The sequence below is a fragment of the Carya illinoinensis genome, chromosome 1 (genome assembly GCF_018687715.1).
Source record: "Carya illinoinensis cultivar Pawnee chromosome 1, C.illinoinensisPawnee_v1, whole genome shotgun sequence".
Lineage (NCBI taxonomy): Eukaryota > Viridiplantae > Streptophyta > Magnoliopsida > Fagales > Juglandaceae > Carya > Carya illinoinensis.
The window spans coordinates 2,863,131-3,007,309 of record NC_056752.1 but is presented as its reverse complement, the minus strand read 5'-3'; the positions used below and the strand labels follow the sequence as shown (position 1 = coordinate 3,007,309).

Genomic DNA, 144,179 nt, shown 5'->3' with positions numbered 1-144,179 from the left:
GGAGCAGAGCGCGGCGACGTGGTGGGGTCGCTGGCGACGGGCTGTGCGCGGCGGCATGGGTCGAGGTAGGATCGCTAGGGGAACGAGAGCGGGGAGAGAGTGAGGGGGGGGTCTGCTGGAGGGAAAACAAAACATAAATTGGGGGAAAAAATTGAAACTTGGCGCCCATATCATTTTCGACTATATTTAGGCGCTGCAAACATAATTTTACACATACAGCGACTTAAATCGTTGTAAATATTAGATATTTCGCTGTAAACAGGTAAATCATGCATCGTTTCATCTTTTAAGACAAAAAAAAAGTGGCGATTTAAAAAATGCTGTAATAGATAACCTTTTGCAGCGATTTGTTTTGCAACAATATAAAAATCGCTGCAATAGGCCTATTTTCTTGTAGTATAACAACAAAGAGAACTGGATTATCTGTTGTGTCATGGTTGTGGTGCACGTGTCATTTGTCTTCTGTTTTTCATTTTTTAATGACAATGTTTGAGCAGTTGTTTGTGTATGGTTTTTAGTTCTTCGTTTGTTTTTTTTTTTTTTTGGAAATATGTGTGCAGTTATTTGTATATTACTTCACAAACCTCACTTCGGCAGTATGTTTATCTCACCATTACTTGCTTGTCTGTTCCAGTGATGTTTACCTACAGATTTTAGGATTGAGCAGAAATCTGAAAATCTGACTCCGACTCAAACTCCGCTCCGACTCCGACTCCGACGACAAGTCGGAGTCGGAGTTTTTTTCTACTCAAAAGTCGGAGTCAGAGTCGGAGTCAGAGGTGGAGGTGTTCCGCCTCCGCCTCCACTCCGATCCGACTCCGACACACTGACTCCGACTCCGATTCATCCCCTGACTCTGATATTGTGCATATTTTATAAAAATATGTGTTTTCAATGTATTAACATCTAATAAATAATAATGTATAAACATTATAATGAATAATATAAGTTTATACTTATATAATATATATATTTATACTTATATAATATATAGTTATATTATATATAATAGTATAGTTAATATATATAGTATTAAAACAAAATTAATATTTGATTTAGGGTTTACAAAAAAAGTGGGGGCTGAAAATACCAAAACAGAGTCTAAACGGCGTCGTTGGACTCTGTTTTGGTCACAAGACATAGTTCATTATAGTAAAACGGTGTCATTTTGGACTTAAACGGCGCCGTTTACTTCAGTCAATCAGTCACTCTTTCGGGTTTACTTCAGTCCGGTCCCTCAGCTTTGATTTAGTTAGGGTTTAATTCAGTCTTCAGTCACTCATTGAGTCATTCAGGCCATTTGGCTCTCAGCCCCCACGAAATGGCGCCAGTGATCTCAGCCGCAGCCCAGCCCCAGCCTCCGACGGCATCGTTGCTTCTCCGGTATCTCCTCTCTCTCTCTCTCTCTCTCTCTCTCTCTCTCTCTAATGGAAATCATTCTTGGGTTTGAAATCATTCTCCAGCTCCAAATGTTGTTAGGATCTACTATGAAATACACTAAATGTTGTTAGGATCAATCTCCTTCAGTAGCACTTTAAGATCTGAAATGCTATTACTTGTTTTTTCCCATTCCTCTAGTTGCTAGATCTACCCTTTCAAAAGTTTTGAAAAATCTTCTCTTTTTGGTCAGAGCGTTCCAAATCTCCCTTGTCGATGATATGTTTAATCCATCAGATAAATGGGTTCTTTCCAGCTAAGATTATAATCCGGAAACCATACACAAAGGAGTAGAAAAGTGGGGGTGTATTTCTTAGAACATAGATTCAAGGTATGTTTAGAAGTTCCTGTAGTTTTAATTCTGTGACATGATTGTTCGATTTTTGTCTTTCAATTCCTGATATTTAATTATAGCACATACCCGTAAATTTGTTTGATCTTGAAGTGCTGACAGATTAATGGTGTTTACGTTTTGATTACTGTGTCAAGATCAAACAAATTCTTTGAATACCCGTATCTTCATTTGATTTACAATAGCTGCTATGCTTATGTTAGTTACATTAGGGCCCTTATTGTTATCTGGCCATAAGACACTCGATTATCTCTTTGAGGGCTGATAAATTACATCAAAACTGAGGAACATGTAGCCACCTGTCGTAGATTGGCAGTCAAAAGCTTTTTTACAATCCTGAAAAAAAGTAATAGATATAATGGTTGTCATAACTAACTAGGTAATATTTGGCACGTAAGAAATAAGTGGTATTTGTTGTGCCTTACCGGGTACTTGATCTTCCAGATTCTTTCTTTTGCAAAACACTTGAGGTTTTAGGCGTACAACTCTTATATTTCCCAAATATATCTGCTTTCCAAGGGAGATAAGTCCATCAGGGAAAAGTTTTTTTCCACAACATGATTTAGTCATCACTTAAATCAGGAACATATCCTATGTTATAATTAAAAAAAAAAGTTAAAAATACTAATACTTGTTCATCGTGGTTAGGATCCACTTCAATGGCATATATTTTGTGAAAATAGTTTTGTTTGTTAATTAGTATACATTTTGTGAAAATAAAATGTTATCTTGTTAATTAGTATACATTTTGTAAAATGTTTATGTTTATCTTGTTTGTTGTGTTTTACAGTTCTAGTTATTAAATCATGGATATGGAAGGCACAAACACTCCTACATCCACAGGTGCATCTTGCCCTAGCATCCTAGCCCCAGAACAACTGGTTGTGTTTTTTTAACTTGTAATTTTGAATGAATGATTTTAGGTTGTAATTTTGGTTATGTATTTTTAATTTTAGGTTGTAATTTTGGTTATGTATTTTTAATTTTAGGTTTAAATTTTGGTTATGTATTTTTAATTTTAGGTTGTAATTTTGGTTATGTAATTTTAATGTGTGTATTTAGTTTTAATTTAGTTTTTAATTTTGGTTGCACATTTGAATTTAGTATTATTTTTTATAGTTTTTGAATTTAGTTTTATTTTCTAGTGTGATAATTTTGGTTAGATAAATTAGAAATCTCAAATTATATTTAAAAAAGATGATATAGAAGCCCAAATCTGATTAGAGTTGCAAATTGTAAAATTGAAATGTTAATTGGATCAATGAAAAAGGTCTAAAAAAAAAGTCCAACAAAAAAGCCCAACTCTGACTCCGCTTCGATAAGTCGGAGTCAGAGTCGGAGCTGAGTGAGGTGCAACCGGAGTCGGAGTTGGAGGTCGAATTCGGCCTCCGACAAAGTCGGAGTCGGAATCGGAGTCGGAGGAGGCCAAATCCTACTCCGAAAAGTTGGTGCTCAGCCCTAGCAGATTTCTTGTTTATGTTCTTTTGCTTGGTTTTTTCTTTTTGATCACTATTGTTCATCTTTTAGTATTGAGAAATGATACTTACAGTCGTGAGTGTGCAAGCGTCACGCAATCATTTAGAAAAAAGTAAATAAATACGAGACCCACATAAAAAAATTTAATTTTTTAATAATAGACCTCACTCTTTTCCAAAATAACTACGCAGAACTTATATATTTTACGACTGTATATACCATTTCTCTTTAGTATTATTCTTTGGGACAAAAAGTAAGCCATATAAGTTGGACATTTCTTGTGGCTTTAGTGGTTTGATCTTTCTATAATGCGATATACACTACTTAAGCAACCACGTTGATGGTTAGAGAAGGTAATTGGGTAATGTTATATACAGTCATAAATTACGCAAGCACCATCCAATCATTTTGAAAAATTGTAAGGTTTATTATTAAAAAATTAATTTTTTTATGTGAGTAGTAATACTCAGCCTAGGGCCAAGCCCATGAATTTTTTTTAGTTTCTAAGGACCTGTAACAACATCGTTTTTGGTAAGTCTACTTCCCTTTTTCTCTCAGTTTCTTCTTCCTGATCCTTCCTCTCTTTCCCTCTTCAGTTTTTTTTTTCTCACTTCTCATCAACGAATCTTCCTCATCTCCACGTTCCAGCAGTTATCTTGGATTAGTGTAATTTTTCTGCTTTTGTTTTTCCCGTAGCAAGCTCTAGAACTCTCCTTCTCTTTAAAGTACAAACCTGCTTGTTTCTCCCTCTCTTGCTTTTTTTTGAAATGGTGTACCTAGTTTTCGGCTTTTGGAGCAAACCAAGATTTTGGGTTGCCATCAAGTTTTCTTTTCAGAACTCCTAACATTGGTAAGAATTTTTATTTTATTTTCTTTTGCTCTCTATTTTTTTTATGCACACACCCTCTCTGTTTTAGTTCACTGTGCACACACTTAGACCACTCGATCCCTCTTCGTGTAGATCACTATCTTTTTCACTTGATTTCAGTGAGTTTTGGGCTTAGAATTCTGTGGGTTGCTTGAAGTCGAGGTTGTGCGAAGCCGTTTGTGACTTTTTGGGTACGTCCATGTTACTCTCTTCTTCTCTTTTGTTCATCGCTTAGTAAAAGGGGAATCTTATGGGATTTTTATGAGTTTAGTTATTTTAATTATTTTTATTAAAGTGTAGGGTTTTGGGTTGATGTGCGGCGAATGGGTTTGATTGGGGGTGCTTGGAGTGGTTTACTGACTGTGTGTGCCATGTGTGTTTAAGCTGGTTGTGTTATGAGTGGCATAGATGCCCGAGATTGAAGTGTTGGATGATTAAAAATATATGGTGGTTGTGCTGAAGTTTTATATTAAAGGTTGGAGTTGAAGCAGTTGTTTGAGTTAGGTTTTAGATGCAGAATTTGCCGTGGTTGGCTTTGGAGATATTTTATTGTTGGTTTGGTGTTGGTAAGAAGTAGCTTTATGGGTTGAATTTGGTTGTTGGGAGAAAAATTTTAGTGGCTGTGTTGGGGTTTAAATGCTGATGGTTTGAGGAGGGGACTGTTCGGGTCTAATTTTATGAGAGATATTGAGTTAAAAATGGGTTGTTTCGGATTATTACTCAATAAATAGTAGCTTATTGGATTGGTTTATTAAATGTTGGGTATATTTTTTGTTTAGGTGGTGTTACTGCTAGAGTTCCAACTCAAGGCGTAGATAATAAATAGAAGTTAGGTAAGCGGGGTTCCTATGCTAGCTTTGTACAAAAAGAAATGAAATGGAGTCAACATTGAAAATATGCATGTTTGATTTTGAAAAGAAATCTGAAAATGACCTTAGATGTTTGTTATGCATACGCATGAAATCTAATAAGAGAAAGTGTTTTATATCATGAATGGTGTAGACATGAGCTTATTTTGCATATTGTTTCTAGACTTTGTAAAAAGAGTGAAAATGAGATTCTTAAAGTTTTGTTGGGATTAAAATGAAGATATTTTAATTTTTACTCTATTGAATATATGAAATGATCTGAAGCTACTTAGTACTCTAATCTGATACAATGTGTCCTCTGAAAAACTTTGGCATGAGTTTTTGATTTTGCATCTGAATATGATCTGTTTTCGATGATATGTCTGTTTTGTTTCTGTTAAGGCCCCACCATGGGTATAATAGTGACATACGGCCTCACCACGGGTATAATATGGCACAACCCTAGCACGGGGGTGAAACATGGAATACGGCCTCACAACGGGTATAATGGTGGTTTATAACCCTACCACGGGGGTGAAACATGGAATACGGCCTCACCATGGGTATAAAGGTGGTTTATAACCCTACCACGGGAGTGAAACATGGAATACGGCCTAACCACGGGTATAATAGTGGTTTTAACCCTACCATGGGGGTTAATCATGGTATCTGTCCCCGATATGATGCTCCAATGCAATATGAAGATGATATTTCAGTTTACAAAATGCCAACAGGTTTATATTTGTTTTTAAAATGAAAGTTTTATTGAAAACTTTGCTGTTAATTTTGTAAAGTATTTGTTTCTACATTCTGAAAGCCAATTGTTTCTAAATCTGCATATTGAAAGTAAAAGTTTTGTTTTGCATTCCGAATTTTGTAAATGCTCATGTTTATATACTAGTATAGTTTCTTTGCTTACTAAGTTGTTGATAACTCACCCCTTTATCTCTGTAACATTTTTTTCCAGATGATTTTGATGATGCTGCTAAGGAGTAATAAAGTATGTGGTAGGAATAGTTGAGGGTAGTGGTTGAATACCTTGGAGTATGAGTGCTGTTGGAAGATTTATTTATTAAGTAATTTTGATTTTAGTATGTTCAGATGATTATGAAGACTCATGTATTATTTTAGTTCTTTACGTTGATAGAGACATGAGGAGTAGTTGATTTATTGTATTTGGGTTATGGTTTTGAGGAGTCGATGAATTGATATGTACAGTTAATTATTTTTGGAGGTATTTTATGTTTGGTTTTGGAGTTTCTTTTGTTGCATATATATTTTTTTTGGGATATGAAAAATATGTTAGAAATTTGTTGAGGTACTTATCAGGTTATAAGAGCTAACTCTCGGAACCTATGGATTTAGATCTTCGAGAATTGTTCTCCAGCTTAGAGTGAGAGGGAAGGGAAATAGACCCATGAAATAAGTTTTTATAGCATTTATTTCACTTGAAATGGATAATATCCCTTTAGTGAAAAATGCGAGGTATTTTAGTCATTTCGTATTATTTTAGTAAGTGAAATGACCAAAATACCCAGTATAAAGTGGTACTCAAAGTATGTATATGAAGCTTATTTTAGGAAGGTTCGATACTTGCTTAGTTATATTTAGTAATTTTCTTTCTCGGCACTGGAAGTGGAGTTGGGTTTACAAGAATCATAAATGTCTTCTTCTTCTAGGCAGCAATTACACTACTCTTCGTCTTTGCAAGAATAGAACTAAAATTTGATGCATAACTATCATAAACTCCTCTTTAGTTAGGAATTATTGAAAAGTTGTAGGTTTCTAAATTGATATGGCCTACAATAGTCTGAAGTGCTACAAAGTATAGAACAAAGCAAATCAAGTCAAGAAGCAAGATGAACATGGGTATTTTACGTGGTTCAACCAATAATATTGCCTACATCAACAGTATTTACAACCTTTGTATTATTACAATCAAGACCTCACCGAATCTTTCTTACTCTACTCTTCCATGTTTTCGAATGGAGAGAGCACACGCAGTACAAGCCATAAAACCCATAGTTTTTTTTTGATGGAAAATGCTTCATTGCATTCATTCATAAACGAAGTTACAATTGTGACTTATCAATACAGGAGAACCAGACTATAAGTCAACTAACACAACTGCTCAGGAGCTTCCCCGTCAACAAATTTCTTTGTGACGGACATTGTCTAAACTTCTATACCTCCTCTCTTGACAGCAGTCAAAAGAGAAAGCTCTCTGTTAAAACAGAGATAAAATGACATTTCTTTCAAAGAAGAGAGGTATACCCACGCTCTGTCCTCCTAAGGAGGAGGAGTACAACCACACTCTCTCCTCCCAATGAGGAAGAGGACTAACACCTACATTCCTCCAAAAGAGGAGTAGGACAAACACCCACCTTCCTTTAAAAAAAGGAGTGGGACACCAGTCTATATTTTTATTTATAAAAGCTAAATCAAAACAAAAAAACAAATACAGAAAAATAAAAACAGAAATGGGCTGTAAAAACAAAAGGCCCAGCCTAAGCCCAGGACCCAACTTGCTCGTGTGGGCCCAACCTGTTACAAAAGGAGGCGCCTAAACTAGGTTAGGCTTGGATCGGACTAGGGTTTCTTCTCTAAAACTAGCCGCCCCCTTCTTCCTTCTCTGTTACTGTGCAGCGTGAACTGTTGTGCTGCTGACCAACACCACAAGGCACGGGAAGCACCACGATGCTTAGATAAGCCTGTCCAACCGTAGGCCAAAACCAGATAGAAAGAAGGCCAACAGCCCCATCGCTCTGTTACAAAACCCATCGCTCTGTTATGAAATAGAGCACTGAGCCTCTTGCCGTCGAGCCACCCCGCCGTAGCCTCACCTCACCATAGTCCATTGCCGTCAACCTTGCGTCAACAAAATAGGGTAGCCATCTTCTTACCCAACTAGATCCACCAATTTGTTACGCCCTGTCGTAGCCTCACCGCACGTCTCCTCTGCAAAGAGCCACCTCACAGGGTTGCTCGGGACCCTTACAGGTGGTCCTCGCTTCAAGATGGCACTGTAACTAGGGGCCAAGAGCTAAGCCACCATAATCGCAAGAGCCAACTGATAAAAACCAAACAGAAGCCAAAAAACAACAGCCGAAACTGGAATAAAAGAAACAGAAAAAAACTAAAGAAAGAAAGCTAAAGGGAGGAGGGAGGGAGGGAGGGAGGAGCCGAGGCTCCCACCTCCCTCTAGGGCAAAGACTGATTTGTTTTCTCTCTAGAGAGGGGGTAGAGCTTCTCTCTCTAAAGCTCGTTGACCTTACATAAAACCCAGAGTTATTTGTGCGTAAGACAACGCTGATTTGTATCACATTGATTGGCTACATATACACGATGTCTATTTTACTAGCAAGAAAATAAAGGAAAAGGCTCATCAACGGATTGCTGATTGAGGCTTTGGGAAGAAAAAACCATCAAGTAAAAAAGGCTCATCAACAGATTGTTGACTAATTGGGAAGAAAAAACCATAAAAAAGCCTAAGCCAAAAGTTTTCAAGAGGCCGGTATCCTATCAACTTCCTTTCCTAAGAATAGGTTAATTTGGTATATACACTGGTCAGAGTTTTCGATAGATTTTGTTTAATACTCTGAACGGAGAAAACTCTCATAGTTGTTCCAGTAAGTGTCTTGTTAACATCCTCCCAGTTCCTAATGTGATTCGATAGGGGCCCCCTGTGTATTTTGATTTTCCGGCTTGTCAATTCCATCTTTGGAAGCTTTAGAAACTCTTGAACATTATCTAGTTTATGCAAGAAACATGGAGAATAAGGACCACCAAGAAGAGGCACACTACAGAGATGTTTACACTATCTCAGATGATTGAGATAAATTGTGTGGGAGGGGAGAAAAAAAAAAGGGGTGGGGGGAGAAGTGGGTTATAGTGGGAATGATAAGTGACAAGAGCATGTAAAACATGTATAGGATCATGATATATTGGCTCTTCCACCAGTCACAACTAAAAGCAAACCCAAAAACTTGATACTATGCGTTCAAATGGACACAAAATATATGTTCCTGTGAGCGCATATCTGTGGACACAAATATATTGATAGAATGCTTAAATTTACATGATGGTAATCGTTTTTCCAAAATTAAGTATGGACTTGCACAAACATAGAGCTTAACGGTGTAAAGATATTTGAATCTTCCCATTATGATTTGTAAGACACTACATGAATGATTAAACTAGGAAAAAAAACCTCTTGCAGGGAAAAAAAATAAGTAAAGATATTTTTGTAATCTCTTTGTGCGTTGTAGGGCACTACCACCAAATTACTAGCCCCATCAGAGTTGCTTCACTTTTTCTTTCTTGCCATGTACATGTCCAATGTTAATAGTTCTTTTAAAGAAAAACCTCATACAAAGTTTACACAGCTTCCAATTGTTCTCTAAAACCTTGCATATGTTGCTACATATGGCTAAAAAACAGTAGGCACATTAGAGATCTAGCTAACTGCTAAGAGAGAAATCTCCGGAACTGAAGAGTAGAACAACCACTCTACCCCCTCCCAACTAAATCTCTACCTACACAAGTCAGTAGCAAAAAACCATATGATTTGACTACAAACTGAACTCATAAAATTGGCAAGCATCTGAAAGAAGGAAAACATAGCAAGGTTGTGTGAACATAACAGATGCAAGAATTCTACTTCATAATACTAGAAGCATTCAATTATTTAAATACACAGCCTTCACAAAATATTTACAAAGAAATCATGACCAAATAATCTGTTCCCTTAAATACAAGTGATATGCAAAAATCCGACCTTGCAACCAATTGAAACCCATATAAGTCGTCAGAGACTTGAAAAATCTGTTGCTAACAATGCCCCTAGGCTATAAACCAGGTGCTAAACGGAGCAGTTTAGTGGAGGGAAGTTGCTCAGATAATGCTATATTGGACTATTTGTTGCGCCTTCGGCCTGTCCAAAAATCACACAAGACGATATAGAGACAATATTTAAGTGGTTCGGCAACTTGCCTATGTCCACTGAAGCGAAAACTCAATATTTTCAATATGTTTGTACAAAATTACAAATACTCATAAACAACTCTCTATCTCTCAAAATGGCCCTCTGTTCTGGATTTTCCTAAAACCTAAATTTCACCCTCAACCCTTTGCTTGATTGCTCACCGCAGTGAAGATGAATTTAATCCTCAGCAAATGACCTCCTTTTATAGGAGAAGTCATGGGGGACAAACTCCCACACTTCTTGAGCAAGAGGGAGCCTTCTTTCGGTGCAGCAATTTTGGTCAACATTTGCTGCTAGAAACTTTCGGTGAATGGGTGGGTGGCTGCAACTTTAAGTGACATTTCACACTTGGGGGGTTTCCAACAATCACCCTATCCACCCAAGTGTGCCATACTAGGATGCTACAAACGGTTACATCCTTCAAATGATTGCACTCCTTCATTGGAATGCTTGTTAGCCATGAGAGATTTCCGCTATCAAATGCATCTGCAGGTACGTCTTCAAATGGATGTCCAAATGCCTCTCCAAATGCATCTTTAAATGCATCAGCATCGTCTACATCCACGGAGCTTGTAAGGGATTTTCTTCAGACGAGATTTACAAGTGCTTTATTGCACAATCTCAACTCTCTAGAATTCTTCTTTGGCTCGAGTCCATGAGTCCTCACTCATGTACACCTTGAGCAAACTGAGCTTTGTTCAAACCACAACCGAGCAAACAATCTACCTGGTGCCTTTACAGCTTTCAAACCAGGCTCCATAATCCTACAATCACACCAATCTCCAACTTGGAGACTGGTTCTCAACATGCTAGCCTCTATCTCCAGCATGATCCCTTATCATCTTTGCAATTTTACAACTCTTGTCTTCAAATTAGAAGACTAACTAAAGTGATGCATAACTTTAGTTTATCACGTACAGTGTCCTTAATCAACACATCTATATAGGGCAACACATCTCCCACTGCACTGGGAATCAATGGTCTCGCACGGACCTTGACACATATCAGAGAACCTGTTGCTGAGGTCTCCATCTCTAACCTAGGCGACTGACTCCTCATCTTGCTACTAACATATCCTGTCTTCAGTTGATTTGCCCATCTTGTGTGCAGTCTCTGCTAACTTCGACTTGCATAATCTCCATTCTTACAAGATTTTTCTTCATACCGTAGTTCACTACCTTAATTCAACAGGATATAGTTTAAGGTAGTAACCATCGTGGAGGTCTGATCATCTTGACAGTTATGTGATCATCAACTTTAGGTGTAGATATCCCTGTAACATCTGACGTTTTGTTCCCATCTCTCACACATTTTTTTCATGTTGTGGTTTAGGGAGATTTTTTCAAGTTTAGATGAGGAAAAGTAAAATTGAGTTCCTTTAACTTCCTCATCTAATTCACACGACCATTATCACGAGCCAAGACCAATGAATCATTTGTGACTTTCCACGCCTTTCTGAGAAAACACTATTGAATGACTGTTGTCTTCAGGCTGTCTTTAACAGCATTGTTCACTACAAGAAATGCAACGCCATGTATTTCTTCAGTCACCATATTCACAACATCATTCTCAGTTTTCTCCTGATTTTAGCAGTCTCCATTCAGGACTAACAACTCGAGATCTTGCCAGAATCTCTTCTGCACACCTCTTCATCTAGGATAAGATCTCTTACATTAAGAAACTTCAACTTCATTTTTTTTACAGAATTACTCATAGCTATTCTCATGACCTCCCAACTTTTTTATCATAACGCCAAATGCTATTGGGCAACAATAGTACCTTCTAACTTTTCTGAAGTTGAACTGTTTCTTCATCTGCACTTTGTTATTTGCAACTGGCTTTTCAAAGAAAGCCACAATGAGATCCGTTGCGGTTCTCCTCTTAATAACATTATGCTCAATGAGTTGTATGACTGCCAAAACTTGCCGATATAACAAGTTAATCAGCATTGTCCAATGATCTGAAGTTTGCTCCTCAAACTTCACGATCCCAACTGGCTTAAATTAAGCCCAAACGAACTGAGTCCAGCAACATTGGACTCCAACTGGTTGACATCAAGCCCAAAACCAATGAGTCTGGCACGACTCCAATTGGCTGAGATCAAGCCCAAAACAAATGAGTCCGTCATGATTCCAACTGGCTGCGATCAAGCTAAAAACAAATGAGTCTATCACGACTCCAACTAGTTGTGATCAAGCCAAAAACAAAAGAGTCTGTCACGACTCCAACTGGCTGAGATCAAGCCCTAAACTAATGAGTCCATCATGACTCCAACTAGCTGCGATCAAGCCCTAAAAAAATGAGTCTGTCATGACTCTAACTGGCTTAGTTCTAGCCCAAAATGATCTGTAACTCTTGGACGGTTCATATCAAAAGTACCGAGGTGAATCTCAATATTCCCACCGTACAGATGAGTCTGGAATGATACAAATAGTTTGTCAATACTATTTGATCATCGCAATTGAACTCCAACTGGTGTAGATCTAGCCCAAAATGATCTGTAACTCGTAGACGGTTCAAATCAAATGTACCGATGGTGAATCTCTACATTCCCACCGTACATATGAGTCTGGAATGATCCAAATAGTTTGTCAGTACTATTTGATCATCGCAATGGAACTCCAACTGGCATAGATCTAGCCCAAAATGATCTGCAACTCGTGGATAGTTCAGAGGAAATGTACCAATGGTGAATCTCAAGATTCCCATCATACAGATGAGTTTGGAATGATCCAAATAGTTTATCAGCACTATTTGATCATTGCAATGGAACTCCAATTGGCGTAGATCTAGCCCAAAATGATCGGAAACTCGTAGACGGTTCAAATCAAATGTACCAATGGTGAATCTCAACATTCCCACCGTACGGATGAGTCTGCAATGATCCAAATAGTTTGTCAGCACTATTTGATCATCGCAATGGAACTCCAATTGGTTTAGATCTAGCCCAAAATGATCTGTAACTCCTGCACAGTTGAGATCGAATGTACCGATGGTGAATCTCAACATTCCCACTGTAAGGATGAGTCCGGAATGATCCCAATAGTTTGTCAGCACTATTTGATCATCACAATGGAACTCCAACTGGCATAGATCTAGCCCAAAATGATCTGCAACTCGTGGACCGTTCAGATCAAAAGTACCGATGATGAATCTCAACATTCCCACCGTACAGATGAGTCTGGAATGATCTAAATAGTTTGTCAGCACCATTTGATCATCACACTTAGACTCCAACTAGTGTAGATCTAGCCTAAAATGATCTGTAACTCGTGGACGGTTCAGATCAACAGTACCGATGGCGAATCTCAACATTCCCACTGTATGAATGAGTTCGGAATAATCCAAATAATTTGTCACCACTATTTGATCATCCTAATTAGACTCCAATTGGCGTAGATCTAGCCCAAAATGATCTACAACTCATAGACAGTTCAGATCTAAAGTACCGATGGCGAATCTCAATATTTCCACCATAGGGATGAGTCTGGAATGATCCAAATAGTTGGAAAGAACTATTTGATCTTTGAAATCGAACTCCGAAGGGCTTAGATCTAGCCCAAAATTGATCTGAAAATAGACGGTCCAGATCATCTAGGGTGTGGCTTACACGCGCTGCAGCATGGCTTCTGAGGCACGTGTGGCGTGTGTCTTACACGCGTCGAGTGCTCCTAGGGCGCGTGGGGGCACGTGAGCGCGTGCCATTCTCGCGTCTTCAACCCCCGATGCGAGTGAGGGCCTGTGGACGCGTGTCCCTCATGCGTCTTCTTCCTCCAGTCGCGAGTGGGGCACGTGGGAGCGTGTCACCCACTCGACTTCTTCCTCTGGTGCGACTGAGGCGCGTTTGTGCACTCTCTAACTTCTAAGGGCGCGTACGGGCTCCTCCGGCGTCCGTTTTTGATGCCGTTTGCGGCAACAGATTCGTCTTGATGGGAGGAACATGATAGTTGGTCAAAAGTTGATTTTGATCAACTTTATTTTTCTAGACAGTACGAAACCAAAGATCTGATACTAATTGTTGCACCTCCGCCCTGTCCAAAAATCACACAAGACAATAGAGAGATAATATTTAAGTGGTTCAGCAACTTGCCTATGTCCACTGAAGCGAAAACTCAGTATTTTCTATATGTTTGTACAAAATTACAAACACTCATAAACAACTCTCTATCTCTCAAAATGACCCTCTGTTCTAGGTTTCCCTAAAATCTAAATTTCACCCTCAACCCTCTGTTTGATCGCTCACCGCAGTGAGGATGAATTTAATCTTTAACAAATGACCTCCTTTTATTGGAGAATCCATGGGGGACAAACTCCCACACTTCTTGACCAAGAGGGAGCCTTCTTTCGGTGCAGCAATTTTGGTCAACATTTGCTGCTAGAAACTTTTGGTGGATGGGTGGGTGGCTGTAACTTCAAGTGTCATTTCACACTTGGGGGGTTTCCAATACTATTAGCATCCCAGAGATAGACCTAATTAGATAGTTACATGATTCCAATCTTTAGGGCACATACATAGTTAAGCCGAAGTGTTAAGCTAAGAAATGAGTTTGGCATGGAAAGTCTTGGGGAGAAGTAGAATATCTGTCCTATTACCTAATGGTCAAGTGTATAAATAGAAATAAAAGCAACACATCACTCATTGGAGAGAAATTGTTGCTAACAGTTCATTAAAAGTAGAGAAGACATCATCCACTGAAATTGAAATGCTTAAGAAATTGACAAATTAATTTGACATGAGTAACCCAGCGGCTGTTCTCACAATTGGACCAATGAGAATACTTCCACTTACCCATGAGTTGTAACTGGTAAAGGGTGGAGCAATTCATTCTCATGGTTTAACATTTGAATCAATGGTCAAGCGCCACAAAAATTTACTAATTGCGCCCTATTAGAGAACTTGATAAAAGAGAAGAGATTATCAACACAAATTCAAACACATTAATACCTGATTAAGCATCCACTTGAAGCCCACTTCTGTAGTGCATTGATTCTTGGAAGCATTACTTAACCAATCCAAATTGTATACTCTATCCAGATTTTGTACAATGGAAGAAATATTTTTCCTCCTATCCTTAACAGAGAATATCTCCCCATTGGAGCTTACATTAACATTGTTGAAAACCACCCTAAGTATGAAACCAATCCACTTGCTCAGCACCATCCCACACAATACCGTTTTCTATTTTGTTGTATTAGGCGCCACCCAAATCTCTACAACAAATTACTGCACCGAATTTCTTTAGTCCAGAATCGTAGGTGCTCTCTCATATAAAAGGAAGAGCTCAGTTGTGTAAAAAATAGGGTGGAGGAAAACAGAGAGAGAGAGAGAGGACATGAGAGAGAATTTTTTGAGTTTTGTAATCTCGTACAAATTCAGTAAAAGAGGCTCTAGTGGACGTAGGCAATTTGCTGAACTACTTAAATATCGTCTTGTGTGATTTTGGATAGGCCAGAGGCGCAACAATTGGTATCAGAGTTTTGGTTCCCGCTGTCCAAAAATCAAGTTGATCGAAATAAACTTTTGACAACTTCAGGGTGTTCCTCGGGTCAAGAAGAATCCGTTGCCATAAACGGAATCGAAAACGGAGGTCGGAGGAGCCCGTACGCGCCGATAGAAGATCGGAGCGTGAACCCACGCGCCACATGTGCATCTGGAGGTTGAAGACGACTGAACCACAGGCTCCCACACGCCACCACGCACAACACGTGCTCCCACGTGCCAGAAGGTTGAAGGCACGTGACCTCCTCTCTCCACACGTGCCCTGGAAGAAATTTGCGTGTGTCGTCCACGCACCCACGCGCCCCTAGTTGCACTTCTGCGGCACGTGTATCTCACACGCCAACGCCAACGATCAGGACCGTTCATTTTCTAGATCCATTTTGGGCTTGATCTAAGCCATTTGGAATCCAATTTTAAAGATCAAATAGTGCTTTCCAACTCTTTGGATCATTCCGGTCTCATCTGTACGGTTAGAATTTCAAATTTTTTTTTTTTATCTAAATTTTCTAAATTCAAATAGAAAGATTTGGAAGAGATAAGAGCTTTGAACATGCCAGTAGCTTTGGGCGTCGATCCACAATGTCAAATGCCAAATTTGAAATTGAGAAGTTCGATGGAACAAACAACTTTAGCATGTGGCAGTGTGAAGTCATGGACATTTTGATCCAACAAGAGTTGGATATTGCGTTGGACGAAAGACCAGATGATATGACTGAAAATGATTGGAGGAAGCTTAATACCCAAGCTTGTAGTACAATCCGGTTATGCCTGACCAAAGAACAGAAGTATTTTGTCATGAGAGAGATAAATGCTAGGAAACTTTGGTAGAAATTGGAGGATAAGTTCATGAAGAAGAGCATTAAGAGCCGTTTGCACTTGAAGAAAAAGCTCTTCAGATTCTAATTTCATGAGGGTATTTCCAAGTCTGAACATCTGAATAGTTATAATCAAATTCTTGATGATTTGTTAAACTTGGATGTTGAAATCCAAGATGAAGATAAAGCTTTACTTTTGTTAAATTCATTGTCTGATACATATGAGTATTTAATTACTATTCTACTATATGGGAAGGAAAATATTAGTTTTGACGATGTATCTAGTTCTTTAACTAGCAATGAGTACCACAGAAAAGTTAAGCAGGTACAACTAGATACATCAAGTGGAGCGTTAACAGCAAGAGGGAGATCACAGTCAAGGCATCTTAGAAAGAAGAAAGGTTTTTAATCAAAAACCCGAGCCACATCACGTGGTTCATCAGTTGGAAGAAAACTCGCCAGAGACGAGTGTTCCTTTTGTCACAACAAAGGACACTGGAAGAAGGATTGTCCCAAGCTGAAGGGACAACAGTAGAATCGACCCACCACAGCCAATGTAATGGACATAGATGATAATTCAGATTTTTTCTTGACAAGTTCATCATCCATTTGTCATTCCGATGAATGGATTCTGGATTCCGGATGTACCTATCACATGTGTCCCAATCGGGACTGGTTTACTGACTTTACAAAGATTGAGGGTGGAGCAGTACTTTTGGACAATGACAGTGCCTGTAAGACTCAGGGAATAGGTAGCATTCGGTTAAAGTTGCACGGTGGTAGTGTCAAGACTCTGATAGAAGTTTGGTACGTTCTGGACTTGTGGAAGAATCTTATCTCACTGGGATCTCTGGATTCAAAGGGATTCAGAATCACCATTGAAGACGGAACTCTCAAAGTACTAATGGGAGTTTAGGTGGCAATGAAAGGTTTGAGGCGAGGAAACTTGTATTTCTTGCAAGGAAGTACTGTTGATGGAAGAGCTTCCACATGATTTGAGAAGCTAGATGAGATTGATGCTGACACCACCAGTCTTTGGCATATGCCTATGGGACACGCAGGAGAAAAAATTTTGCAAACATTGGTGAAGCAAAGCTTACTCAAAGGTGCCAAGATTGGTAAATTGTCTTTCTGTAAGCACTGTGTATTGGGAAAGCAGAAGGGGATCAAGATTGGAACCGCTGTACATAATACACAGGCAATACTTGACTATGTACACTCCGATGTTTGGGGACCTACCCAAAATGTATCTTTGGGAGGTAAGCATTGGTTTGTAACTTTTGTAGATAATTATTCTCGTAGTGTGTGGGTGTATATGATGAAAAATAAAGATGAAGTGCTGAAAATCTTCCTTGATTGGAAGAAAATGATTGAGACTCAGATCGGTAGAAAGATCAAGGGGCTTAGATTTGATAATGGAGGTGAGTACACTTCAGACCCCTTCATGGAAGTATGCCGGAGAGAGGGAATTGTCAGCACTTCATGGTACGAGGTACACTGCAGTAGAACGGTGTGGTAGAACGGATGAATCGTACTTTACTAGAGAAAGTGCGATGTATGTTACTGGATGTTGGATTCAGTAAACAATTTTGGGTTGAAGCTGTGACATACGCCTGCCACCTCATCAACCGACTACCCGCAGCTGCCAATGACGAGAAGACACCCATTAAAATGTGGAGAGGTACATATGCTACTGATTATGACTCTTTACATGTTTTCGGATGTCCTGCTTACTATCATGCTAAAGAAAGTAAGCTTGATCCTAGAGCCAAGAAAGAAAAATTCTTAGGCTTTAGTACTAGTGTAAAAAGGTATAGACTCTGGTGCATAGAGTCTAAAAAGTTAATCATCAGTAGAGATGTTACATCCAACGAATCTGAAATGCCTAAGTCACATAAGTATAAAGATTCCAATTAAGGTAGTAATGATGGCGAAATATCAGATGATTCACAGAATGTGAAGTTTATTACTTCAAAGAATTCAGAAAAGCATGGACAAGATAAGGTTGATAGTCCAGTCACAATACCTCCATGTCAACCCGAATCAATAGCAACCAACAAACCAAGACGAGAGAAATGTGTACCGACACGTTTTGCAGACTATGTGACATATGCATTACCAGCTGAAGGGGGTGAGATCCCAACCACTTGCAGAGAAGCCATACAGTCTAGTGAACAAGTTAAATGAACAAAGGCAATGAATGAAGAGATGCAGTCTCTTCACTAGAATCAGACTTGGGAGCTTGTGCCGCTTCCAAAAGGAAAGAAGACAATTGGCTATAAGTGGATCTTCAATCAGAAAGATGATCAAGCTGCTAAAAATGAAGTACGATACAAAGCTAGGTTGGTAGCCAAGGGCTACGCTCAGACAGAAGGAATTAACTATAGTGAAGTATTCTCTTCGGTTGTGAAGCATTCATCCATTCGGATATTACTAACTTTGGTTGCACAATATGATCTTGAGTTAGCACAGCTTGATGTAAAGACAACTTTCTTACATGGTGATCTAAAAGAGGAGATTTATCTGTCTCAACTAGAAGGTTTTAAAGAAGCTGGAAAAGAAAATTGGGTATGCAGTCTAAAGAAGTCACTCTGTGACTTGAACCAGTCACCTCGACAATGGTATAAGCGGTTTGACCACTTTATGATGGATCTGAAATACATTCGTTGCCAATACGATCATTGTGTGTATTTCAGAAAACTTGCAAATGGATCTTTCATTTATTTGCTTTTATATGTAGATGATATGTTAATTGCATGTAAAAGGAAGGGGGAGATAAATCACTTAAAAACTTAGTTAAGTCATGAGTTTGAAATGAAAGATCTGGAAAAAGCACAAAGAATATTGGGGATGGAGATCAGCAGAGATAGGGTGAAAGGTACAATTCACCTTACTCAGAAGCAGTATCTGAAGAGAATATTGCAACGCTTCAACATTGACTCGAAGATGAAGCTGGTGAGTACTCCTATGGCCCCATATTTCAAGCTTAGTGCATTGCAGTCTCCTAAAACTGATGAAGAGCGGGACTACATAAGGAATGTCTCATATGCAAGTATAGTTGGAAGCTTAATGTATGCCATGGTGTGTACACGACCTGATATCTCCCAGGCCGTTAGCTTAGTTAGTTGCTATATGCATAATCCTAGAAAGGCTCATTGGCATGCGGCTAAGTGGATTTTACGGTATATTTTAGGGACCGTAGATATTGGTTTGAAGTTCTAGTAACTGAATATGTTGACTCAGACTATGCAGGTGATCTGGACAAACACTGATCGATAACTAGATATGTGTTCACTATGGCTGGAGGACCAGTTAGTTGGCGATCAACTTTGCAGTTGACAATTGCACTATCATCCACTGAGGTTGAATACATGGCTGTAACAGAAGCCGTGAAAGAAGCTATTTGGTTTCAGGGATTGGTAACAGATTTGGGCTTTAAGCAGCAAGAGGTTACCGTTTACTGTGACAGTCAAAATGCAATTCATTTGACCAAGAATCAAGTATATCACTCTTGAACGAAATACATAGATGTCCAATTTCACTTTGTACATGAAATATTAGAAGAAGAGGATATCAAACTTAAGAAGATTGGCACTGAACATAATCTATCAAATATGTTGAGGAAAGTCGTCATATGGATCAAGTTCCAACACTGTTTGAACTTGATCAATATTATACACTGCTGAGTACCCTCGGGTGCATTGGAGCGTATTCGATAGTAGAAGTCTCTCATGTCAAAGAATGAGGTACATTCATTTGAAAAATGAATCAGTTTGTAAGCTGTCTGGTATGACACACTTGGGTGGAGGGGGTGATTGTTGAAAATCACCCTAAGTGTGAAACCAGTCCACTTGCTCAGCATCATCCCACACAACACCATTTTCTATTTTGTTGTATTAGGCGCCACCCAAATCTCTGCAACAAATTGTTGCACCGAATTCCTTTAGTCTGGAATCATAGTTGCTCTCTCCTATAAAAGGGAGAGCTCAGTTGTATAAAAAATAGGGTGGAGGAAAACAAAGAGAAAGAGAGGACGTGAGAGAGAATTTGTTGAGTTTTGTAATTTCGTACAAATTCAGTAAGAGAGGCTCCAGTGGACGTAGGCCATTTGCTGAACCACTTAAATATCATCTTGTGTGATTTTGGACAGGCTAGAGGCTCAACAAACATGACTATTTAATAGGGTCTCAAACCACCTACATCTCGACCTCTGCATTGACAAGATGGCAAAGAATTGTACAGGATTATGCTCACACTTGGCCCTGGTTACAATCTTAAAAAAAAAAAAAAAATGGAATTAGCCCATTTGAATGAACTCCCAACATAATCCTTTGACAGAAGTTCTGAATTACCTGCTATAAGTTTCAGGTTTTGGGAAATGAGTGTAATGAATTTCGGATAGCTCAATGTCATTATCATGGCAAGGCCTTTCAATAACTTGAAGGTTCCGAAATTTAGTCTTGGTGTGGGTGCTTATCCCCTTCAGACAGATTGTGTAGATATAAACGCCAATGACCATTGCAAACACTAAGATATAAACGCCTAGTCACGATTAATTTGGTTCTTCGTTTTTACTTTGAAAAACATGACCAACACCAGGGCTGTGTCCGGGTGCCGTGGGCTGGTAATTATCTTTGAATCCTGTAAGAGAATGCCTAACACCCTTGCCCTTAGCTCGTGCTTTTGATTCAACATTCGCTTCCTGGTTTTGGAATGAATGACCAACCCCAGGGCTATTGCCAGGTGTTGTCTATCGGAAATCATCTTTATTATGTGCCACTTCTGAGTCGTGGAAGCTAAAGCTGTAATTTGTTTTCATGGGCGGGATAGAAGCTTCTTTCTTTCTTGTCACAGATTGATCGACAGTACTAGGAATGTGACTTGCATATGTTGTTTTTGGATCATATTGATCATGCGGTGCGGCGCTGTCAAAGGAGCTGATCATGGCGGCTGTTTTGCTGCCTCGTTTTCTAGTTTCCCTGCTAGAGCCTGCATGCAGATCATCTCTAGGACTTCTGTACTGCTTTTGTTTTGTTGACTTTATTTGCCTTCCTTGAATTACCAGAGCTTCATGGAAAGCAACCAGTGCAAGAAGAATGACACATTTATACATGGCTTGGACTTTTTCCATTAGCGAAGGAATGTAATTGACTCGCTTTTTTTGTATGATAGAATGAGATGGCTCTGAAAAAACTCAGGCAGTAAGAGGAAGGAGGAATTGGACAGGGAGGTATATACGTAGAAGCCCGATGATGACACAAGTTCCTGTTTGCTTTAGTATTTATAATCTTGGAGAGTGTTTCATTCCTAATATTAGAATGATCTTAACCACTAGGTTTTCTATAAACTAATATACGGACTGTATGCTCTCAAATTTGAACGGTTTGCAAGTTTTGGACTTTTAAAATGCCCTGATCTGATCATTAGAGAATCTACATAATTAATTGGAGTCCCCAAGATCATTCTCCAGAATTAATTTCCTTGTGCCTTGACCCACTACTCATGTATCGATCGGTTTTATTTTATATCATGTTGTTGTTTCTTTTCTTCATAATGAAATAGAAAGATATCCATTGGTGTCTTTGGCTATGGATTTCTGACCGGGTGGGTTTCGCTTGCTGTTGTTATACGGTACTATTTTTGTTTTTTATGTAACCGGCGGGGAATATAATATATATATATATATGCCTCTATTGGATAAACAGATACTTTCTTGCGATGATCATACTATAGAATTACCCAAGCATCCTGTTGGAGTATAGCTTCACAAATTGAGCAAATGGAATTAAAGTCTAGAGAAGCACGGGTTAAAGTAGGAAAAGATATAAAAAGTTAGTTATTTTTCTGTTATTTTCTTTTATCTCTATAAATACATTCTGTAAGTTGTATTAATTCATCAATCCAATAACGTGAAAGTCTTTCTCTTCATCTCCTCTGTTTCTATTTTGTATTCACTGAGTCTTACCTTCAAGTGTTCATCAGAAACTTGACATGGTATCAGATTGAAAACATTATTGCTTCCGCAAATTCATCTTCTTAACTTTCATTTTTTTTTCTTCTTGAAATCTGCAGTACAAAATTCTGCTCGAGAATTTTTGTAGTGATCCTTCTTGCACTTTCTTGCATTTTCTTGCTCTTTCTTGGATAGATTTCTGAAATGGATCCTTCTGAAAATTTTACAAATTCTTCAAATTCTGTCATAAATCCCTCTGATGATTCCTCTAGTCCCTATTATCTACATCCAAGTGACAATCCTGGAGCTCTTCTAGTCTCAGAAATCTTTGTTTGAGATAATTACATAGCATGGAGTCGATCAATCACCATAGCATTGACTGTCAAGAACAAGGTGGCATTTATCAATGGTTCGATTACTGCTCCTCCTGCTACTCAACAAGTTCTTCATACTGCTTGGTTGCGTGCCAACAATTTGGTACTTTCTTGGTTAATGAATTCCATCTCTAAAGAAATAAGGAATAGTTTGCTTTATGTTGTCTCGGCTGTTGATCTTTGGAATGAGTTGAAAACTAGATACTTAAAAAGTGATGGTCCAAGAGTTTTTCATCTTGAAAAAGCTCTCAGTTCTATAACTCAAGGTTCTTTATCAATCACTAAATACTTCAATGCTTTCAAAACCTTATGGGATGAATATGTTAGCTACAGACTATTCCCAACTTGCACTTGTGGAAAGATGGCATCATGTACATGCAATCTTTTTGACTTCTTACTACTTCGACAGCAATCTGATTATGTATTAAAGTTCTTGGTTGGGTTAAATGATTCCTATGCTTCAATCAGGAGTCAATTACTTCTTGTTTTTCCATTACCAAGCATGGCCAAAGTCTTTTCATTACTACTTCAAGAGGAAAGCCAATGACAACTAACCAATTTTGTAGGCCATGAAACTCATGCCTTGTTAGTAAAACAGAATAATCAGTCATTGGTTCAGTCAAAGTTTTCCAAAGACAAGCAGAAGAAGTCTTCTTTGTACTGCACTCATTGTGGATATCATGGACATACAGTGGAAAAATGTTTCCAACTTCATGGTTACCCTCCTGGTTGGACTGGACCTAAAGGAAGGCGAAATTTCCCTACTGCCCGTGCTGCCATTTCAACTGGAGAGGTCTACATTCAAAATAGTAATGAGAATCAAAAGTTTTCTTTAACTTCTGAGGAATTTACTAAACTGTTAGCACTTGCAAATTCAAATCCATCTCCTACACCAGCTGTGAATCTTGTTACTTCTCAATTTTCTGGTAAACCAATGCTACTCCCTATAGAGTTTTCTTCTTGTTATTCAGTTTCTTCAGCTTCACAGCATAATTTTTCATGGATCTTGGATACTGGTGCAACAGATCACATGATTTGTTCACCCCTCCTCTACTCCTCCACACCTAAACCAATTAATACTTCTATTAATCTGCCCAATGGCAACTCTGTCCCAGCTACTTATATTGGTACTGTATGCCTCTCGAACACATTATTTCTACATAATGTGTTATGTGTTCCAAGTTTTTCATTCAATTTGCTATCTGTTTCCAAACTTACAAAAGAATCTAATCTCTCTGTATCCTTTTTTGATTCTTACTGCCTTTTATAGGACCAATCAGCCAAGAAGATGATTGGGATTGCATTTGAGAAACATGGTCTTTACCACTTATCTCAAGCTACTACAAAAGCTGCTACCTGCAATCAACCCCAGTTTAATTCTCCATCCTTTGCTTCCATCATTACTCAAACTCAATTAGATCTTTGGCACTATAGATTAGGCCATGTTTCTAGTTCCAGATTACCTTCTCTTAAACAATTAGAATCATCCATATCTCTTGATTCTACAAATGTTTGTGATATATGTCATTTAGCAAAGCAAAGAAAACTTTCTTTTCCTGAATCTGAAACTGCTTCTAATAAAATGTTTGACTTGATTCATTGTGACATATGGGGTCCCTTTAGTATTATTTCATATTCTGGTTTCAGATTCTTTCTCACTATAGTTGATGACTTCACACGATGTACTTGGGTTTATATGCTCAAAACAAAATCTGAAGTCTCTTCTATACTTAAAAGTTTCTATAAAATGGTAAAAACACAATTCAGTGTTCCTATCAAAACAATAAGGACAGACAATGGACCAGAATTCTTTTTAACTCAATTCTATGATGATCATGGCATTATACATCAAAGGAGTTGTGTGAAAACTCCACAACAAAATGGAGTTGTGGAGAGAAAGCATCAACACTTGTTAAACACTGCCAGAGCCTTAATGTTTCAAGCAAATATACCTTTAACTTTTTGGAGTGATTGTGTGTTGACTGCTGCCCACATCATAAACAGAATTCCTACCCCCCTTCTCAAAAATAAAACACCATTTGAAATGCTTTTTAACAAAGCACCTAACCTCTCCCATCTTAAAGTTTTTGGTTGTCTTTGTTTTGCCTCAACACTTCCAAATCATAGACATAAATTTGATCCAAGAGCTACAAAATGCCTTTTCTTAGGTTACCCCTCTGATATAAAAGGCTATAAGCTGATGGACCTTAATACAAACAAAATAGTCATTTCGAGAAATGTAGTTTTCTATGAAAATAGTTTTCCCTTTAAGGCTCTTTCACCTATTTCATATTCTGAGACACACTCTTTTCTATTTCCTCCAACCAACTCTACTTCAGAATTCTTTCATGATCAAACCAGAAAAGATCATAATCCCTCTACTATCATTCAATTAGATCAGAATCTAGCCTCTTTGCCTAATGAACCAATTCTACATTTTGACTCACCTTCTTTGCCTAATGCTCAGGAGATTTCCAATACTAATGAATCTGACCAATCTGCCTCAAACATACAACAACTCAGAAAATCTTCAAGAATTAAACAACAACCAATATTCTTGCAGGATTATTATTGTGGTAATGTTTCTACTGTTCCAAGTGCAAATCAATCATCTACTTCTGTTGGTTGTTCTGATAATTTAGGTACTCTCTATCCTATTTCTGCTTTTCTCTCTGCAAATCGATTATCCACATCTCATAAAGCCTTTCTAGTATCCATTTCAGCCACACAAGAACCCAAAACCTACAAACAAGCTGCCAAAATATCTGAATGGCAAGTTGCTATGCAAAATGAATTAAATGCCGTAGAGTTAAACAAAACTTGGGAACTTGTTACTCTTCCTCAACACAAACAGACCATAGGTTGCAAATGGGTATTTCGAATTAAGTACAAGGCAGATGGCACTATAGAAAGGCACAAAGCCAGATTAGTAGCTAAAGGCTACACTCAACAAGAAGGCTTAGACTTCTTTGACACATTCTCTCCAGTAGCCAAGATCACATCTATTCGGTTAATTCTTGCTATAGCAGCAGTTAAAAACTGGCACATTCATCAACTAGATGTGAATAATGCATTTTTACATGGAGATCTACATGAAGAAGTTTATATGGAATTGCCCCCTGGATTGGCTGTTAAAGGTGACAACAAAGTTTGTAAACTTCTCAAAAGCCTTTATGGTTTAAAACAAGCCTCTAGGCAATGGTTTGCAAAACTATCCACTGCTTTACTTGATTATGGTTTTACTCAAGGAAATTCAGATTGTTCTTTATTCATTAAGAAATCTGAATCCTCTTTTATAGCACTCCTAGTCTATGTAGATGATGTTCTACTGGCTAGTGACAGTTCGATAGAGATTGAATTACTTAAAAAGTTTTTACATGACAAGTTCACAATTAAAGATTTGGGGGAACTCAAATACTTCCTTGGCTTGGAAGTGGCAAGGTCTAAAAATGGCATATCAATCTGTCAAATAAAGTATGCCTTAGACATACTTCAAGATACTGGAATTCTTGGTGCTAAGCCTTCTGCCTTTCCAATGGAGTCGAATCTTAAACTTACTGCAACAGATTCTGATCTCTATGAAGATCCTTCTGCTTATAGAATAATGGTTGGAAGGTTATTGTATCTAACAATTACTAGACCTGACCTTGCATATTCAGTTCAAGTTCTGAGTCAATTCCTTGCCAAACCAGCTATTAGTCATCACCAAGCAGCTGTTAGAGTACTCAGATATCTCAAAGCTACACCAGGGCAAGGCTTATTCTTCTCCTCTTCATCAGAATTACAATTAATTGCCTTCTCAGACAGTGATTGGGCAGGGTGTGTTGACACTCGAAGGAGTGTAACAGGCTTTGCTATTTTTCTAGGTAACTCATTGATTTCATGGAAAAGTAAAAAGCAGGCTACCATTAGCAGATCTTCTGCATAAGCAGAATACCGAGCCCTTGCCTCAACAACCTGTGAGGTCCAGTGGCTCCTTTATGCCTTGCAAGACTTGAACATCAGCCATCAACAACCAACACTACTCTATATAGACAGTAAATCAGCATTGTCCATTGCTACCAATCTAGTTCAGCATGAGAGAACAAAGCACATACAAATTGACTGCCATCTTGTTCGAGAAAAGCTGCAACAGAATATTATTAAACTTTTCCATATTCCTTCCAAATTGCAGCTGGCAGATATCTTCACAAAGCCTTTAGGCTCTCTCCCTTTTCATCACACTCTTCGCAAGATGAACATTCTTAATATACATGTTCATCTTGAGGGGGGGTGTTGGAGTATAGCTTCACAAATTGAGCAAATGGAATTAAAGTCTAGAGAAGCACAGGTTAAAGTAGGAAAAGATATAAAAAGTTGGTTATTTTTCTGTTATTTTCTTTTATCTCTATAAATACATTCTATAAGTTGTATTAATTCATTAATTCAATAACGTGAAATTCTTTCTCTTCATCTCCTCTGTTTCTATTTTGTATTCACTGAGTCTTACCTTCAAGTGTTCATCAGAAACTTGACACATCCCCTAACTCTATATAACCGAAGTCATGAAAATGCCGCACTTTCAAATTGACTTGCAGAACAATTGATTATGATCAATATTTGAACCTATACCCAGCTTGTACCTATATTGAAGTTTTTAATAGCTTGAAGGTTGGTCCTAGACTGATTGATGGCCTTAATTCATCAAGCTCCAAAGTCGCTACACTGTTTTATAAAATGTTATCATGATCATGAGCGATGGCTGCGTTTGGGTATTGAGAGTACTGCACCTCAAGTACTCTCAACATTTCTCATTACTATTTATTACTTTATTATTATTTTTCATTTACTTTTACTATTATTAATTACTTTTCACATACTTTTTATTACTATTAATTCTTTTATTATTACTTTTTACCTACTTTTTACTACTATTTACAACTTTTATAAACACTTTTCAACACCCAAACCTACCTTTAATCGATTCTTCTTTGACAGGTAAGGTTCAAGAGCTATATATATATATATGAGTTTTGTTATGTACAAGTGAATCCGCATACCAATCTGCATACTAATATTGATGTTTTTATATTCAAAATTTAAATTGGCACTATTTTTAATAAAGTTTATTTTCTGACCAATTACATTAGATGAGTGTACGTATTGATGCGCAGAATCGCTTACAACTATAGATTTTTCCTACGTGTATATATATACATATATGGTGTGTACGTGTTAATTTAGAATAAAAATTCTAGCCGATCGGCTGGCCTTCGCCTATTACCACTGAATTGCAAGGCACTAAAAATCTAGGGATTCTGTGTTCGCTCCACTTATAAATGCATAATATTATATGCGGACGACTGTACATGGATGAAGCGGATCTTTTGGTCAAACAAAATCAACAAAACACATCTGTCCATGATTACAAGAAAAAAAGATGAACGTAAGGATATTCGATATTCGTGGAACTGCTCTGATCTGATCGTATATTATATATACGTTGTTTGAAATAAAAATAATTGTACCACCATACTTATTATATAATGGATTAAATGATTACTAGCTGCCACTTTAATAGTCACGAGTATCTGCGCACTAGCTAGCTAGCTAGAATTAATTAATTAAACCATTTGGAGGCCAGAGACTAATACTTGGAGAACTTTTTCAGTACTGAGACCACATGATATTATAATTGATCATCATTTAAATTCATATATGTTAATATTTCCAATAGGCCGGGACCATCGATTGGCTTTTTCGACACCCTTTTCTCAATCACACGTACACTACAACAAAAAAGACTTTTTGAAACGATTTTATTTTGAGATGACGAATTTCATTTCATCTCAAAAAGTGAGATTTAGAGAAGAATTTCATATTTCGTGTCAAAACATCAATGGAAGATGGATACCGTTCGAATGGTATAATTAGGAATGAAATATTTTGTCCCTAATAATGAAACCGTTCGAATGTAATGTTTTAACGCTCGAACAGTTAAATTTAACCGTTCATATGTACATTTGGGGGTGTTAAGTAAAATTATTATAATGGAAAAGTGCTCTGCTGTTTGAAGGTACCAATTTCACCTTACGAATGATGAATCAGCACTGTTCGAACGTATTTTGTAAGGTTCGAACAGTGTTCATAATTTTTTTTATAGAATTATATTTATACTAAATAGTAATTATAAGAAATTTATCAATTAAATAATAGGAATAATATAAATCAATATCTAGTTCAGAAAATATAAAATAATACTAATTCATAATTAAATACTAAATTTACAAAACATAAAATATTTTCCATTATAAAAATAAAAAATAAATAAATAAAAGATAGAAAGTACTAAATCTTAACGAGAATATATAGTATTTGAATGGTATGACACCTGTTTGGCTTGTCTCGTTCGAACGCCTAAAAATACATTTGAATGGGGTATCATTAGAATGGTTAAAATAACATTCGAACAGTACATAATTGATTAGGTCTGTTTGGTTCTTACCGTTCAAACGCCCTATCCAACGTTCAAACAGTATGCGAATTGAAGAGTCGACTCGGCCATTGATTGATTCATCGATTCCATAGATTTCTCAACAAAATAAACCATAGAAACTTAAATAGAGACTTAAATAAACCTTCCTACAATGGATTTAACCAAATCTACGGTGAGTATTGATGGATAAATTGTTTTATACTAATTTAAACAATAATCCATGAAAAACCTAGATTTAAATGGTAAAATAGTTAGAAAAAGAACATATAGGAAGAGGCTTCAACTGGATACTGTTTGCAGTGGCGACGACAGCTTTAAATGGCAGAGATGGATAGTTATAGAGGTGAAAAAGACATTTTGAGTACGGTTCGGCATCCCTAAAAATAACTGACCATGATAACTAATATATGCAAAACCATTCAAATGGTTTTCTTCAATATCTTTAAATACTATACTATATTATAATATATGTTATTATATATATTATACTATACTTGTATATAATATTAGACTATAGTATAGTATAGTATAATATATACTATAACATATATAACATATTATATATGCTATATAATATATTATATTATACTATAGTGTAATATCAATGATACTAGTATAGTATATTATATACTAGTCTAATATTGTTGATACTATATATTTTAGTTATAGTCTAATTAGATGATATATGATATATATAATTTAATATATTATGCTCGATTATGTTATAATATGATATTACTATGTTACTAAACTATAGTGTAATCTAATATGTCTATATATATTAATGTTGTTCTTTTATTTAAAGTTATAGTGTAAAAGAAATATTATTAAACATTTAAGAAATTGTTCGAAGTCTTGATAATAAGCGTTCGAACTGCATAGTTTACCATTCGAACTCACTATTTATACGTTCGAACGATAAATTTTAGGAGGTGAATTTTTGCCGCTTCTTAGTTTCAAGTTCGAACGGTTATTGAACCGTTCGAACGAGAAATGTTTTGCCACACTACAGAATCTCATTCTCGCTCTCCTCCTGCCGCTCTCAGTCTCTCATTCTCCCTCAATTCAACCCCAAAATACTACTATTTTTCATTTTACTCAATCATTCTCGGATTAATCTGTTATTTTTACTGCTTTTGGGGAGCTCCTTCTCATTGGATACACGACACACTTAATCTCTTTGTGTTTTCATATCCATTAACCCATGTATGTGACTTATATTCTCATTTGGTTTGAATATGATATTTTGCAATGTTAGAAATTTGTTTGTTCTTGATATTGTTGTTTGTGTTGTTGTGAGTTCGGGATTAATGGCGTTTTCTGTTGTTCAAGACGATTGGAATGTGGAACATACTCGTTCGAACGATTTAGGCTTACTGTTTGAAAGTGTTTGTTCCAGTTCAAACATAGTTTAACACCGTTCGAACGGAAGTTTATACATCAATGTATTCGCAATTAGAAATTAAAATATATAAGGATAGTTGTCCATGATGATTATTCAAAAATAGTTTAAAAATACTTAAAACTAAGTAAGAATACAAATAGTTAATACGAAATCTTAAAATACAAATTAATAGTTAAGATTTAAGAATACTTAAATAGTTAATTATAAATCAATAAAATGAAGTATTTAAATTAAAATACTACTAAATCTTAAAATTAAAATGCAAATAGTTAAGATTTAATAATACTTAAATACTTAATATTTAAATTAATAAAATAAAGTATTTAAATTAAAATACTACTAAATCTTAAAATTAAAATACAAATTAAGTTTTTGTTGTATAAATAATATGTTGTTATTGTTTGACATGTTAGTATATCTTGCATTGTTTGTTCATCAAAATAAACCTTAGACCTGTTCAAGAGTTATCAATCCGGATAAATGTTTGATTGATTACTCTTGAATTGTCCAGAGTGGAAGAAAGTCTAGAGTTAAAGAGCTTATCAAAATTCAGATACCAATTATGATTTGACAAAATTATATGTTGCATTGCACATTGATCGTAATGGAAAAATGACTCATCCTGATGCTCATGAAAATTATGTAAGCATTATAACATGTTTTAATTAAATATATTAGAATATTTATGACGATATTAATTATGTATCTTTTTTATGTCTATGATAAAATGGTTGCCCTATGTGTTGAATCAGATCAAAATTCATCAACAAGTGATGTTGATATTTTAACACAAGTCTTGGGTCAACATTCAGGATATTTGAGGGGTTTGGGTCATTGTGTAAATCCTTTTCCCTCTTCCTCTTCTTCCGAGTTTGTATCTACGACCTCTATAGCGTTAGAGAATGCGAATTCTAGAATCGAATAATTGACTGTAAGGCAGCATAAGTTAGAAGCTCAATTGGCGAAACAAGCAGACATGGAAATGTGCATCAAACAACATGAAGAACAACAAGAAGAGTTCGGGAGACAGATTCAACTACAAATGCAGCAGCTTATGTAACAGTACAGGCCTTCAAGCAACTGATGGCTTTTGGCATACAACTTTTGGGATTATCTATTTATTTACGTATGAACATTGCTAGTACTAAATTACTTAGTTAGTTTGCATTTAGTACAAAACTTTGTGAGTATTAAACAATTTCTAATATATTTTACCAAATATTATGAATGTTTATTTGGTTTTTTTATTATTGATTTTAAATAAAATACTTACCATTTGAACGACCACACACCGTTCGAATGCTAATTATTAAATCATCTGAAAAATAATATAATCTAATTTATATTCGTATCGTTCGAACATGTCTTTTTACCATTCTAATGCTTGTATCGTTTAATCTATCCGTCTACCGTTCGAACTCTTGTACCGTTCGATTTGTCCACGTACCGTTCGAACTTTTGTGCCGTTCGTTCTGTCCATGTACCGTTCGAACATTCTCAGATTGTATTTTTGTTCGAACGTATTTCACAATTGTTCAAACAAATTAATACCGTTCGAACAAAAATCTTAACCGTTCTAACGATATTTTAGGACGAACTTCAACCATGACAAAAGAAATTCTGCATTCGAACTTGTTTGAATGGTTTCCTTCACATTCGTACCAAAAGAAATATTTTGGGATGAAATGGTAATTTTCGTCCCAAAATATCTTCTGGGACAGTGCTATTGGCACGATTTTGGGACAAAATCCCTTGAATTTGGGAGAAAATTTTTCGTCCCAAAAAACCTATTCTGTTGTAGTAGTATAACGTGAATATAGTCTATATATCGCTACGAACATGATATATCGGACTAAATTATCAAGTCCAGTACTCCCGGCCGGCCCCCTCAAAAAACCAAGTGTCACTGATCGTAATCTAGCTCCATGCATGCATTTCTTTAGTCTACTCCATATCGTTGCTATGATATTACTACAGTTGGGGAGAATAATTAACATCTTAATTCGGTGCATGATCAATCTTCGAAGGTTTTTCTTTCCTTTGTTTTCCTATCTAGAAAGAGCAGATCAGACAACCTAATTATCTTCGACGATTGATATGATACGTAATAAGTTTCTCGTTACCATTAATGTTACTCTCGAAGATATGCTGACTTCCTTTGTAATAATAAAATTCTACTCAACGCTCGTGCAATATCCTTAACAATACTTTTGACGTGACATAATATAATATAGTTAAGCCAATTGTATACAAGACTTTACTGATCATCAACGGCCATATATATATATATACACTAGTGGAGGCCAAACGTGCAAAGCACGTTTGCTTAGTTGTGTTTTTTAATTGTCTTATACAAATATTTGTTTAGAGTAAATTTGAACAAAAAAATAAAAATATAAACAGAATTTTATTTTATTTTTTCATGATCATTGTAGTTCTCGGCCATATTGCACAGGGCCAATAGAGAGAACATTGAAATTTTGTTGTTGCTGCTGATTGAATATTTCTAGATCTGTAGCAAGTTGAATCATCTACTGTTTTTCTAAAACTTGTACTACAACAGTCTCTATAAACGGCAGATGCTCCTATATGTTAAATATTTAATGAGATTAGAAAAATGAATAAATGTGTAAATAATTAATTTTCAAAAAAAGCAAAATAAAAAAAAAAAATTAGTATGCTCCTATATGTTATATATTTAATGAGATTAGAAAATGAATAAATGTGTAAACAATTAATTAAAAAAATAAAAAAATAATTAGTATTTTATTATAATTTAAAGTTGAAATGTTTCATGTATAGTATAGAAACTATAGGAATGAAAAAATTATTTTATGAATTTTAAGTTGTGAAATTTATTTTGATGTGTTTTCTTGGTATTAATTATTGTTTTGCATTTAAATTGATCTTTACTTTAAATTAGTTTAATGTTGGACTTTAATTATTTTATTTTATTAATATTGAGTTGTAGTGTTTTTATTTGGCTCTTATTTATTTTTTTATTGTGCATTTTTCTTTTGTTGAACTCTTCTATTTTCGGACTGGGCTTGTTTGAGTGTATTTTATTTTTCTTTTGGGCCTAGCCCAACCCGTGAGCCTTCATTTTGGGCCCAAGCCCATTCGGAAACCCAGCCTAGCTCGTGAGCCATGAAACCGAGCCCTCTCCCCTTGGCAATACGGTGTCGTTTGGCATGCCTTAGGGCTTCTTCTTCCTTCCTTTCTTTCCTTCTCAGCGCTGTTCTCTTTCCTTCTCAGTGCCATTCACATTTTTCTTCTTCTTCCTTTAGCTGTCGCAGCTTTCTTCCACCATTCTTCAACTGGTAGTTTCAACCTTTCACTTCTCTTTGTTTTGGTTCTATAATTTTATGCATAATCGATTAAATCTTCTCTCATTTTTGTATTTTCATTTTGCTATGTTTATATTTTCTGCAAGTCGGCCGAAGCCTCATTTCGCACCTTCTTTCCTCTTCTTTGTTGTCTTACGTATTTTTTGTTATTGTGGTGTAAACGCTTTTCTTTTTCTCTTGTTTTTCCCCTTGAATCGCTATCTGTTTGGCTCCTGAAATTGTCCTTTGTTTTGCCTCTAAACATGAAGCATGGGACCCGATCCGGAGGGCATGGAGGTCGGGAAGGGTGTGTGGCGTGCGAAGGGCGTGCGGCCGTGCGAAGGGCGTTCGATGAAGATCCTGAATGCCCACCAATCAACGGCGTTCCCGTGCGATCCACCGGATGCGACCTCCGGTGCCACGTATTCCTGAGTTCCGACGAAGGAGCACGACCGGGCATCTACCGGCTCAGTCACAAAAAGTCGGTTGGAGGTTAGGGTTCGTGGGGTTGATGGAGCCGGGGAGGAAGATGGGGATTGTACGGAATGTAAACGGATTGTACATAATGTATACGGAAACAAAAATTGAATTAGAATTTCCTGTTCATTCCTGTAGCAATATTGTGATAGACATTTATTATTATAGATAGATATATAAAGAGATATAAATTATATAAGCACTAATATCGGTCTAGCTAGCTAGCTAACGTGTAAAAAAGTGAATGATTAATTCAACGCTGATCATGGAAAATTTGACCGAATTTCAGTTGTCACGAGTGATCAAATATATGTTTGTCTTTCCAGGTTTAGCTGGTTTGACTCTTCATTTGGTACCATTAATAGAAATGCGTAGTATCATTAGTTGAGCCTTTTTCATTCTAGAGGCCGCAATATTATATTGATAATAAAATTACAAGAACTTTAAATACTTTCCGAAAAACTTAAAAATATGGGGATATTAAATATAGCGGAATGGACTCTTTCATATAAACAGTACTCGTAACGGAATCTAGATGCGAGGACTCTGATCTGATGCATGTCTCTTTTAATGGTTCTCTAACATGCATCATTTCTGCTGCAAACCATGCATCCTTTTGGTTTCTACACGTGCAATCCATGATAACCATCGAATGCGGATTACGAAATGTATTATTATTTCCTTTGAATAAACGAGTACTACTGATCACTTTATTGTTAAAGATAAATGGGATCTGAGCAGTAACTTTGGACTGATGGATGCAGTACGACTTCAAGAGCTAGCAATCGATTCTTGCTGCACATGGAGTAGGGGATAACATATATAAATATATGTAAGCAATAATACTCCTTCGTATCAATGGGTTCTCTGTGTCAATGGCTAGTTTCCATGCTTTCATTAGAAAACGGAAAAATCATGGTCAAGAGTTAGAAAAAGTCAAATTCCCGAATGTATGCACTACCACATGCGCGCAGCCACTTCCAGTCCTTTGTGATCAGAAAATAAGACGATATCGATTACTTTTAATTTTTAGTCGAATAAGTCAAAATCAAGCAAATGATGAAGCTACTAAGTGGTTTGCCTCAACCCCCGTCGTCCATTTAGTATGGCATTGAAAATTATAAAGAATTCTGTAAAAAGGGCTTCAGCGTACTGGTTGGCTCCTGGAACCGGGGAAGAGTAATAATCCTCCCACTGATCTGAGAGATATTTAATATGCTGATGTAAAGAACAAACCGAATTTGATTCTATGTTGTGCTAGCTAGGCTGTGGTGCACGAGCAACGTTGGATGTGCGATCTTTATTGCTTAGTTTAATAAAATGCAACAGGCTAGGCTGCTAGAACGTGCAACGTCGTATTTTGATAGTGACTGATCCGGTGGAAAGACAGATAGAACCTCTATGATGTATTTTGAATCCTAACGGTTAATTAAGATCTTCTGAAAGATCTTTCCAAAAGTCTAGGACCTATTCGATCTTTTTGTCTGCAGACTCTTATGGCTGCCATGTACGTTTATCGTTATGTCATAATACTGCACAGTACACTGAAATACTATATAGCTTTTCTTCTACCAAGACAACAGATGACATGGAACGTACGAGGTAAAAAATTAAGAACTCAGATGTTTCTTCATGTGTGGCTCTTTGAGCAGAGCTTGAGTTTATCATGGAGAGTATGAGATAGTACTATTAATATATACAATATATCTCAGGCTTACAGGTTGGAACGTGAAGGATTTAGCTGTACAGCTGAGCTCGCATTATGCAACAATAGAATGTTTGCTTAATTGGTAGCTGAAAAAATAATATTAATTGTAGACATGACCAGAAATTAGAAAGATATTTCCTATCGTTTTGTTCAGACGTTTTTTACACTGAATAAGCTTGTAACCATGCATATATATATATGCAATTAATTGCCGAAACTAAATGTGCGCAGCTCGTAAATTAGGGTTAAAAACAAATATAAAATGCATACCAAAAGTCCTCCGATCATCAGCACATAGACGGGATATGAACATTAACTTTTTATGAATGAATTTATAATCCGCATTCCAGGAAACTAATTAACATGAGACAATAATAGAACAGTGCCACACAATTTCGAAAAGTCCACATGACATGCAGCAGCACAATTGGATCATGCTTTCATCATAAGGAAGAGTTGAAATTTGAACCAATATAATCGAGTGATGCATTACCTATGGTATGCAGACGATTGGCCGGCGCTGATCAATGTTTGAGGTACGCACGTAATCAGATATATATTTGAATAAAATTTGACTAGCGTCCATTCTCCATTCAAACGGCCATCAATTAAGTGCATCGTTAACTTTGGACACTAGACGTCCCCGGCCAGTTCTAGTGCATGAATCCATTCAAAAGGCACATCAATTCATTACCAAGATAATGTCCTTTGAACGAGCTGACTTCTGGCCGGAATATCTCCATGCGTTATGGCTAGCTCGAATTATGAACACTTCGTAATTAATTATATATGTGGGGCGGCCCTTGGAAAGCGAGGGACTCTCTTTTAGAGTGCAATATTTAATCAATCCAAAACGAGTCAAAAAAATAAGTGCTCTATTCTTATAGGAAACAGAAGAACAGATAGCAAGCATATATTGGGTAATTTTAAGATCGTGTGTGGGCGCATCTGATGCGGGGCCTCGAATATTGGAGATCTGTGGAGCTTGTTTGATCGGCTTAAGGGAAGTTAACGCCGAACAGTAACATAATAACATTAACAGCATGTTAAGTAAGCAGAAACTTGATATGTATATAATTCAAGTAGACAAAAGTTCAGGAAGCAGATAGCATGAATTAGAGCTTGTAGTTTTATCCTCCTGATCTTCAAAATAAGGGAATCGCTTGTGGTTTCTTTGAATAGCTAGGGAATTTAATAGTTTTGGGCTGAATTAGAGTCCTACGTACGGTTCTTTGTGGTTTAAGTACTCAACATTAGAGAATTGTAATCTTAGTCTTGTCTCCTCAAATAAGAAGCTAGTTGTGTTATGTTATGTGCATCAAGAGTTAGGTCTAAATTATATCTTATTTGAGCAATTTGTTGTATGCTTGTGATTTTTGAAAATATTAGCACGTGATCAAACACTTGACAAAAATTAAAAAAAAAAAATATGTCGAAACGGGGGATATACATGATAAATATCTTTCATTTGAACAAGAATCGATCTATTGTTTAGGATTTTCTTTCGATAAATTGCTGAGGAGCAAGTCTAGCTCGATCGATAGGCAACTCATGCAGCTTGATAACAAATGAAAAATGGCCGTGCATTACTACATACACCTAGCTAGCTAGCTACATTAATGCGGCATGTTTGGTGAAGTGAGGTACGTACCCTTATGATATGATTAGCCAGAAAAGAATCACGTACGTACCCACAGCTTGATACTACTGAGGCTATCGTGACAAGATCCCATGAAGAGAAGGGCTAACCTAGTTCACCCATGGGCTCATGCATGCTATGGGTCAACTTAACCCATGCCAACTATGTTATTGCTTATTGTTTATTTTAATTTAATTATTTATTTTTCAAAGGATCTATTGGAAATTTTCAAGTTGTAATCATTATAAATAGGATCCTTAGTCTTTACATTTACATTTTTTGGCAAACTCCTAGAGGGAAGACTATTGTTTGAGAGATCACAAACCGGTGCCTTGCACTTGAGCTTTTTGGGTGCAATTCGTGAATCTCAAAGAGAGGATCACACATTGCAATTCGTGAATAGGTGTGATTTATTTATCTTGTTCTTACAACTTGGTGCAATTCGTGAATCTAAGTTGAGTTCTCCAATATATGAGGTTTATTCAATTCTTGTGCAATTCATGAATCAAGTATTGAATTAGTATTGTTTATTCTTTTGTTCATTCAAGTTCATAAGTTTGTTCTTTTGTTCTTGAGTGTTCATTATTTTGTTTTTCATTGTTCTGGAGTGTTTTTCATATTTTTTGCTTTTCCAATCCATCCAATCCATAAAATCTCCAAACATTTGTGTTTGTCAACTTTCCATAAAGTGTTTTCTCCATCTTTTTAGCCTTGGCCGAAATTCACTTCCTTTGGGAATTGAATTCAACTTTTGGCAATCCTTGCCTAATTTGAATAGCCTAATCCGCTCACTCATCTTGCCAATTACGGTTCCTATAATTTAGGTATCCTAATTGACCAAACCCTCCTTCCATAGCCATCTCATCCCTTAATTTAAGAAATTGTCAATCATCTCCAATCCCTTAAATCGCTCATCCCTTAATTTAAGGAATAATCAATCATCCTCAATTCCTTAAATCTCTCATCCCTTAAATCTCACAAGTCCACTTTGACTTACCAAACTAGCCCCACCAAATCCTTAAGGATTCCTACCACTTAGGAATCCTCCCAAAACCCTATCATTCATCTACTCAAATCACTCAATTACTCAAACTACCCTATCCCTAAAATCACTCCATTCCTAGAATTCCTCAAGTTAAGCAAAACCCTAAACCTCCATCCTAGCCGTCCATCATACATCTTCCAAACCTTAAATCCCATCTTCCAAGTGGCGCCAACCCTAGCCCACTCTAGTGTCATGCGCCCCTCACCATTGAACCCACCACAATCCTTTGTCCCTTTCCATCACTCCATACACCCATCTTTACCCAAACATCTAACCACACCATACCCAAGTGGTCATCTTGACCACCATTGCTCGAGAACCAAGCAAGAGAGGAACAAGGATCCGGTCATCACAAGACCACCATTGGCGTGGAGGACTTATTGTCTAGGAACTTGACCGAGGTCCCTAACATACCGGTCACACACGCGTGCGCGCACACACACACACACACACACACACACATATATACTTGATTTAATCATATCTATTATTAATTAGGAATTTCCTACGTACGTGCAGTCACAAAGTGCAACCTTTTGTACTGATCGATATATTGTCAGGTGTCGATAAAAGAATATTAAGGTTTAAAAAAGGAACGCAAGAAGAATAGCATAATTAGCTAGATTTCATTGAAAACCCAACAACTTGACAAAAAGCCACAAATTACAACGCCTTATTGTACGTATCACTACAAGAATCTGGGCTTTTACCAGCGATTTTTGAATCGCTTGCAAAGAAATCGCCGTAATATATCACTTATCACGGCGATTTATTAATCGCTGGAGAAATAATTGATTAGCTGGAGAGAAGTGTCACTTAATGTATCCCAGCAATTTTTATGCTTTTAGCGGTGAAAAATTTCGCTGCTAAATGTCAGAATTAATCTCAGGCACGAAACTTGCATTTTATTTCCCTCCCCACAACTTATTCACAGTTCCCTCTCTGCTCTTCGTGTGTTTTTCATCGATTTTCCATCACCTGCAACTAAAATTCCTTCTGGCAAATCCATACGTGGAAATTCCAGTAATCCCCATTTTCGAATACGTCCCGAAGCTCAATCTCTTGCCTCCACTACATTTTCCTTGTGCATAGAAGGTTGCTCATCGTTTCCTTCCAAAACCAAAGCATTGCTTCCATCGATCGGCTTACCCATTAGGCATTCTATGAACCCCCTTCAAATCTTCCACTTTCTAAACCCAAGACTTCGGCTACCAAAAATTAAATCCCCCTTCTATTGAATGCATATGTACACACGGTGATTGCTGCCAAAATCGCCCTCTGTTGTGATTTAGAGCTACTAGAAATCACGAAAAATTGTTGTCCCAAACATCCTGTGTGCGAGGCTTGCCAGTCCATTCTAAGCCCTTGGTTGGCCAAAATCCACTACTCTGGTGTTGCTCAACATGTCCAAGGTATTTTTCTACTCACAAACTCTGTTTGGAACTCATTATTTTCTCCATACATGCATGAACATAGTGCCATTTGAGGGGTTACTTGGATTGTTGGATGACATGCACAAATTATTTTATATAAACTTTTTGTCTTTTTTTTTTTTTTTTTTATATTTATTTTTATTTTTTTGTGATCTGTCGATGCTGTGCATATTGTCGATTCATTGGTTGATTATCATTCTTGGTAGTTGGCAATTTCTTATGTTCAACCTCAAATATATTAGGTCTTTCACTGATTGATATATTTGCTGCTGCGATTTCTCCATTCATCTAACAATGTGCATTTGAGGTTAGTTTTAGGGCTAGATTCTGGGAAATAATTTTGGGAAAAAGAAACCTTATATCTCCAACATTGTCCATGCAGGCTTTAAACAAAAAAATTGTATATACCAAGAGTTTTTTTTGTTCTTTCCAAAAATCATCATACTTGTTAAATTCAATTTTAGTATGCTTGGTTGCTTGAAACTAGGTGTTCTTTTCAAACAAAGCTCATGCTAATGTTTATTTATTCCTAAGGCTGTCTTTTTAAGCTTACTTATATTTATTCAGTTTTGATAAAAATGCTATTTCCTAGCAAAACCCACTATTAGTTGAGAATCGTTGAATTGGTCACATGTTGTTAATTAGCATGACAAAATGCAGACACATATGGAGGAATATGCTATTATGTTATTATAGGCAGATGAAGATGTCAATTTTTAGGTTAATTAATCTAAACAATAAAAGTTAGGAAGATTTTATAATATGACTGTAGGCAATAAGTTTAACATTGTGTAATAGATATGTTTGCAAGAGTAGTATTATATCCCATTAAAAATAATTATTATAAAGAAAGATGAACATATTTTTATGCCCTGGGCTAGGACTCCACAATTCCTCCAAAAATGATATCACTGACTATTTCAACAATATAATTCCAGATTTCAAATATCCATCTACTTTCCTCTCTAGTCTCCTATATACCCCCCACCAGCTCATGCATGAAGACAAAATATTTACTTCTTGATTCAGATTCCATGCTAGAAAGAGAGTCTTAGATCTTGAGTTACAAAAGGGAATCACCAAATATTGTAATAAAGATTGAAAGTGGGTCATCTAACTCTTGATTGTTTGATTGAACAAACCTAAACTAGTTTTAGATCAAAGTGGAATTAAGCTATGATGGGAGGGACCATATATAAGTACTCATCCAACCCTTCATAGCAGATATATTCACGTGTTGCTTTGAAATCAGGGTAGTTAGTTCGATCATCCAATCCTTAATTAGGCATCAGTTTTTAATTTCTCAATTTTTAATACTCAAATTATCATAATTTAACCACTTAAATTAGTGGCTCAATCTGTTTAGTACATCATTAAACTATTGAACGTGTTAGATTAATGTGATTAGTTAAACACAACTATGAGATCATATATCACTCTCTTAATTTCTAATGATGGTATATATATATATATATATATAAAGAAAAAATTTTAAATCCAAAATAAACATGACTAGATGTGTAACATAAATTATTTATCTATCTCAGCTGTTGTTATTAATTTTCCATCACCAAAAAACTAAGACAATGACGATAAAAACACTTTTATATAACAAGTATATGAGTTATCTAGCTCGATTTTTAATTTATAGATGTTCTAAAAATCGCTGTCTAATGCTAGTTTGTAAATTAATTTACTTTTATAAAAAATTTTTATAGATAATGTATTTCTCTTAAAAATCACCTATAAAGTTTCTCTCCTCTAATCAATATTCTATTTAGTGCGGTAGAAGTCTTGAGAAGCAAACTTTTGTTTTGGTGTTATATTGAAGAAAGTGAAGGACATGAGGGTGTGATATGGGAAATGCTTTTCTTTAGGGGAGGGAGAAGATTGATGAACTTTTTTTTAATCATGCCTTAGAAAGTGATGACAAAGATGAAAGTGAATATGCTTCCCCCATGATTACAAACTCTCTTGCAATCCACTTATATATATATATATATATTTATATATTATGATTATAATTATAATTATTTTTATTTTGTATTCCCATGCCACCACCCTCCATAGCTTAAGGTTTCCACTGCAAAATCCACCCAATCTAAGTCATGTCATACTCATGCCCTTTGCCTTTTTCTGCTATTGATCTCTTTTTTTTTTTTTCCTTAAAAGGAACCATCTAAAAAACCCTATTAGGTTAAAAAAAATATAAAAATAATTTTATTGCCCAATCAGTAAAAGGAAGGACATATGTTTACTTCAGTTCAATCATCCAAAACTCCCCTCCATATTCCCTATAAAGCTATTTTCTCCCTTCATTTCTCTTTGTGGGGTCTTTGGCCCGCCATGCATCTCAAAGGCTTGGCGCCACTTTGTATCTCTTTTGCCTTCTTTTCTTAGATATTGCATGTACATGATGATCATGATCATGAGTGAATAAATATATTTGGTACTCCTCCAATAATATACTGTGTTAGTTTTTCACTACTATTTTTTCTGCCAAAATATATTATATAAATATAGTATGTAGTACCTCAATAAGAAATTTGAATACATGAGTCTCTTTTTCCATTTTCTCTTTCAGTACAGAAATTATAATTGGTAGCCTTTATCTTGCAACTTTGCTATTAGTTTTGGAATCTCCACAACTTCAGCAGCTAGATAGCTATCTAATCTCCATATATATATAATATAATACACAACAACTAATGGTACAAGAGTGCTGCCTGCAAATTAATGGCTTTTAATATCTCATTCTTACTATCCGACTTATATTTACAGTGATGTACTGAATCATATCATTTAGATTTGGATAATTATTTAGGATATATATATATATATATTGGCTTTCACTGCTGAGTTATAATTTTTTGAGCTAATGTTATTTTTGGCTGAGGAATTATTGTTCTAAGGTAATTACCTTCAAACCTTCTGATGTACAATCTGATACAATCCAGCCATTTTCTGGAGTCGAGAAAGGCCATCCACCCTTTGAAATGTGGTGATACTAGTAATTAAGATCACCAGAGTTGTCTATCTTAACCTTCATGTACATACATAAGAAGTTTGAGAATTACTTAAAACTTGAAGCCAAAGGCTTTATTTTTTTTAAGAAATAATACTAACAACAGAAATGAATATAATTTTTGTTGATTGATATAACACTAATACATATTACTTGTGTATTTTTGATAAAATGGTGTGCCTTTCCCAACATTGAGCCGTATTCATCTACGAGTTTGGTAGACAAGATTGCTTGAACAGCAAAAGCAACATCCCAAAAATCTGAACCATTGTATCCCTGTCATTGAAACAGTAACATTGATGTCATGTCTGTGTGAAATGACTCAACCAATATGTACACACCCATAACATGCATGCATGCATATATAATATATTTATGTATATTCTCAACCGTATATAGTTGAACACTTCAAATTATAACCAACTTCAGCTAGATTTCTGGTGCTAAATTAGAGAAATGGAGAAAAGCTAACAGTTTACATAAGGATAAAGCTATTGAATCAGAACTTGGATTTTCATCCCATCTTCAGCCACCCATAGATAATCTTTGATTCTGGAAAGGTGACACTTATTGTGATACCCAGTTTTTACGTGTATTTTCACTGAATGAGTGTTTTAATTTAATTAAAATATTAGTTCTTTTATTTTAAATTATTGTATTTTAATTGAACTTATTAGGTTGTAAAAAAATTATTTTGTAGAGCTTTCTTAATATTAATTATTGTTTTGAGTTTAAATTGCTGTTTAAATTATTTTAGTTGGTTTTTAGATTTAAAATTTTATTGTTAGTATTTACTAATTATTTATTATATTTTAGCTAGATGTGATATTTAAATTATTTTATTCATTTTATAACTTTTAAAGTTATTTTCGTCAGATCAGTTTCTGAACTCCAGAGGGGAGGACTGGACCTCATTTCTTTTCCCCATCTTTTCTTTTTCTCCTTTTTTCTTTTGTTTTCTTTTCTTTCTTTTTCTACTCTTTCTTCCTACGGTTTTCTCCCTCCCACGCGCATCTCTCTCTCCCCCTTCATCTTTGCCACTTTTGTGTTCCGCTTAGAACTGCCCATCACCGCTGCCGTGTGGCACACCACCTACCCAATTTTCTTCCCCTCCACCCAATGATCATCCCGACCAAATTTTACCTCCATCCGAGCCACCATTAGCCGCTACGAGCTCCTCCGAGCCGCAACATTTTTGAGCTCCAGGGCCGCCGTTGTTCCACCTCCAGCCACCATCTCTTCACAGCATCATCACTGACCTCTTGCCATCCTAAACCACCCATTTCCAGCTTCGATCCGTTGCTGGAGCAGCCTCCACGAGCTCAACTTCGTTTTGGCCGTTTTTCACTTCCACCGCCGTTTTCTCTGTCACCCACGGCCAACCCTCACTTCCACTAGCTTCATAAACACCTCTAAGCCATTCCCTATCAATCTCAACCCTTGGTTCGTCCCCATTCAAAAGTGGGTATTTTACAACCCACGGCCACAATGTATTTTACACTGTTACATTGTTTTTTCTTCCTCGTTTGCAGCTCCTTGATCATTCAAAAATTATTATATAACGCTGTAAGTATTTTTTAAACTCTATTTTAGATTTAAATATATTATTACTTTTACAATAAATTCATTGACTGGTTGGTTATTTCAGACTGAGTCCGAGAAGTCGGGGGTCGGATGGATTTGAGGACGGAGTTGTTTGTTTTTTGTTGATGTTGAGTTTTGTTGGATAAATTGTGTCTTGAGGTTTGCATTGCATGGTGCATACATGTGCATGTGTTAAATTGAGAAAAATTGGTTTTATCAGTGTAAATGGATTTTCGGATGTGTATCACAACCCCAAGCCGAGATGAGGTATTATCTTGGTGGAGCTCTTTTGGTCATTCGGGAGTATAATATACTGAGTGACGTCCCCTGGGTTGTCGCTGGGCGACAACGCGAGCGGGCGGGATGGTAACGCTCTCGTACCGACTCCGTGGCCTCTCTACTGGCGGGGGCTAGAGGATGCTTGGCTACATACGCGCTGGGTGCGGAATTGGGCATCGCTCGTTACAAAGTCACACGCATGGTCGTTACCCGTGGTGTGACGAAGAGAGTCAGGGTGTGTTGATGACCCCTAGGGGAGGTCATGATGCGTTCGGATAAATTGGATATTGATTCGAAATTGGATTTGGACCAAATGTGACTTTTGGCGTGAGTTTTAATGGAATTGTTTTTGGGGCCAAATGAGACTTTTGGCCTACGTGCAAAAATGTGGATTTTGGGACATGTGCATTCAGCATATTTTCATGCATATTGTTGAGTGTAATATATTTTTATCTTGTGGCGTTTGGATTATTACTTACCTGTGGCACCATTTTGGTACCGTAGATTTTGATGTAGATGTTGAGAAGGAGGAGGAGGTTGAGCCCGAGGAGGCGGCTCCGCCAGAGTTTTGATTTGGAGTTTTTATGTTAAAAATTATCTCTACTAGTTTTTATGTCTTGTAATTTGGTTTGAAACAATATTTGAGACTTGTAATATTTTATTATATTTGCTTTAAACGAGTTTTTATATAAAAAAAAATTCTGGTACTTATTTAAAAGACTTTTGTTATCCGCTGTGTGATTTTATTGTACACTTGTTGCATATACACACACTTGGCACTTGGTGATGGGATGTGTGACCCGTGTTGTCATCATCCTGATGTCTCGATTTTCACGTGTCCGTACGTGCGAGTTGGGGGCGTCACAGGTGGTATCAGAGCAGTTTGGCTCTAGGTAAAACCACATGTCCCTTAGGTGTAGTACCAGAAGGTTTTTAAAGTTGTGATTTGAAGTTTCTTTTATTTAAAGTTTGCTATTTGAATTGTTTTATTTAATTTGAATTTATTTTAGTTAGCTTGTTTGTAATTTATTTATTTACTTATGTTATTGTGTGCTATTTTATTTTATTTTATTGTTATTTGGTTTTTAGTTTTATGTTGTTTATTTTATCCGATAGTTAAATGGGGTCAAAATTTGTGTTATGGCAGGAAGATGGTAAGACCAAGAAGGCCTATTGAAGAGCCTCAGGATGATTTGCTGAGAGGCGATGGAAGTTATGGTGTAGCTCAAGTGTTAAATCGAATGACTAAATTTCTGCAGCAATATTTTAGGCCACATCAAGGAGAGCCTAGTAGAGCGGTGCAAGCTGGATGCACCTATGAGCGCTTTTTAGCACATAGAACCCCATCTTTCACGGGAGAAGAGGATCCACTTCGGGCTAGAAAGTGGATTAAAGATTTAGAAAAGACATTTGAGGTCTGCGGTTGCACTGAGGTGCAACAAGTGCTTTATGCCTGTTATTTATTACAAGGTATTGCTTCTGAATGGTGGGAGACAAAAAGAGAAATGTTAGAGTCAGAATTGGGGTCTTTTGCCGCTGTGTCTTGGCAGTGCTTCAAGAAAGAATTTAATGATCGTTTCTTTCCCGCTTCTGTGCGGTGGCAAAAAGCAAGAGAATTTACAAGCTTGGTCCAAGGAAGCATGACCGTGGAATAGTACGCCTGGAGATTTATAGAGCTTGGGCGATTTGCTACTCATCTCATTGCCACGGAGGAGATGCAAGCCGAGCGTTTCCAGGACAGTCTGCGACCTGATATACACAGAATGGTAGTCTGCCACTGGATTACAACTTTTCAGGATTTAGTTGATTTGGCCACTCTTGCAGAGCAAGAGATTAATCTGAGTGTGGGTCCCCTCTAGGACAAAAAAGGCAGAGTTTTGCTGGCGAAGGAAGTAGTTCTGGTTTGCCTCAGAAGTTTGTTCTGCGGACCGGGACTTGACCACAAGCAGCCTCAGGAGTGCGTATGGGAGGATGGGTGCCAGTTTGTGGAAGGTGTAATAGAGCCCATGAGGGTGAGTGTCGGCAAAGTGGTGGAACCCATTGTTACCGCTGTGGCCAAGAGGGGCATTTCGCTTGCGAGTGCCCTATTAGAGCTCAAGGAAGCCGTGGTGGGAGAACTAATCCGAGGCAAGTAGTGCAGGCTCGAGTATATGCTGTTACATCCAGAGAGGTTGATGACGAGGCACCAGTGACCCACGATGCTGGAGTGATTACAGGTATGGATCTAATTTAATTTTGAATTTGATAATTGGTGTGATTTAGTTTCTTCTTTGTTTTGGATTTCATTGGTAAATGTGATTGGTTCAGGAAGAATCCGTTTGTATGATTTTTATGCTTGCACTTTGTTTGATTCGGGTGCATCTTAGTCGTTTGTGTCTTCTACTTTCGCACATATATGCAATCTGGCTATGGGACCCTTGCCAAAATCACTAGTAGTGACTCTCCCAAATGGTGATGTGGTGTGGTGTTCCAAAGTTGCATTGGGGTGTCCTTTGAATTTGGAGGAAGGTTACTTGATGCAGGTTTGGTTGTATTCAAGCTGTTGGGATTTGATATTATCCTTTGAATGGATTGGCTATATCGATATTTTGCGATTATTAATTGTAGAAATCGAGTAATTAGCTTTCAACTCCCGGATGGTGATTATTTAGAATTTGTGGGAAGTAAACTAAAGGAAAGGCCGGTAGTTATATTGGCAATTCAAGCGAAAAGAGAGATTGCTTATGGAGCGGATGCCTTTTTAGTCTAAATGGTGTCTATGCTGTCTGAGAAGAAGTCTTTAGTAGATATCCCAGTTGTGGAAGAATTTCCTGACGTGTTTGTGGATAATTTGCACCTGTTACCCCATGTTTGTGAGTTGGAGTTTGCTATTGACTTGGAACCTGGAGCGGCTCCTGTGCATAAAGCCCCTTACCATATGGCACCAGCTGAATTAAAAGAGTTGAAGGTTCAGTTGCAAGAATTGGTAGCTAAGGGGTTTATTTAGCCAAGTACTTCGCCATGGGGTGCGCCAGTGTTGTTTGTTAAGAAGAAAGATGGTACTCTCAGAATGTGCATTGATTATCGAGAACTAAATAAGGTGACCATCACGAATAAGTATCATCTTCCACGGATCGACGATTTGTTTGATCAGCTTCAAGGAGTAGCTATCTTCTCGAAGATTGATTTGAGATCAGGATACTACCAGTTGCGAATAAGAGATAAGGACATTATGAGTTTAAGGTGATGCCTTTTGGGTTGGCTAATGCCCCTGCAGCTTTTATGGATTTGATGAATCGGGTATTTTGACCTTATTTGGGTTCCTTTGTGGTGGTTTTCATTGATGATATTTTAATTTTGTTCTCGAGATTTTGAAGAGCATGCTTATCATCTTTGTTTAGTACTTGAGAAGTTAAGAGAACATCAGTTGTATGCAAAGCTCAGCAAATGTGAATTTTACTTGGAAGACTTCAAATTTCTTGGACATGTAATTTCCCGAGACGAGGTGGCTGTTGATCCTAGCAAGGTAGAAGCTATTTTCATCTCAAACTGAAAATTCTCATCTCATCATTACAACTTTCCCAAATCCCCATACAAAATATAATAAATTATTTAACTTTTTCTTAATTTTTTCAAATTCTAAAACAATAATAATATTAAAATATAATATTTTAATATTTTATCTTAAACTCAAAATTTTCATCTCACTTACCAAGTAGAACTTGAGTGCTCATTTCTTGCCTGTTAATAATACTGATTCCTTGGGAAAGTTGACTCGTTTGTACGTAAAAGAGATAGTGCGGTTGCACGGAATACCGAAGAGCATTGTATCGGATCGAGACTCAAGGTTCACATCTCATTTTTGGAAGAGTTTACAAGCAGCTCTAGGTACTAAGTTGAAGTTTAGTACTGCATATCACCCTCAAACGGACGATCAATCAGAGCGCACTATTCAAACCCTTGAAGATATGTTGCGAGCATGTGTTATTGAATTTCAAGGAAGTTGGGAAAATCACTTGCCTCTTATAGAATTCGCTTACAATAATAGCTTCCATGCGTCCGTCCAGATGGCTCCTTATGAAGCTCTTTATGGGAGGAAGTGTAGATTGTCATTGTGTTGGGATGAAGTTGGGGAGAATAAGATAATTGGGCCCGAAATAATTCAGGAAATGCAAAGTTAAGTTCGGATTATAAGAGATAAAATGGTGGCAGCCCAGAGTCGTCAGAAAAGCTATGCTGATACAAGGAGGAGAGAATTATCTTTTGAGGAAGGTGATTGGGTTTATCTCAAAGTCTCTCCCATAAAAGGAGTTAAGCGTTTTGGTAAAAGGAGGAAATTAGATCCAAGATATGTTGGCCTTTTTCAGATTTTGGAGAAGGTAGGGTTCGTCGCTTATAGAATTGCATTGCTAGAATATTTTGGAGAAATTCATGATGTCTTCCATGTATCATCCTTGAAGAAGAGTTTTGGACAACAAGAGCCGTGCTTCGTCGACCCAGAGCATATTCAGCTACAACCGGATCTTACTTATGAGGTTCGATGCAGATTATGGATTGGAAAGAGTAACAGTTGAGATCCAAGACGATACCTCTAGTAAAGGTGGTATGGGGAGATTCGTTAGGTCAAGATTTCTCTTGGGAGAGAGAAGCAGACATGAGAGAGCAGGACCCATATTTGTTTGAGTAAATTGCAGTACGTTTCTTAAACTTGGTCTCAGTGGAATCTTGTGGTTTGCTTTGAAGTTAGTGTTTGATCTTGCAAATTTCGAGGACGAAATTTATTTTAAGGGGGGAGGATGTGATACCCCATTTTTTCGTGTATTTTCACTGAAGGAGTATTTTAATTTAATTAAAATATTAGTTCTTTTATTTTAAATTATTGTATTTTAATTGAATTATTAGGCTGTAAAAAAATTATTTTGTAGAGCTTTCTTGATATTAATTATTGTTTTAGGTTTAAATTGCTGTTTAAATTATTTTAGTTGGTTTTTGGATTTAAAATTTTATTGTTAGTATTTACTAATTATGTATTATATTTTAGCTAGATGTGATGTTTAAATTATTTTATTCGTTTTATAGCTTTTAAAGTTGTTTTCGTCGAATTAGTTTCTGGACTCCAGAGGTGAGGACTGGACCTCATTTCTTTTCTCCATCTTTTTTTTTCTCTTTTTCTTTTTCTCCTTTTCTTTCTCTCTCTTTTGCTTTCTTTTTCTTCTCTTTCTTCCTATGGTCTTCTCCCTCTCGTGCACCTCTCTCTCCCCCTTCATCTTCGCCGTTTTTGTGTTCTGCCTAGAACCGCCCATCGCCACTGCCATGTGGCACACCACCCACCCAGTTTTCTTCCCCTTCGGCCGGTGATCATCCCCACCAAATTTCACCTCCATCCGAGGCACCGTTAGCCGCCAAGAGCTCCTCCGAGCCGCAGCATTTTTGAGCTCCAAGGCCGCCGTCGTTCCACCTCAGGCCACCATCTCTTCACAGCATCATCACCAACCTCTTGCCGTCCTAAACCACCCATTTCCAGCTCCGACCCGTTGCCAGAGCAGCTCCTACGAGCTCAACTTCGTTTTGGCCGTTTTTCACTTCCACTGCCGTTTCCTCCGCCACACATGGCCAACCCTCACTTCCACTAGCTTCATAAACACTTCTAAGCCATTTCCTATCTATCTCAACCCTTGGTTCATCCCCATTCAAAAGTGGGTATTTTACAACCCACAACCACAGTGTATTTTATACTGTTACGTTACTTTTTCTTCGCAGTTTGTAGCTCATTGATCATTCAAAAATTATTATATAGCGCTGTAAGTATCTTTCAAACTCTATTTTAGATTTAAATATATTATTTCTTTTACAATAAATTCATTGACTGGTTAGTCATTCCGGACTGAGTTCGAGAAGTCAGGGGTCAGATGGATTTGAGGATGGAGTTGTTTGTTTTTTTGTTGATGTTGAGTTTTGTTGGATAAATTGTATCTTGAGGTGTGCATTGCATGGTGCATACATGTGCATGTGTTAAATTGAGAAAAATTGGTTTTATCAGTGTAAATGAATTTTTGGGTGTGTGTGTATTACGACCCCAAGCCGAGATGGAGTATTATCTCGGTGGATCTCATCTGGTCACTTGTGAGCTTAATATACTGAGTGACGTCCCCTGAGTTGTCGCTGAGCGACAACGAGAGTGAGCGGGATGGTAACGCGATGGTACCGGCTTCGTGGCCCCTCTACTGGCGGAGGCTAGAAGATGCTTGGCTACGTACGCGCTGGGCACGGAACTGGGCATCATTCCTTGTGAAGTCACACGCATGGTCGTTACCTGTGGTGTGACGAAGGGAGTTAGAGTGTGCGGATGACCCCTAGGGGAGGTCATGGTGCATTCGGATAAATTGGATATTGATTCGAAATTGGATTTGGGCCAAATGTGACTTTTGGCGTGACTTTTAAAGGAATTATTTTTGGGGCCAAATGAGACTTTTGGCATGCGTGCAAAAATGTGAATTTTGGGACATGTGCATTCAACATATTTTCATGCATATTGTTGAGTGTAATATATTTTTATCTTGTAGCGTTTGGATTATTACTTACCTACAGTACCACTGGTACTTAGTTAAAAGACTTTTATTATCCGCTGCGTGATTTTATTATACACTTATTGCATATATACACACTTGGCACTTGGCGATGGGATGTATGACCCGTGTTGTTATCATCCTGACGTCTCGATTTCCACGTGTCTGTACGTGGAAGTTGGGGAAGTCACACTTATAAGCCTCTGAATTTGGATCTTCCACCCAACAACAGACCATGTTCAGTACCTGTGTCCATAGATGTGTATGTTTTGCTTCAAAAAACATATATGCTCAAAACTCATATTTTAATATATTATTGCAGTACCTCCAAATTTCTTCGTTTTGTAATTGGCTTCTTGAATAGATGGTTGGTTTCTAAATAGTTATGTCATTTAGGAACAATGCACACAAAGAGAGAGAGAGAGAGAGAGAGAGAGAGAGAGAGAGATGAGTCATTGAAGCCTGCAAAAGTAACTAAATTTACGTTGTAAACCTTTTTTTCAAAAAAAATTTCAGGCAAACCGTTTGTGGTTGAGCATGCAAAACCATATGGGTATAACCACACACACTACAAGAAATCTGGGATTTGCTGGCGATTTCATAATCGCTGCAAATAATTTCGTTGGCAAAGGTAGAGTTTGGTTGCATTTTTAATCGCTGTGCGTTTAAAAATGAATCTGTGATCATTACATTAATCGAACTATTGGCAATGAGAGTTAACTGCTGGATAAATCGATACTTTTTATTCTCTGCGTCGCCATTTTGTGGGGCGCGAAAACTCACTTCTTTGGCAAATTTTATTTTTCCCCGCCCCTTCCCCCCTTCCCCCACCAAAGACATTTTCCCCCTAATTGCGACGGCTTCACCGAAAGCCAGCGATTCAGCGTTTGAATCCTAGCGTAGCGTGCACGGCTTCACCAAAACCCACTCAAAAACCAACCTACACAGCTATCCTCCTCCACAAGAAACCACCATTAATAGCGAAGCATCCACCAATTTTGCCGAACGGAAGGTGACTTGCGACTTTAAATTCCTAGCACTGTCCTAGCACTCTTAAGGGTTATTCCAACTCCCCTCCTCCGTCCTCTCCTCCTTATTGCATTCAACGATTAGCACTGCCTGTTGCTCTATTTTTTGTTTCTTATTGTATGAAACTGTTTAGGTGAAGTATAAATTAGTCTGAATACACCTCCCATTGGATGCCCTGTAAAACCCACTTTCATGAATTCTGCTTTACTCTTAGTTTTACTTGCATCTTTGGCTAATTCCTTTGGTTTTTACTCTATTACTTTGAACTGTTGGAAATTGCATGTTTTGATTGGGGTCTTTGATGTGATTTCTACAAATTAGCTTTGTATGTCTATGACTGCCCATTCGATGTTGTCTAAATGGAAATGTTTGTATTTTTCTTTTATTTGATTGAATTTGTTTTCTTATCAAGATATAATCTGGTTGTTAAAGGGTTGTCTGGATGGATCCTTTTCTATTAATGGAGAATTAATAGATTGAAGCTTGCACAATCTATGGCCAGTACTTTTGTTTGAACCATATAATGTGAATACGAATAACTTGTGAAATTCTATTTGTTCTAAAACAGAAATTTCATTGTAGTTGCTGGTGATTGGCTTTTCCAAATTCCTTGGATACCAATCTGTTGTAGTATAATAACTACAACAATCATTTGTGTGGAATTGGATCTAGTGAAAAATTCTATATATTTATATATAATATTAATTGGCATGAGAATATACTTAGAAGAAATGCATGTACTTTGCGCGAAACTTCTGAGTTGACAGCTAACTTTGAAGATTATAAGGTTTTAGTACCATGCAGGTACCTTTGAGGCATGACCTTATAGATAAGATGTCAACATTCTTAAAGGAAGGAAGAAAAAAGACATGCATGCATGCATGGTTAATCATGATATATGCATTTATAGCAGTGTGTTTACAGAAGATCAGCACAATCTTTATTTAATGCCTTTGATTTGACTATGTTTATGAAGAATTTGATTTCCAAATCAATATTTGAACAAGGACATAATATGGGAGCTTATGATAATTAGTAGAACTCATGCCATATATGTAGTATCTTTTGTTTTTCTAATGTGATTTATTCTACTAGTGTTTTAGAGAGCAGCGTTGGTATATATGCCATTGAGTCTGTATCTAAGCATTAATCTTTACTAAACCATAAATAGTGATCTTAATGATATCTGCAGCAATAGATTGAATTCCTGAAGTACTATTTGATCCATAAATCCTGAACTATTGTCAGATTTAATCTTCTTTTGTGCACTTATTTATCTGTTGATGCTTATCATCCTGGAGTCTCATGAATTCATGAGTTCATTCATTACAACAAAGGAAAAGATTTGAGTACTCTTTTATTAATTCCAAATGGTAAAATCTGAAGATGTAGCTAGGATTATTGATCATCATCCTGTAAACTGAGTATTACTAGCTGTCATTTTGCTGGTAATTAATTTCTTCTGTGTTCTTATAATGATAGTACACCTCTACAGAAACATGAAACTACTTGAATACTTCCCACACAAGCATTCTTGATTTTGATGGCATGTACCATGGGTCCATCTTTTTCCCGATTTTGAAACGATAGACAGTGGATCAATTCATTTCCAGGCCAGGTGCTTGCATGTTCTTGCTAAATAACTTTTTGAAATGATCAGTTGGTCATTGTAATGTTAGCTAGCTTGCTGTTGCAATTCTTTCTAGCTCAATGTTGCCTACAATCATTGAGAATAATATCTCTATTGCCATCGATATATTCTGGTTTTTGTTTTCTCAGCATTCTAAACTCAAATATCAATATATGCAGAAACTAATTTGCTTGTTTTAATGGTTATATTAATTTCTTTCTCTAATGTTATATTTGACCACCTGTTAGCAAGCAAACAATAACTAAGCGTACGTTAAAGTAACCTTTCTATTGCTTCTCTTAATTAGCAACACAACTCTTTGTTGATTCAGTTGGTAATCTACCATCACCTTTTTTAGGAGTTTTTGTCAATGGGTTTGCATCACCTTATATCCTCATTTTCTTTGTTTCCCTCCTTATTCTGATCTAGTTTTGAGGCTATAATCTGGCCTACATGCATGTTTGTGCACCTTTTTTAGCAAGTATCTCACACACACACACACACATATAGTTGCTTAAATGATCAGGTTCCATGGTATATCCTCAGGTTGTCATGATCAAAGTTTGTGTTTTCATGTTTAACGAGATGTTTAATTAAACATTGGAAACACCTGTAAATGTTGTTGTTGGCAGTATATATGTAATTATGAACCAAATTACATGGAATAATATATTTTATTGAATCCTAATTCTTTTGGTATGTTGTTACCTTTGTGCATTACATCATTTAAACATCGTCTTCATGAGGTTTTGCTGATCACATATTATATATATATATATAATATGTATAGCAGTGCGAAATTTCACATAGCTAGATTGGCTTAACATGAGGAGGACCGACCATAATATATATTTCCTTTTTTGTATATATATAAGAACTAAGGATTTTTAAGGATAAAAAAAATCCTATAATTATGTCTACTTGATAAAGTAGGATATGTATAGAACACCCATATGGATCACTTAATATGTGCTCCTAATTCTTTTTGTATGTTGTTTAGATTAAATCTTGATGTGCGGTTTTCTTGGTATGATCAGATTTATATAGAGTTATATATCATCTGTGACATGCATGCATGCACACAAGAGTATATATAGAAATAGTTCATCGACATTCTTAATTTTATTTAATGATGAAGTTGATGATCCTCGCAATGTGTTTTGTCTTTAATTGCAAGATGGATAAATCTGGATCTCCTCATAATGTAAAATCCTACTCATGTGATTCAGTGTTGTATGTACTGCATGATCCAGATTTACATATCAAATTGAAATCTATAGATTTATCCAGAATTAGTACTATTTGTTGAAATATATATATGTCCCCAATAGAGCAATTTCTAAATAAGGCTTGATGTTGGTGGGATTTGCTAAGGGTAGCTCAATAACTATTAGAAAGTATACACTTTGAATATTGTAATGTAAATTGTTGTATCTTTTTTCTATGGAGAATTTGTACTCCATGCTGGCACACACACGTCTAAAAGTCTTTTATTCATTTAATGTGAATGGCAATACCATGGGTAGTTTATTAAAATGTGTTTTTGTGTATTGTGAATTTTCTAGCTCTTTAAGGCATTGTAAATGCCAATGCTTCTTCTTATACTGGGTGGTATAGGTAAAAGTAAATTTGTTGATTTAACCATATTAGTTTCAGTCATCACAGTTGACTTGATCATTGTTCATTCGTCCACTTTTTTATGATCTTCATCTCTGTCATTGGATTTAGTCTTTTAGGCCAACATTCTATTTGTTCTAAAACATTGAGCAATGTAAGGATGCTTGCATTGCCTTTGTCAGATTCTTTGGAAAGTAATTATAGAGGTTCACAAATACCCCCTAAAATTTCCAATCAACATCTGATTTTTTTTATGTAACAACATGATGCAAAACCCAAAACATGACCAACACAGTTTCCAATTCATATGACACAAAACTTGCTTAGACAACTTATATATTTGCTGCAAAACAGATGGGAAAAAAGATAATCCCACATTTTGCCTGTTGTAGATCATTAAATAAAGTTGAATCTTTTTTTTTTTTTTTTTTGGATAAGCAAGAAGTAATTTAGCATAAGCAAATGTTTAGTTGAAGCCACATGGATTGATTGGAAGTATACAAAAGAAAACCCCTCTTTACATTCCTTATGTTTGGGTGAAACAACAGAAACTCATTTAGCTACCCATGTTCCGTTAATCACTAAAGCAAAAAACCAAATCACTTAGAAAAGATGGGTTCAATTCCTGGACCTTGTTCAAAGTATTGGGTTGGCACAAGATATAATCATGTCTAGCAAGCATTATCCTAAAAACAGCAAGTTGAAGTAGGAACGTTAAATGGCAAAGGGTCTAATGCTTGGTAGAGGACCCCAAACTAGAATGTGTATGCATCATATTTCAACATACAACTATTGTAAAGAATTTATCTGTGCAGATAAATATATTGAATCCAAAAAATCTACTTTGGACTGCACACATACCTTTATGTACCTCCTTAATCAATATGAGAAGGCAGCTGACTGTAGAACAACGAAACCACCTAAGAAAAAAACTTGATAGCATATGTGAGCAACCCAACGCATAGAGAAGTATGCACTTATACCTAGAAAATATGATAATGTAATCATTTACCATTTGAAAAGGATAACTGCACATTTTAGAATAAAGAGTGGGTAGATGCTATGTGTTTTCCATGTGCACTTTCTGAGTACTTGAAAATGTAAACTGTTCATTACATTTACTGGCTATAAGTTTTTTTTAGAAAATTTTATCAAAGAAATAGGCATCAGCCCAAGTACACAGGAGTATACAATTATTAACCTATATTTTCACAAGAAACAATTATAGATAGCAACCCAAAAAACTACAACAGGTTCAGAAATTATAGTATACATATTTACATCAGCTTTTGCCCAATTACATATGAAATTATAGTATTCATAAATTCCAACTTGCAAGTAGCATCCCCACACCACAAATCATGCCAAAAGTTTCTTCTCTTTCCATCTCCCACCTTCAATCTAAATACAAATGAGAGAAAATGCCATCCTTTTGTAATAAATTTCCACAAACTCACCCCATATGCTCCACTAGAAGCATTAGAACACCAACCTCCCCACAAACTTCCATACTACACCTCTATCACATTTTTTGGCAGACTCTCCAAATGATATCTCCAAAGCCATTTCCCAAGTAAAGCTTTATTAAAGACCTTCAAATCTTTAAAGCCCAAACCAGCACCAACCAATGGTTGACAAACTTTCTTCCAACTGACCAAGTGAAACTTTTTTTCATCACCTACACCGCCCCATAAGAAATTCTAAAATATTTGCCCAATTCTCTTTTCAAGACTTGCAGGAAGAGGAAAAAGAGAAAGGAAAAATGTTATAAAAGCTTGTTAGACAAAGAACTTTTAACTGAAAATTCTTTATTCCCCCCTTAGACAAATAGATCCTCTTCCAACCTGCTAACCTCCTTTCAATTTTTTCAAGAGGCGAGATCCCATTTGTCCACTGCTTTAAAAGGAACCCCCAAAGGAAGCCCAAGATACCTCAGAGGCGTGAAGAGATCCTACACCCCAATAAAGATGCCAAATCTGATAAGTTCTGAACTAACACCCACAGCAACAATTTCAGATTTAAAAAAAATGTACTTTTATCCCTGATGCCGCTTGAATACACAGCAACAGATCTCTTAAAGCACGTAAATTATCATAATCAGGCTCACTAAAAATCAGGGTATCATCAGTCACTGCGGTTTTCTTGCTCACTTAGACTTGGCTTAATGAGATATGTGCTCAAGTTTGTGAAGTAAAATCTAAGTGGACTGGAACTGCATTATTAACATTTGCACTTTTAATAACCCAGTTGTCTGTTGCTTCCCCCCCCCCCCCCCCCCCCCCCCCCAATCTTCCCCTTTGAATCTATATAGAATCAGAGAAACAATAGAGTTCTGCACATTTATACCCATATACACTACCCTTTTTAAATGCCAGCTCACCCATTATTCATAATACCATGTAATTATTGACAGAGCTCTTAAAAACCAGGTCATCCATTATATATTGATGTGATGTCCATAAGAACTTCCCAGATTATTTAGCCTGAATGTGTAATTATTGTACGAACTTCTGCATATATAGCTTTTTATATTGTTGCATTCTCTTTCCTTGAATGTATTGAGGGGTTTTCTTTTGTAAGCACAAGAGGACAAGCATTGATTTGCACAAGCATTGCATTTCATAAATTACTTCTTACTTATCCAATTAAAAAAATGAAAGATTCCAAAAAAGAAGAATAAACTTGAATTAATGATCTATACATTCAGCACAATGTATGTTTATGAAAAGGCAGATATGTTTATATCATCATACATAGGTTGGGTGTAATAGATTTTTGTCATATATGGCAACTGTTTTTAGAATGCTTTGGCAGATCCATCGATATAAATTTGATGGAGTCATTGCTAAATAATTGCCTGGTCATTTAACTGACTACAAATTAGAAAAATTTATTTGTCCTTTCCTCCTTGTTCAGGTTGCACTTCACTCTTGGAGTACAGGTGGGGGTGCACTGCCTGTTGTCTCATTTTGTGTTTCCAAGACGTACGTTGCATCTGTGTTGGATCTGATTGCTTTGATGAGTGCTTTAAAGGGGTTTAAAGCATATACATGCAACATATGGGGTGGATCTTCCTAATGCATAGCAATTGAGCAATTGTACTAAATTTGACCATGGAGCAATGATGGGCTCGGGATGCACTTAATACAAAGACTAAGGTAACTGCCTAAAAATTGATTTTATAATCAGTTCATCATATTTTCCTCTTTTAAATTTTAGTTTTGCGGGTTCATCTTCCAAGCACTCATTACATTATGATTGGGTTTCACTATTTTCATGATCAGCGGACAATACGGATGTACTGACTTCCATGCAATAGATCAGAAGAGTAATTGATTAGCGAGGTGATATGGCCATTCAAGCTTGGGCAATCATGGAAATAGGCGTCAGTTTTCTATATTCGTGCTCGCCACCTTTGTTAATCAAATGCCCGAAGTGCAAAACTATGGGTGGAAATGTCTGTGGGTAGAAATGTCGATGATAAGTCTCACTTCAAAGTTTCAATGTGTAACTTGGTATAGATTATTTTAGTGATACTACAGTCTTCAAATCAATTATATAATATTGATGATAGTGTATTATGTAATTCATAGCTTAGCTTGTATTTGAGATATGATCAGTAAGAATTTCCACCCAATGATAGTTTATATATGAGTTTACTTGAATTGACACTTGTGTGAAATTATTGAATTTGATAGAATGGTCTCAGCTATATTTGTTGATGTATGGAAACATTAATTGATCATGTCAATCAGGTACAATTGGATGAAAGCATGAAAATTAATACATTAAGTGACTTCAATTTATAAATTTATATTTATGAAATGATTTTAATAGCTAAAATACTTTTGTTGTGTTTGCACATGGTTCCACTTGCTCCATTATCTCTAGATCTCTCCCGTGAACATTATAAATATTGCCAGAGCTAAGGCTTCAGGCAATTCATATTCTGAGGTGATTCATTTAAGTTTCTTGGAAACTTACTTGCTTAGCAAATATAACTCTAGTCTATAAGCAACTACTTGCTTGCTTAATTAACTGATATGGTTGATCCCGGTCTCTCTCACTCTCTCCTCATATAATCAGTTGTCTTTCAATCTCTCAGCCCTATCCATGGCCCAGAACAAAATTTTATTAATCTCCGCCTGTCATTTCTTTGTTTTGATTTTCTCCCAAGAAAATCAGTTCATTGACGGAAGGCGTTTGCTTGTAGGGAAGAATAACGAGTTTCAAACGCTCCAAACTCATAATAAAATCCATGAAAAGGAAACTAATAAGCACGAAGGTAAGTTCCGTGATAATCATGACATGACCACGAGCGATGCAATTGCTCAGGAAGCCGTAGTACTATCTCTACCTACAGCACCAACTGGCGAAGGTGTGGCGCCTACCCCGCTGCCTTCAGCTCATGCCATGACCAATGACTTCAGGCCAACAGCTCCAGGTCACAGCCCTAGTGCCTGCATTCCATTCATCACTAGGCCAATTTCTAAGTCTTCTTGTATGTATATATGTTGCATGCATATATATATATATATGTTCTCATTGATCATTGCATGTGGAGGAAATGACTTCATTATCTGTGTTTATATGTATCATTAATAATGGTATTATGCTTCAATTTGACATTAAAGGATTTAAGATTGTAGCTAGCTAGGGTTGAATTTTCTTCCTATTTCTTGTCTAAAAAACAAAAACCTGTATTTTTATAGTTTCCGCTCTATTTAATTATTTTGTAACTTTGGACAAGTGTCCATATACTACAACAAATTGGACTTTTCCTGGCGATTTTTAATCCTCGGCAAAACTAGAAAAATCCCCGCCAACTATATATGCCAGCGATTATAGACTCGCTAGCCAATTGCCAGTACTATTTAGGCATTTCCAATATACTGTGGTGTAAAATATAAATCGCTGCCAAAAATTGTGTATTTGCCAGCAATTTTGGAATCGCTGGCATAGGAATTCAAAAACATAACACCATTTGCCAACGTTTTAGAAATCGCTGGCAAAAGAATTTAATAACCAAAAATCAAATGCCAACGTTTTAGAAATCGCTTCCATTTTCTATACCAGCGATTTTTGAATCGCTGGCAAACAATTTTCGGTTATTAAATTCCATTGATAGCGATTAAGGAATCGCTGGCACACAAACTGGCAGTGATTTACAAAATGCTGGCAAAGGAATTTAATAATCGAAAATCAAATGCCAGCGTTTTAGAAATCGCTGTCATTTTGTGTGCCAGTGATTCCTGAACTGCTTCCAAATAAAATAGCAGCGATTTCTGAAACGCTGGCAAATGAATTTCAAAAAGAAATTCCTTTGCCAGCATTTCAGAAATCGTTGGGATACAAAATCACAGCGATTTCTGAAACGCTGGCAAAGGAAATCAAAACCAAATTTCACTTTGGCAGCGATTCAAAAATCACTGTTATATAAAATGGCAGCGATTTTAGTTTCGTTGCCAAATGAATTTGAGAACCAGAATTTATTTACCAGCGATTCAAAAATCGTTGGCATATTAAATGGCAGCGATTTCGAAATCGCTGGCAAATCAATTTGAGAACGAGAATGTCATTGCCAGCAAATTAAAAATTGCTGGCATATTAAATGGCAGCGATTTTTGAATCGCTGGCAATGACATCCTCGTTCTTAAATTGATTTGCTAGCGATTTAGAAATCGCTGCCATTTAATATGCCAGGGATTTTTGAATCGCTGGCAAAGGAATCATAAATGTTTCTTCTTCTAGGCAGCAATTACACTACTCTTCATCTTTGCAAGAATAGAACTAAAATTTGATGCATAACTATCATAAACTCCTCTTTAGTCAGGAATTACTGAAAAGTTGTAGGTTTCTAAATTGATATGGTCTACAATAGTCTGAAGTGCTACAAAGTAAAGAACAAAGCAAATCAAGTCAACAAGCAAGATGAACATGAGTATTTTACGTGGTTCAACCAATAATATTGCCTACATCAACAGTATTTACAACCCTTGTATTCTTACAATCAAGACCTCGCCAAATCTTTCTTACTCTACTCTTCCATGTTTTTAAACTGAGAGAGCACACGTAGTACAAGCCATAAAACCCAGAGTTATTTGTGCTTAAAACAACGCTGATTTGTATCACATTGATTGGCTACATATACATGATGTCTATTTTACTAGCAAGAAAATGAAGGAAAAGGCTCATCAACGGATTGTTGATTGAGGCTTTGGGAAGAAAAAACCATTAAGTAAAAAAGGCTCATCAATAGATTGTTGACTAATTGGGAAGAAAAAACCATAAAAAAGCCTAAGCCAAAAATTTTCAAGAGGCCGGTATCTGGTCAACTTCCATTTCTAAGAATAGGTTAATTTGGTATATACACCGGTCAGAGTGTTTGGTAGATTTTGTTTAATACTCTGAACGGAGAAAACTCTCATAAGCTGTTCCAGTAAGTGTCTTGTTAACGTCCTCCCAGTTCCTAATGTGATCCGACAAGGGCCCCTTGTGTATTTTGATTTGCCGGTTGTCAATTCCATCTTTGGAAGCTTTAGAAACTCTTGAACATTGTCTAGTTTCTGCAAGAAACATGGAGAATAAGGACCACCAAGAAGAGGCACACTGCAGAGATGTTTACACTATCTCAGATGATTGAGATAAATTGTGTGGGAGGGGAGAAAAAAAGAAGGGGGCGGGGGGAGAAGCGGGTTATAGTGGGAATGTTAAGTGACAAGAGCATGTAAAAAATGTATAGGATCATGATATATTGGCACTTCCACCAGTCACAACTAAAAAAAGACACAAAAACTTGATATTATGCGTTCATATGGACACAAAATATATGTTCCTGTGAACGCATATATATGGACACAAATATATTGATAGAATGCTTAAATTTACATGATGGTAATCGTTTTTCCAAAATTAAGTATGGACTTGCACAAACATACAGCTTAAAGGTGTAAAGATATTTGAATCTTCCCATTATGATTTGTAAGACACTACATGAATGATTAAACTACGAAAAAAAACCTCTTGCAGGGAAAAAAATAAGTAAAGATATTTTTGTCATCTCTTTGTGCGTTGTAGGGCACTACCACCAAATTACTAGCCCCATTAGAGTTGCTTCACTTTTTCTTTCTTGCCATGTACATGTCCAATGTTAATAGTTCTTTTCAAGAAAAACCTCATATGAAGTTTACACAGCTTCCAATTGTTCTCTAAAACCTTGCATATGTTGCTAGATATGGCTAAAAAACGGCGCATTAGAGATCTAGCAAATTGCTAAAAGAGAAATCTCCGAAACTGAAGAGTAGAAAAACCACTCTACCGCCTCCCAACTAAATCTCTACCTATACAAGTCAATAGCAAAAAACCATAGAAGGTTGTGTGAACATAATAGATGCAAGAATTCTACTTCATAATACTAGAAGCATTCAATTATTTAAATACATGGCCTTCACAAAATATTTACAAAGAAATCATGACCAAATAATCTGTTCCCTTAAATACAAGTGATATGCAAAAATCCGACCTTGCTGTAACCAATTGAAACCCATATAAGTTGTCAGAGACTTGAAAAATTTGTTGCTAACAATGCCCCTAGGCTATAAACTAGGCACTAAACGGAGCAGTTTAGTGGACAGAAGTTGCTACAGATAATGCTATATTGGACTATTAGCATCCCAGAGATAGACCTAATCAGACAGTTACATGATTGCAATCTTTAGGGCACATACATAGTTAAGCTAAAGTATTAAGATAAGAAATGAGTTTGGCATGGAAAGTCTTGGGGAGAAGTAGAATATCTATCCTATTACCTAATGGTCAAGTGTATAAATAGAAATAAAAGCAACACATCACTCATTGGAGAGAAATTGTTGATAACAGTTCATTAAAAGTAGAGAAGACATCATCCACTGAAATTGAAATGCTTAATAAATTGACAAATTAATTTGACATGAGTAACCCAGCGGCTGTTCTCACAATTGGACCAATGAGAATACTTCCACTTACCCATGAGTTGTAACTGGTAAAGGGTGGAGCGATTCATTCTCATGGTTTAACATTTGAATCAATGGTCAAGCGCCACAAAATTTTGCTAATTGTGCCTTATTAGAGAACTTGATAAAAGAGAAGCATTTATCAACACAAATTCAAACACATTAATACATAATTAAGCATCCACTTGAAGCCCACTTTTACAGTGAATTGATTTCTGGAAGCACTACTTAACCAATCCAAATTGTATACCCTATCCAGATTCTGTACAATGGAAGAAATATTTTTCCTTCTATCCTTAACAGAGAATATCTCCCCATTGGAGCTTAGATTAACATTGTTGAAAACCACCCTAAGTGTGAAACCAGTCCACTTGCTCAGCACCATCCCGCACAGCACCATTTTCTATTTTGTTGTATTAGGCACCACCCAAATCTCTACAACAAATTGTTGCACCGAATTCCCTTAGTCCGGAATCGTAGGTGCTCTCTCCTATAAAAGGGAGAGCTCGGTTGTGTAAAAAATAGGGTAGAGGAAAACAAAGAGAAAGAGAGGATGTGAGAGAGAATTTGTTGACTTTTGTAATCTCATACAAATTCAGTAAAAGAGGCTCCAGTGGACGTAGGCAATTTGCTGAACCACTTAAATATCATATTGTGTGATTTTGGACAAGGCAGAGGCACAACAATTGGTGTTATAGCTTTGGTTCACGCTGTCCAAAAATCAAGTTGATCGAAATCAACTTTTGACAACTCCAGGGTGTTCCTCGCATCAAGATGAATCTGTTGCCACAAACAGAATAAAAAATGAAGGTCGAAGGAGCCCGCACGCGCCGATAGAAGATCGGAGTGTGGACCCACGTGCGAGACACACATTTGGAGGTTGAAGACGACTGAACCGCACACTCCCACATGCCACCACTCGCACGCACTCCCACGCGCCCTAGAAGAAATCTGCGCGTGTCTTCCACGCGCCCACGTGCCCCCAGTTGCACTTTTGCAACTCGTGTATCTCACGCGCCAGTGATTAGGACCGTTCATTTTCTAGATCCATTTTGGGCTTGATCTAAGCCATTTGGAATCTGATTTCAACGATCAAATAGTGCTTTCCAACTATTTGGATCATTCCGGACTCATCTATATGGTTAGAATTTTAAAAAAAATTTATAAATTTTCTAAATTCAAATAGAAAGATCTGGAAGAGATAGGAGCTCTGAAAATGTCAGTAGCTCTGGGTGTCGGTTCACAGTGTGAAATGTCAAGTTTGAAGTTGAGAAGTTTAATGGAACAAACAACTTCGGCATGTGGCAGTGTGAAGTCATGCACGTTTTGATCCAACAAGAGTTGGATATTGCGTTGGATGAAAGACCAGATGATATGACTGACCGGTTATGCCTGACCAAAGAACAGAAGTATTTTGTTATGAGAGAGACAAATGCTAGAGAACTTTGGTAGAAATTGGAGGATAAGTTCATGAAGAAGAGCATTGAGAGCCGTTTACACTTGAAGAAAAACCTCTTTAGATTCCAATTTCGTGAAGGTATTTCCATGTCTGAACATATGAATAAGTATAATCAAATTCTTACTGATTTGTTAAACTTGGATGTTGAAATCCAAGATGAAGATAAAGTTTTACTTTTGTTAAATGTCTTGTCTGATACATATGAGCATTTAATTACTACTCTACTGTATGAGAAGGAAAAGATTAGTTTTGACGATGTATCTAGTTCTTTAATTAGCAATGAGTACAACAGAAAAGATAAGCAGGTACAACTAGATACATCAAGTGGAGCGTTAACAGTAAGAGGGAGACCACAGTCGAGGTATCCCGGAAAGAAGAAAGGTTTTCAATCAAAAACTGAAGCCACATCACATGTGTCCCAATCGGGACTAGTTTACTGACTTCACAAAGATTGAGGATGGAACAGTACTTATGGGCAATGACAGTGCCTGTAAGACTCAGGGAATAGATAGCATTCGGTTAAATTTGCACAATGGTAGCGTCAGGACTCTGATAGAAGTTTGGTACGTTTCAGACTTGTGGAAGAATCTCACCTCACAGGGATCTCTAGATTGAAAGGGATTCAGAATCACCATTGAAGACGGAACTCTCAAAGTACTAATGGAAGTTCAGGTGGCAATGAAGGGTTTGAGGTGAGGAAACTTGTACTTCTTGCAAGGAAGTACTGTTGATAGAAGAGCTTCCACATGCTGTGAGAAGCTAGATGACACTGATGCTGACATCACCAGTCTTTAGCATATGTGTATGGGACATGCAGGAGAAAATTTTTTGCAAATACTAGTGAAGCAAGGCTTACTTAAAGGTGCCAAGACAGGTAAACTGTCTTTCTGTGAGCACTATGTATTGGGGAAGCTGTGATGACCTGCTTTTACGTGTATTTTCATTGAAGGGTTGTTTTCAATTTAATTAATATATTGGTTTATTTATTTTAAATTAATGTATTTTAATTGGTTTTTAATTTATTTGATGTAGTGTTTTATTTATTTAGTCGTTTTACGGTTTTTTAATGTCGTTTTCGGCGGATCTGTTTTGGTTTCCGGAGTGAGGACTGGACCTCATTTCTTTCCCCTCATCTTTTCTTTTTCTCTTTTTTTTTTCTTCTTTCTCTTTTTTCTTCTTTTTCCTTTTTATTTCTTTTTTTTCTTTCTTTTTTCCCCTCCTCAGTTCTCTCTCCTGCACACTCTCTCTCTCTCTCCTCTCCCTCACGCCGTTTCAGCCAGCCACCCAGGGCCGCCGCTCGCCGGTGCCATGAGCCACACCACCCCTACCATTTTCTTCCCCTCCCTCCGATGAACCACTCCACCAAGTTTCATCCCCAACCGTGCCGCCGTTTAGCCGGAAAAAGCCCATCAAGCCACACGGTTTTTGCTCCGATCTGCCGCCGTCGCACCACCTCCGACCACCACCTCTTCACCACTTCATCACCGACTCCTTGCTGTCCTAACCCACCCATTTCTGGCCTCTAACAGTCACCGGAACAGCTCCCACGAGCTAGTTTCCGTTTTGGGCGTTTAAGCCCTTCCTCCGCCGTTTTCGCCTCCACCCATGGCCAAACTCCACTTTCCTTAGCTTCATAAATATCCTTAGACCCTTCCCTATCAATCCCGAGCCTTGGTTTGTCCCCGTTCAAAAGTGCATATTTTACAACTCACGGCCACAGTGAAATTTCACTGTTACGTTGATTTCCTTCCGCCGTTTGCAACGCCGCGAGCTTTCTAAAAATACCATATGGCGCTGTAAGTATTTTTCAAACTCTACTTTTAGATTTAAATATATTTTTCTCTTTCAATAATTATTTGTTGTTGGTTGGCTGATTCCGGACTGAGTTCGAGGAGTTTGGGGGTCGGATGGATAGAGGACGGAGTTGCTTGTTTTATTGATTTATGGTTGGTTGATCGTTTTGTGCATTGAAATTTCATTTACATGGTGCATGCGCGTGCATTTTATTTAATTTGAGAAAATCCTGTTTTATTGGCGTAAGTGGATTTTCAGGTGTGTGTGTATCACGACCCCAAGCTGAGATGGGGTATTATTCCGGTGGAGCTCCTCTGGTCACTCGGGAGCGTAATAAACTAAGTGACGTCCCCTGAGTTGTCGTTGGAGGACGATGGGAGTGGGGGCTAGAGGATGCTTGGCTACGAACGTGCCGGGCATGGAACTGGGCATCACTCGTTTAGGTGTCACATGCGTGGTCATTACCTGCAGTGTGGCACTGGAGCCAGGGTGTGCGGATGACCCCTAGGGGAGGTCATGGTGCATACGGATTAATTGGTTAACGGTTTGAGTTTGATATGGGCCAAATGTGACTTTTGGCATGATCTTTGGAAAGGTTATGTTTTTGGGCCAAATGAGACTTTTGGCGTGCGTGGAAAAATATGATTTTATGGGTTTTGTGCATTGGCATCCTTTCATGCATATTGTTTGAGTTCTATATATTTTTATCTGGTGGTGTTTGGATTTTACTTATCTGCGACACCATTTTTGGTACCGTAGATTTTGGTGCAGAGATCGAGGATGAGGAGGAGGCTGAGCTCGAGGATGCGGCTCCGCCGGGTTGCTGAAGTTTATGTTTTGTATTTGGTTTAAATCTATATTTGTGTTTTGTAATATTTATTTATGTATGTTTTGAACAGCTTTGTATTAAACAAGAAAAATTCTAGTACTTAGTCATGACTTTCGTTATGCGCTGCGTATTTCTTTTCGCACATTTGTTGCTTTTACACACACTTGACACTCGTCGATAGGATGATGACCCGTGATGTCATCATCCGGACGTCTCGATTTTCCCGTGTCCGTGCATGGGGATTTGGGGGCGTCACAGAAGCAGAGGCGGATCAAGTTTGGAACCGCTGTACATAATACACAGGGGATACTTGACTATGTACACTCTGATATTTGGGGACCTACCCAAAATGCATCTTTGGGAGGTAAGCATTGGTTTGTAACTTTTGTAGCTGATTAATCTCGTAGTGTGTGGGTGTCTATGATGAAGAATAAAGATGAAGTGCTAAAAATCTTCCTTGATTGGAAGAAAATGATGGAGACTCAAACCGGTAGAAAGATCAAGCGACTTAGATCTGATAATGAAGGTGAGTACACTTTAGACCCCTTCATGGAAGTATGCCGGAGAGAGGGAATTTTCAGACACTTCACAGTACGAGGTACACCGCAACAGAACGGTGTTGCAGAATGGATGAATCGTACTTTACTAGAGAAAGTGCAATGTATGTTACTGGATGCTGGATTCAGTAAACAATTTTGGGCTGAAGCTGTGACATATGCCTACCACCTCATCAACCGACTACCTGTAGCTGCCAATGACGAGAAGACACCAACTGAAATGTGGAGAGGTACGCATGCTACTGATTATGACTCTTTACACGTTTTCAGATGTCCTGCTTACTATCATACTAAAGAAAGTAAACTTGATCCTAGAGCCAGGAAAGCAAAATTTTTAGGTTTTAGTACTGGTGTAAAAGGATATAGACTCTGATGCATAGAGTCTAAAAAGGTAATCATTAGTAGAGATGTTACGTACGTTCAGCGAATCTGAGATGCTTAAGTCACATAAGCATAAAGATTTCAATGAAAGCCACAATGATGGCGAAACATCAGATGATTCGTAGAATGTGAAGTTTATTACTTCAAAGAATTCGGGAAAACATGGACAAGATAAGGTTCATAGTCCAGTCACAATACCTCCATGTCAACCCGAATCAATAGCAACCAATAGACCAAGATGAGAGAAACATGTACCGACACGTTTTGCAGACTATTTGACATATGCATTACCAGTTAAAGGGGGTGAGATCCCAACCACTTATAGAGAAGCCATACAGTTCAGTGAACAAGTTAAATGGACAAAGGCGATGAATGAAGAGATGCAGTCTCTTCACCAAAACCAGACTTGGGAGCTTGTGCCGCTTCCAAAAGGAAAGAAGACAATTGGCTGTAAGTGGATCTTCAATCAGAAAGATGATCAAGTTGCTAAAAATAGAGTATAGTACAAAGCTAGGTTGGTAGCCAAGGGCTATGCTCAGACAGAGGGAATTGACTACAGTGAAATATTCTCTCTGGTTGTGAAGTATTCACCCATTCAAATATTTCTAGCTTTGGTTGCACAATATGATCTTGAGTTAGCATAGCTTGATGTAAAGACAACTTTCTTACCTGGTGATCTGGAAGAGGAGATTTATCTGTCTCAACCAGAAGATTTTAAAGAAGCTAAAAAAGAAAATTGGGTATGCAGTCTGAAGAAGTCACTCTTTGGCTTGAAGCAGTCACCTCGGCAATGGTATAAGTGGTTTGACCGCTTTATGATGGATCTAAAATACACTCGTTGCCAATACGATCACTATGTGTATTTAAGAAAACTTGCAAATAGATCTTTCATTTATTTACTTTTATATGTAGATGATATGTTAATTGCAAATAAAAGCAAGGGGGAGATAAATCGCTTAAAAACTCAGTTAAGTCATGAGTTTGAAATGAAAGATCTGGGAGAAGCACAAAGAATATTGGGGATGGAGATTAGCAGAGATAGGGTGAAAGGTACAATTCACTTTTCTCAGAAGCAGTATCTGAAGAGAATACTACAACGCTTCAACATTGACTCTGAAGACGAAGCCGATGAGTACTCCTATGGCCCCATATTTCATGTTCAGTGCATTGCAGTCTCCTAAAAGTGATGAAGAGCAGAACTACATGAGGAATGTCCCATATACAAGTATTGTTGGAAGCTTTATGTATGCCATGGTGTATACACAACCTGATATCTCCCAGGCCGTTAGCTTAGTTAATCGTTATATGCATAATCCTGGAAAGACTCATTGACATGCGGCTAAGTGGATTCTACGGTATATTTTAAGGAACATAGATATTAGTTTGAAGTTCGAGAAGAGTGAAGATAGTCTAGTAACTGATATGTTGACTCAGACTATGCAGGTGATCTTGACAAATGCTGATCGACAACTGGATATGTGTTCACTATGGCTGGAGGACCAGTTAGTTGGCGATCAACTTTGTAGTAAAAAATTTCACTATCATCCATTGAGGCTGAATACATGGTTGTAACACAAACTGTGAAAGAAGCTATTTGGTTGCAGGGATTGGTAACAGATTTGGGCTTTAAGCAGCAAGAGGTTACCGTTTACTGTGACAGTCAAAGTGCAATTCATTTGGCCAAGAATCAAGTATATCACTCTCGAACAAAATACATAGATGTCGGATTTCACTTTATACGTGAAATATTAGAATAATAGGACATCAAACTTCAAAAAATTGGCACTGAAGATAATCCAACAAATATGTTGACGAAAGTCGTCACAGGGATCAAGTTCCAACACTGTTTGGACTTGATCAATATTGTACACTTCTGAGCACACTCAGGTGCATTGGAGTGCATTCGATAGCGGAAGTGTCTCATGTCAAATAATGAGGTGCATTCTTTTGAAAAATGAATCAGTTTGTAAACAGCTTGGTATGACACACTTGGGTGGGGGGGGGGGTGATTATTGAAAACCACCCTAAGTGTGAAACCAGTCCACTTGCTCAGCACCATCCCACACAGCACCATTTTCTATTTTGTTATATTAGACGCCACCCAAATCTCTGCAGCAAATTGCTACACCGAATTCTTTTAGTTTGGAATGGTAGGTGCTCTCTCCTATAAAAGAGAGAGCTCAGTTGTGTAAAAAATAGGGTGGAGGAAAATAGAGAGAAAGAGAGGACACGAGAGAGAATTTGTTAAGTTTTGTAATCTTGTACAAATTCAGTAAAAGAGGCTCCAGGGGACGTAGGCAATTTGCTGAACCACTTAAATCGTATTGTGTGATTTTGTACAGGCCAGACGCGCAACAAACATGAGTACTATTTAATAGGGTCTCAAACCACCCACTTCCCGACCTCTACATTGACAAGATGACAAAGAATTGTACAGGATTATGCTCACACCAAGCCCTGGTTACAATGTAAAAAAAAAAAAAAAAAAAAAAAAAAAAAAAAAAAAAAAAAAAAAAAAAAAAAGGGGAATCAGCCCATTTGAATGAACTCCCAACATAATCCTTTGACAGAAGTTCTGAATTACCTGCTATAAGTTTCAGGTTTTGGGAAATGAGTGTAATGAATTTCGGATAGCTCAATGCCATTATCATGGCAAGGCCTTTCAATAACTTGAAGGTTCCGAAATTTAGTCTTGGTGTGGGTGCTTATCACCTTTAGACAGATTGAGTAGATATAAACGCCAAAGACCATTGCAAACACTAAGATATAAACGCCTAGTCACGATTAATTTGTTTCTTCGGTTTTACTTTGAAAAACATGACCAACGCCAGGGCTGTGTCCGGGTGCCGTGGGCTGGTAATTATCTTTGAATCCTGTAAGGGAATGCCTAACACCCTTGCCCTTAGCTAGTGCCTTTGATTCAACGTCCGCTTCCTGGTTTTGGAATGAATGGGCCAGGTGTTGTCGGTCGAAAATTATCTTTATTATGCGCCACTTCTGAGTCGTGGAAGCTAAAGCTGTAATTTGGTTTCATGGGCAGGACAGAAGCTTCTTTCTTTCTTGTCATAGATTGATCGACAGTACTAGGAATGTGACTTGCGTGTGTTGTTTTTGGATCATATTGATCATGCGGTGCGGCGCTGTCAAAGGAGCTGATCATGGCGGCCGATTCGATGCCTCGTTTTCTAGTTTCCCCGCTAGAGCCTACATGCAGATCATCTCTAGGACTTCTGTACTGCTTTTGTTTTGTTGACTTTATTTGCCTTCCTTGAGTTACCAGAGCTTCATGGAAAGCAACCAGTGCAAGAAGAATGACACATTTATACATGGCTTGGAATTTTTCCATTAGCGAAGGAATGTAATTGACTCGATTTTTTTGTATGATAGAATGAGATGGCTCTGAAAAAACTCAGGCAGTAAGAGGAAGGAGGAGTTGGACCGGGAGGTATATACGTAGAAGCCCGATGATGACACAAGTTCCTGTTTGCTTTAGTATTTATAATCTTGGAGAGTGTTTCATTCCTAATATTAGAATGATCTTAACCACTAGGTTTTCTATAAACTATTATACGGACTGTATGCTCTCAAATTTGAACGGTTTGCAAGTTTTGGACTTTTAAAATGCCGTGATCTGATCATTAGAGAATCTACATAATTGGAGTAGTCCCCAAGATCATTCTCCAGAATTAATTTCCTTGTGCCTTGACCCACTACTCATGTATCGATCGGTTTTATTTTATATCATGTTGTTGTTTCTTTTCTTCATAATGAAATAGAAAGATATCCATTGGTGTCTTTGGCTATGGATTTCTGACCGGGTGGGTTTCGCTTGCTGTTGTTATACGGTATTATTTTTGTTTTTTATGTAACCAGCGGGGAATATAAGATATATATATGCCTCTGTTGGATAAACAGATACTTTCTTGCGATGATCATAATACAGAATTACCCAAGCATCCCCTAACTCTATATAACCGAAGTGAAAATGCCGCACTTTCAAACTGACTTGCAGAACAATTAATTATGATCAATATTTGAACCTATACCCAGCTTGTACCTATATAAGCTTGAAGGTTGGTCCTAGACCGATTGATGGCCTTAATTCATCAAGCTCCATAGTCGCTACACTGTTTTATAAAATGTTACCATGATCATGAGCGAGGTTATGATTTATTTAGGCTGTGTTTGAGTATTGAGAGTACTGTACCTTAAGTATTTTCAACACTTCTCACTACTATTCATTACTTTATTATTATTTTTCATTTACTTTTATTACTATTAATTACTTTTCACAAATTTTTTATTACTATTAGTTATTTTATTATTACTTTTTACCTACTTTTTACTACAATTCACAACTTTTATCAACACTTCTCAACACTCAAACCTACCTTTAATAGATTCTTCTTTGACAATTAGGGTTCAAGAGCTATATATATATATGAGTTTTGTTACGTACAAACGAATCTGCATACCAATCTGCATACTAATATTGATGTTAATTTTCATTTTTAAAATTCAAATTGGCACTGTTTTTAATAAAATCTATTTTCTGACAAATCATATTAGATGGGTATACGTATTGATATGCAGAATTGCTTACAACTAAAATTTTCTTTTATATATATATATATAAGGTGTGTACGTGTTAATTTAGAATAAAAATTTTAGTCGATCGGCTGGCCTTCGCCTAGTACCACTGAATTCCAAGGCACCAAAAATCTAGGGATTCTGTGTACGCTCCACTTACAAATGCATAATATTATATGCGGACGACTGTATATGCATGAAGCGGATCTTTTGGTCAAACAAAATCAACAAGACACATCTGTCCATGATTACAAAAAAGAAGATGAACGTAAGGATATTCGATATTCGTGGAACTGCTCTGATCTGATCTAATTATATTATATATACGTTGTTTGAAATAAAAATAATTGTACCAACATACTTATTATATAATGGATTAAATGATTACTAGCTGCCACTTTAATAGTCATGAGTATCTGCGCACTAGGTAGCTAGCTAGAATTAATTAAACCATGTGGAGGCCAGAGACTAATGCTTGGAGAATTTTTTCAGTACTGAGACCGCATGATATATATAGTATCACATAATATTATAATTCATCATCATTTAAATTCACATATGTTAATATTTCCAATAGGCCGGGATCATCGAATGGCTTTTTCAACACCCTTTTCTCAATCACACGTATACACTACAACAAAAAAGACTTTTTAAAACGATTTTATTTTGGGACAACGAATTTCATATTTCATGCTAAAAAAACGATAGAAGATGGATACAGTTCGAACGGTATAATTAGGGATAAAATATTTTGTCCCTAATAATGAAACCATTCGAATATAATGTTTTAACGTTTGAATGGTTAAATGTAACCGTTCAAATGTACATTTTGGGGCGTTAAGTAAAATTATTATAGTTGAAAAGTGCTCTATTGTTCAAAGTACCAATTTTACCGTTCGAATGATGAATCAGTACTGTTCGAACGTATTTTGTAAGGTTTGAACGGTGTTCATATGTTTTTTTTATAGAATTATATTTATATTAAATAGTAATTATAAGAAATTTATAAATTAAATAATAGGAATAATATAAATTAATAATTAGTTTAGAAAATATAAAATAATACTAGTTCATAATTAAATACTAAATTTACAAAATATAAAATATTTTCCATTTTAAAAACCAGCAGACATATTTTCCATATTTACAAAGCATAAAATATTTTCCATTATAATTCATATTTTCCGCTCGAACGGGAAATTTTAGGAGGGATATTTTTGCCGCTTCTTAGTTTCACATTCAAACGATTATTTAACCGTTTGAATGGGAAATGTTTTGCACATACACTACAGAACCTCATTCTCGCTCTCCTCCCACCGCTCTCAGTCTCTCATTCTCCCTCAATCGAACCCCAAAATACTACTAGTTTTCATTTCACTCAATCATTCTCAGATTAATCCGTTATTTTTACTGCTTTTTGGGGAGTTCCTTCGCATTGGGTACACGACACACTTAATCTCTTTGCGTTTTCATATCCATTAACCCAGGTATGTGACTTATATTCTATTTGGTTTGAATATGATACTTTGCGATGTTAGAAATTTGTTTGTTCTTGATATTGTTGTTTGTATTATTGTGAGTTCAGGATTAATGGCGTTTTTCATTGTTCAAGATGACTAGAATGTGGAACATACTCATTCGAACGGTTTAGGCTTACCGTTTGAACGTGTTTGTTCCAGTTCGAATATAGTTTAACATCGTTCGAATGGAAATTGTTACCCAGATGACTAACACAAGAGGGGGGTGAATTGAGTTATATTAAAAAAAAATAACAATTATAAATCAAATATATAATATAAAATATAAATAAAATATGAAATAACAATAAATATAAACAGTAAGGGTAAGAGAGAAGCAAACTCAGTATGTTAACGAGGTTTGGCCCCACTGCCTACGTCCTCGCCTCAAGCTATCCCTTGAGAATTCCCAAATTCACTATTCAACCTTCTTCAGGTGGAGATAGAAACCTATTACACCTTTGAACAACACCGCTACAAAGGATCCGTGTAAAACACCCTCTACACTTACAATCACCTTACACGTGGTGATTCAACTATTCCCTGTGTAGAACACTTTCTACACACACAAGGGTTATATACACCCTTTTACTGATATAAAAACTGATAGTGGGTAGGTTATCAGAAAACACTCCTCAATGAGTGGAATAAGAACAATACAGCGTAAACTATATCTCTTAAAATGAACAAGAATTAAGGCTCAATGCTTAGAGAAGAGAAAATGAAAGCTTTAAATGAATGTTGTATGCTCTTGGTGCTGTAAATGTGAAGCTCTCAAATGATCTATTTATAGGCATATGAGATTTCATATTCAAATTTAAAAAGATTTACATGTCAAAGACAACATCATTCACTTTTTCAAAAAATTCAAATAAAAGGTTCTTCCTTTTCAATTGTCAAAGACAACATCATTCATTTTTTAAAAACTTCAAACCTAATCTTTTACTTTTAACATATGACAAAAGGAGCACACTTTAATTTTCAAATTTTTCAAACCTAATCTTTTATTTTTTGTATATAACAAAAGGAGCACACTTTACTTTTCAAAATTTTCAAACTTAATCTTTTTACTTTTTGTATATGACAAAAGGAGCACACTTTACTTTTCAAATATTTCAAATAAAAACATATACCTTTTGCATAAGTCAAAAAAAGTATCAATCACTTTTGAAAATATTCAAATAAAACATGCACATGTGAAAGATGACAATCAATCATCTTTAATATATTTAAAGTTCAAACCTTTAAGCAAGGCATGCACATGTAAAAGATGACAATCAATCATCTTTCAAAATTTTCAAATTTAATTTTCAAAATATTCATGTACATGTGAAAAATATATTTTAATGCTTTATGATAAAATATTAATTTTGAGCCTTAATTCTAATTTTGAATTTTTAAGAAATTTACAACATTACTCTATGACTTTAATGTGAAATTGTTCTCTTCTTGCTCATGCTTGTTTCATCGATGTGCTTGATTCCATTGTGTAGACAACTTGAGCTTGAGACTTCTTTATTCTTTGAATTCATTTGTTATCATCAAAATCTATGTGTAGATATATAATTACACAAAATTTAAAATCTTGGGTTCAACAGAAATTTATACATCAATGTATTTACAATTAGAAATTAGAATATATAAGGATAGTTTTCCATGATGATTATTCAAAAATAGTTTAAAAATACTTAAATTAAGTAAGAATACAAATAGTTAATATGAAATCTTAAAATACAAATTAATAGTTAAGATTTAAGAATACTTAAATAGTTAATTATAAATCAATAAAATGAAGTATTTAAATTAAAATACTACAAAATCTTAAAATTAAAATGCAAATAGTTAAGATTTAATAATACTTAAATACTTAATATTTAAATTAATAAAATAAAGTGTTTAAATTAAAATACTACTAAATCTTAAAATTAAAATACAAATAGTTAAGATTTAATAATACTTAAATAGTTAATTATAAATTAATAAAATGAAGTATTTAAATTAAAATACTACTAAATCTTAAAATACAAATACAAATAGTTAAGATTTAGTAATATTTAAATAGTTAATTCTAAATTAATAAAATGAAGTATTTTAATTAAAATACTACTAAATCTTAAAATTAAAATGCAAATAGTTAAAATTTAATAATACTTAAATACTCAATATTTAAATTAATAAAATAAAGTATTTAAATTAAAATACTACTAAATCTTAAAATTAAAATACAAATTAAATTTTTGTTGTATAAATACTATGTTGTTATTGTTTGACATGTTAGTATATCTTGCATTATTTGTTCATTAAAATAAACCTTAGACCCGTTCAAGAAGAGTTATCAATCTAGATAAATGCTTAATTGATTACTCTTGAATTGTCCAGAGTGGAAGAAAGTCTAGAGTTTAAGAGCTTATCAAGATTCAGATACTAATTATGATTTGACAAAATTATATGCTGCATCACACACTAATCGTAATGGAGACAAAACTCATCCTGATGTCGTGAAAATTATATAAGCATTATAACATGTTTTAATTAAATATATTAGAATATTTATGACGATATTAACTATTTATCTTATTTATGTCTAGGATAAAATGGTTGCCCTACATGTTGAATCTGCATTAGATCAAAATTCCTCAAGTAATGTTGATGTTTTTACACAAGTCTTGGGTCAATGTTCAGGATATTTGAGGGGTTTGGGTTGTTGTGTAAAGCCTTCTCCCTCTTCCTCTTCTTCCGAGTTTGCATCTATGACCTCTATAGCGTTAGAGAATGCAAATTCCAGAATCGAAGAATTGATTGTAAGGCAGCATAAGTTAGAAGCTCAATTGGCAAAACAAGCATACATGGAAATGTGTATCAAACAACATGAAGTACAACAAGAAAAATACGGGAGACAGATGCAACTATAAATACAGCAGCTTATGCAACAGTACAGGCCTCCAAGCAATTGATGGCTTTTGACATACAGCTTTTGGGATTATCTATTTATGTATGTATGAACATTGCTAGTACTGAATTACTTAGTTAGTTTGCATTTAGTACAAAAATTTTGTGAGTATTAAATAATTTTTAATGTATTTTACCAAATATTATGAATATCTATTTGGTTTTTTATTATTGATTTTAAATAAAATACTTACCGTTTGAACGACCACACACTGTTCGAACGCTAATTATTAAATCATCTGAAAAATAATATAATCCAATTTATATTCGTATCATTTGAACATTTCCTTTTACCATTCGAATGCTTGTACCGTTCAATCTATCCGTCTACCGTTCGATTTGTCCACATACAATTCAAACTCTTATACCATTCGTTCTGTCCATGTACCGTTCGAACATTCTCATATTGTATTTTTGGTCGAATGCATTTCACAATTGTTCAAACAAATTAATATCGTTAATTCGCACAAAAATCTTAACCGTTCGAACGATATTTTGAGACGAACTTCAATCTTGACAAAAAAAATTTTGTGTTCGAATGGTTTCCTTCAAATTCGCCCCAAAAGAAATGTTTTGGGATGAAATGGTAATTTTCATCCAAAATATCTTCTAGGACAGTGCTATTGGCACAAGCTTGGGATGAATTTTTTTCGTCCTAAAATATTTTTTGAGACGAAATTCCTCTACTTTCTGACAAAATTTTTCGACCCAAAAAACCTATTCTATTGCAGTGTTATAACGTGAATATAGTCTATATATCGCTACTTACGTGATATATCGGACTAAATTAGTAAGTCCAGTACTCCCGGCCGGCCCCATCAAATAACCAAGTGTCACTGATCGTAATCTAGCTCCATGCATGCATTTCTTTAGCCTACTCCATATCATTACTCTGATATTACTACAGTTGGGGAGAATAATTAACATCTTAATTCGGTGCATGATCAATCTTCGAAGGTTTTTCTTTCCTTTGTTTTCCTATCTAGAAAGAGCAGATCCGACAGCCCAATTATCTTCGAAGATTGATATTGTTGCGAATAGAGACAAAAGTGGTGGGTCATGCATTGCATGTGCTCGTTTAATGCACCGAAAGGTACCGAATGCACCGAATTCAAAAGGTGCGGCTGTACCTTCTCTCAATTGCCATTTCTCATCGACGACTCCCCATCAGTATTATAAATAGAAGTGTTCTAATGAGGTGAGTGTGGGTGTGCAGACAAGTGTAGAGAGAAAACAGAGAGTGTGTACTGCGTGTAGCGCTGTGTAGAGAAGATAGAAAGAGAGTGGGTGAGCAGAGAGAGTTTACAAGAGAGGTTTTTTGTAAAAATTATTTCATAGTGAAATTACAACAGCTGTGGACATAGGCAATTGCCGAACCACGTTAAATTTCATCTCTCCTTTATTTAGAATCATCTCTGTCTCCGACCAGCTCCCAACAACTAGTATCATAGCTTTGGTTCGAGCTGTCTAAAAATTATAGTTGCTCAAAATCAATTTTTGACAACTCCAGGGTGTTCCTCGCGTCGAGACGAATCTGTTGCCGCAAACGGAATTGAAAACAGAGGTCGGACGAGCCCACACGCGCCCCTAGAAGATAGGCGCGTGCATCTGCTATAACCCACACGCCCCCACGCGCATCGAAGGTTGAAGACGAGTGATCCACACGTGCCCACGTGCCCCCACGCGCTCCAGAGGTTGAAGACGCGTGAAGGACACGCTCCCACGCACCCCTACGCGCCCTACAGAGGTTCAGCGCGTGTACTACACGCGCCTCACTCTCCCCCACGTGCACACAGTGCTATAGCGCGTGTAATACACGTGCTCACTCGCCGCCCACTCGTACTGTGCAACGCGTGCATCCCACACGCCAGACAGATCAGAACCGTCCATTTTTCAGATCTTTTTTGGGCTAGATCTAAGCCATTTGGAGTCCGATTTCAACGATCAAATAGTGCTTTCCAACTATTTGGATCTTTCCTGACTCATCCGTACGGTGGAAATTTTGAGATTCACCATCAGTACATTCGATCTGAACCATCCACGTGTTGCAGATCATTTTGGGCTAGATCACGTCAGTTGGAGTTCCATCGCAATGATCAAATAGTGCTAACAAATTATTTGGATCATTCCGGACTCGTTTCCAGCTAATTCGAGTGTTTCGGACGCAACGGTGATCTTTTTTTGTTTAAATTTGAACTCATTTGTAAAGTTATAGCTGGAGAAGAAGCTAAAGGTGTTGGTATCGAGAAATTTGACGGTACAGACTTTGCCTACTGGAGAATGCAGATAGAGGATTATCTCTATGGGAAGAAACTACATCTTCCACTCCTAGGAAGATAGCCAGATGACATGAGCAATGACGATTGGAGGTTCCTTGATAGACAAGTGTTGGGAGTCGTTTGGCTAACACTGTCAAGATCAGTTGCACACAATGTGGGAAAGGAAAATACTACAACGGATTTGATGAAAGCTCTATCAGACATGTACGAGCAGCCATCAGCCAATAACAAAGTGCATTTGATGTACAAGCTATTCTACTTGAAAATGGCAGAAGGAACTCCAGTTATTCAACATCTGAATGAGTTCAACACCATCATCAATCAATTAGCTTCAGTAGGGATTGAATTTGATGATGAAGTACGTGCACTGATTACTCTAGCTCAATTGCCAAAAAACTGGGAGGCCATGAGTACAGCTGTTAGCAATTCTTATGGCAAAACAAAGATGAAGTATCAAGATATCTGGGACCATATTCTTAGCGAGGAAGTTCGCAGAAGAGATATAAGAGAAGCATCAACTTCCAGTTCTGCCTTAAACCTCAAGACGAGAGGTAGAGGAGTTAGTAGAAGTTCAAATCGGGGCAGGTCAAAGTCCTGAAGAGGCAGAAGTAAATCTAGATCCGGAAAACAAGTACAGTGCTGGAATTGTGGCAAGATTGGCCACTTCAAAAATAATTGCAAGGAAGCAAAGAAGAAGAATGAGCATGACTCTGCTAATTCCACAACAGAAGATCTCCAAGATGCCTTACTCCTTTCAGCCGACAACCAAATTGAATCTTGGGTGTTAGATTTAGGAGCCTCATTTCACACTACAGCACACCGAGAAATCATGTAGAATTATGTCACTGGTGATTTCGAGAAGGTGTACTTAGCAGATGGTGAAACGTAGGAAATCGAAGGCATGGGAGATGTACCAATCAATCTGCCCAGTGGAAGTGCATGGTTGCTACAGAAGGTGCGACATGTTCCCAAACTCATGAGGAACCTAATTTCTGTAGGACAACTTGATGCTGATGGGCATTCAGTACTATTTATCGGTGGCACGTGGAAGATAACAAGAGGGGCTATGGTAGTAGCTCGAGGCACAAAAACAGGTACTCTATACATGACTTCAAGCATTAAAGATACTGTTGTAATTGCTGACGCAAATGCCAACCTATGGCATCAAAGGCTTGGTCATATGAGTGAGAAAGGAGTGAAAATACTATTATCCAATGGGAAGTTACCAAAGTTGGAATCAACTGATTTCGACATGTGTGAAGGTTGCATTTTTGGGAAGCAGAAAAAAGTTAGTTTCCTGAAAAATGGTAGAACTCCAAAATCTACAAAGTTGGAGTTGGTGCACACAGATTTGTGGGGGCCATCTCCAGTCGCTTCTCTTGAAGGATCGCGGTACTATGTTTCCTTTATTGATGACTCAAGCAGGAAAGTATGGGTTTATTTTTTGAAAAATAAATCTGACACATTTGATACTTTCAAGAAGTGGAGAGCCATGGTTGAAAATGAAACAGGCTTGAAGTTAAAATGTCTGAGGTCAGACAATGGAGGAGAGTACATCGACGGAGGGTTCAAAGAATTATGTGCTGCAAATGGGATTAGATTTCAAAAGACTATTCCCGGGACACTGCAGCAAAATGGCGTAGCTAAACGCATGAACAGAACTCTCAACAAACGTGCCAGAAGCATGAGGCTGAATTCAGGATTGCCTGAATGTTTTTGGGCTGATGCAGTTAACACTGCAGCCTATTTGATTAATCAGGGACCTTCAGTTCCCTTAAAGTTCGATCTACCAGAGGAAGTCTGGAGCGGAAAAAAGGTAAATCTTTCCCATTTGAAAGTTTTTGGCTCTGTATCATATGTTCACATAGCTTCTACTGATCGTAACAAGTTAGAAGCCAAATCTAGAAAATGTTTTTTCATTAGTTATGGTGACGAAGAATTTGGCTATCGATTTTGGGATGATAAAAATCACAAAATCATCAGAAGTAGAAATATGATATTCAGTGAGCAGATTCTGTACAAAGCTAAGTCACAAGCTGAACCTGAGGAGCAGCCAAAGAAACCTGAGGTTGTTGACTTTGATGTTACTCGAATAAACACTGATCAGAACGAGGATCAAGAAAATGATGATACACAGATCGAACAACGTACACCACTCACTGTTATTCGAAGATCTTCAAGGACAATCAGGCCACCATAGCGGTTCTCACCATCTCTACACTACATCTTGCTAACAGATAGTGGTGAACCGGAAAGTTATGATGAAGCTTTATGAATTGAAGATTCGATCAAGTGGGATAAAGCCATGCAAGATGAGATAGAGTCATTGATGTCAAATCAGACATGGGAGCTAACTAAGCTTCCAAAAGGCAAGAAGGCTTTGCACAACAAATGGGTGTACAGAATTAAGGAAGAGCACAATGGTAGCAAGCGCTACAAAACCAGAATGGTCGTGAAGGGGTTTCAACAAAAGGAAGGTGTCGACTACACAGACATTTTCTCCCCAGTTGTAAAGTTGACCACGATCAGGCTAGTGTAAGCAATTGTGGCTGCAGAGAATCTACATCTTGAGCAGTTAGATGTGAAGACTGCATTCCTTCATGGTGATTTGGAGGAAGACATCTATATGCACCAGCCACAAGGATTCTCAGTGAAGGGAAAAGAGAATCTAGTTTGCAAACTGAAGAAGAGTTTGTATGGCCTAAAACAAGTTTCACGACAATGGTACCGAAAGTTTGACAACTTCATGTGCAGTAATGGATTTACAAGACTGTAGGCTGACCATTGTTGCTATATGAAGAACTTTGACAACTCTTATATTATCCTACTGTTGTATGTGGATGATATGCTCGTTGCAGGGTCAAGCATCGAGGAGATCAATAAACTGAAGAAGCAGTTGTCAAAGCAGTTTGAGATGAAGGATTTGGGTGCTGCAAAACAAATCTTTGGTATGAGAATTATTAGAGACAAGTCTAATGATACTCTTAAGCTCTCGCAAGAGGAATATGTGAAGAAGGTGCTCAAAAGGTTTAACATGGACAAGGCGAAACCAGTGAGCACACCCTTAGCTAGTCACTTTCGACTAACTAAGGATCAGTTGCCAAAGACGGAGGAAGAGCAAGAATGCATGAATAGAATACCCTATGCATCTACTATTGGTAGTCTTATGTACGCCATGGTTTGTACAAGGTCAGATATTGCACAAGCAGTGGGAGCTGTGAGCAGGTACATGAGTAATCCAGGAAAGCAGTATTGGAAAGCAGTCAAGTGGATTTTAAGATATCTACAAGGCTCTTCAGATACGTCACTATGCTTTACAAAAGTAGGTTTAAAACTATAGGGATATGTAGATGCTGATTTAGCAGGTGACGTTGACAGCAGAAAAAGTACTACTGGATTTGTGTATACGCTGGGTGGTACAGCTGTATCGTGGGCTTCTAAGTTACAGAAGATTGTTGCTCTCTCAACTACAAAAGCGGAATACGTTGCTATAACTGAAGCAGGGAAGGAAATGGTTTGGTTGCAGTCATTCTTGGAGGAATCGGGAAAAAAGAATGAAAAAGGTATTCTGCACAGTGATAGTTAGAGTGCTATTTTTCTTGCAAAGAATCAAACCTTTCATTCCAGAACAAAACACATACAGTTGCAATACCATTTTATCCGATCTCTTCTCGATAGTAGACAGCTGATACTTGAGAAGATTCGAGGAACAGAGAACCCAGCAGACATGTTCACAAAAGTAGTTACTGCTGACAAACTGAAGCTGTGTGTAGCTTCAGTTGGCCTCCGTACTTAAATGCATGACTTGAAGTTGCTGTGATGGTTGCTATGAATATATGTAGACTCATTTGTCTCCAAGTGGGAGATTGTTGCGAATGGAGACAAAAGTGGTAGGTCATGCATTGCATGTGCTCGTTTAATGCACCGAAAGGCACCAAATTCAAAAGGTGCGGCTACACCTTCTCTCAATTGTACTTTCTCATCGACGACTCCCCATCAGTATTATAAATAGAAGTGTTGTGATGAGGTGAGTGTGGGTGTGCAGACAAGTGTAGAGAGAAAACAGAGAGTGTGTGTTGCGTGTAATGCTGTGCAGAGAAGATAGAAAGAGAGTGGGTGAGCAGAGAGAGTTTACAAGAGAGGTTTTTTGTAAAAATTATTTTATAGTGAAATTACAACAACTATGAACGTAGACAATTATCGAACCACGTTAAATTTCATCTCTTTTTTATTTAGAATCATCTTTGTTTCCAACCAGCTCCCAACAAATATGATACGTAATAAGTTTCTCGTTGCCATTAATGTTACTCTCGATGATATGCTGACTTCCTTGGTAATAAGAAAATTCTACTCAACGCTCGTGCAATATCCTTAACAGTACTTTTGACGGGACATAATATAATATAGTTAAGCCAATTGTATACAAGACTTTACTCATCAACGGCCATATATATATAAATATATATAAATAGATATAAATTATATAAGCACTAATATCGGTCTAGCTAGCTAGCTAACGTGTAAAAAAGTGAATGATTAATATTTCAACGCTGATCATGGAAAATTCGACCGAATTTCAGTTGTCATGAGTCATCAAATATATGTTTTGTCTTTCCAGGTTTAGCTGGTTTGACTCTTCATTTGGTACCATTAATAGAAATGCGTACTAGTATCATTAGTTGAGCCCTTTTCATTCTAGAGGCCGCAATATTATATTGATAATAAAATTACAAGAACTTTAAATACTTTCCGAAAAACTTAAAAATATGGGGATATTAACTTTGGCTGAATGGACTCTTTCATATAAACAGTACTCGTCACGGAATCTAAATGCGAGGATTCTGACCTCATGCATGTCTCTTTTAATGGTTCTCTAACATGCATCATTTCTGCTGCAAACCATGCATCCTTTCGGTTTCTACACGTGCAATCCATGATAACCATCGAATGCGGATTCCGAAATGTATTATTATTTCCTTTGAATAAACGAGTACTGCTGATCACTATTGTTAAAGATAAATGGGATCTGAGCAGTAACTTTGGACTGATGGATGCAGTACGACTTCACGAGCTAGCAATCGATTCTTGCTGCACATGGAGTAGGGGATAACATATATAAATATATATGTAAGCAATAATACTCCTTCGTATCAATGGGTTCTCTGTGTCAATGGCTAGTTTCCATGCTTTCATTAGAAAACGGAAAAATCATGGTCAAGAGTTAGAAAAAGTCAAATGCCCGAATGCATGCACTACCACATGCGCGCAGCCACCAACCCCATTGGAGGCCCGACCACTTCCAGTCCTTTCTGATCAGAAAATAAGACGATATCGATTACTTTTAATTTTTAGTCGAATAAGTCAAAATCAAGCAAATGATGAAACTACTAAGTGGTTTGCCTCAACCCCCGCCGTCCATTTAGTATGGCATTGAAAATTATAAAGAATTCTGTAAAAAGGGCTTCAGCGTACTGGTTGGCTCCTGGAACCGGGGAAGAGTAATAATCCTCACACTGATCTGAGAGATATTTAATATGCTGCTGTAAAGAACAAACAAAATTTGATTCTATGTTGTGCTAGCTAGGCTGTAGTGCACGAGCAACGTTGGATGTGCGATCTTTATTGCTTAGTTTAATAAAATGCAACAGGCTAGGCTGCTAGAACGTGCAACGTCGTATTTTGATAGTGACTGATCCGGTGGAAAGAGAGATAGAATCTCTATGATGTATTTTGAATCCTGACGGTTAATTAAGATCTTCTGAAAGATCTTTCCAAAAGTCTAGGACCTATTCGATCTTTTTGTCTTCAGACTCTCATGGCTGCCATGTACGTATATCGTTATGTCATAATACTGCACAGTACTCTGAAATACTATATAGCTTTTCTTCTACCAAGACAACAGATGACATGGAACGTACGAGGTAAAAAATTAAGAACTCAGATGTTTCTTCATGTGTGGCTCTTGGAGCAGAGCTTGAGTTTATCATGGAGAGTATGAGATAGTACTATTCATATATACAATATATCTCAGGCTTACAGGTTGGAACGTGAAGGATTTAGCTGTACAGCTGAGCTCGCATTATGCAACAATAGAATGTTTGCTTAATTGGTCGCTGAAAAAATAATATTAATTGTAGACATGAACATAAATTAGAAAGATATTTCCTATGGTTTTGTTCAGATATTTTTTACATTGAATAAGCTTGTCACCATGCATATATATATATATGCAATTAATTGCCGAAACTAAATGTGCGCAGCTTGTAAATTAGGGTTAAAAACAAATAGAAAATGCATACCAAAAGTCCTCCAATCATCAGCACATAGACGGGATATGAACATTAACTTTTTATGAATGAATTTATAATAATCCGCATTCCAGGAAACTAATTAACATGAGACAATAATAGAACAGTGCCACACAATTTCGAAAAGTCCACATGACATGCAGCAGCACAATTGGATCATGCTTTCATCATAAGGAAGAGTTGAAATTTGAACCAATATAATCGAGTGATGCATTACCTATGGTATGCAGATGATTGGCCGGCGCTGATCAATGTTTGAGGTACGCACGTAATCAGATATATATTTGAATAAAATTTCACTAGCGTCCATTCAAACGGCCATCAATTAAGTGCATCGTTAACTTTGGACACTGGACATCCTCGGCCAGTTCTAGTGCATGAATCCATTCAAAAGGCACATCAATTCATTACCAAGATAATGTCCTTTGAACGAGCTGAATTCTGTCCGGAATATCTCCATTATGGCTAGCTCGAATTATGAACACTTCGTAATTAATTATATATGTACGTGGGGCGGCCCTTGGAAAGCGAGGGACTCTCTTTTAGAGTGCAATATTTAATCAATCCAAAACGAGTCAAAAAATAAGTGCTCTATTCTTATGGGAAACAGAAGAAAAGATAGCAAGCATATATAGGGTAATTTTAAGATCGTGTGTGGGCGCATCTGATCCGGGGCCTCGAATATTGGAGATCTGTGGAGCTTGTTTGATCGGCTTAAGTGAAGTTAACGCCGAACAGTAACATAATTACATTAACAGCATGTTAAGTAAGCAGAAACTTGACATGTATATAATTCAAGTAGACAAAAATTCAGGAAGCAGATAGCATGAATTAGAGCTTGTAGTTTTATCCTCCTGATCTTCAAAATAAGGGAATCGCTTGTGATTTCTTTGAATAGCTAGGGAATTTAATAGTTTTGGGCTGAATTAGAGTCCTACGTACTGTTCTTTGTGGTTTAAGTACTCAACATTAGAGAATTGTACTAATTTTAGTCTTGTCTCCTCAAATAAGAAGCTAGTTGTGTTATGTTATGTGCATCAAGAGTTAGGTCTAAATATCTTATTTGAGCAATTTGTTGTATGCTTGTGAGTTTTGAAATATTAGCACGTGATCAAACACTTACCAAAAATTAAAAAAAAAAAAATGTCGAAACGGGGGATATACATGATAAATATCTTTCATTTAAACAAGAATCTAACGTTCGGACATTTTTTTTATTTTTTGCATTTCAGAAATGCTGATTGTTTAGGGTTTTCTTTCGATAAATTTCTGAGGAGCAAGTCTAGCTCGATCGATAGGCAACTCATGCAGCTTAATAACAAATGAAAAAAGGCCATGCATTACTACATACACCTAGCTAGCTAGCTACATTAATGGGGCATGTATGGTGAAGTGAGGTACCTTCTGATATAATTAGCCAGAAAAGAATCACGTACGTACCCACAGCTTGATACTATACTAGGTACAGTACTACTGCCGGAACAGGGGCGAATTATCATGATCAGGTAGTCGATCTCTGGGCCAAAACGAGGTCACGCGCGAGCGCACGCGCTCACACATATATATATATATACTTAATTTAATCATATTTATTATTAATTAGGAATTTCCTACGTATGTGTAATCGCAAAGTGCAACATTTTATACTGATTGATGATATTGTCAGGTGTTGATAAAAGAATATTAAGGTTTAAAATAGGAAGGCAAGAAGAATAGCATAATTAGCTAGATTTTATTGAAAACCCAACAACTTGACGAAAAGTCACAAATTACAACGCCTTATTGTACGTATGGACACTTGTCCAAAGTTACAAAATAATTAAATACAGCGGAAACTATAAAAATACAGGTTTTTGATTTTTGGACAAGAAACAGGAAGAAAATTCAACCCTAGCTAGCTACAATCTTAAATCCTTAATTGGCAAATTGAAGCACAATACCATTATTATGATACATATAAACACAGATAATGAAGTCATTTCCTGCACATGCAATGATCAATGAGAACATATATATATATATATATATATGCACGCACCATATATATTACAAGAAGACTTAGAAATTGGCCTAGTGATGAATGGAATGCCCGGCACCAGGGCTGTGACCTGGAGCTGTTGGCTTGAAGTCATTGATCATGGCATGACCTGGAGGCGGTGGGGGAGGTGCCACACCTTCACCAGTTGGTGCTGTAGGTGGAGATAGTACTACAGCTTCATGAGTAATTGCGTCGCTCATGGTCATGTCATGATCATCAGGGAACTTACCTTCATGCTTATTAGTTTCCTTTTCATGGATTTTCTTATGAGTTTGGAGCGTTTGAAACTCGTTATTCTTTCCTACAAGCGAACGCCTTCCCTCAATGAACTGAGTTTCTTGAGAGAAAATCAAAACAAAGAAATGACAGGCGGAGATTAATAAAATTTTGTTCTGGGCCATGGATAGGGCTGAGAGATTGAAAGACAATTAATTATATGAGGAGAGAGTGAGAGAGATCGGGATCAACCAAATCAGCTAATTAAGCAAGCAAGTAGTTGCTTAGAGACTAGAGTTATATATGCTAAGCAAGTAAGTTTCCAAGAAACTTAAATGAATCACCTCAGCTTATGATTTGCCTAAAGCCTTAGCTCTGGCGATATTTATAGTGTTCACGGGAGAGATCTGGAGATAATGGAGCAAGTGGAACCATGTGCAAACGCAACAAAAGTAGTTTAGCTATTAAAATCATTTCATAAATATAAATTTATAAATTGAAGTCATTTAATGTAGTATGTATGTCATATTATAAAATTATTTTTATTGTAAAATAAATTTAATATATATATATATATATTACATAAATTTTGATCAGTTTATAAATTTAACTTTATAAAAAAAATTTTGTGACTGTAATACTATAATGAAATCTTAAAAAGGATCCGCATGTGGTCTCTTTATAATTAGCTCATAAGACTTTTGTTTATAATTAATTATAAAATCTCAGCAAAAGTCATAGTGGCTTGACTGCATTTCATTTCCATCCTCTAATTATTAATTACTATTCTATTCAAGAAAAGAAAAACCCTCTAATGCGTGGCTGCGCGCGACAGACTAAATGTAAAGCACAACTGGCATATAATGCCGAACTCTTTGGAGATTCTTTTAAATATTCCCTTTTTTTATTTCTTCGGTTGCACATAATTTCTTTTGATCATTAAAGGTCATCTTTGAATTAGATTCTACTACATGATACGCTCATGATCATGATGATGATGATGTCCCAACTTACTTGTGGCGGCCAATAAATCTGGCCACACGATCACAGTCGACATGTCCTCGTGCACAAAAGGTGGTTATTGCATGCAGGCATATTGTAAGTTTAGCCTCATCATCATGTGGATGTGGAGGTTAATGTTTAATTGTCTATATATATACTAACAGTAGAAATACATCCCGGCCACGCTGACCATCACGTACGTAAGGCTAAAGTCAAGCCCAAGGTGTTTATATATAGTACTGGTCGTGATGTTTTTATGATCTCCAGGTTGGGCAATCCTTCATCAAAATTAATGTGCGGATAACATACTTAATTATAATCGACAAAGCCTGCGATATTATTTGATTCGAAATATAAATTTTTAAATTTAAATCTTATGTACTATGCAATTAAGTGGTGTGGATGTGTTCTAATACACACCGACTTGCAAATAAAAGAACTCGAGAGCAAAATGTTGATGATTTAGCAAAAGCCTGAACTATGTATGCATTTTGTCACATGCTATGGATGGGGCTTTGTTTAATTGGTCTAAATGGTCTTGCAGTGCCGCTTTTACCTAAAGAGGATATTTCTTATATACATGGTGCTTGTTTGGATTCATGTTGAGGAAAGCTAGCTAAAACAGAGTTTAGGCAATGTGTTCGATGAAATTCATCAAAGAGACTGTGTATGCATAAAAGCATTTCTGTGTATTACAATATTGTTCTACATGCAGTAGCACTGAGTGCTATTCAATATTTATAGAAGACGAAACATTCTCTAGAATATTCTGTATTTCTATTGAAGAGAATTGATTCTTGCATTCGGTTGGGATTTTGCACTGGAAGATTCTTGTGAGGTGTCATAAAGTGGGCCTTATAGTGTTTGTTGGATATAAAATGAAATAAGCCCGTAATGGTGCCTCGAGCGAATCTGAATTGTAGGTCAGCCAAGAGGAAATGAACATATGCTAAGTTTTTACTAGTTATATATATAAATGCCTTGTCAATATTCAAGGCCCCTTATGACGCAAACGAGGTAGCTCCAAATTAATTTGGTGCTCTCTCAACCCCCCAACTGTTGAAAATGGCATTGAAAAAGACTTGAGAAAGTGGTTGGCTAAGGGCTTCTCAAATGCAGATCGAGCTGTAATTTAATATATACATGATTTGTGCACTAAGAATAAAGAGAACTGGATTGTCTGTTGTATCGTGTGTGTAGCTTCTTATCTTTAATTGTCTTTTTGTTTCTTTCAAACCACCATTATTACTTGTTTTCAAAGGGTTAATTTGCATTCACCTCACATAATTAGAAAAATGTGATCTTGAGCACCATTGATACCCTTCTCCATGCAAAAGAAATAAAAGAACATGGAGTACCATATTGATTAAAAACATCACGGAGTAAACATCCTGATGATCTACAGCATTAACGTTGGGGCAGAACAATAATAAAAGGCCGGAAATGCAGCTTAATAACAAATGAAAAAAGGCCATGCATTACTAAATGCACCTAGCTAGCTAGCTACATTAATGCGGCATGCATGGTGAAAGTTAGGTACGTACCTGGCCTTCTGATATAATTAGCCAGAAAAGAGTCACGTACGTACACACAACTTGATACTACTTCTAGATACAGTACTACTACTGCCGGAATAGGGGCGAATTATCATGAGATACTCGATCTCTCGGCCAAAACAAGGCTGCCGGGCCCCACACACACACACACACATATATACACACACATACATACTTGGTCATGCACATTTGATCTAGATCTGTAGTATTTATACAAGCTGTCATTTTTAATGCAAATATGCTAAATTTTATGGCCGATCGTAGAGGACGAAGTTATCGTGCTTCGTGCATGCACATGATCAGAGGTGCCCATGACTTAATTACTGACTGCATGCCGTACGTGGTGATCTGTGTTAAGTGAAGTACGTGGGCCGGTTCTGATCGTCAAGTTCAGGTTACGGTCGCTAGTTGTTCAAGCAAATTACTCATCACATGCAGTCCCTGATGCACAGCCTGCAGCTAGCTAGTACAGAGACTGCTCAAGCAACACCTGCATTACACACAAGTCATACAGCACGTAAGGCGCAGCAAGCAGGCCATGCAGCACGTAGTGCGCAGACAGCACACAATGTAGACTCTGTCCAGAATATGCAGCAGCACCCAACAGCTAGAGCATCTTCCCGAATACTCTCAAATCATCCATTGTAGCAGTAGCATCTTCTATTTATTAACTGTACATTTTTCAGTTGTACATGTATAGATATAGGGGCTCTGCCTCATTGTAAAGTTGGGGAAAAATTATTACAGGGAAACTTTCGTTTCAGCACTAGCTAGCTTCACCACTACAAGAAATCTCCCTTTTTGCAGCGTTTTTTATTTTGTTGTAATAAAAATCGCTGCAATAGATTGTTTTTTGCAGCAAAATATGTAAGGTTGCAAAGATTTCGCTGCAAGAACTGATTTAATGAAGTGGGCCGCTAGGCTTTATTTTTTGCAGCGGAAACTTATTTTATAGCGGCGAACATACGCCTTGCTTTTCTAAAACACTTGTTACAACGGCGTGATACCGTTGCTATTGCCTCAGGGCGCCAAAAATCAGAGGACAATTTATTTTTCCCCCCGAAACAACTCTGTTACCAGCTACCCTTGTCCACTTCGAAGTTCTTGCCGATTTCCTCCACCTTCGGTGCCCAGCTAACCAACGATATACACAAGGTTGGAAATCTACCGTCGATCGTCGAAGAGGTCCCGAACCCTAGATTCTCCACCACTACATTTCCCTTCCGCGGAAGCTACGGTCATCGTTTCCTCCCCATCCCGCTCTGTGTGTGTGTGATTAGTGTCGGAGTGGTTTGCCCCTCCGATTTCCAACCGTTGTATCGGACGTAGACATTGTGGAACCTACTGCTACAGGGTATACCTTCCGCCACCACAGGTATCACTGCAACTCATTTTTGTCTCTCTCTCCCCCTTCAGCCGCGCTCCTTGCTTTACAAAAATTGGAGCTTTTTGTTTGTCTCTGAGGTTATCATAGAAGTTTGAGTGTGAAAGCAAGAATCACTTTCACCATTTATATTTCCTTAATTTTTTCTATGCGTCGTTTTTTGTCTACTGCTGAGATGTTGGTTTAGTATGTTCATTAATGGTAGGGTGAAGGAAGCTATTTCCATCCAATATCCTAGAAAATGCAAGTTATTTCGTGAAGTGAGGTTTTAGATGCTATCTAATGTATTAACTTGGTTTTGAAAAGCCTAGAAAAATTTAGGTCTGTAAGTGTATATCAGGAAAATCTAAAATGCTTTTGGCCTTGAGATTTGTATTCCAACGTTAATGCTTTTAGGGCCAACACGAATAAAGTATTTCACTAAAAGTAGGATCTTTTATTAGATTGTGGGGGAACAAAACCTCTAGATTTTTTTGACCATATTTGCAATATCATGTTTTGTTGGAGAGAAAGGAAAGACTAATTTGTTTTCCAAAGGATATAGACCATATTAACTATGTACAGACACTCCATAGCTAGCTTCTGTCCCTAAATTAGTAATGATACAGATTTATCATACATTTTCTTGCAAAGGATACTTGTTTGGTTTTAATTTGTAGAAGTGTCTAGGTTTATTTGCATAATTCAGGTGTGATGGTAGGAAGCCATTACCCCTTTTTTGTGTATCCGTTAATATGTTATTTTTCAAATCCCTTAATGACAGCTTAGGGGTGCATTGTTAAATGTTGCACCCCTATTTTGTATTTTTCCAAATACAGAATCTATGTGAAAATACCTCTCCCTTCTATATAAATGTGTTTTTATCCCTTGTCTTTGCCTTTCCTATAAAGTTACTGCTTTTCATTGTGCTAGTCCAAAACTGTGGCAATAGACATGGTCCAAGAGAGAGAGTGATAGAGAGTGAGAGAGAGAGAGAGATAAAGGCGTTTGGAAACCATTTGGCATTGCATCGAAAGAGGCAGCAGCAGCTTCTTAGATTGGTTTGCTGTTTATATATAAGATCAGTCCATACATATATCTATATATGTTCATTACAATGTATTTAATGAGTGGGTCTGTATGTTTCTAACCACTATAGTTCTACTAGTAATACTTTGTAGATGACTTCATTTGATAGTTACCCTTTTATATTAGTGAGTAAAAATTTAGCTTTTCATCTGGCTAATTTTGCTGTCAAACACAGAAAAATTTCTCAAGTCGTTAAATTATTGTTATAAGAAAGCTTCATCGGTAGTTTTAGGCTGTCAATCATCTTCTTTTTTAGCAAAGTATACCACTGTTGTCTCTTGACATGCTACTGTGAGCTCATTTAGACTAAGATTAGATGGGTTTCTGCCTATCAAACTATCAATCCTGGCTTTTGGGGTTATGAATTCCTTCTTTCTTCCTCAGTATTTGTTTTAACATTGGAGCAATTAATTGGAATTGTTGTAAGAGATTCAGAAAATACAATCCCTCAAGGAATTGAGTTTGTATGATCTATACTAATTGCCTCCAATATTATGGACACCCTAACACATATAAGCACTTCTCATAATTAACCTTGTAGACATTAATAGATTATTGCTTATTTTCTTTATTTTCTTATAATTTATTGCCATGTCTGTCACCTCTGTTTCTACTCTCCATATGCCTAATATGGACCTCATTTCCATTAAGCTTGATGGAAATAACTAATTTTATATGGTTGTCTTAGTTTCTTCCTATTTTGAGGAGTCATGATCTTCTTGGTACGTATTGTTGATGGGTTTGGGGCCTGTCCTCCTCAAATTATTTTTGTTTATGTAGGCAAAGGTTCTTTGAATCCCACCTTTGTTGCTTGGCATTGTAAACATCATTATCTCCTCAGTTGGCTTAATGCCACACTGACTGAGGTGTCCTCTCAGCTGTTCATGGGTTGAACACCTCTCAGCAAGTCTGGGATTTCATATGAACTCTGGGATTTCTTGGCTACCAGATTTGTTTCATGTTCTCATTCTTGTATTACTCAGCTTAATAGACAACTTCAAAACCTACACCAGGAAGTGATGTCCTGTGGTATCTATCTTCAACAAGCCAAGTCTTTGGCTAATCCATTAGCTGTTGTGGGGAAACCAGTTGACGAGGAAGATCTTATTTCCTTTATTCTTAGTGGTCTTGCTCCTGCCTATAACTCTTTTGTCACCTCATTCACATTAACCTCGTGAATCTCATTTCACTTTTGCACCACGTTAATCATAATAACACCATCTTCCAAACAGCCTAAATGTGATGAGTTGAAATTGTCAGATTTCAAGTCATCCCAACCTGCTCTTCTCTGTTTCGCATTGTCAAGTTATGGGTATTAGAGGTTGAAGTGTTTTGGAGCCGAAATGTATCTCGGGCATACAATATCAAATTTGGATATAGTCAAAATTTCCCCCACATCTTCCAGCAATGTAAACTTTAATAATGTTGCTACCTTAGAATCACCATATTAATCATTAACTGCTCTAATTTTAAAAAACCAAATCCTTAGACTCATTCATAACTGCAGAAGTTGCTTTTTGAACAAAAGATTAGGAATTTGTGTTGGATTTTTGATATGGCAGCGTTGAGGACCTGGTTTGCTAGGTTTTGAGATTTGTTAAAATCTCTCGCTCTCTCTCAAGCACATACTAAATCCCTTGAAATTTAGTGAAGTTATTTCATTTTCCCTCTTCTACTTTCAATTTGTTATTTATTTTATAACTTTACAGCCATCTATGATCAATCTAAGGTACATTGATCTGAATGTACAAGTTTACTTTCATTTTACAATATTTCCCTTTTTATCCAAAGTTTTTGATTTAGTAGTCTGGGAAATGTTTCTCTTTTCTTACAAAAAATGTGTATCTTCTATCTTATCAAAACTTATCTTAAAAAACTTAAAAAAGGGATATAGTAATGCACTTAAAGTTGTGGCTATTCTGGGTATTAAACTTTGCTCCCAGCTCCTCCCTTAGTTGATCTCATCTTGATCCTAGACCAAGATATTATCCTTCCAAAACCTATTAGTATTTAGCTCTACTCATTTCATTTTTCTTATCTAACAATAAGATTAGATAAGGTTACAAGGTGTTGTTGGTTAACTGATTTTACCATAGAACTACTCATTAGGATGTTTTGGAACCTTTAATGTTCATACTAGTTTAGATACATAAGTTTAGATAGTTTTATAAAATCCTACAAGATACACTGACACTATATAATAGTTTTAACACTCCTCTTACCATATCTTTTTGAAGGACAAGCATTTCTAACTTGGAAGTGGCAGTCTTTTCTATCTGTAATAATCTACTCTATATATATGTTTCTGGTATTGATATTAGGTTCTCTGGAAATTTAATACATATATGATTTTACGTATTGCTGTCTTTCCTGTTATTTATGCTGCATAGTTGTTTCCTAAACAAATGCCATCATTGTTTTGTACCCTAGGAATACGTGAAGGATGAGGTGAACTGCAACTTTTGGAGCTTTATTTGATCGATTCTTCTTATTATCTTGCTCACAGGGGCCCATTTTTTGAGGTAATTACTGGATGGTCTTTTTAAGTAACCACTATTATATGCCTTGATTGATATATTTATACTTGAGGAACAAACCATGCTAGCATATGTTTCAATAGGTGGCAATATGGTAGTTTCAGTTCTTATGGTTTTCCCTCATGCTTTTCGGCATAATTCTTTAGATGTGAAGTTTAGCAATGCTACCTTTCAGCTGGTTTTCCTGCAATTGGTTTTCTGACACTAATACTTTTAGTGTCACCTTATTATGAGTATATGTACATGTTAGGTTGTATATGAAGGCAATTTTAGAAGGGTCAATATTACCCTTCTCGAACATTTTTGTTACTCCTATTTTTATAGATGGATATTGCACCATTATTACCATTTCGCTTATATTCTTGAAGTTGGATGGTGGCTGATGTATCAGAAATTCTGGGGTATTATAAATGTCTAAATATTGTTAATTCTTTTGTAAATTTTTGTGTTTCCATTGATGCATTACGTGCATGTCATTTATGCAGTTTATGACACTAGAATCATTGAGGATGAATGAAAAACATAAAAACACAATATGTCATAGCCCGATTATCATTCCTTGCGTGGTATTTTAACACTCAATATTGATTGGAGCTATTTTGAATACATCACTGGGTATTTAGATAAAACCGTTTCCCCTACTATCACAACACGCTTCATTTTGGTATAAAATTAACAGCTCGTGACACTTTATGGAGTGAGTGAGCCTTCTACGTATTGGATTATCAATTTGGGGAAAAGTCATCCATGATATACAGACGTTCATCATACACTGTTAACATCTACAAGTCATTTGTGAATGGATTCATTAAACATGAATCCACATCACTGTCACACATCCTTTTTCACAACCTCCATACTTTAGTAGGATGTACCTTCATTTTCAATTGCAGTTCAAATTTGCTGTTTGCAGCGAATTCATCAAATCAGTATCTAAAGCTAAAACAGAAAAAATTACTTGTATTTACCAACTACACGGTTCCATAACCTCTATTCTAGTTCTAATTCTTGTCAAAATCTTTATATGCATTTTGACGCCATATACTAACAACTACCCTAGCCAGTACCATATTTAGCACGATGACATATTCTGCAGCAATTGGTATGCCACTGGCAGCTCTTACCAAACTGTTCAACACAACCTGTATCATTCCACAACGATCAGCATGACAACCCCGCTTAGCATCATCACATCCATCTTCTATTGTCATCCACTACATGTTGCTTTGAGCTGGATGCTTATTTGATGCACACCATTCCACTTAATCAAAATCACAAGAGATCTTTTGTATAGCTAAATGGAACCCTATTTAGTATACCAAGTAACTAATATGCTGATTTCAACCATTATAGATGGACAAAAGCTGGATGAACTTGCCCAATAGACTTCGATCGCCTGCATACGCCGAGGGGGTTAACACTTTCCTCAACCTAGCACGAAACCATTCTCGAGGAAGTGATCGCATTCGATGTCCATGCCGTGCATGCTGTAATACTCTCTTCTTGCCTATATTTGATGTGGAGACTCACTTGTTCATGAAAGGGATCAATCCAAATTATACGCAGTGGATCTTTCATGGGGAGGAGGAAACACGAAGTTTCAATGATGACGACGACGATAGTGTTGCTGGTTATTCCAATGAATACATTGATGACATGGATCATATGTTAGATGATATTCGAGCAGGCACATTTGTTGACCACGCCCAAGATCATAGTAATCCATTGCCGACTGCTGCGTCAATACCAGATCCCTTCCCAAGTTCATCTTTTGATCAGCTACTAGAGGATGCCCGACGTCCACTTTTTCCTGGCTGTACAAAATTCTCAAAACTGTCCTTCATTGTGAAGTTGTTACACATTAAGACACTCAGTGGGTGGTCAATAAAGTCGTTTGATATGCTACTTAATTTGTTGCAGACTGCCTTTCCTAATGCAGAATTGCCACATTCATATGAGGAGTCAAGGTCATTGGAGCGGGGTTTGGGTATGAATTATCACAAAATTCATGCATGTCCCAATGACTGCATCTTATTCTGGAAGGAAAATGCTGATCTTAATGAATGTCCTACCTGTAAGGCTTTAAGGTGGGTGCCTAATACACACAAGGCTCGTCCTATCCCTCAAAAAGTGTTGAGGCATTTTCCTTTGAAGCCAAGATTGCAACGTCTTTTCATGACTGCAAATATAGCACGTGAAATGAGATGGCATAAAGAGCAACTACCAAGCGATGATGGGGAAAGTATGAGACATCCTGCAGACGCAGAGTCTTGGAAGAGATTTGATGAAGACTACAGTTGGTTCGCACAGGATGCTCACAACGTTCAGCTTGGTCTCGCAAGTGACGGTTTCAATCCTTTCAACAATATGGCTAAACCGTATAGCATTTGGCCGGTTATCTTGGTACCATATAACTTGCCGCCATGGTTGTGCATGAAGGACCAATTCTTCATGACATCCCTCATTATTCCTGGGCCAAAATCTGCTGGTAATGACATTGATGTTTACTTGCAACCGTTAGTCGACGAACTGCTTGAATTTTGGGAACAAGGTGTACCTACGTATGATGCCTCCACAAAGGAAACCTTCATGTTGCACGCTGCTTTAATGTGGACAATCAATGACTTTCCAGCCTATGGAATTCTTTCTAGGTGGTCAACAAAAGGAATATTGGCTTGTCCTGCTTGTAATGAGGGCACAGACGCCAATTGGTTGAAGTATGGTAGGAAACATTGTTATATGGGACATCGTCGTTTCTTGCCGCCCGATCGCAAGTGGCAAAAGAGAAAAAATTTGTTCAATGGTAAAGAAGATCATCGCAGGCTACCAAGGGTTTTAGAAGGATCAGATATTGAAGCTCAACTGTTGATGCTTGGGGATGTGCAATTCGGTAAATCTCATCGAAAGAGAAAACGAACTGTTGAAGAGTTGAACTGGACAAAATATAGCATTTTCTTCAGGCTACCGTATTGGGTGACCCTGCGTCTTTGACATAATCTAGATGTTATGCATATTGAAAAGAATATATTTGATAACATATTGAGCACTTTAATGAACATTCCTGGTAAAACTAAAGATAATATCAATTCTCGACGTGACCTGGAGATTTTTGGATTCAGAAAAGAATTACATTTGAAGTATGATGGTGAACGTGTTACAATGCCACACTCAATGTATACATTACACGGTGAGGAAAGGAAGAAGTTTTTTGAATGGCTGGCCGATGTGAAATTTCCAGATGGATTCGCTTCGAACATCTCACATTGTGTTTCTGTACGAGATTGCCGAATCTCAGGGTTGAAAAGCCATGACTGTCATGTTTTCATGCAAAGACTACTTCCTATTGTTGTTGGGGGGTTTTTACGACCTGATATTGGATTGGCCTTGACTGAACTGTGCACTTTCTTCAAGGGGTTGTGTGCCCGAACCCTGGATGTTAACCAAATATCACAGTTTCAAACTGATATTGCCACGATTCTATGCAAATTGGAGATGATATTTCCCCCATCTTTTTTCGATGTCATGGTCCACCTAGCTGTGCATTTACCCCGTGAGGCCATACTTGGTGGTCCAGTACAATATAGGTGGATGTATCCATTTGAGAGATATCTTGGCAAGTTCAAGCAGTATGTTAAGAATAAAGCCCAACCAGAAGGCTCAATAGCCGAAGCCTACATTCACATTGAATGCCTAACATTTTGCTCATTGTATCTCCAAGATGTTGAGACGAAATTTACTCGAGTTGACCGCAACATTGATGGTGAAGCCGAGAGTAATGATGGCTTCACAATTTTCAACCAGAAAGTTCGTCCAATTGGTACCGCTGGGAATAGGCAATTATCAGATAAACTCCTAACTGAAGCAACCTGGTACGTCCTCAACAATTGCGCTGAGATTGGACCTTACCTAGAGTAAGCATTGATAATCCCTCAAGTTTACAAAATATTAATTTCATTATATTGGATACAAACCTACACATCTTTTTGAAAATGATGATAATCATTTGGCTTCTCCAAATGCAGGGAGCATTACGAGAAATGTAGGGTGCACAACCCTAATTCTATTGATCGAACACATCATACTGAATTTCCAACTTGGTTGAAGAAACGTGTAAGTTAGCTTCCTTCCTATCTATTTAGATGAACCAAACCCTTTAGGATTGGCCTTGAAAAATCTATAACTGATTTCACTTCCAACAATATATTGATGTAGCTTCAAGACCAGCGTATCACCAACCCACTTGATGTGGCCGATGATCTATATGCATTAGTTTGTGGTCCTGAATGGTGGGTTGCATCCTATACTGCGTGCATAATAAATGGCAAAAGGTTCCATACTAAACAGCGTGAACTTCGGCGCCGTACACAGAACAGCGGGGTGTTGGTAACTGGGGATGAAAATACTAATAATTTAGACTTCTACGGTGTTATTAATGAGATCGTGGAGTTACACTACATGGGTTGGCCTCGGGTGTACTTATTCATGTGTGATTGGTTTGACGTTGGTGATCCAAGACGAGGGGTACGAGTTGATAACCATATGACCAGTATTAACATGGTTAGGACTTGGTATAAGAATGAACCATTTGTGTTGGCATGCCAGGCTTCCTAGTGTTTTTACATCAAAGATATAAGGGCTAAAGGGAGATGGTTTGTGGTGCAGAGGTACACGAACAGGAATGTATATGACATTCCATCGGTGCCAAGAGTGGTAGAAGATATTGATGGCTCAACAAGTGATGATGATGCATATGAAGAAACTGAGGAGTCATATGATTATGCACCACTTCAATGCAATGCATGTCCAGTGACAACTTCACTGAATAGGGATGATATAGAACCTATCTTGATTGAGGCACAAGAAGGGTCAAGTTCGGTTGGTCAGAACTTGGGTGTGGAAGACTTTATTGACGATGACATGATAGATTCTGGTTCGGGAGATGCTTCTGGTGATGGGGAAAATTTAGATGAGGAGGACTTTTCCACAGAAGACGAGTCTCTATCAGACTAGGCAACTGGGTTGAATTGTTGCTGCACTTCTGCTATTTGAGTTTACCTTTTATGTAATGTGTATATGGACAATATAAGGTTTCCTGATATATATGTATGCTTCTTTCAAATCCAACTAGAATGATACGACGATTGTTATGCGACGATGTAACAATCGGGTCAAGTAATGTTACATTTCATAATCAGTAGTTTGAAAAATCATTTACTTCGGAATGGCAAGATTATGATCATAGGTGTAATGATGTTTCTTACATGCTCGGCTTTTTGGTCTAAAAAGTTGATGCAACTCAGACGTTGGATTGGGATGATTAATGCATGTAAACTTTGTAGTGAAACATCTATGTAGCATTGATTACTTCCCAACTTTGTCATTTCCTTGATCTCTAGTGAATACTACCATATATATGACATGGGTATTATAATATTGTCCGATGGCTATATGATTGAAACGTGTGCCAACTCCAACTCCTATTACTAATAAAATTAAAACTTTAATTTTAAGACATCATGTATATATATAACATGTTTTTAATTGACCATTTGGGCTTATTGTTGTTCTTTGGCAAATAACCAAGTCTTAACAAATACACAGGGGGAAAACTGTTTGAAGTCTGTCTATTGCCAACTTCAGATAGCAAGAAATGAGGATCAACCCTGGAGGTAAATATGTTGACTCTATAGGAATTTCTTTTAGTAGAAAAATGCATTAAAAATGGGTATTAGACTGCTTTGTCATTTATATTGTAGATCCCATGCCTTATTTGATTGAAATTGGTTGGAATCGCTTCTGACTTGTGAATGGGGTTTTGTATATATATGCAGATGACATGATGGCAGAAAGTTCCCAAGGAAGAGGGGCTGGACGACGTTCCCGAGGCCGTCGATTTGTACCCTACTCAACCAGAGCACGCCGACCACGAGGAGTTCGTATTAGTTCATACCACAGCCCTCCCAATGACAATAATGAGTCCGGCTCGGATGACTCAACTCAGCCTCCCAGTCATCCATGGGAGCCTCCATGTCCCATTCCGATGCCCCCACCTGAGCCGGATAGAGAACCCTCACCTGTAAGAGAGCCTCTGCCTACCGGGGAGAACATTGTTACTATTGTCCCCCCACCTAACGGAGAAAATATGGGTACGGTTCTCACCCCACCAAACGGAGATAATATCGGTACGGTTGTCATTTCTTTACCCTATCGCTATAGGCAAGAAAGATGATTTCTTAAGACTGATAGTTTCATTTTGTTATCTTTGTAATACAGAAGCGACTGCCCCCACAATGACTGAAACAAACCAGGAGCAGCCCAAACGAAAACGTGGGCCAGCTAAGTGTATTGCGTTCGAAATGTTGAGACGGCAAGGAAAAGTTTTGTTGAAGATTAATGACAGCGAAACGTCATCATGCTGTGCGAACTCATCCATGTTCACAGCACGGCTAACGCAAATTGTAAAACAACACTGCGATATGAGCTATGCGAGATGGACCGATGTGCCACAGGCACAAAAGGATGAGTTGGTCGACCGTGTGAGGGTAAGATATGTGCTTTTCATTTAATCTAGATTGGGGTTATTGTGCAAAAGAGAATAACATATTACACTCAATTGGCTTTCAATGTAGGCTGACTTCGTGTTGGATTGGGATCAGGAGAATCATAGGTTGACCGTCTTGAAGCAACTGAGGAAGAGGTTCAATGCATTCCATCACCAATTACACAAAAAATATGAATCTTTTGAAAGCCACGAAGAAGCATTGGCCACTGGATGTTCAATGGTTGACTTGAACGTTTGGGTTACCTTGTGTCGGAGGTGGGGAAGCGACGAATTCAAGGTATGTATTTGTTTTAGTCAAAATATAAAACTGGAGGAAGTTAAAAAGGGAAAGTTTTTTATGTCTGTTTAATATGTGGTTTGGGTAAGCTGACATTGGGTATACAATGTCAGAAAATGGCTCGGCAAAATCGGGAGAATAGAAAGGCGTTATATGTCAACCACACAACTGGCCGGAAATCCTTTGTAAGGATCTTGGAGGAGAAGGTATGTAATTTCGACCTGATTTTAGTCTAGTATGATGTCACAATTGCCATTGTCTTGCTGATCATTTCAATCACAAACCTATTGATGCATTCCCACTAGTCTACGAATTCCAACATGCTGGGCAATTGGTTATTTAAAATAACATATTGAAATTGGTCTATGTGAAATTGGTTTATAGAATGCTCGAATTGAAATTATGTTATTTATTGTGTGGGAACAGTTTCAATCCTAATCTTGAATTTTTGGAAAAAATTTTATTGCCTATAAAGTTCCATTTGTGACTATAAGGTTAAGAAATGTAGGGTGTCCTTGTGTTTTTGTGCATTGTGTATTGTATATTTCTGTTAGCTTTTCATTGACGGCTAGCATATGTGCATATCTTTCCCGAACAAAATATTTTGATCTCACATGAACATATACCTGACATCCTTACACACTTGTAGCGGACTGCAAATGCGGATTTGGTGGAGTTCTATAAAGAGACTCATTGGTCAAAGAAGACTGGGAAATTTGTCACCGAGGCAACTGAAGCCACTTATGTGAGTATGATCAGTATATTAGGTTATATATAGTGATTTGTAGGATAGTTACCAGCTTTTGCTTTTGAATATCAAATTTGGAAGACCTGTCACTACACGACTTAACAATACACCCTTTTTCAAATTTTCACATGCAGAAGGAGATGGTTGAGAGGCTGGATGGTCTCGAGCCTGAGCAACGCACCAATGAGGCAGCAGCTACCGTATTTAGGGAGGTCCTTGGCTCTAGACCTGGATATTCAAGGGGGCTAGGAGAGATGGTCATCCCGAATTCGACAAGATAGCGGGACAGGGAGAGAGAAAAAGAGTACCTTGCAATGATTGAAAAATACAAGCAAGATGCAGACAATTACAAGAAAGATGCTGAGAATTACAGGAAAGATGCCGAGGGGTACAAGACACAGCTTGAAGCAATTGAGGACAAAGTCATGAGACTTCGTGAGAGGCAAAATGAAACTGATAAGTTGATGAAGGAATTTTTCCTCAATTTCCGGGGAAACACAGACTGGAGAGACTCCTTGAGCGAAGACCAAAACTGTTATATAAATATTTTTTGGGTAGTGTGGGCAACTTCTTGGTATTCAATATGATGGTGGGTGGCCACGATATAAACTATATATGTATATAAATAGTCCTACACACACATATATATATATATATACACCCAACGAGAAAGGTTGTCTACTTTTGTAATGTGTAGGAGGCAAAGGGCAACTGGTGGGAGTATTTGGGCTTGACTGTATGAGACTTCAGATATAGTCAAGCAATGAACTGGATAAGGACTTTTTGGGATTTTTTGGGCTTCACATATAGTCAAGCAATGCTGGTCTTCAGGATGTGATTGGAGTGGGCTCAAGAGCGGGGTTTCAGCAATGCTACTTTCAATTATGTGAAGGATTAAACCCTGTCCAGTAGATGCAAATTTATATGGAAGTTAAGTAACCCCAAGATTCCTTCTCTTTCATTTGATACTATTCTTATTCAGTTTAACATGATAAGTAAGGCCTTATAAAATCACTTATAGTGATGGACTTATATACACTAATTTAGATTCATTGGTGAATCCCACCTTTGTTGATAGAATTCTAGCTTAAACCATCCTATAGTGATCTGTGTGAACAGTTTCATTAAGGCAGTAAATAGAGGGATAAGTACTGCAACTGATTCATGCTTTTCAATTTCTGCCATGTACTGTGTTTGAAACTCCACTATGTATAACACTAAGCTGAATTTGTGTACTATTTTCAGTATATCTATGGTAGAGAGGTCTCATCTTGATCTTTTAATGTATTTTGACTCTATAGGAAAGATGAGGCAATTGGATGGAAATAACTCCAAATTTACTGACCCATCTATATCACATGGAGTGACTGGGGTCTCATATATCTTGAGGTATGGTAAATGCACTGCCATATTAGTTATTATACCTGTTATTGTTTCATGTTAAAGTATTTTAATACATGTTGGCCTTTGGGTAAATGTGAAATAAACACTCGTTTTTTCATTGCCTCAGTTTTTTTTCTTATGATATTCATTTGTGGTGAAGCACATGTTTTCTCTGATTCAGGTATGGTCTCCCAGGAAAATGTGTTTTAATAGATTATATGCACCGAAATTGCTGGTATTTTGTCAAAATACCTTGTTTCTAGGTGAACTACCCTTTACCAAAACTGATATTGTATTGATGTGCAAACTTTTGGAACCAATACCTTCCAAGCTATACTTTACGATTTCTGTCCAACATGTATCTGTTGGACTGATGTCCACATTAAACTGACCCATCCAGCAATAATGGCACAGGTAGGATTTCTGGTTGGTTATTAGTGAGTAATAATCAGCAACTACCCTAGCCAAAAATGGGAAAATCCTACTTCAAAACATGCTAGTTTTAATTCTTTGATCTTAAAACTTGTGTGACTAAAAGGATATTAGCTAAACCACATGAGGCAACAACCAGTGCATGTTATTCAGGACGTGGACAGGTTTACAATTGTTTGCTGCTGTAATTTAATTTTCAGTTCTCACTACATGAAATAGACCATATCTATCTAAGTATTTTTAGAAGGATCTCTAAGAGGTTGTTTTGGGACATATACCTGTTTCATGATAACTGAAATATTTCTAACTACTAAATGGTATTTAGGTAGAAAGAGTGAGGATGTTATGGTCTGGCCATTGGTGATGCAGAGAACAACTATAAATAAAGGCATCATGCTGCATATTGATTGGAATTTGCTCTTTAGATGATTTGGGCCTCACTATGTTATATGTAATTGATTTTGCCAGTCATGAGAGATTGTACACCAATATAAATTAGCTTACTGGATTGATAATTGTTTTGTACATGCAACTTATCTCACTAAAATCTCCTTGTACATGCAGGAAAATGTGAAGTTCCAAGAAGCCATTACTCTAGCTGAAGGTCGGAAAAAAAGTTGTTGAATCCATGGAGGGAATTGTGGGGATCAGTAAACAGGTACACATCACTAACTTTGTCAAAGAAGAAACCGGGTACTAAATGAAATGTTGGGTAACTGTTGATGTATGGAGTAATCACTGCATTAATGGATTCTGCCATAAGGGCTTTTACACATTGAAGACACAAGAATTCCAGAAGAGTGAATTAGGTTGTTGCATTAAATGACAGGAAAAAATAGCTGTTAAATGATATGTTAAATTCTGAATGCAGTTACTCTCTATCTTTATTCATGTTTTGGGTTACATGAACCAATCAAACACTCAATATGTGCATTTGGACCAGCGAAACTAATGGTCTCGGCATCATTATCTTCCTCCTAATAACAAATAGGATTCTTTAACATCTTAAGAGCAGAACCATGTAAATATCATTAACAATATCCCATGTTTTAAAACTGAAATTTCCAGAAATTTAATACATACTGCTGAGATGTTGGGCCATGCTTCAAACCTGGAAAAAAAAAATTAGGTAACGCTGCAAGTTGTAAAGTATGTTATTTAGCATATGAACTTGAACCGTTAGACAATATGGGTTTTGATGGGATCCTGAGGTGTCAATCTTACTTGAATGGAAGTTGATCCATTGAAGTTCTTTTAGAACTTCACTCTTGGGCAAGATAGAATGATGTTCCTTTTTCACAAGTCGTTATGTACATAAATGTTTATTATATAATCTGCTGCAGTTAGTAATTTATGCTACAAGGATAAGCACTTCTCATATATTCCAGCAAAATATCTGAAAAGTACGCATAAGGGTTGTTAATATTTCAGTGGTTTCCAATGACAGTGCAGGATCATACCATGATGCATGAGGGTCTAGATCATCATCAATATGCTTGATAATCAGCTAGTCATTGTGTAGTTAGACAATCCCTTGAATTTATGGTTTCTAACTCCAAATTTTGGATATGTGTTTCAGCGTTTTTTTTTTGGGTATCTTGCTGCTCTTGGTGGAATTTTTTTTGTTTCATTCTCTGTTTTTCAGCAAGCATGCATGCAAATTAGTATATTGCAATCGCCTGACTACTCATTTTATCCCACCTGCCAGGTTTTGTTGGAGAGAGAGACATTATCAAGAATGCAAAAGTAGTTTCCAACACATAGGGCAGTTCACGATGAAGTTGTTCTAGCCTGCACCACCAATGCCCAGGTGCACTTGGTCTAGATAACATTGTTAATTATAAAAGAGCTGGACATTGTGCACTATATATTTAGTAGTTCGTAACTTGTAGGTTCTTGGTTCCATGTGGTCCACCCCAATGTATAGCCCATAACTACATTAAGGTCTCATGTTAAACTGGGATTAGATGAATGAATGTGTTTGATTTATTATATCACAAGGAAATGGTTCTTTTTTAATTTGATCCATCATATTAATGAGTGGAACTAAGGGAAGTTCCAGGTTTTAGTATTATGTTATACTAGTAATTTATGGGAGTACTTAATATTGGATTGTTGGGCAAATTGTGGCCGTTTCATGTAGGTGAAAAAGTATTGGTAATATTAGGAATCACTGGGTTTAAGGTATTTTGACAAAAATACCTAATATTATTTCATCAGGGTCTTTGGTGATATATAAGTATTTCAATTTTGTCACTAAATTAGATCTGTTAATAATTTAGTGATTTAAATACTAATAATTTAGTTGAGTGTGAAAAATAGACATTTCAGATAGCCCAGCTCTTTAGCCAAAGCGGATAAAAAAAAAATGGCCTAAGCTTTTTGCAGCGATTATTGGTCACTGCAAATGACCAGCGACTGTAAACCTAAAGCCTTGCAAAGAACACTAAAATTGCTGCACATCCCTAATTGCAGCGTTTTCTTAACGTTGCAAACCTCCAAAAGCAATGGCCATAGAACGCTGCAAATAGATATAAAAGCAACATTTATAAAATTTGTTGCCTTAGTTTAACGTTAATTGCAACGTTTTTAAATGTTGCAAATTCTCAACTACAACGACCATTGTGCGCTGTAAAACCTTTAAAGCAACAACTTAAATATTTGCTGCTTTTGATTTACGCTAATTGCAGCGCTTATATTTCAATTGCAGCGGTTTTCTAGTGTTGCAACAAAAGTCTAAAGCAACGAAACTAATAATTGTAGTTTTGTGTATCATGCTTCTGCAGCGCTAAAGTGACAATTACAGTGTTACTTTTCGCTGCAAATATAATCAACAACAGTGCTATACGTAACTGTTGCTATTGACAAATTTTTTTTGCAGCGATTCTTGTGTAATTGCAGCGAATTAAAGTGTTGGAATTACTGCCAAAAACAACTAAAATATATACACGCTGCTGGACGGGGTAATCTATTGCAGCGAATTTATTATAACTTGCAACGATAATGAGCGCTGTAAGTGAGGTTTTCCAGCGCTAACTACCGAATATGTAGATGATTTTTGCAGCGTGAAAGTAAATATAATACAGTGATATTTATACGCTGGAATAGAGTTCAGTTGCAGCATTTTTATGGTTTCGTTGCAATAGAGCAACAATAAAGGGTTTATACCGTCGAACGTGCAAGGAAGTTGGTAACGCTGTAATTGAGAATTTGCAGCGTTTTTAGTGAGTATTTGCAAGGATTTTAGGCGCTGCAAAAAGCCCAAATCCTTGTAGTGGTCGAGATTTTGGGTTGCCATCAAGTTTCCTTTTCAAAACTCCTAACATTGGTAAGAATTTTTATTTTATTTTCTTTTGCTCTCTATTTTTTTTATGCACACACCCTCTCTGTTTTAGTTCACTGTGCACACACTCAGACCACTCGACCCCTGTTCGTGTAGATCACTATCTTTTTCACTTGATTTCAGTGAGTTTTGGGCTTAGAATTCTGTGGGTTGCTTGAAATCGAGGTTGTGCGAAGCTGTTTGTGACTTTTTGGGTAAGTGCATGTTACTCTCTTCCTCTCTTTTGTTCATCGCTTAGTAAAAGGGGAATCTTATGGGATTTTTTTTTATGAGTTTAGTTATTTTAATTATTTTTGTTAAAGTGTAGCGTTTTGGGTTGATGTGCGGCGAATGGGTTTGATTGGGGGTTGCTTGGAGTGGTTTACTGACTGTGCATGTGATGTGTGTTTAAGCTGGTTGTGTTGGATGTGTTATGAGTGGCATAGATGCACGAGATTGAAGTGTTGGATGATTAAAAATATATGGTGGTTGTGCTTAAGTTTTATATTAAAGGTTGGAGTTGACGCAGTTGTTTGAGTTAGGTTTCAGATGCTGAATTTGCCATGGTTGGCTTTGGAGATATTTTATTGTTGGTTTGGTGTTGGTAAGAAGTAGTTGTATGGGTTGAATTTGGTTGTTGGGAGAAAAATTTTAGTGGCTGTGTTGGGGTTTAAATGCTGATGGTTTGAGGAGGGGACTGTTCGGGTCTAATTTTATGAGAGATATTGAGTTAAAAATGGGTTGTTTCGGATTATTACTCAATAAATAGTAGCTTATTGGATTGGTTTATTAAATGTTAGGTATATGTTTTGTTTAGGTGGTGTTATTGCTAGAGTTCCAACTCAAGGCGTAGATAATACACGGAAGTCAAATAAGCGGGGTTTCTATGCTAGCTTTGTACAAAAAGAAATGAAATGAGGTTGACATTGAAAATATGTGTGTTTGATTTTGAAAAGAAATCTGAAAACGACCTTAGATGTTTGTTATGCATACGCATGAAATCTAATAAGAGAAAGTGTTTTATATCATGAATGGTGTAGACATGAGCTTATTTCACATATTGTTTCTTAACTTTGTAAAAAGAGTGAAAATGAGATTCTTAAAGTTTTGTTGGGATTAAAATGAAGATATTTTAATTTTTACTCTATTGAATATATGAAATGATCTAAAGCTACTTAGTACTCTGTTATGATACGATGTGTCCTCTGAAAAAATTTGGCATGAGTTTCTGATTTTGCATCTGAATATGATCTGTTTCTAATGAAATGTCTGTTTTGCTTCTGTTAACGCCCCACTATGGATATAATTAGGCCTATTCATCCGGGTTCTGACCCAGAAACCCGAGTATACCCAAACCGGAATCCGGATTTCAAATTCGGGCCGTAACCCGTGCAGAATCTATCCGGGTCATACACGGGCCGAAACCCAAATGAATCCAGGTTTTGAAAATCCAGATTCCGGGTTCTGGATTGAACCCGGTTTTTTTTTTTTTTTAATAAAAGCCTAAATGTATATCCTATACTTTCAGTAGCTCTGATTTTTTTTTTCTGTTGAAACACTTACAAAGTGTGAAACAGGAGTAGTGAAATTTTAATTTTCAGTAGCTCTAATTTTTTTTTTTTAAAGGAAGATATACAGGAGTAGAGGGTTGAAACAAATCATCTACTCCTGTATCAAAGTTTCACTTATTTGCCTTAAAATAAAAATGCATGTAAAACCAAAAAATATTTCCAATATTCATCTATGCAAGTATGCATATGCATCATAATACAATCCACTACATATTATATTATTTGTTTTTTATTCATTACATTACGAAATACTAAATTACAATATATGAATTACAAAATTAGTAAATCTGAAATCAAGCAGAATGATATCAACCCATATCACAGATTAAGATAAATGAATGTGCATCTCATTGTTCTCCACCTCTCAGGCTCCACCATTACATATATCTGGAAGCAAAAAAGAAAGTAAAAGAATATTAGTATCATAAAAGGGAGGCAAAGTGCATCCATAACAAGTTAACAACTCCTAAGCCCTCTTCAGAGTGGTCAAAAGCAATTTTTCCTCTATTTCAGAAGTTCCTCAACCATGTAGAGCCATTTTTCCTCTAATACAGTCAATGTAAGTCTTAAATTCAAGCTTTGGGTCAGATGCTCACCAGTGGCCAAGAGAAACTAGAGGGGATGGAAATCTATGGATTGAATATGTCCTTCATGGAACTTAAAATCATGTAATAGCTTTCCATCCGTTAGGTCCCAAACCTGTTTGGTAGTAAGAGGAAGTTTCTTTTTAGACATGAAAGAAAAAACAAAAATCATACTACAAGCTGCACTCTAGAAGTGTGATCCATTATACCTTTACAACATTATCCAATCCACTTGAAACCACCCATTGACCATCATGTGTGAATTTTATTGCACTAATGCCTTGAGTATGACCCCTACATGTGTGGATGCATCCTTTCTTTCTAATATCCCAGATCTTTAGGTTAGTATCGCTGGAACTAGAGGCAAAGAACTTGCCAAACGGATGAAATTCAAAACCAGCGTAGTTGGATCTGTGTCCAGTAAGAGTTCGAACCACTACACTTCAATAACAATAACAAACAGACTAGAATTTCCAACCCAGAAAGAAATGAAAGGGAACTCAAAATAGCACTTCAAGATAACTATACCAAGTTAAGCCCGCCATGTATGTGATAATGATCTATATTTTTTCATAAGTATGTGATATGATCTATATAAGGCTTGTACAATTTGTTGTTATTTGGAATAAAGAGAGCAATGTAATGATTCATTCAATCCAAGAAATCCAATTTTAATAAAAATAAGAAACTGGTCCGGGAAATGATTTACTCTTCACTTCCTCCAAATCCTAGAGCTTTATCATGCCATTAGAAGCTCCTGCAAGCACCAAAACTTCTGCCAAATCAAAAGCTACAGATTCAACAGGACTTGTATGACCACACAGGCTCTGCACATATTCACACAAAAGGGAACTAAAAACGTCATTTTTCCATAATAGGAAATGTTCCAGCAAATGTTCAAAACGACTGTATAAGAAAACCCACACCAGACAGTGATTCACAAACACTAAATACCAAATACCTAGAAGAGATTACCAATTTCTATCATCTGGGTTTTGCTCAAATAACAGCATATACATTATACCCATGTTTAACAAAGTAACAAAAAATACATAGATCTTTCAAAATAATAGAATATACATACCTGTATAAATTTGTTCAAAGGCATTGCTACCAGATCGAGATTGCGAGAGAGAGTTATTTAAGTGAGAGAGTTACCATTTTGGGTGAAACAAAGAGCAGGTCTCCGACGCTTAAAGAAAAAAATAGCAAAACAGAGAAAAATAACCCATGTTAAATAAAAAATGGCAGATCTAGGAAAACTACTAGGAAAACCATGTTTATAAATGTTCAAAAGGAGAGAGAAAGAGAGACGCTTACCTGGTTTTCAGATCGGCCCCAGATCTTCTCAGTCCTCCTCTCCCTTCTCAAATCAAATTGTCTACCGTCCACATCTCGTAGATTCTCCATGCAAGAGCTTGCTGATGAGGCAATCTACTACGGGATCGAGTCGCACCTCAGGTTTGCCTCTGACGAAGGAGAAGATTCAAGGGCAGCGTTAAAACGAAAGAAGAAAGTGTTTACACAAGAGAGAGAACTAAAACTAAAGAAGAAAGCGGCAGCAGTTAGGGTTTTTACAGAGAGAGAATGTGTGAAGTGAACACGGGTACAGGTTTAGAGTTGCCGAAAAAGAAAAAAATTAAATGAAAACCGGGTACCGGATTTTTGAATCCGGTACTCGGTTTTTAAACCCGGATTCGGACCGGATTTTGCAATCCGGGTTCTGGCCCAGATTTAATCCTAGCCGAAACCTGGAATTGGAATCCCGTAAAAATCAAATTTCGGGCCAGATAAAATCCGGCCCGTATAAACAATCCTAGGTATAATAGTGGCATACGGCCTCACCACGGGTATAATGTGGCACAACCCTACCACGGGGGTGAAACATGGAATATGGCCTCACAACGGGTATAATGGTGGTTTATAACCCTACCACGGGGGTGAAACACAGAATACGGCCTTACCACGGGTATAATGGTGGTTTATAACTCTACCACTGGGGTGAAATATGGAATACGGCCCAACCACGGGTATAATGGTGGTTTTAACCCTACCATGGGGGTTAATCATGGTATCTGTCCCGATATGATGCTCCAATGCAATATAAAGATAATATTTCAGTTGACAAAATGTCAACGGGTTTCTATTTGTTTTTAAAATGAAAGTTTTATTGAAAACTTCACTGTTAATTTTGTAAAGTATTTGTTTCTACATTCTGAAAGCAAATTGTCTCTAAATCTGCATATTGAAAGTAAAAGTTTTGTTTTGCATTCCAAATTTTGTAAATACTCATGTTTACATACTAGTATAGTTTCTTTGCTTACTGAGTTTTTGATAACTCACCCCTTTATCTCTATAACATTTTTTTCAGATGATTTTGATGATGCAGCTGAGGAGTAATAAAGTATGTGGCAGGAATAGTTTAGGGTAGTGGTTGAATACCTTGGAGTATGAGTGCTATTGGAAGATTTATCTATTAAGTAATTTTGATTTTAGGATGTTCAGATGATTATGAAGACTCATGTATTATTTCAGTTCTTTATTTTAATAGAGACATGAGGAGTAGTTGATTTATCGTATTTGGGTTATGGTTTTGAGGAGTCGATGAACTGATATGTACAGTTATTTATTTTTGGAGGTATTTTATGTTTGGTTTTTGAGTTTTTTTTTATATATATATTTGTTTTGGGATATGAAAAGTATGTTAGAATGAAATTTGTTGAGGTACTTATCATGTTATAAGAGCTAACTTTTCGAACCTATGGATTTAGATCTTCGAGAATTGTTCTCCAGCTTAGAGTGGGAGGGAAGGGAAATAGACCTGCCGAATAAGTTTTTTTAGCATTTATTTCACTTGAAATGGATAATATCCCTATAGTGAAAAACGCGAGGTATTTTAGCCATTTCGTATTATTTTAGTAAGTGAAATGACCAAAATACCTAGTATAAAGTGATACTCAAAATATGTAAATGAAGCTTATTTTAGGAAGGTTCGATACTTGCTTAGTTATATTTAGTAATTTTCTTTCCCGGCACTAGAAGTGGAGTTGGATTTACAGGAATCATAAAAGTCTTCTTCTTCTAGGCAGCAATTACACTACTCTTCGTCTTTGCAAGAATAGAACTAAAATTTGATGCATTACTATCATAAACTCCTCTTTAGTCAAGAATTACTAAAAAGTTGTAGGTTTCCAAATTGATATGGCCTACAATAGTCTGAAGTGCTACAAAGTAAAGAACAAAGCAAATCAAGTCAACAAGCAAGATGAACATGAGTATTTTACGTGGTTTAACCAATAATATTGCCTACATCAACAGTATTTACAACCTTTGTATTCTTATATGCAAAAATCTGAACTTGCTGCAACCAATTGAAACCCATATAAGTCGTCAGAGACTTGAAAAATCTGTTGCTAACAATGCCCCTAGGCTATAAACCAGGTGCTAAACGGAGCAGTTTAGTGGAGGGAAGTTGCTACAGATAATGCTATATTGGACTATTACCATATATCCCAAAGATAGACCTAATCAGACAGTTACATGATTGCAATCTTTATGGCACATACATAGTTAAGCCGAAGTATTAAGCTAAGAAATGAGTTTGGCAGGGAAACTCTTGGGGAGAAGTGGAATATCTGTACTATTACCTAATGGTCAAGTGTATAAATAGAAATAAAAGCAACATATCACTCATTGGAGAGAAATTGTTGATAACAGTTCATTAAAAGTAGAGAAGACATCATCCACTGAAATTGAAATGCTTAATAAATTGACAAATTAATTTGACATGAGTTGTTAAGTACTGTGGAGTCTGGTCCATATTGCTTGAGCGGAGGCATTGGCCGCTTGAGCGAAATCAGGCAGAGTTGAACGCTCAATATCAGCTCGACAATGAGATCGAACAGATGTGGGAAGGAAGTTTGCTTGATGCGTGCTCGACACACCGCTCGAGCGAACATGCATTTTACATGGATATAGGGTTTTTTCTGCCATTTGACTATATATATGATTATTATATCATATGGTCGTACTGTAGAAACACTGTGGATGTACAGTAACTCACTCCACCATTGTATTGTGACTCCTCAATAATAAAAATCCTTTGCAGCTCCCGTAGACGTAGGTAATTTGCCGAACCACGTTAATCTTGTGTCGTATGTGATTGTTGTTTTTCTCTTCCATATTTATTTTTCACTTTATTGTTATCGTTTTTCACAACAATTGGTATCAGATCCAGGTTCGGGTTTGAGAGAAAAAGATGGCTGGAGATGAAGTGAAGGTATCGGGGATCGAAAAGTTTGATAGCACGGATTTTGGTTACTAGAGGATGCAGATAGAGGACTGCATCTATGGGAAGAAACTCCATCTTCCACTATTGGGAAAGCGACCGGAAAAGATGGATGAGGCTGATTGGAACCTGTTGGATCGATAGGTTCTGGGGGTTATTTGATTAACCTTGTCGAGATTCATTACCCACAACGTCATTAAGGAGAAGACGACTGCGGATCTCATGGCGGCTTTGTCAGGTATGTATGAAGAGCCGTCAGCGAATAACAAGGTACATTTGATGAAAAAGTTATTCAATTTGAAGATGGCAGATGGTACGTCTATTGCACAACATCTAAATGATTTTAATACTATCACAAATCAATTGTCGTCAGTTGAAATTGAATTTGATGATGAGATACACGCACTGATACTCTTGGCTTCACTGCCAAATAGTTGGGAAGCCATGAGAATGGCTGTCAATAATTTTGCTGGTAAATTTAAGTTGAAATATGCTGATATTCGTGATTTGATTTTGGCTGAGGAGGTGTGCATGAAAGATTCAGACGAGACCTTGGGTTCGAGTTCAGCACTGAATGTTGATTCTCGAGGGAGATCACAAGACAGGAACTCAAACAGAGGAAGATCAAAATCAAAGCACAGGGATAAGACCAAGTCGAGGCTTGGTCAGCAGGCAACTTGCTGGAATTGTGGCAAAGCTGGCCACATAAAGAAGAACTGCAAAAATCCTAAGAAGTCCGAGAATGATAGTGCTAATGTGGTAACTGAAGAAGTACAAGATGCACTATTGCTTGTAGTTCATAATCCAGTTGATGACTGGATACTGAATTCAAGGGCTTCCTTCCATACATCTTCCCATTGGGAGCTAATGCAGAACTATGTTGCAGGTGATTTTGGGAAGGTGTATTTGGCTGATGGAGAGACTTTAAACGTAGTGGGGATGGGATACATTGATATTGCACTCCCTGGTAAGAACAAATGGACCTTGCAAAAGGTCAGGCACATGCCTGAGTTAAAGAATAACCTCATTTCTGTTGGGATGCTTGATGAATGTGGTCATTCAGTAGTGTTCTCAGATAGCACCTAGAAGGTCACGAAAGGGGTATTGGTACTAGCTCGGGGTAAGAAAACTGGTACACTATATATGACTACTGGTTTAATTAACACTATTGCTACTACCGTTGCAGAGAGCACAGCATATTTGTGGCATTGTAGGCTTGGCCATATGAGTCAGAAAGGTAAGAAAGAACTTTTGTTTAGAGGTAAGCTACTAGAACTGAAGTTAGTTGATCTCAGTATGTGTGAGAGTTGTGTTATGGGAAAACAAAAGAAGGACAGCTTCTTGAAAAGTGGCAGAACGCCTAAGACAGGAAAACTGGATCTAGTACACACTGATGTGTGGGGTCTGTCCCTAGTGGCATCTCTTGGAGGTTCTCGTTACTATGTCACGTTCATTGATGACCATAGTAGGAAGGTATGAGTTTATTTTTAAAGCATAAATTTGATGTATTTAATGTGTTCAAAACTTGGAAGGCCATGGTTGAGACAAAGACATGCTTGAAACTGAAGTGTTTGAGGTCTGATAATGGTAGTGAGTATATTGATGGAGGGTTCAAGGAGTACTGTGGAGCTCTGGGTATCAGAATGGAGAAGACCATTCTTGGGACACCACAGTAAAATGGAGTTGCTGAGCGTATGGACAGAACTATTAATGAGCGTGCTAGAAGCATAAGGTTGCACGTTGGACTACCACCCACTTTCTGGGCAAATGCAGTCAGCACTGTCGTTTACTTAATAAATAGAGGGCCATTAGTTCCGTTGGATTGTGGATTGCCTAAGAAGGTTTGGAGCGGGAAAGAGGTCAAACTTTCTCACCTTAAAACTTTTGGTTGTCTTTCTTATGTACTTATTGATTCTGATACTCATAGTAAACTTAAGGCTAAGTCAAGGAAATGTTATTTCATTGGCTATGGAGACGAGGCATTTGACTATCGTTTCTGGGATGATCAGGGTCGGAAGATCATAAGAAGCAGGAATGTAATTTTCAATGAGAAAATTGTGTACAAGGACAAGTCCAGTACAGCTTCTGAAGTAGCTCCTCAGGAGTTTGAATTTGTAAGATTGGATGACCTACCAGAGGTCACAGTGCAGTGTAGAGATATAAGTGATGGGGAGAGTGGGTCCAGTGCACCCATTCCTATTATTTCACAGTCAGTTTCAGAGCCGTCCACTCCTACAGCTGCAGTTCGCAGGTCAGTTAGGACTATACGTCCTCCACAGTGTTTCTCACCTACTTTGAATTACATTCTGTTGACAGATGGTGGAGAACTGCAAAGTTATGAAGAAACCTTGCAAGATAAAAATTCTAGTAAGTGGAAGCTGGCCATGAAAGATGAGATGGATTCCTTGTTAGGGAATCAAACATGGGAGTTGACAGAACTTCCATAAGGGAAGAAGGCATTACACAACAAGTGGGTGTAGCGGGTGAAAACTGAGTATGATGGCAGTAAGAGGTACAAGGCCAGACTTGTTGTAAAAGGCTTTCAGCAGAAGTAGGGTATTGATTACTCTGAGATCTTTTCTCCTGTGGTGAAGATCACAACCATCAAGATGGTATTGGCTATAGTTGCTATTGAAGTTTTATTTCTTGAGCAGTTAGATGTGAAGATAGCTTTTCTTCATGGAGACCTTGTAGAAGACATCTACATGCACCAGCCTGATAGGTTTTTGGTATAGGGAAAGGAAGGTTCAGTTTGCAGACTGAAGAAGAGCTTGTATGGCCTGAAGCAAGCTCCTAGACAGTGGTACAAGAAATTTAATAATTCCATGCATAGTGCAGGGTACATCAAATGGGCTAGTATTGATGAGATCAATAATCTGAAGAAGCAGATGTCAGAACACTTTGCAATGAAGGATTTGGGAACTACAAAGCAAATCCTTGGCATGAGAATTGTCAGAGATAGAGTCAGAGGTATGTTGAGACTCTCATAGGCTGAGTATGTGAAAAAGGTACTCAGCAGGTTCAATATGTACAAAGCAAACCAGTTGGCATACCCTTGGGTAGTCACTTCAGACTCAGCAAGAATCAGTCACCTGAGTCAAAGGAGGAACAAGATTACATGAGTAAGGTTCCTTATGCCTCAGCTATTGGTTCACTTATGTATGCTATGGTTTGCACAAGACCAGATATTGCCCATGCAGTGAGAGTTATGAGTAGATACATGAGTAACCCAGGAAAATAACATAGGGATGCAGTGATATGGATTTTGAGGTACCTAAAGGGCTTTTTAGAAATCTGCTTGTATTTCTCAGGAGAGAGCTTGGTGGTGCAGGGCTATGTTGATGCTGATTTAGCTGGAGATATTGATAGCAGAAAGAGTACCATAGGCTTTGTTTATACACTTGGTGGTACTGCAGTGTCATGGCCAGGGTTCTAATCTATAGAAAACAGTTTCTTTGTCTACTACAGAAGCTGAGTATATTGCAGTGTCAGAGGCTACAAAAGAGATGATATGGCTACAGGGCTTCTTGGAGGAATTGGGTAAAAAGAATCAGAAATGCACTCTATACAGTGATAGTCAGACCATATTCCTTGCCAAGAATCCAGCATTTCATTCCAGGACCAAGCACATTCAGATCAGGTATCACTTCATACGATCATTATTAGATGACGGACAGTTGTTACTTGAGAAGATTTATGGAAGCAAGAACCCTGCTGATATGTTGACAAATGGTGTTACACTTGAGAAACTGAAGTTTTGCACAACTTCAGTTGGTCTTCTAGCATGAAGACAGGGGTAGTGAGTTGCAGACGTGGAGGATATCATGTTTGAGGAAGATTGCGATACAGAGAGTGTACCAGTCTCCAAATGGGAGAATTGTTAAGTACTGTGGAGTCTGATCCACATCACTCAAGCGGAGGCATTAGCCGCTTAAGCGAAGTCAGGCAGAGTTGAACGTTCGATGTCAACTTGGCAGTGAGCTCGAGCGGATGCAGGAAGGAAGTTCGCTCGATGCGCGCTCAACACGCCGCTCGAGAGAACATGCATTTTACACGGAGCTAGGGTTTTTTCCACCGTTTGACTATATATATGATTATTATATCATATGGTCATACTGTAGAAACACTATGGATGTACAGTAACTCGCCCCACCATTGTATTGTAATTCTTCAATAATAAAAATCCTTTGCAGCTCTCGTGGACGTAGGAAATTTGCCGAATCACGTAAATCTTGTGTTGTGTGTGATTGTTGTTTTTGTCTTCCATATTTATTTTTAACTTCATTGTCATCGTTTTTCACAACATGAGTAACCTAGTGGCTATTCTCACAATCAGACCAATGAGAATACTTCCACTTACCCATGAGTTGTAACTGGTAAAGGGTGAAGCGATTCATTCTCATGGTTTAACATTTGAATCAATAGTCAAGCGCCACAAAATTTTGCTAATTGCGTCCTATTAGAGAACTTGATAAAAGAGAAGCAATTATCAACACAGATTCAAACACATTAATACCTGATTAAGCATCCACTTGAAGCCCACTTATGCAGTGCATTGATTTCTAGAAGCACTACTTAACCAATCCAAATTGTACACTCTATCCAGATTCTGTACAATGGAAGAAATATTTTTCCTCCTATCCTTAACAGAGAATATCTCCCCATTGGAGCTTACATTAACATGACTATTTAATAGGGTCTCAAACCACCCACTTCCCGACCTCTGCATTGACAAGATGGCAAAGAATTGTACAGGATTATGCTCACACTTGGCCCTGGTTACAATGTAAAAAAAAAAAAAAAAATGGAATCAGCCCATTTGAATGAACTCCCAACATAATCCTTAGACAGAAGTTCTGAATTACCTGCTATAAGTTTCAGGTTTTGGGAAATGAGTGTAATGAATTTCGGATAGCTCAATGCCAGCCATTATCATGGCGAGGCATTTCAATAACTTGAAGGTTCCAAAATTTAGTCTTAGTGAGGGTGCTTATCCCCTTTAGACAGATTGAGTAGATATGAACGCCAAAGACCATTGCAAACACTAAGATATAAACGCCTAGTCATGATTAATTTGGTTCTTCGTTTTTACTTTGAAAAACATGACCAACGCCAGGGCTGTGTCCGGGTGCTGTGGGCTGGTAATTATCTTTGAATCTTGTAAGAGAATGCCTAACACCCTTGCCCTTAGCTAGTGCCTTTGATTCAACATCCGCTTCCTGGTTTTGGAATGAATGGCCAACCCCAGGGCATTGCCAGGTGTTCTCGGTCGGAAATCATCTTTATTATGTGCCACTTCTGAGTCGTGGAAGCTAAAGTTGTAATTTGGTTTCATGGGTGGGACAGAAGCTTCTTTCTTTTTTGTCACAGATTGATCGATAGTACTAGGAATGTGACTTGCGTATGTTGTTTTTGGATCATATTGATCATGTGGTGCGGCGCTGTCAAAGGAGCTGATCATGGCGGCCGATTCGCTGCCTCGTTTTCCAGTTTCCCCGCTAGAGCCTACATGTAGATCATCTCTAGGACTTCTGTACTGCTTTTGTTTTGTTGACTTTATTTGCCTTCCTTGAATTACCAGAGCTTCATGGAAAGCAACCAGTGCAAGAAGAATGACACATTTATACATGGCTTGGAATTTTTCCATTAGTGAAGGAATGTAACTGACTCCTTTTTTTTTTATGATAGAATGAGATGGCTCTGAAAAAACTCAGGTAGTAAGTGGAAGGAGGAGTTGGACAGGGAGGTATATACGTAGAAGCCTGATGATGACACAAGTTCATGTTTGCTTTAGTATTTATAATCTTGGAGAGGGTTTCATTCCTCATATTAGAATGATCTTAACCACTAGGTTTTCTATAAACTATTATACGGACTGTATGCTCTCAAATTTGAATGGTTTGCAAGTTTTGGACTTTTAAAATGACCTGATCTGATCATTAGTAATCTGTTGAAAACCACCCTAAGTGTGAATGCATAGATTACACAGCTGCTGCACATGCACCGTCCTAGCACCGAATGTTAAAACTTGCACATATATGTTGATTTTCAGCTAAAGCTATTGCAGCTGGTACTTAGCCATCAATTACGGCTGATTGATTAGCAACTTGTTTAGGAGAACTTCTCCTATAAATAGGAGAGTTCTGATATGTAAATGGTGTGGGGGAAAAACAGATAGAAAGAGAGGACGTGAGAGAGAAATTGTAGAGTTTTGTAATCTTGTACAAATTCAATAAAATAGGCTCCAGTGGACGTAGGCAATTTGTTGAACCACTTAAATATCGTCTTGTGGGATTTTAGACATGCTAGTGGTACAACAGAATCTACATAATTGGAGTCCCCAAGATCATTCTCCAGAATTAATTTCCTTGTGCCTTGACCCACTACTCATGCATGTATCGATCTGTTTTATTTTATATCATGTTGTTGTTTCTTTTCTTCATAATGAAATAGAAAGATATCCATTGGTGTCTTTGGCTATGGATTTCTGACCGGGTGGTTTCGCTTGCTGTCGTTATACGTTAGTTGCTTTTTTTGTTTTTTATGTAACCAGCAGGGATTTCTGACCGGGTGATTTCTGACTACTGAATTGCAAGACACCAAAAATCTAGGGATTCTGTGTACGCTCCACTTACAAATGCATAATATTATATGCGGACGACTGTACCTGCATGAAGCTGATCTTTTAATTTGGTCAAACAAAATCAACAAAACACATCTGTCCATGATTACAAAAATGAAGATGAACGTAAGGATATTCGATATTCGTGGAACTGCTGATCCAATCTTATATTATATATACGTTGTTTGAAATAAAAATAATTGTACCACCATACTTATTATATAATGGATTAAATGATTGCTAGCTGCCACTTTAATAGTCATGAGTATCTGCGCACTAGCTAGCTAGCTAGAATTAATTAAACCATGTGGAGGCCGGCCAGAGACTAATACTTAGAGAACTTTTTCAGTGAGACCACATAATATTATAATTGATCATCATTTAAATTCATATATGTTAATATTTCCAATTGGCCGGGATCATCGATTGGCTTTTTCAACACCCTTTTCTCAATCACACGTATAACGTGAATATAGTCTATATATCGCTACGTACGTGCAGATATATCGGACTAAATTAAGTCCAGTACTCCCGGCCGGCCCCCTCAAATTACCAAGTCACTGATCGTAATCTAGCTCCATGCATGCATTTCTTTAGTAGTACGTCTACTCCATATCGTTACTCTGATACTACTACAGTTGGGGAGAATAATTAACATCTTCGGTGAATGTACTAGATAGAGTTTGAGTACGGCCATATGATCAATCTTCGAAGGTTTTTCTTTTCTTTGTTTTCCTAATTAGAAAGAGCAGATCAGAGAGCCCAATCTTCGAAGATTGATATGATACGTAATAAAAAATGTTCTCTGATCACTAAATATGATAAGTTTCTCGTTACCATTAATGTTAATCTGGAAGATATGCTGACTTCCTAGTAATAAGAAAATTCTACTCAACGCTTGTGCAATATCCTTACCAGTACTTTTGACGTGACATAATATATGTATTTTTGTTGAAATGGTTGTTTTTATTTTAATTAATATATTAGTTTATTTATTTTAATTTATTGCGTTTTAAAATTGGTTTTTAATTTATTGGATGTTGTGTTTCATTTCTTTTAGTTGTTTACGGTTTTTAATCTCGTTGCGGCGGTTTAGTGTTATTTTTCCGGAATGAGGACTAGACCTCATCTTCTTTCCCTACACCTCCTTTCCCTTTTTCCTTTTTCTTTTTCCTTTTTCTCTTTTCTTTTTTTCTTTTTTCTTTCTTTCTTTTTCTTTTTTTTTTTCTTTTCTTCTTCCTTTTCTTTCCTTCTCCCCGCGTCCGTCGACCCTCTCTCTCTCTCCTCACCCACGCCGTGCGACAGCCCAACCCCCCGACCCACCGCCGTCTGGCCGCCGTGCGGCACACCGCCGCCACCGGTCGACTCCCCTCCCTCCAGCGCACCTCACCACCGATTTCCAGCCCCATTCGGCCGGCCGTTTGGCCGGAAAACCCCTTTAAAGCTCGCAAGGGTTTTGATCCGATCCGCCGCCGTCGCTCCACCTCCGGCCACCATTTCTTCACCACTTCATCACCGGTCCCTTGCTGTCCTAACCCACCTATTTTCGGCCTCCAACGACCACCGGAACAGCTCCCACGAGCTAGCTTTCCTTTTTGGGAAATCCGGCCTCTCTCCGGCGTTTTCGCCGCCACCCACGGCCACCCACCACTTCCAATAGCTTCACAATCATCTCTAGACCATTCTCTATCAATCCCAAGCCCTGGTTTGTCCCCGTTCAAAAGTGGGTATTTCACAACCCACGGCCACAGTGAATTTTCACTGTAACGTTGCTTTTTCTCCGCCGTTTGCAACGCTGAGTGTTTTCTAAAATTACCATATAGCGCCGTAAGTATTTTCCAAACCCTATTTTCAGATTTAAAAATATATTGCTCATTCAATAATTTTATCTGCTGGTTGGTTGATTCCGGACTGAGTCCGAGGAGTTCGGGGGTCGGATGGATGGAGGACGGAGTTGCTTGTTTATTTGATTTATGATGATGGTTTATTTTTGTGCATTGATATGACATTACATGGTGCATGCACGTGTGTTTTTGTTCAAGTGTAAAAAGCCTGTGTATTGGCGTAAGTGGACTTACGGGTGCGTGTGTATCACGACCCCAAGCCGGGATGGGGTATTATCTCGGTGGAGCTCCTTTGGTCACTCAGGAGCAGAATAAACTGAGTGATGTCCCCTGGGTTGTCGCAGGGCGACGACGGGAGCCGGGGCTAGGGGTTGCTTGGCTACAAACGCGCCGGGCGCGGAACCGGGCATCGCCCTACGCACCGACTCTGTGGCCCTTCGCTGGTGAGGGCTAGAGGATGCTTGGCTATAGACATGCGGGGCGTGGAACTGGGCATTGCTCGTTAGGTGTCACATGCGTAGTGGTACTCTGCGGTGTGGCACTGGAGCCAGGGTGTGCGGATGACCCCTAGGGGAGGTCATGGTGCATACGGATAAAAATGGTTTTTGGTTTGAGACGGTTATCGAGGCCAAATGTGACTTTTGGCGTGGTTTTTGGAAATATGTGTTTTCGGGCCAAATGAGATTTTTGGCGTGTGTGGAAAAATCATGTTTTATGGGATATGTGCATCGGGCATGCTTCATGCATTTTGTTTGAGTTCTATGTCTTTTTATCCGGTAGTGTTTGGATTTTACTTACCTGCGGTACCATTTTTAGTTCCGGAGATTTTGGTGCAGAATTCGAGGTGGAGGAGGAGGTTGAGCCCGAGGATGCGGCTCCACCGGAGTTTTGAGTTGAAGTAATGTTTTGTAGCTGTATTTAAAACTATATTTGTGTTATGTAATATTTATTTATGTATGTTTTAAACAGCTTGTATGACGTTAAGAAAATTCTGGTACTTAGTTATATGACTTTCATTATCCGCTGCATTTCCTTTGCACATTTGTTGCTTTTACACACACTTGGCACTCGTCGTTAGGGTGGTGACCCGGGTTGTCATCATCCGGACGTCTCGATTTCCCTGTGTCCTGGCGTGGGGATTTGGGGGCGTCACAGGTGGTATCAGAGCGGTTTGGCTCTGGGTAAAACCACATGTCCCGTAGGCAGTACCAGAATGCTTTTAAAGTTGTGTTTTGAAAATTATGTTAAGTAAAGTTATTTGATTTGTTTTATTTGTTTTATTTGTTTGAGCTTGTTTGTTTGTTTTTATTTTTTTGGTTATGTTTTTGCAAGTTGGTTTCTTTTGTTTTTTGTGATATGGTGTTGGTCTGTGGTTGTGCTTTTGTTTATTGTTGGTTTTATTTGTTTTTGTTTTCTGAATGGGGGTCAAAGGTTGTGGTGACAGGAAAAAAAAATAGGGAGACCAAGGAAATCTACTCAGGAGCCACGGGACAATACCTCAAGGGATGACTCCATAGTCGAAGCAATACGACAGATGACGGAGTTTATGCAGCAGAATATTAGGCCACAACAGGCAGGGCCTTGGCCACAAGGAGGACCTTGGCCACCACAAGGAGGTCCCTGGCCACAACAAGGAGGGCCTTGTCCACAACAAGGAGGGTTTTGGCCACAACCGGGAGGTCCTTGGCCACATCAGGAAGGGCCTTGGATGTACCCGGGAGGGTCCACAAGCATGGTGCAAGCCGGATGCACCTATAAGCGCTTCCTGGCGCATAGAACCCTATACTTCACTGGAGAAGAAGATCCACTTCAAGCTGGAAAATGGATCAAAGATCTGGAAAGAACATTTGAGGTGTGTGGTTGCACCGAGGCGCAACAGGTACTCTACACCGGCTATCTCTTGCAAGGCACGGCGTCTGATTGGTGGGATACCAAGAGGGTGATGCTGAAATCAGAATTGGGGTCTTTCGCTGCTGTGACCTGGCAGCGCTTCAAGAAGGAATTTAATGACCGCTTCTTCCCCACAGCGGTAAGGAAGCAAAAGGCAAGAGAGTTCTCAAATCTGTTCCAAGGGGGCGCGACAGTGGAACAGTACGCCCAGAGAGTCATAGAAGTTGGGCGATTTGCTCCTCACCTTATCGCCACCGAGGAGATGTGAGCTGATCGTTTTCAGGAGGGACTACGCCATGACATACGTCGTATGGTGGTTAGCCATCGTATATCCACTTTTTAGGAATTAGTGGATGTGGCTACCCTTGTGGAGCGGGAAAATAATCTGAGTGTGGGCTCCCCTCCAGGGCATAAGAGGCGGAGTTTTTCTGGTGAAGGAAGCAGCTCAGGTTCGCCCCAGAAATTTGTTCAGCGGACCGGAACTCGACCTCAAACGTCCTCAGGTGTTCATATGGGAGGACGGGTACCTATTTGTGGAGCATGTAATAGAGCTCATGAGGGCGAGTGTCGGATGAGTAGTGGACCCCAGTGTTACCGGTGCGTCCAAGTGGGACATATTGCTCGTGATTGTCTCGTTAGAGTTCAAGGAAGCCGTGGAGGTAGACACGGTGGAAGAACCAACCCGAGACAAGCAGTGCAAGCCCGGGTTTATGCTGTCACACCCGGAGAGGTAGATGATGAGGCGCTAGCGGCCCATGATGCAGGAGTAATTACAGGTATGGATTAATTTAATTTTAAGTTGGATTTAATTTTTGGTGTATTTGGTTTCTTCTTTGTTTTTTGGATTTCATGGGTTGATGTGTTGGTTCGGGAAGAATTCATTTGTATGAGTTTTATGCTTGCACTTTGTTTGATTCCCGTGCGTCACAGTCATTTGTATCTTCCACGTTTGTGCGGGTGTGTAATTTGGTTACGGAACCGTTGCCGAAGTCTATGGTAGTGGCTCTACCCGATGGTGAAATGGTGTGGTGTTCCAAGGTTGCTTTGGGATGCCCGTTAAATTTTGAGGGAAGGTTCTTGGATGCTGATTTGGTGGTATTCAAGCTGTTGGGTTTTGATATCATCCTCGGAATGGATTGGCTATACCGTTATTCTGCGAGTATTAATTGCAGAAGTCGGATAATTAGCTTTCGACTTCCAGATGGTAATTGTCTGGAATTTGCGGGAAGTAAATTAAAAGAAAAGCCGATAATTATATCAGCGATTCAAGCAAGAAGGGAGATTGCATGGGGAGTGAATGCATTCTTGGTTCAGATGGTGTCCACGACATCCGAGGAGAAGTCTTTGGCAGAAATTCCAGTTGTGGAAGAATTCCCCGATGTCTTTGTGGACGACTTGCCCGGACTACCCCCTGTTCGGGAAATGGAGTTTGTTATAGACTTGGAACCTGAAGCGGCTCCTGTGCATAAAGCTCCTTATCGCATGGCACCAGCTGAATTAAAAGAGTTGAAGACTCAGTTGCAAGAGCTGGTAGAGAAGGGATTTATTCAGCCTAGTACTTCACCGTGGGGTGCACCAGTTTTGTTTGTTAAAAAGAAAGATGGAACCCTCCGTATGTGCATAGATTATCGGGAATTGAATAAGGTGACCATCAAAAATAAATATCCTCTCCCGCGGATAGATGATTTATTTGATCAGCTTCAAGGAGCAGCCGTGTTCTCTAAAATTGATCTGAGGTCGGGATACTACCAGCTGAGGATCAGAGACAAGGATGTGCCTAAAACTGCCTTCAGGTCGAGGTATGGGCATTATGAATTTAAAGTGATGCCGTTTGGGTTAGCTAATGCCCCTGCTGCTTTCATGGATTTAATGAATCTAGTATTTCGACCTTATCTGGATTCATTTGTGGTAGTATTCATCGATGATATTCTGATTTATTCCCGAGATGTTGAAGAGCATGTGTATCATCTTCGTCTGGTATTTGAGAAATTGAGAGAACACCAATTGTACGCCAAGCTCAGCAAGTGTGAATTCTGGTTGGAAGAAGTTAAATTTCTTGGGCATGTAATTTCCCGAGACGGAGTGGCTATTGATCCTAGTAAGGTAGAAGCCATTTTGTCATGGCATCGCCCGACTACAGTGCGTGAGATCCAGAGTTTCTTGGGGCTGGCTGGATACTACCGAAGATTTGTAGAGGGTTTTGCTCGCCTATCCGGACCTCTCACAGCTTTGACTCGGAAGAATACAGAATTTGCTTGGTCAGAGAGATGTGAGAGAAGCTTCCAAGAATTAAAGAACAGGTTGACGACGGCACCAGTGTTAGCGCTTCCAGAACCGCATAAGCCATTCGTAGTCTTCAGTGATGCGTCTAAGTTTGGTTTGGGTTGTGTCCTTATGCAGGAAGGACGGGTTGTTGCCTATGCATCTCGTCAGCTAAAGGACCATGAGAAGAATTATCCGATGCACGATCTAGAATTGGCTGCGATTGTTTTTGCTCTCAAGATCTGGCGGCACTTCTTGTATGGGGAAGCTTGTGAGGTATTTACTGATCACAAGAGCTTGAAGCATTTGTTTTTCCAGAAAAATCTGAATATGAGGCAGAGGCGATGGCTAGAGCTAATCAGTGACTATCAGTGTGAGAACAAGTACCATCCGGGTAAGGCTAATATAGTTGCTGATGCTTTGAGCCGGAAGTCACACTTGGAGGATGAAGCCGAGCCATCAGAATTGGATTCGTTGCTTTGTGGGATGAGAAGGCTCCTTATAGAGAGTTCGCAGCAAGGAGAGATTTTATCTTCAGTTCTTGATATTCGGGTAACTGATTTTGAAGAATTGAAGACTCTCCAAAGGAAGGATCCGAAGCTGCTGAACATCAGGAAAAGAGTCAGAAAATCTCGAGGGCCGTTGCATTATAGCATGGATAACGATGGGATACTTCGGTTCCGAGATCGCAGAGTGGTCCCTAAAGACTCAGAATTTAAAGAACGAATCATGGCAGAAGCTCATGCGGCCCCATATTCAGTTCATCCCGGCAGTACAAAGATGTATCGGGACTTGAAGAAAAATTACTGGTGGGATGGAATGAAGAAGGATATTGCCTTGTATGTTGAGAAATGCCACACATGCCGTCAAGTGAAGGCCGAGCATCAAAGACCTGCAGGTATGCTCCAACCCCTCCCTATTCCTGAGTGGAAATGGGATGACATCACGATGGACTTTGTAGTGGGTTTGCCGAGAACGCCTAGTGGGAAAAATTCTGTTTGGGTGATTGTTGACCGGTTAACGAAAAGTGCTCATTTTCTGCCTGTTAATAACACCGACTCTTTGGGTAAGTTGACCCACTTGTATGTCAAGAAGATAGTGCGGCTACACGACATACTAAAGAGTATAGTGTCGGATCGAGACCCGAGGTTTACGTCGCAGTTCTAGAAGAGTTTGCAGGCAGCTTTGGGTACTAAGTCGAAGTTCAGTACTGCATATCACCCGCAGATAGACGGCCAGTCAGAGCGCACAATTCAGACCCTTGAAGACATGTTGCGAGCATGTGTCATGGATTTTCAAGGAAGTTGGGAAAACCATCTGCCGCTCATCGAGTTTGCATATAATAACAGCTTCCATGCGACCATTAAGATGGCTCCCTATGAAGCTCTTTATGGGAGAAAGTGCAGGTCGCCCTTGTATTGGGATGAAGTCGGGGAGAGTAGGATAATTGGACCCGAAATAATTCAAGAAATGCAAAGTCAAGTCCGGATCATCAGAGATAAAATGGCAGCAGCTCAGAGTCGCCAGAAAAGCTACGCTGATACCAGGAGGAGAGAGTTGTCTTTTGAAGTTGGTGATTGGGTTTATCTCAAAGTCTCTCCCATGAGAGGTGTTAAGCGTTTTGGTAAGAAGAGGAAGTTGGATTCGAGGTATGTCGGCCCTTTTCAGATTCTGGAGAAGGTAGAGTCCGTCGCCTATAGAGTTGCTTTGCCAGGATATTTTGGGGATATTCATGATGTCTTCCATGTATCATCCCTGAAGAAGAGGTTTGGACAGCAAAAGCCACGCTTCGTCGACCCAGCGGGTATTCAGTTGCAACCGTATCTCACTTATGAAGTTGTTCCGTCGCAGATCATGGATTGGAAGGATCAACAGTTGAGGTCCAAGACGATACCTTTGGTTAAGGTGGCTTAGGGAGATCCGTTAGCTCAAGACTTCTCTTGGGAGCGAGTAGCGGACATGAGGGAGCAGTACCCATACTTGTTTGAATGATGAAGGTATGTATCTTAATCTTGGTCACAGTTGGTTTATGTGCTTTTATGTGGCTTGCTTTAAGTTGGTGGTTGATCTTGCAAATTTCGAGGACGAAATTTGTTTTTAAGGGGGGAGGATGTGATGACCCGCTTTCGCTTGTATTTTTGCTGAAATGGTTGTTTTTATTTTAATTAATATATTAGTTTATTTATTTTAATTTATTGCGTTTTAAAATTGGTTTTTAATTTATTTGATGTTGTGTTTCATTTCTTTTAGTTGTTTACGGTTTTTAATCTCATTGTGGCGGTTTAGTGTTGTTTTTCCGGAATGAGGACTAGACCTCATCTTCTTTCCCTACACCTCCTTTCCCTTTTTCCTTTTTCTTTTTCCTTTTTCTCTTTTCTTTTTTTCTTTTTTTCTTTTTTTCTTTTTTCTTTCTTTCTTTTTCTTTTTTTTTCTTTTCTTCTTCCTTTTCTTTCCTTCTCCCCGCGTCCGTCGACCCTCTCTCTCTCCTCACCCACGCCGTGCGACAGCCCAACCCCCCGACCCACAGCCGTCCGGCCGCCGTGCCGCACACCACCGCCACCGGTCGACTCCCCTCCCTCCGGCGCACCTCACCACCGATTTCCAGCCCCATCCGGCCGACCGTTTGGCCAGAAAACCCCTTTAAAGCCCGCACGGGTTTTGCTTCGATCCGCCGCTGTCGCTCCACCTCCGGTCACCATTTCTTCACCACTTCATCACCGGTCCCTTGCTGTCCTAACCCACCTATTTTCGGCCTCCAACGACCATCGGAACAGCTCCCACGAGCTAGCTTTCCTTTTTGGGAAATCCGGCCTCTCTCCGGCGTTTTCGCCGCCACCCACGGCCACCCACCACTTCCAATAGCTTCACAATCATCCCTAGACCATTCCCTATCAATCCCAAGCCCTGATTTGTCCCCGTTCAAAAGTGGGTATTTCACAACCCACGGCCACAGTGAATTTTCACTGTAACGTTGCTTTTTCTCCGCCGTTTGCAACGCCGAGTGTTTTCTAAAATTACCGTATAGCACCATAAGTATTTTCCAAACCCTATTTTCAGATTTAAAAATATATTGCTCATTCAATAATTTTATCTGCTGGTTGGTTGATTCCGGACTGAGTCCGAGGAGTTCGGGGGTCGGATGGATGGAGGACAGAGTTGGTTGTTTATTTGATTTATGATGATGGTTTATTTTTGTGCATTGATATGGCATTACATGGTGCATGCACGTGTGTTTTTGTTCAAGTGTAAAAAGCCTGTGTATTGGCGTAAGTGGACTTACGGGTGCGTGTGTATCACGACCCCAAGCCGAGATCGGGTATTATCTCGGTGGAGCTCCTCTGGTCACTCAGGAGCGGAATAAACTGAGTGATGTCCCCTGGGTTGTCGCAGGGCGACGACGGGAGCGGGGGCTAGGGTTTGCTTGGCTACGAACGCGCCGGGCGCGGAACCGGGCATCGCCCTACGCACCGACTCCGTGGCCCTTCGCTGGTGAGGGTTAGAGGATGCTTGGCTACGAACACGCGGGGCGTGGAACTGGGCATCGCTCGTTAGGTGTCACATGCGTAGTGGTACTCTGCGGTGTGGCACTAGAGCCAGGGTGTGCGGATGACCCATAGGGGAGGTCATGGTGCATACGGATAAAAATGGTTTTTGGTTTGAGACGGTTATCAAGGCCAAATGTGACTTTTGGCATGGTTTTTGGAAATATGTGTTTTCGGGCCAAATGAGATTTTTGGCATGTGTGGAAAAATCATGTTTTATGAGATTTGTGCATCGGGCATGCTTCATGCATTTTGTTTGAGTTCTATGTCTTTTTATCTGGTAGTGTTTGGGTTTTACTTACCTGCAGTACCATTTTTTGTTCCGTAGATTTTGGTGCAGAATTCGAGGTGGAGGAGGAGGCTGAGCCCGAGGATACGGCTCCACCGGAGTTTTGAGTTGAAGTAATGTTTTGTAGCTGTATTTAAAACTATATTTGTGTTATGTAATATTTATTTATGTATGTTTTAAACAGCTTGTATGACGTTAAGAAAATTCTGGTACTTAGTTATATGACTTTCGTTATCCGCTGTGTTTCCTTTGCACATTTGTTGCTTTTACATACACTTGGCACTCGTCGTTAGGGTGGTGACCCGGGTTATCATCATCTGGACGTCTCGATTTTCCCGTATCCGGGCGTAGGGATTTGGAGGTGTCACAATATAATTAAGCCAATTGCATACAAGACTTTACTCATCAACGGCCGTATATATATATATATATATATATATAAATAGATATAAATTATATAAGCACTAATATCGGTCTAGCTAGCTAGCTAACGTGTAAAAAAGTGAATGATTAATTCAACACGGATCATGGAAAATGCATGTTTTTATTAATGTCGGGTGGTTCCTATAAAAGCCAAAATTTGACCAAATTTAAGTTGTCATGAGTGATCAAATATATGTTTGTCTTTCCAGGTTTAGCTGGTTTGACTCTTCACTTGGTAGTATCATGATTAGTTGAGACTTTTTCATTCTAGAGGCCGCAATATTATATTGATAACAAAATTACAAGAACTTTAATTACTTTCCGAAAAACTTAAAAATATGGGGATATTAAATATAGCTGAATGGACTCATTCATATAAACAGTACTCGTCACGGAATCTAGATGCGAGGACTCCGATGTCATGCATGTCTCTTTTAATGGTTCTCTAACATGCATCATTTCTGCTGCAAACCATGCATCCTTTTGGTTTCTACACGTGCAATCCATGATAACCATCGAATGCGGATTCCGAAATGTATTATTATTTCCTTTGAATAAACAAGTACTACCGATCACTATTGTTAAAGATTTTTGGACCAAATCGGATCTGACCAATAACTTTGGACTGATGGATGCAGTACGACTTCACGAGCTAGCAATCGATTCTTGTTGCACGTGGAGTAGGGGATAACATATATAAATATATATGTAAGCAATAATACTCCTTCGTATCAATGGGTTCTGTGTGTCAATGGCTAGTTTCCATGCTTTCATTAGAAAACGGAAAAATCATGGTCAAGAATTAGAAAAAGTCAAATGCCCGAATGGATGCACAACCACATGCGCGCAGTCACCAACCCCATTGGAGGCCCGACCACTTCCAGTCCTTTGTGATCAGAAAATAAGACGACATCGATTACTTTTAATTTGTTGTCGAACAAGTCAAAATCAAGCAAATGATGAAACTACTAAGTGGTTTGCCTCAACCCCCGCCGTCCATTTAGTATGGCATTGAAAATTATAAAGAATTCTGTAAAAAGGGCTTCAGCGTACTGGTTGGCTCCTGGAACTGGGGAAGAGTAATAATCCTCCCACTGATCTGAGAGATATTTAATATGCTGCTGTAAAGAACAAACAGAATTTGATTCTATGTTGTGCTAGCTAGGCTGTAGTGCACGAGCAACGTTGGATGTGCGATCTTTATTGCTTAGTTTAATAAAATGCAACAGGCTAGGCTGCTAGAACGTGCAACGTCGTATTTTGATAGTGACTGATCCGGTGGAAAGAGAGAGAGAATTTCTATGAAGTATTTTGAATCCCAACGGTTAATTAAGATCTTCTGAAAGATCTTTCCAAAAGTCTAGGACCTATTCGATCTTTTTGTCTGCAGACTCTCATGGCTGCCATGCATGTACGTATATATATCGTTATGTCATAATACTGCACAGTACTCTGAAATACTATATAGCTTTTCTTCTACCAAGACAACACATGACATGGAACGTACGAGGTAAAAAATTAAGAACTCAGATGTTTCTTCATGTGTGGCTCTTGGAGCAGAGCTTGAGTTTATCATGGAGAGTATGAGATAGTACTATTAATACAATATATCTCAGGCTTACGTACAGGTTGAAACGTGAAGGATTTAGCTGCACAGCTGAGCTCGCATTATGCAAGAATAGAATGTTTGATTAATTGGTAGCTGAAAAAATAATATTAATTGTAGACATGAACAGAAATTAGAAAGATATTTCCTATGGTTTTGTTCAGATGTTTTTTACATTGAATAAGCTTGTAACCATGCATATATATATGCAATTAATTGCCGAAACTAAATGTGCGCAGCTCGTAAATTAGGGTTAAAAACAAATATAACATGCATACCAAAAGTCCTCCAATCATCAGCATATAGACGGGAGATGAACATTAACGTTCTATTAATGAATTTTTAATCAGCATTTCAGGAAACTAATTAACATGAGGGAATAATAGAACAGTGCCACACAATTTCGAAAAGTCCACATGACATGCAGCATATGCGCACATGCAATTGGATCATAAGGAAGAGTTGAAATTTGAACCAATATAATCGATTGGCCGGCACTGATCAATGTTTGAGGTACGCACGCAATCAGATATATATTTGAATAAAATTTGACTAGCGTCCGTTCAAACAGCCATCAATTAAGTGCATCGTTAACTTTGGACACTAGACGTCCCCGGCCAGTTCTGGTGCATGCATCCATTCAAAAGGCACATCAATGCATTACCAATATAATGTCCTTTGAACGCGCTGACTTCTAGCCAAAATATCTGACGCCGGACAGAATAGCGATTATCCTTCAGGCTAGTTTCAATAGATGATTCATAGGGAAGAACAGGAGAAAATTGTCCAAAAACAAAGAGAGAAAAGTCTCTAGGGTTTAACTAAATATTATCAAATTAAGCAATGTCGAAAATTAGTCCACAAGCTAGACTATTATAGCAAAAAATCGTGTTTATCTGAATTTTGTCAGAAATAGAAAAATCTCGAAAATACTCCAAATTGAAATTCAAAATAAAATAAGTAATCTGCAAAAAATTCGGCCCAAATCAGGTTTAAAATGACTTTCTAGTGATTCGGAGGAGAAAATAGCAGAATTTGAGGTCGAAAAAATGGCACGTGGAGCCATGCTCGATGTGGACAGCGTGCGCGCCAAAAAGAGTTTCCAAATTGGGGTCTTATGCGTGATTCCGATGCCCGTAGCCAAATTTATGGCCAAAAGACTAAAACGCACTCAAAACGGCCCCAATTAGGAACATATCACAATCAATTCCCGCCTTTGCATTGATCTACCAACTCATGGTATCTCAACGCCATCAAGGTGCAATCTTACAGCTCAGCATCATCTGTTTTGGATCCCCATGCATCAATATCTCCATTATGGCTAGCTCGAATTATGAACACTTCGTAATTAATTATATATGTGTGGTAGCCCTTGGAAAGCGAGGGACTCTCTTTTAGAGTGCAATATTTAATAAATCCAAAACGAGTCAAAAAAGTGCTCTATCTTATAGGAAACAGAAGAACAGATAGCAAGCATAGGGTAATTTTAAGGTCGTGTGTGGGCGCATCTGATCCGGGGCCTCGAATATTGGAGATCTATGGAGCTTATTCGATCGGCTTAAGGGAAGTTAACGCCAAACAGTAACATAATTACATTAACAGCATGTTAAGTAAGCAGAAATTTGATATGTATATAATTCAAGTAGACAAAAATTCAAGAAGCAGATAGCATGAATTAGAGCTTGTAGTTTTATCCTCCTGATCTTCAAAATAAGGGAATCGCTAGCTTGTGATTTATTGGAATAGCTAGCTAGGGAGTTTAATAGTTTTGGGCTGAATTAGAGTCCTACGTACGGTTCTTTGTGCTTTAAGAACTCATCATTAGAGAATTGTAATTTTAGTCTTGTCTCCTCAAATAATTAGAAGCTAGTTGTTATGTTATGTGCATCAAGAGTTAGATCCAAATATCTTATTTGATCAATTTGTTGTATGCTTGTGATTTTTGAAATATTAGCAAAAATTAAAAAAAAAAATGTCGAAACGTGCGTGGAATATACATGATAAATATCTTTCATTTGAACAAGAATCTAACGTTGGCACATTTTTTAATTTTTCTTTTAGAAATTCTGATTGTTTAGGGTTTTCTTTCGATAAATTTCTGAGGAGCAAGTCTAGCTCGATCGTTAGGCAACTCATGATGTTGTGAACTTAGTTCTCTTTTATTTCTAATTTCTTCGATATTCCACTTATTCACAAAAAGAAATTTTAGTGCCCTCATTCTTGCTAATCTTCTTGAGAGAATTCATAGGTTTAAGGTGGATTACCGTGAATTGTTTGACGTCTTTATTAACTTACATGCTCGATCCATTGGCCTTGAGTTAATTAGAAGAGCGCGGCATGATAGATACAAATCCCGATCGTGTAAGTTCGGGGCACTAGCTAGCTTCTTATCTTTAATTGTCCTTTTTTTTTTTTTTTGAAACCACCATTATTAATTAATTGTTTTCAAATTAGGGTTAATTTGCATTTACCTCAAATAAGTAGAAAAATGTGATCTTGAGCACCATTGATATATACACTTTTCCATGCAAAAGACATAAAAGAACATGAAGTATTCTGATTAAAAACATCACGGAGCAAACATCCTGATGATCTACAGCATTAACGTTGGGGCAGAACAATAATAAAAGGCCGGAAATGCAGCTTAATAACAAATGAAAAAAGGCCATGCATTACTACATGCATCTAGCTAGCTAGCTACATTAATGCGGCATGCATGGTAAAGTGAGGTACCCTTCTGATATAATTAGCCAGAAAAGAATCATGTACGTACACAGAACTTGATACTACTTCTAGATACAGTACTAATGCCGGAATAGGGGCGAATTATCATGAGGTACTCTATCTCTAGGCTAAAACAAGGCTACCGGTCACTCACGCGCGCCCACACACACACACACATATATATATATATATATATGTATTTATATACTTGGCCATGCGCATTTGATCTAGATCTGTAGTATTTATACAAGCTGTCATTTTTTTAATGTAAATATGCTAAAGTTTATGGCCGATCGTGGAGGACGACGTTATCGTGCATGCACGTGATCAGAGGCGCCCAAGAGTTACTGACTGCATGCCGGACGTGGTGATCTATGTTAAGTGAGGTGGTTCTGACCAAGTTCAGGTTATGGTTGCTAGCTAGCTAGCTTTCAGGAGTACGTAGTAACCATGAAATCAGTGGGTGGGCGAGTCCGCCGTAACATTTTGACTCTCAAATATTAATTAATTGTTTAATTACCTTTGGCTGCCTAAGTGAGATCAACCCGATTCGAACATTAATTTAAGGGTGGGGTTACTCTGCCGCCTCACCCTTAACGTTGGGCTTACCGCCTAGTATAAATTTTTTTTTTTTTCATAATTTTTTAATCACTTTCTTAATCATTAAACAAAAAAATATATACTAATACACTTAAAATCCATTTCTTAATCACTAAGTAAAATATATATATATATATTTTTCTCAAACGGTACACTTGAGTAATACTGCCCGGGCGGCAAAATGGCTTTATCCTTAATTTACTCATATTTATTATTAATTAGGAATTTCCTACATACATACAATCGCAAAGTGCAACCTTTTGTGCTGATTGATGATGTACGTCGGGTGTTGATAAAAGAATATTAAGGTTTAAAAAAAAGAAGGCAAGAAGAACAGCATAATTAGCTAGATGTCATTGAAAACCCAACAAATTGACAAAAAGCCACAAATTACAACGTCTTATTGTACATATGGACACTTGTCGAAAGTTACAAAATAACTAAATAGAGCGAGAACTATAAAAATACAGGTTTTTTTCTTTTTACGACAAGAAACAAGAAGAAAATTCAATCTTAGCTAGCTAAAACCTTAAATCCATAATTGGCAAATTGAAGCACAATACCATTATTAATGACACATATAAACTAAGATAATGAAGTCATTTCCTGCACATGCAATGATCAATGAGAACATATATATATATATATATATATATATATATATATGTTGCATGCATATACATACAGGAAGACTAAGAAATTGGCCTAGTGATGAATGGAATGCCTGACACCAGGGCTGTGACCCGGAGCTATTGGCCTAAAGTCATTGATCATGGCATGAGCTGGAGGCGGAGGGGGAGGCGCCACACCTTCACCAGTTGGTGCTATAGGAGGAGATAGTACTACGGCTTCATGAGTAATTGTGTCACTCGTGGTCATGTCATGATCATCACGGAACTTACCTCCGTGCTTATTAGTTTCCTTTTCATGGATTTTATTATGAGTTTGGAGCGTTTGAAACTCGTTTTTCTTCCCTACAAGCAAACGCCTTCCCTCAATGAACTGAGTTTCTTGGGAGAAAATCAAAATAAAGAAAAGATAGGCAGAGATTAATAAAATTTTGTTTTGAGTCATGGATCGGGCTGAGAGATTGAAAGACAACTGATTATACGTATACAAGGAGAGAGCGAGAGAGCTCGGGAGAACCAAATCAGCAAATTAAGCAAGCAGGTAGTTGCCTAGAGACTGGAGTTATACCTGCTAAGCAAGCAAGTTTCCAAGAAACTTAAATGAATCTCCTCAGCATATGAACTGCTTGAAGCCTTAGCTCTGGGATATTTGTAGTGTTCACAGGAGAGATCTAGAGATCATGGAGCAAGTGGAACCATGTGCAAACACAACAAAAGTATTTTAGCTATTAAAAGTATTTAATATGTATGTCATATTATAAAATTATTCTTATTGTAAAATAAATTTAATATATTATATAAATTTACATCAATTTATAAAATCTTTTTCTCACTGTAATATTTTACATGATATAATACATCAATGTTGTTAAAGGAATATCCAGCTAATGAAATCTAAAAAAGGATCCGCATGTGGTCTCTTTATAATGAGCTCATAAGACTTTTGTTTATAATTAATTATAAAATCTCAGCAAAAGTCATAGTGGCTTGACTGCATTTCATTTCCATCCTCTAATTATTAATTACTATTCTATTCAAGAAAAGAAAAACCCTCTAATGCGTGGCTAGCTGCGCGCGACAGACGAAATGTAAAGCACAACTGGCATATAATGCCGAACTCTTTGGAGATTCTTTTGTATATTCCCTTCTTTTATTTCTTCGGTTGCACCTTTCTTTTGAATTAGATTCTAATACTACATACGCTTATGATGATGTCCCAACTTACTTGTGGCGGCCAATAAATCTGGCCACATGATCACAGTCGACATGTCCTCGATCGTGCACAAAAGGGGGTTATTGCATGCAGGCATATTGTAAGTTTAGCCTCATCATCATGTGGATGAGGAGGTTAATGTTTAATTGTCTATATACTCACAGTAGAAATACATCCTGGCCACGCTGACCATCATGCACTACAACAAAAAAGAGATTTTGGGATGATTTTGCTTTGGGACGAAATGAAAATGATCCCAAAAGGTTAGATTTTGGAACGAAATATGCATTTCATTCCCAAAAAACTGTTTGAACGGTCTAGTTAGGGACGAAATATTTTGTCCCTAATAAGTTAACCGTTCGAACACTAAAGATTCACCATTCAAATGTATAAATTGTACCGTTCGAACATAATTTTGGCGCATTAAGTAAATTTTTTTAGAGAGAAATTGATGCATCTTTCGAACGTCCAAATTTAACCGTTCGAATGATACATTAGCACGGTTCAAACTTGATCTGAAGGGGTCAAACGGTGACCAGTTTTTTTTTTTTTTTTTTTGCAAAATTATATTTATATTAACTAGTAATTATAAGAAATTGATTAATTAAATAAAAGGAATAATATAAATTAATAATTAGTTCAGAAAAATATAAAATAATACTATTTCATAGTTAAAGAATTTACAAAACACAAAATATTGTCTATGCTTAAAACAAAAATAAAAATAAAAATAAAAGATAGACGGTACTAATTAAGACCCCAAGTTTTTGCACACTTCCTCGACTGCAGCTATACATTCCTCTATTTGTGTCAGTCGAGTACTGATAGTGACTTGAATCGCAGACATGGTATCAAACTGTATATGAAGCATAGACACAGCAAAATGGATCTCCATACGCACTGCATCGATCACCGCTGATGTCTGTTCCCTGATCCCTGCACGCACGATCTTAGCCATCTCCTCACAAGTAACATTGTTTACTAATGCTTCGGCCTGTGTAGATGTCTCAGCAGCTGATACTCCATGATCTCCCGGCTCTGCATCTCTCTGAGAATCAACCGGTTCATGAACATGTCCGTGAAGACGCAGTCTCGAGTGTCCTGTGCTGCGTGAGAGAGGCCCTTCCGTCATCTGGGCTCGCACTACCGAGCTCTCTATAGAACTCAGCAACAATGTCAATATAAGAGACTGGCTTCCATGTTTCCTCCCGCTCATCTAGGATAGGTCCATAACCACGATCGCTGAAGACTGATAGCAGTGAATGACCCTCCCAGACAAGACTCTGGAAATCAAAAATCTTCACTGGTCGCTCTAGTGAAACAGTCCTATACCTGACTGGACCACTACTAGTCTCACCAGGATTACGTCGCTTACGTCCTGCCCTAAAAGAAGACATTATAATCAACCTGAAATTTATAATTAAAATTAGATACACAACACTAATAATAAAAATACATTAAATAACTATTCAAGTACTTTCAAATGAATAGCAATTTAATAAAGTGAGACATTGTGAACAAAATAACTTTTAATAAATAATATCACATTATTTAATATTAATGTGATTAATATTAATAGAAACATTAATATTAAAAACATATTTTTAAATTACGGCATTAATTTAATTATAATATAGAAATTATTTTTAATTAAAATTGATTGGAACTATAATATGGAAAAAAAAATTAATAAATATTAATAAAATTAATTAAACCGTTCGAACATCTAAAATAGTGCTCGAACAGTAAAACTGTACAGTTTGAACGTATAAACAACGTTCGAATGTATAACGTTGACCGTTTGAAGACCCCAACATAGTGATCGAACGGTCACTGTAATGTTCGAACATTTGCATGAACGGTCGAACGGGTTGCCACTTGGCCATAACGTTTGAACATCTAAAACAACGTTCAAACGGTTAGTGAATACCATTCGAATGCTATTTACATGAACGGTCGAACAGGTGCGACTTGGCCTGAACGTTTGAATGTCTAAATCAACGTTCAAACAGTTAGTGAATACCGCTCGAACAATGTTTATAGTGTTCGAACGGTATTTGAATCAATTTGGGATTCCAAACCGAGTCTACTCAGCCATTAAAATCCATGGAATCCTTCAATTCCATGGACTTTTTACCAAAATAAATCAAATAGAAACCTAAATAAACATTCATACAAAGGATTAAAGCAAATCTATGGTGAGTATTGATGGATAAATCAGTTTATCCTAATTCAAACAAATAATCCATCAAAAACCTAAATCTAAACGGTAAAATGCTTTGAAAAAGAAGAAAACCAGTATGTAGAGGAAGAGGCTTCAAGTGGGTACTGTTAACGGTGGCGAAGACGGCGTTGAACGGCAGAGATGGACGGTTAACGGCAAAGAACGTACGAAATGCACACGTTTGGCTTTCGTGAAAATGACGTCCGTGGCAACTTATATATGCAACACCGTTCGAACGGTAAGTTAATACCGTTAGAACGTATTAACTGTAATTTATTGCCCAAGTACGATTATTATTAAAAGATTTGTTTATTATCATTATAATTTTTCATAATTACTATGTTTATTATTTTTAATATAGTATATATTATATTTTCATTTAATAGATTATATTATATTATATTATATTATATTATATTATATTATATTATATTATATATAGTATAAGTTATATGATGTAGTATAATATAGTATACCATATAGAGCTCTCTACATTATAGTATTATATAACATATATGTGATATTAAAGATCACATGTATGTTATAGTAAATGCATGTTATGACTTGTTTAATATATTAACATATTATATTTTAGTTATAAGCTAATTAGATGACACTCTCTATTCTAGTACTATAGATGACACTATATATGATAGTATATATATATATATTATATATAGTTTAATATATTAACATATTATATTTTAGTTTTAGTTTAATTAGAATGCACTCTAAATGCTAATAATATAGATTACACTATATATGATAGTATGTACAGTAATACTAGAAAGTATTATATTATCATATTATATTTTAGTTATAATCTAATATTTTAACACTATATATGCTAGTACTACAGATGGCCCTACGCCATGATACCATATATATGTTATATATAGGCTAATATATATACTTGACTATTATATTAGATGTAGTATGGTTAATTATATTATATTATATCAAACACTATAATATAATTAACATATATGCTTGATTATATATTATAATCAAATATTATTACATTACTAAACTATAGTATATTACTATGTTAGATATTAATGTTGTTAATTTATTTAAAGGTATAGTGCAAAAAAAATACACTGACCAACATTGTGAAGATCGTTTGAATACTTATTATTAATAAGCGTTTGAACGTTTTGGTAAACGAATATTAACGTTCGAACGTAATATTACACGTTCTAACATCAAAATCATGGGAAAAAGTTTTCCTGCAAAATAATTTCATGTTCGAATGGTTACTTACTTTCGAACGCTTAGTAAGTAACCATTCGAACGTAAATGTTCTACATTTACACAACAGAACCTCACAATCTCAGGCTCGTCTCACCGCTCCCAGTGTCGCTCCCAGTTCAATACCTTCCAACTAGCGCCATTCTCCCTCAATCCAGCCCCCAAATATTAATAGCTTTCATCCATCTAGTATATTTTCGGATTAAGAGGTTATTTTTACTATTTTTTGAAGAGTATTTTCAAGGTTTTGGGCATAATGTACGGTCTCTTGCAATTTCATCTATCAAAACCAGATATTTATGCTATCTTTGACTCATTTTGGTTTGAATATGAGTGATTTTGTTTGCTGTACTGAATTCGTGATATGGTGTACTTTCATTTGATGTAATGAGTTGGTCATTGTTGGAGTTTTCAGAGGTTGAAGATGACTGGAATCTGGAATAGACCCGTTTGGGTATCGTTCGAACGTTAATAGTACGTTCGAACACTTATATTCATCGTTTGAATGTTATGTTGGTCAGTGTTAAAATGTTAATTAGAAATTAGAATAGTACTAAATCTTTAAATCTATCAATTTTAATATTAATTAAACTACAAGTAATTAAGATTCAATAATACTTAAATACTTAATCTTTAAATTAATAAAATGAATTTAGTTTAAAATACAAATAATTAAGATTTAATAATTGAAAAAATACTTAAAATTTAAATTAATCAACTAAATTTTAATTAAAATACAAATAATTAAGATTTAATAATACTTAAATACTTAAAATTGTCATTAATCAAATGAATTTTAATTAAAATACAAATAGTTAAGATTTAATAAAACTTAAATACTTAATATTTAAATTAATGAATTGAAGGTTAATTAAAATACAAATAGTTAAGATTTAATAATACTTAAATACATAATATTGAAATTAATAAAATTAATTTTATTTAAAATAAAAATATTCTAGATTTAATAATACTTAAATACTGAATATTTAAATTAACAAAATTAAAGTGATGTTTTAAAATAAAAATAGTTAAGATTTAATAATACTTAAATACTAAATATTTAAATTAATCAATTGACTTTTAATTAGCACATCTTGCATTGTTTGTTTGATACATGTTAGCATATCTTGTATTGCCTGTTCATAAAAATAAACCTTAGATCCGTTTGAGAGTTATTAATCCAGATGAATTAAAAGATTGATAACTCTTGAATTGTCCAGAGTGGACAGTTTGAAATTATAAGATCATTCTTGCAAACTATCGAACTATATCTGTTATACATCTAGCATTAAGATTTTGGTAGATTCATCCCTTGTTCTCTGGATATGCATATTTGGTGATGGTGTATGGACATATTAATCGTCGGTGTATGATTGAGCTGAAATATTGCATATTTTAGCTATTTAAAATCAATGTATTTTAAATTCATCATGACATTATTATTGGTTTTAAATGGAAAAATGGTTAATAGGAATGAATGCAAGTTGTGATTTAAATTGATTAATAGCATGAGTGTATGCTTAATTTAATAACTTGAGATTTAATTGGATAATGTTTATTCATATGCATATTTTATCTTATTTAGAAAGCTTGGTATGAGTTAAATTTTGT

At 37.3% G+C, this 144,179-nt stretch overlaps 2 protein-coding genes and 2 long non-coding RNA genes across 4 annotated transcripts; 2 read left to right on the top strand and 2 right to left on the bottom strand.

The window, feature by feature from the left end:
• Positions 1 to 14,883: 14,883 nt before the first annotated feature.
• On the bottom strand, positions 14,884 to 20,814 carry LOC122293362. Its single transcript, XM_043101922.1, has 3 exons — positions 20,633 to 20,814; positions 20,451 to 20,542; positions 14,884 to 15,077 (listed from the first exon to the last, which is right to left on the bottom strand). The coding sequence occupies exons 1-3, from the start codon at positions 20,797 to 20,799 to the stop codon at positions 14,884 to 14,886; spliced, it is 453 nt and encodes a 150-aa protein (XP_042957856.1). The 5' UTR covers positions 20,800 to 20,814.
• Positions 20,815 to 52,077: 31,263 nt separating this feature from the next.
• Positions 52,078 to 59,489, top strand: LOC122301488. Its single transcript, XR_006240195.1, has 3 exons — positions 52,078 to 52,560; positions 58,741 to 58,982; positions 59,109 to 59,489. It is a non-coding gene; the product is annotated as an uncharacterized LOC122301488 (long non-coding RNA).
• An 11,647-nt stretch (positions 59,490 to 71,136) lies between these two features.
• On the bottom strand, positions 71,137 to 72,282 carry LOC122301483. The gene is made up of 2 exons (XR_006240190.1): positions 71,420 to 72,282; positions 71,137 to 71,240 (listed from the first exon to the last, which is right to left on the bottom strand). It is a non-coding gene; the product is annotated as an uncharacterized LOC122301483 (long non-coding RNA).
• Positions 72,283 to 91,788: 19,506 nt separating this feature from the next.
• On the top strand, positions 91,789 to 107,686 carry LOC122305925. The gene is made up of 12 exons (XM_043118371.1): positions 91,789 to 92,665; positions 96,173 to 96,264; positions 101,881 to 101,948; positions 102,111 to 102,461; positions 102,553 to 102,821; positions 102,909 to 103,118; positions 103,232 to 103,324; positions 103,768 to 103,863; positions 104,001 to 104,796; positions 105,168 to 105,255; positions 106,246 to 106,339; positions 107,390 to 107,686. The coding sequence occupies exons 3-9, from the start codon at positions 101,930 to 101,932 to the stop codon at positions 104,145 to 104,147; spliced, it is 1,185 nt and encodes a 394-aa protein (XP_042974305.1). The 5' UTR covers positions 91,789 to 92,665; positions 96,173 to 96,264; positions 101,881 to 101,929; the 3' UTR covers positions 104,148 to 104,796; positions 105,168 to 105,255; positions 106,246 to 106,339; positions 107,390 to 107,686.
• The last annotated feature ends 36,493 nt before the right edge of the window (positions 107,687 to 144,179 follow it).

Bases quoted from the DNA above. Each gene is read 5' to 3' on its own strand.
- LOC122293362 (XM_043101922.1), bottom strand. From the start codon at position 20,799: ATGGTCATTGGCGTTTATATCTACACAATCTGTCTGAAGGGGATAAGC. The intron at 20,543-20,632 runs GTAATTCAGAAC...GATTGTAACCAG, and splicing joins AAACCTGAAACTTATAGCAG to GGCCAAGTGTGAGCATAATC. The intron at 15,078-20,450 runs ATGTTTGTTGAG...TGGTTTTCAACA, and splicing joins TGAGACCCTATTAAATAGTC to ATGTTAATGTAAGCTCCAAT.
- LOC122305925 (XM_043118371.1), top strand. The intron at 103,119-103,231 runs GTATGTATTTGT...ATACAATGTCAG, and splicing joins GGGGAAGCGACGAATTCAAG to AAAATGGCTCGGCAAAATCG. The intron at 103,325-103,767 runs GTATGTAATTTC...ACACACTTGTAG, and splicing joins TAAGGATCTTGGAGGAGAAG to CGGACTGCAAATGCGGATTT.